Raw genomic sequence first — 144,179 nt, 5'->3', positions numbered from 1 at the left:
TTCTAAATAGCACTTCCTGAAAGCCTGTTTCTTTTTTCAATCACTTTCGGCATTTTCGTAATAAAAATTGATATTAGTTGTGTCAACGGCGTTATGACATTAATGATATTTTATGAGTGCCAACCTTACTCCTTTCTAGTTACAAAAACTTGAGAAAATTATTTCATTGCCAACCGACTGCTAAAATAAATGTGAATGCAGTATAGATACTCATGGTTTAATTCATTTCAATTCTGTCAATTTTTCATGAGGTGTAATGTTTAGTCATACTTATTTCAGTGATTCCTATGATTGTATCTTCAATAGGAATCTGAATGATAAGTGATAAGTGAGCCTTAACTTTAAGCCTGCTTTAAATTCGTTGGTGCTAACGGGTATGGTAAAAGTGAAACAGCGATAAGATTTCGTTACTAATTGAAATAAAAGCTAAACATCGGCTTATGTCACCAACAAGAATATTTTCAAGCTTCTGTCTTATCCATTTTCATTTATATTGTCCAAAATGAGGGCTCATTAGGCATATCCGTTCCACCTTCTGATGGTTGCCTTATTACAGATGCTAAACGGTTACTGAACTAATATAAATGCCTTTTAACAGTCTTCACTTCTTATCTCTGTGTATATCAGGTCACACTTATGAAGTACATAGGTACCTAATTCAACCTTTCAGTATCAAACGTTAAATTCCTTTTATTGTATAATTGATTACTTCCGGTGGTTTACCATGCGTTACAGAAGGTGATTTCATTATATGGGACATTTTATAGTCTTTGTTAGTTCACAGGATTAATCGCTTGGGAGCAAATTATTTAAATTTTTTTCAGAATTCTCTTGACGCTAGAACAACATAATCATAGATCTCTTTTAGCTTCATGATACCTCATTTTAAAGGTCTCTCGCTCCAGATAGCCCCAGAGTTTGATGTTGGTAGTGTTATCTTTGTTAACATTACAGCTTGTCAAAATTCCTAATTTTCATTAGTTTTCTCAAGCCGTCATATTAACAGAAATTGAAAAATGTTGATTTTAAAACAAAACTTGAAATAATTACGCACTTAAAAACTAGAATTGGAAAGTGGAATCGAATGTGCTAATATCAGTTGCCAAACTATAAGTATGGTCCAACAGGAATTTGTCTATCGTTTGGGATACTGTCATGCACAAGAATGGTTACAGTTTGAATATTTAATTAAGTAAAGTTATTGTTTATTATTTAAGTAGGTAGTTATAACCATGGAGTTTGAAGTTGCTACTGTAATTTTTGTCAATATGACAGCTTAAGAAAACCAAAGATTATAGAGTAGAAAGATAGGGAACGCCCTCATATCGCTAGTACTAAAAACCGACCACATTTTGACCAGTGAAAACACATTTGACAATGAGATGGCGCTGAAAACGTATTGTCAATACAGAAAAAACTGTTTAATAGCAGTATTCTGTTTTATAATTGAGGGGCGCGAAATTTGAATTCTATTCCTTGTACTGAATTTCAATATTGACCTTGTTGAGACCAGAAAACAAACATCCTGAGCGATAAAACGAAAGGATGATTTTGTTTTCATCTGAACATTGTTTGGAACCAATTGTTATCAATGATATAAGCTGTTGAATTTGATAAATTTTTATTTGCAATCTATAAAATTTCCAGAAATTTGAAATTATGGACAACGAATAGATCTTTGACTAGGACACAAGAGTATATGGTTATCTGCTATAGGTACGTCAAAGCTGTGAAAACGTTTTGAATTAATAAACTTAGTTGAATTTGTACAATTTATATCAGAAATTAATAAGAACCAATATTCAATTTACCGTCATAGGATACACATTTCCGTTACTTACATATTATTTACAAAACTTTCAGAATCACAATTGAAAAAAACCTTACAGAGGTATACAAGACCGAGGTCAGTATAATTTCTTCACAAATCGAAATCCATAAAAATTTTGCATTTCTGAATACACAAGGTGCATGGGCTTTTTAAAACGAAACAGACGAGATAACGGGCGGAATAAATTTATTTCGAAAAAATGCTCGGACAAGTCGATTTTTGTTTCCAGGGGGACAACTTTTAAGGTCAAATTCATAACTATATCGCTTCAACCCTTGGTGTTAGAACACCAACCCCTAAATTCTGAATAGAAAAGATAGGGTGAGTGATACCTCATTTGAAAGGCCTTTTCATCCTCAATTTAGTATATTAATTTTTTTCTCATTTAATGCATTCGTTTTCGAGATATTCAATTTTGAATTTCGCTAACCATGCTATGTGAAATCATCAATTATTTGACTAATTCATTCTGTGGTTACGATGGTAACAGTTAATTGTCAACATTAGACAACGAAATAATTATTATTGGTAATTACTTTCCTCAACAATTAAGGTGGTTGTTTCGTCTGTTTCGTTTTAAAAAGCCCACCCTGTATTGAAAGCAATTGAGAATCTCTGAATGGACGTATAAAAGTCATAATTTCTCCTAAATGGACCCTTCATGCAAGGGATGCTTCCTGCATACAACAATTTACGAGGATGAACAGTTCTCAATTGAATTGAAGTAAAATGTTCATTGCACATGGTGTAGTCAGTAGTGTTTGCAGGCCTTTGTGCCATGAAAATTTTATACACTTCGTAGCACTGAAAATAAAAATCAATGAATGACCGAATTACATGTTACCAGTTTTAATACTTACATTCCCAGAGTTCTTCACAATACAATAATTTTCGAACGATATTTTGAGGTTTTCACCAAGAAATTAGACAAAAATTCCAATAATCAGCAACTAGAACGAGCTTGATAAACAAAAGGCGGTACGAGAATCAAAACATTCAAAACCACTTTGATCAAAATGGCCATTTGAAATCTCAGAAATTTCATATGTTTCTGTGAATGTCCCCCGAATTGATATTTTAACCAGTCTTAGGGCCTTAAAAACACATTTGAAACACAGATGGCGCTCACATCACTTTAGTCGTTTCGTTTCCTATCTTTCTACTCTATAATGTTTGAAGAAAACTGATAAAATTAGGAATTTTGGCAAGCTGTCATGTTGACAAACATAACACTAGCAACTTCAAACTCTTGGGTTATAATCTGGAGCGAGAGACCTTTAAAATGAGGTATCACTCGTTCCCCTTCCCATTACAGAAACTTGGTGTGGTACTCACCCCCGCTCATGGGGTGAAGCTAATAGCAAGGTATTATGCCGAAAATGTGCCTCTCTTAAAAAGCGGATCGACGTGTTCCAGTATTTTTTTCGTTTGAAATCCGAGTGCGAGGAAATGAATTTATTCCATTCTCTATGATGTACACACTGTATAATACGATAAAAATAAGGATTCGCATTCGAAATGAGGAAGTTATCAATGAAAACTCGAATCATAATAATTCGGCATTTTCTCTGTAAAATTCTTTGATCAAGATTGCAGTGAAAAACATATAACATGGCTGCAATAATAGTTCCGGAAAATGTAGTTCTTCTAACGCTAGAGGGCAAGTCATCTTTGTAATTATCAGGAATAGGGAATAATCATCTAAAATCGCAAATACCCATGGAGAGCTTCGGAATATCAGTATAGGTATGTAAAAATCGAAACCTCATCAAAATTCGATGGAAAATCCAAATCCTTAAATGTGATTATTTATAGGGCATGCCAATTGAATAAACGAAATTTGTAGTTACCGTTTCAGATTTTCATGGATAACGCAGTGAAAATAAAATGAATTTCACCAAAATATCTTTTGTGGTTTTCCGTATAATTTTATTTGAGAGAAAGAATGTGGAACAATAAGCCCGGCAGCTCAAAAAAGATGAGAGATTTAAAGTGAAATGGCTGTCACTAAAAAAATGCTTGCAAAATTTTCCTCCAACTGTAGCTCACTACTGGATTGAATTGATGTTTGCCTTCACCCACCTGAAGATGCCATTGTGATAGCGAAACACGTGTCGTGGTTTGGAAACTTATTTTGTGAAAATCATATGATCTCTTTTAAGTAGCTCATTACGTTAAACATGGATTTTGTCGGTATTATTTCCTGCACTGCTCGTCTGAAAGATCAAGTCTAGAGGCAAAAGATATCATTTTATGTGAAGGGAATACATATCTTGTTGCAAATACACAAATAGAAAATCAATAGATGTCAGGCTTTAGTGTTACGAATAAGAACAAATCCACTAATATAACCCAAGTTTGAACGTTACAAATGTGTTATAGACGAGGTTGTTTTTCCAAAGAATGCTACTAGAAAATTGAATAGCGAAATAATAAATGGATTTTCTTCTTATTTTCACCATAAATTATTCTTTTTCACTTTTCAAAAGGGTTCTTGAATACTCCTTTTCTTTTTTAAATTTGTGAAAGTAGCCTTATAGTCCTAAAGTAATTCGAAGTTACGGTTATAAAAAAAAAATAATTTTTCTTACTCATCTTATGCCAAATCTCGAAGATATGGGAAGATTTGATTTCTTATTTCTTTAAGGCCCGGTACTTTCACCTTCGAATAAATTTTATTCAATTTCACTAAGTATCTGTCAAATAAATTCCTATCTGGGGCCCGATTCTCGAATGTGTAGGAATTAGATCCTATAGGAATTTGATCCCATGGTTTCAGTTCCCATAGGAAATCATAATTTGACGTGATACCTATTCTTGAATTCGATGGAATAGTTTTTCCTAGATGATTGACAGAGTGAAGTTTGTCGATGATAGTATTCGTCCTTTAACGAATACACCAATGAAAAAGATGTAAATTATGTTGGTAATATGTAACATATTCTGTGCTATGTAGTTCTGAGGTTATGTTTTTTTGTCATTGAACTCAATGAATGAAAACTTCATGATATTGTGTTCAATGTGTTTTGATATATTTTCATTACTTCTTGTTCATAATACATAAGACAGCTAAGAAAAAGTGATAGAAACGGAAATAAAGAAGATCGAAGAGGGGCCAGTATCAGTAAGGAGTAGAAAAAACTTCTCATTGAAATAATGAAGGCGTCTGAGGACTTGAGAGACTTAGGCCATTGGCGAAAAGGCATGTACTAAATAATTATATATGTACATATATTATTAAGTCAGCGTTAAGTTTTCAGAATAGTTTGATGAAATGTTATTTCTTGTTGAGTTTAATCATGTATTATTCAGATTCTTGTTTTATTGTTACATAGTCTTCCTGTTCCTCAATTGTTGTATAATAATTTGGTTTACAATGATAATATACGCTGAATTTTCTCTATCTACTGTTTGTTTTGTTCTCGAAAAAAATATTTCAGGATAAGGGTGAAATAATTAGGAACATATTCATTCATTCAATTTTTTAAAATGTGCCTGGCTGGTCGTCATCAACACATGGAACGAGCTGCGTTGCAAACTCCGCAACGATAACTGATCATCATAACAATCACCAAACACTTTCGAAATATTTTCTTCACAACAGAAAATATTCAAAGACTCTTTCAACTCAGGGAGCTCCACAATGTGACGTGAGGAAAAGTAATCATCTCACCGTAACGACTGTTTCGGAATTATTTTCCTGAATTTGGATGTTACAGTTTTATATCGAACATATACTTTTCATCACATTTTATGATTATTTCACCCTTATCCTGAAATATTTTTTTCGAGAACAAAACAAACAGTAGATAGAGAAAATTCAGCGTATATTATCATTGTAAACCAAATTATTATACAACAATTGAGGAACAGGAAGACTATGTAACAATAAAACAAGAATCTGAATAATAAATGATTAAACTCAACAAGAAATAACATTTCATCAAACTATTCTGAAAACTTAACGCTGACTTAATAATATATGTACATATATAATTATTTAGTACATGCCTTTTCGCCAATGGCCTAAGTCTCTCAAGTCCTCAGACGCCTTCATTATTTCAATGAGAAGTTTTTTCTACTCCTTACTGATACTGGCCCCTCTTCGATCTTCTTTATTTCCGTTTCTATCACTTTTTCTTAGCTGTCTTATGTATTATGAACAAGAAGTAATGAAAATATATCAAAACACATTGAACACAATATCATGAAGTTTTCATTCATTGAGTTCAATGACAAAAAAACATAACCTCAGAACTACATAGCACAGAATATGTTACATATTACCAACATAATTTACATCTTTTTCATTGGTGTATTCGTTAAAGGACGAATACTATCATCGACAAACTTCACTCTGTCAATCATCTAGGAAAAACTATTCCATCGAATTCAAGAATAGGTATCACGTCAAATTATGATTTCCTATGGGAACTGAAACCATGGGATCAAGTTCCTATAGGATCTAATTCCTACACATTCGAGAATCGGGCCCCTGAAGGATACCTTATTTCGGTGCTTTCAGATTAAATTATTTGAGGAATAACAATTCTATGAAAACACGCTATACTACTTTTCACCGATTAATGTAAAATAAGACACCGCATTGTAGAAATTGTCATAATTCCAACTAGAAAGCAAATATTTCGTGAAAATCGCACAAAGAATAACCATATATCCAGAATCTAAGAAATTCAACCAATTATGACGTACCGACATTCGATCTATGACAAATAAAATTTTATTAACGAGTTTCAATGACAGATTTATTCGATGAATAACACTATCTGAAACTGAAAAGACTGCATTTTTACTTATCTTAAGAATAAGTCTTATCTATCGAATAAATTTAGTTATTGGCACGTAAAAGTACCGGGCCTAAGTAGAACAAATAGTTCCTCTCAAATACAAATTTTCAATTTATCTGATGGAGAATAGGCCGAGTTTGTATTTACAACAAAAGTTTCAATTATGCGTCAAATGCAATTAATTTTCATCGAAATTCGATACTGATGGATTCGAAGTGCCGAAATGATCATTACAATTTTGGCCGATTCCTGATTCACGCACTAGTTCCACATTAGGGGTCGTAAAATACCCTTCTTCAAGGGGATAGCGAACATGAGCCAAATTTTAAAGATCAATGCAAAACAGAGGTTGCAAGGGCCACGGGCTAGCTCGTTACCATGGAGATATGATGAGGATTCTTTTTAACCTTCTTGTGTCCACCGCGAACTAACGGCATAGTTACTTTCCTTATGCTAAACACGATTTGGCTTCCCTTAAAGAATTCTGAATATAAGTAGGGAAATGCAGGAAACAGGGTAAAGGAAAATATCTCAATTATAATGATCAGAAGTAGGCTTTTACAAAAGAAAATGCATAAGCATCGCAGAATGTCTTTCATATAAAATATTTCCATAGATAATGCGGTAAATCTTAATAATACTACTGAAACGGAAATGGAACTCGAAAACTTATTTCTGTATATCATTCATTTTCCGATAGTGAAAAAAATTGTCATTCTACTTCAGATGATATTCAGGAATATCTCAATTGAGAATTGAATAACTTTTGTAATATTAGAGATATACAGGGAGATTCATAACTATTGGGACATAGGCTGAGGGCAGATTGTTTGGACCAAAATATGGCGATAGGACCAAATATACCTCAATAAAATATTGCTGTGGAAAAAGATAGAGGGCGTTAAAGTTGAATTTTTCTTTCGTTTTTTGCTAATAATTTCACTGTATATTTTTTCAAAAGTTTTTGAGAAAAACACAATTGAACAGTTCAGAGCATCGGAAGGGGATTTGAAGTAACGATTTATTTATTTTATTTATTTATTTTATTTATTTATTTCGACGATAAAGCATAATTAAAAACAATGTAACATAAAAACAAAAACTTAAATTAAATGTTCTTCGTGGCCTTCTCCGACTCCTCTGCCTTTTCTAATTCTTTTATTAAAGGACTTTCGAACTTCAAAGAAAATATTATTCTGTCCCCTTATAAAAAATTTACTTTAACGCCCTCTATCTTTTTCCACAGCAATATTTTATTGAGGTATATTTGGTCCTATCGCCATATTTTGGTCCAAACAATCTGCCCTTAGCCTATGTCCCAATAGTTATGAATCACCCTGTATAAACTTCGATTATTTAATTATGTTAGAAAAAAAATTCAGATATTTTATTTCTTGTGCGATTTCAGTTATTTTTGAAAATAATGATAGAAAACTGAATTATAAGTCAGATCCCCGCATTTTGTTGACTACCATATGTATATAAGTGAGAATAGATCAGAATAGGTCTGAAACTAGTAATTCACCAGTGCCACCAGTGGATTATTTGGTGAGGAGAATTCGAAAATATTTGCTGACCGCAAATAATTCGATGAAGATTTACGGCCGTTTTCAATAAACCTATCTCTCCATTGTTTCAGTTACTGAAGATAGAAAACAATCTGATTTCGTTTCTATGATCTATCCGTAGATATATTTTAGAATGGTTTCCAATCGTCAGTAAGTGAAACGATAAATAAATAGGTTTATTGAAAACGGCTGTAATTCTATTTCATCAATTAATAGGAGGTTTCTATGAAGAAGCCTCATATTATGAAATGAACACATGATTTCCCACATGCATTGACTGTGTTATGTGTGGGTGCACCAGCTGGCTGGAGCTATGAAGTTATGAAATAAATATCGTTCTCTACTAGCAATTCTCAAGTCTTTGAGTAATTCTCTTTTATCAGTAGGTAAATGTTCAATCGTGAATATGAACATTAAGAATTGTTCCACATATCTAATGTGGTGATAGTGCTTTTCGTTCTCATGAGAATATTTCAAAACTGTATTTTCGTTACTACAGGGTAAGTCTTTCACTCGTACAACTATTTCGAAAGTAGATTCTTGAGGTAAAAAAAAAACATTTTTTCCCTTGTCATTATTTCCGAATCGGATCGGTGTAAAAGATACAGGCTGTTGAAAAACCATAAGAAATGATATTTTTAGTTCTATCTCACAAACGGTTGTATCGAAAGAAATGAATTTCGGAATATAGTTTTTTATTTATTTGATGAAGTTTTTTCGAACACAGATATCACCCACGTCTTTCAGTTTTCTCATTATGACCATTATTGACCGTAAAAACACCTCAAATTCAAAGAATCCCACTCTTGGAACTAAATTGAACGCTATCTGATGAATATTTGAACGTTTTTTAAAATAAAAGAATTCGTCTTATTTTCTGGTATAATACGGCATTTTCGAGTAATTTGATGTTCTGAAAGAAAAAATATCTGTGAAATTCGAAAAATTGGGTACTTTAGCCGAATGCAACTAGGTTTAAAGGTTTTAAAAATGTGTAGTGTCACAGAATTAGCTTTTTTTTCCGTAGAGAATTTTGTTTTTCTAGGGTTGGCATAGCTCATTATGAAATCTTAAAATGTCTTTTTTTTTATCAGAGCCGAATCGGAAAAAATGGTATAGGAAAAAGTGTTAAACTCAATTTTCAAATTACATTTGTAAGGACGCATCCCATGTTCTTACAGAGTTCTCCTGATGCAGTAACAGCATTATCCTAGATCTCTTTCACCATCATTATTATCATTTTCCGGGTTCTTATGAGAATATGACAAAACTGTATTTTCGTTACTACAGGGTGAGTCTTTCACTCGTACAAATATTTCAAAAGTAGATTCTTGAGGTAAAAATAAAACACTTTTTCCCTTACCATTTTTTCCGAATCGGATCGGTGTAAAAGATACAGGCTGATGTATCGAATGAAATGAATTTCGGAATATAGTTTTTCATTTATTTGATAATCTTTTTCGAACTCAGATATCACCCACGTCTTCCAGTTTTCTCATTATGACCATTATTTACCATAAAAACACCTAAAATTCGAAGAATCCCACTCTTGGAACTAAATTGAACGCTATATAATGAATATTTGAACGTTTTGTAAAATAAAAGTATTCCTCATATTTTCTGGTATAATACGCCGTTTTCGAGTAATTTGATGTTTTAAAATAAAAAATATCTGTGAAATTCGAAAAATTGGGTACTTTGGCCGAATGCAACTTTGTTTAAATGTTTTAAAGATGTGTAGTGTCACAGAATTAGCTTTTGTTTCTGTAGAGAATTATGTTTTTCTAGGGTTGGCATAGCTCATTATGAAATCTTAAAATGTCTATATCTTTTTATCAGGGCCGAATCGAAAAAAATGGTATAGGAAAAAGTATTGAGTTTAATATAAATTTAAATATAAAATATTAATCATTTGTTTATACCAGTTGAAGACTTACTCTGTATAAAATTTCTCTGTTTCCTATAACCGTTTATTCATAGAGAACCAAAATTTCTCATATAATTCATTGTTCTGTTGATGGTTCCTCTTGATGGTCTTTGTCTAGGTAGGTCATTGAATCTCTAATTGGAGAGTCTAATTGTTCAACTAGATTACATTCGCCATGAATGAGAATGAGATCTTGTCGAAACTTAGATAAATAGCAAATGCAAAGGGAAATAAATGAAAATAATGGTTGTAATGGTGGTAAGTTACAAATCTGTAGCGTACGATCGATCTGTCAGTGTCCGATTTACAGATTCGTAAATAATGCAATTCTTGTAATGTTCTTATTCACAGTGTTACTTTTGAACTACGTATCGTAAATATTTACGGATTCCTGTAAGCTACAGATCACTGAAAACGTCCAGAATTTCAATTTTCCTATAAGCTTATGAAAAGTTACAGATTGGCTTTCAGATTAAAGTAGAATAACACCATAAATTTCGGCGGTGTGGATCCCGGAAGTTCACCATTTCCAATATTGTACTCTTTGATAATAAGATAAAAAATCAGAACTACTTACCTACCTTAAAATCGTATTATATGTTGGATATCATGAGAATGGTCAAATTTAGGCAGTTCTTGATGCTGTTTTGGCCTTAGAACAGAAAAGTATGCATCACAATTTCCAATATGAGATGCACTGATAATTTTCAATCTAATAAAAAAAAGCTTTTGATAGCATGAATCATGAAATAATAATAGGCAGATCAGAATAGAACCTAGAACCTTTATCTCTCAAATGAAAAATATAACAAACGTGTAGTTACATATGAAATTGAGGAAGACAAGGAAGTTTTATTTCTCTGGTCTTCTTCAGATCATTACAAAAATACCTCAGGGTAGTTTACTAAAATCTATTTTGTTTTAATTCGTATTCCTTAAATATCGGTGAATTGAGTTATCAAATCATAAATCTGTTATTCCTCGCCACATGCGAAAGATCTTGATACGCCTCTGGTCACGTCGAAGTTGGAGCGTTGAGAAAAGGAGGGGGCTTGGGGTGAGGGCGAAACATAAAACGAGTTCTAGATTGAAACAAGTGATATATAGTCAGTGACGGCAGCCATTAGTGTGTCCAAAAATATTAATCTCCCGAAAAAATGAAAAAACAGACGACCACGGGCGTACGTGTTGTTTACCCCCACAGTCTGACTCTAATTCCGGCAACATTTCCCCCTGGGAAACCGATTTCATATTTGCACAAAATAATAACGAACCAGTGCCCGGCCGAACTCTCAGCCCTTGAATAAATACGATGAAATGAATTGTACATATAAAGAACGTCTCTGGAATGTTTTTGTTTGCTGTAAGCTGGATACTTCCAGATTAGGACATTTTTCAGGCAGAGGTAGTTTTCCAACGGAAGGTGGTAATATCTCATTCTCTCATTGGATTCTATCCGGGTAATTCACGCGACAAAAACAATGCCATGTTTTTTCTTGGGTTCTCTTCGTATGGGAAATATTCGGAATGTTATATTTTATAACAATGAAGGTGTTCGAAGTTGAGTGACGTAATAAAGATTTGAAAAATTTCAGACATTGGATATAAATCTAAAATGGAATAAAAATACGATATTAAACATAAGTCGATATCTAATAACATAACATAACATAACATAACAACAGTCTTTATTTCAGTTACAAAGATAACAAGAAATGAAATGAAATAGTGTTAAAAAAAAATGGTGTTACTTCACGATATCCAATATCATCCAAACCATGAGGTTCCCCATGTAATAGAAAAATAAAAAGTTTCTTTTTGAATGTTTTGATATCAGTTATTCACAGCATGTCACGTCGTAAGCTGTTGTACATTTTTAATTTTCTATATCTGTGGTTTTGTGGTTGATAGGTTACATTTGGGTAGGTTGTAGCCTTTTGTACTGTAGCTTTCTTTCAGGTTTTTCTGGTTAATATACAGGGTGTGTTTGAAGGTGAGGTGGTTTTTTTCAACAGAAGGTAGAACTGGTCAAAATGAAGCCTTTCACCAAAAATCACCTATACAAAACTTTCAAAATGATAAAGTTGAAAAAAAAATTTAGAATGATTACTGAAATAGATTCTGATACGACACTAGACCGTTTGTTAGCTGAATTATCGCAAAGTAGTGGGAAAAAACTTATCTCCTGATTTGACCATGTGGTTTCGTTTAGGTCGTTTAGGATATTGGCTCGTTCGATATTCACGTGGTAATGAAAATAAAAACTTGAGATTGCCAAATTGTTATCATTTTTTTTTATTAACTTACACGATTTTATGAAATGGCTCATTTCGATACCCACTGACAGAAGAGACTTAGGACACAAGTGTAGAAAATAGAATAATACTTCAAAACCTCACCATTAAAATACGTCTAAATTGTTCACGAATTTTACCACAACGGACATCACCATCTTCTTGTTCGAACATTCCAACAATCGTAAAAATGGGATGAAATGGGGAAACATCACAGCACTTTTTCAACATAACTAACATAAGCACTTTCAAGAAACTGCCTCGATTTTCTACATTTTTTTTTCACCCTAAATTGCACGATAAAACAATTATGATTCTCTCAAAAATCACCTGATGCATCTCATCCGATGAACTTGGTACTGAACCATTCATTGTCCAGTTATATGTTAATGTTTTGTTTCAATTTTGCGATGCCGGAGTCACCTTCCACAGTCCCGTACTTGAAATTTAATTTTGTCGAACTTCTAGGGGTTGTATCTCAGCCATTTTGGATATTTGTAGGGACAATTTTTGGTAAAACGACTTATTTTGATGAGTTCTGCCTTCTTTAAAAAAAGCCTCATTTTTGAAAACACCCTGTATTATAGGTGTTGGATTTTATGCATAAACAGTGGGCCTTCCTTAATATAAAGAGCATAAGGGTCAAAATGCCTTTCCCTATGAAGTCCCCCTGCAGGACTCATTATATCTCAGTCCACACAGGATCCTGATTGCTTTCTTTTGCAGAACAAATTGAGTTGATACATTCCCAGAGTCATAAACATAAACAATTATCCGATATCGTAGTTTAGACTCGATGGTTGCATATTTTAGGTACCTAATGTTTACAGTAATTCGGGATTTATATACTTTGAGATCACACGAAAAGCATACAATGACTGGCTAATTTTTTCCTCTAAATTAGCTATTTGTGATTTCCAGTTCAGCTCCTCATCAATATGAATACCTAAAAACTTTAAGGGATTGATGCAGTATATCCTTAAACCGCTTATACTGGCCTCCTGGTCTCCTGGCTCCCTCTGCCAATTCGCCATACAGAGCTATTTTGGGGAGTATTGTGTCTTGCATCCTCAGAATGTGGCAGCTCCATCTGAGTCAGGCCCTCGTTACTTGAGTCTCAATTGTTGTACAACTCGCGCTTTGCAAGACTTCCAGCATTTGAAACTTTGTGGAACCATCTGATGTGCATTATTTATCTTAGATGACGTTGTTGCGTTTGTTCAAGCCGAGGTTCAAGCTGTTTAATATGTCGCCTGTAGGGTGTTCAGCTTTCGCTTCCGTAAAGAAACGTTTGGGGGACCAGGACCAGTAAATAGCTGTCTTGGTCTTCAGACTGAGGTCGTGATTTTGAAACACTCTGTCCTTTAGCTTCCAGAATGCCCGTGATGCCGAATTGATATGGTTGTGTATTTCCGTGTCCAGGTTAGCCCTAGTATTTATGAAGCTTCCCAGTATTTGCTCGACCTGTTCTAGAGGTTCATTCTCTAGGCTTATATCTGTTTGAAGGCTTTCGGGTGGACTTACCAGGATTTTGATTTTGTCTATCGAGTCTAAGGCCTAAAGCTTCGTATATATGTTTATAGGCGTCCAACATTATCTGTAGATCTTTTAAGCTGCTAGCGATAAGTGCGAGTCGTCTGCATATTGAAGTTTCGTGATTTTTGCTCTGAGGCGCTTCAGGTTAAACAGGCCTCCATCAAATCTGAATCTAATTCCAACACCTCTTACAGGCATACTCATGTCAGCAATTATCGAGACAGCTATGGTGAAAATATTGAACAGTAAATGCGCTAACAAGCAGCTTTGTTTTATTCCAGAGTTGGTTAAGAAATGGTCGGTTGTCGGTTGTAGAGCCGTTATGCTGTATTCTGTATTCTAGCGGTTTGTTGGTATGGAGGTTGCCAAGAATTGTTCGAGTACTCCAAGACGTCCCATGAATTTTCATAGCGCCCTCTGATTCACCGAGCCTTACTTAAATCGAGGTAGGCTGTATAGATCCTTGATTGTTATTCACGGGCCTTCTCTTGCAACTGTCGCAGAGTAAAAATTAGGTCCACCGTACCTCGATTGGTTCGAAAGCTGCACTGGGATTTGGCTAAAAGCTTTTCTAAGAGTGGAATCAGACGATTAGGCATAATCTTGAAGAGAATTTTGCCGGCCACGCTAAGCAACGATATGCCCCTGTAATTGTTGCAATTTGACGTATCGCCTTTGTTCTTATAGAGGTTGATAAAGCGTCTCTGAAATCTTGTGGCACATCTCCTTGTTCCCAGATCTTCCGGAATAGTGTTAGGAGACTAGTGACAATGTCTTCATCCAGGGCTTTGAATATCTCCGCTGGAACGCCGTCTAGACCTGGTGACTCAATATTTTTCATATTTTTTATCGCACTTATGATTTCCGACATTGAAATTTCTTCATCAAGCAATGTCATCGAACAATACGCGGCGAGCCGTTCTAAAATGGATAAATCCGAGTCGTTATTTTGCTTCAAGACCTGCGAGTAATGCTCCTCCTATCTTTTGAGAATTTTTCTATCTATCTAAACGACTGTAGTCATGGTGATCGGCGTAAGCTTGTGTTTCCCTAGCTTTTTTAGAAATATTAGAATTCAAAAGAGCTCTTCCTGATACTGTTGCTTTCCTTTTTGGCAAGCACTTTCGGCATTTTTACAGTGTAAAAGAGTTGATAAATATTTGTGGCAACGTCTTTTTGACATTAACGTCATTCCAACCTTACACCATTCTAGTTAGACCCGTTTGCACCAAACGCACTTAGTGTTAAGTGTCCCTTAAAATGAACCCTTAACTTAAATTATGTTGCACCAACTGTTAAGTGACATTTATGGCTAAAGCTAGCCTTAAATTTAAGTGCTCCTGTAATGACCGCTTAGGTATTTAAGGGCGGGATTCTAACCTAAAATAATTCGTTGAACTGGCTGCAGAACTTTCCATTTTTGATGGATTTTGAAAATTTAATGAATTCATTACTGAATACCAAGCTTTTTTTTGCCTTTATTGTAATGCCGTCAGTCTTTTTAATTTTAAATTTGGTGTCACAAATCATACTATAGTTAGTAACAAACTCTTTTCCTGTGTTGAGAAGTTGAGTGCCCTTCGTAAATTACCACCACTTGCTTGGCAATCATTCATCGTATTCGAGGACAATAAGGAAATTTTCTTAACGTTCCTCTTCAACAATAATAAAACAAATTCACACAAGACCTTTCAAAGAAAGTGTTGTACTTATATAAACTTAGGTACCTTTTATTTGACAATCCTTATCATTATCAATAATAATGCTAATTCAGCAACAAGAAGTTGTTACTCTTTGATAATAATATAATAATTTACTTAAAACTCACTGCCAGGACAATAAAGTTAGGTTAATGAAATGACAACGATCATCGACAACCGGTCAACCAATGAAATGGCTTTATTGGACTAGGATGAAGTTGCACCAAAATAAAAACTTAAATATCACTAGATACAAAAACTTAAGGGCCCCTTACTTAAGATTCTGTTAAGCCTCAGTCGTGCAACTGGGAATAAAATCACGCGTCCATTAACTTTAAATGACGCTTAGTTAAGTACTCGTTTTAAGGGGAATTGGTGCAAACGGGCCTTAGTCACATAGTCTCAAATTCGAATTGTACCTACTTTTTTTTGATTATGCATTTCCGGTGTTAGTGAGTATATTTGTGTTGTCTTCAAGAAAGACTGGAACTCCAAACACGTTGAGCGACATCAAAATTGACCTAGAAGAGGTAAGCTACTCATTTATAATATCACAAAATTTATAACATTCCATTTAAAATTCACTATACTTGTGCCCGAGGGCAAAAAGTATCATTGACGTGAGTGAATAACTGTAGCGAAATTATTTCCTTATATGTCGCATCCATAAAGATCCTATGACATCTAGCGGATAGTTGGCTAAAGCCGATATACATGCGCTAATAGTCAATTATGCTTTTATAGAATTCCTCCGGTGTTCAAAATAATTGCATGAAGATTGTAGATCGATGCTAGAGTGCTTGTTAAATCTGAATGCAGGGTAATGCTGATTACATGGAGCAAGCTGTATTCTTGAAGTATGTGATTGAATTGAATTAAGGATTCAAAATTGGAAAAACGCAATAGAAGCTAACCGATTCTTGTGAAATTTTACCTTTTCAAGTTAGATATGGGACGAAAAAAATATCCTGACAAATAATTAGCAGCAAGCAAACTATTCATCAAATTCTATTCAGAAAAGGGAAACATAGGATATATGATATATTTCTTGAATAGTTAGTGCTTTCTGCCAGTCTATGTGATTCCTAGATTGTATTTGAGGGGCATTTTCACAAAATATCAAGCTACATTATAGTGTTTCTCCTTACAAGGCAATAGCACGAAGGATTTTTGGTCATGAGATTTCTCTAAGATATTCAGCCACAGTACTGAAAGAACAAAAAGTTACTGAATTGTTTTAGTGTAATCTTTATTGAATTGATAAAAATGCATTAAGTAACTGTTATTTCTTGAGTTATTGCAAATAATGAGCTGCTTCAAATTTTTCCCATACAACTCCCATGTTTAAATGATTAAAATTGCAGAAAAGGAAAGGAAAAATTCGTAAGTTATATACCGTTTAGTTAGGTCACGAACATTTACACATATAATCCAGTCTATTCATATTCCTCTGGACAACTGAATGCAATTAATTTAATGGAAACTTAATTTAACTGGAAATTAAGAATGGTACCATTCGCTGCTTCATTGCGCTGGTCGGTCAGCTATGGCTGTAGAAATGTGCATGCGAACACTCCTATATTAACGTTATAAATTGGTGACTTGAAGCAAATGGATATCTGCATGCAATTATTCGTGGATTTCATTGAGAAACTACAAACTAGTCCATATAACACTGGAACATTGATTTATGAAGAATCTAATCTGAAACATAGAGGTCTTTTATGTAAAAAGAATAGCAAAAAATGGAGATATGGAAAGTGCGTGTCGGAAAAATACCATATAGACACTCGTGCAAAATATTTTTACAACATATATTTAATAGGATTCATTGAGCTATTTTCATCATATGGATTCATCACATTTAATGTTTAGGCTAGCATTCACCAGCATTCTTCAGGGCTTGTTTTTCTTTTCCTAATATTTATGTATTTGGGGCATCAACTCTGAAGGTATGCAGCCCCTATATATATACATTTATAAAACACAGGAATTATTCACGAGTATACAGGGTGGTCAAAATTCGATGGGATTGAATGGTAGCTCTGTAACCATAAGAGCTAGGGAAGTGCTAGGGTGGCTCTTTTATAACCTCGATTTTCGAAAGATGCGCATAATGGTCAGAACCGCATCCCTCTATCTTCTTCGGTTTTCAAGTTATAAAACTCCTTTTTCGGTTCTTTGAGTTGATGCTTTCTTTTTGTAAAGTTTCAGTGATATAGAAAGACAAATGTAACATTTTACAGACACTTTTTCATGTAAAATGCAGTGCAGTGATCAATTTTCCCATAATCCAGTACTCAAGAAACTTCTAATAGGCCGCTGAACTTGGTACACCCTCTAGGTTATCTAGTAGTTGAAAAGGTTTCGAAACATACCTACTCATTTTCATCTTTTCAAATATCTTGAATAATCTCTCATAACCTGACACAACATAGTAGAAGCATAAAGTTCTTTACGCATTATCATATTATCACTGAAAAAAAAATAACCTACCAACTTGACCGAACTAGTTTTTGAACTTTTTTGATTGTAAGAACAATTAGGAACACGATGTATATTATACTAGGATGTATTGATATCTGCATAGCCTAGACCAGTTTTACGTATAAAAAAAATATTGTGTTACAATGCCAACGAAAAATAACTCATTAGAAATGCCAGTGTAAAGTTTGAGGTCAAAAAAGTAGACTAGAGTTACGCAATAATTTAAAAGAAAGAAGTTGTCCACCGAAATTGTGAAAATCGAAAAATTGGAGTATATATCGAGCCATCATCAAGTACCCGTATTTAAAAGGGTCAAGAGGTAAGCAGATTTACGAAGACATGCTCAATGCCCTTGGTGATCAATGTGACCATGAACAATTGGACTGAAAGCTTCAAAAGAGGTAAATTTTCCATTGATGACCGATCAGTAAGGACAGTTTCTGTGTCAGTCCCCGAAAATATCGATGCAGTTCATGACATGATTTTAATTGGGCTAAAACGGATATCTGAAGCACTGAATATTTTATACGAACACGTTCATCATGTAAGCAGTTCACGTCAATTTGGACATGAGAAAAATTGCTGCAAAATGGATCCCCAAATGTTTGAATGTTGACCAAAAGCGTACAAGGGTAGAAGTATCGCGTTCGATCTGTTCTCGGTTCTCGATTTGAAAACGATGTAGACCAAATTGTTACTATGGATGAGACTTTGGTACATTTCTATGATCCAGAAACAAAGCAACAATTAATGGAATGGCGACACTCTGGTTCTCCAAGACCTAAGAAGTTTTGTGTCCAAAAATATGCTGGAAAAGTTTTTGCTTCAGTTTTTTGAGATTGCCATGGAGTAATCATGATTGATTTTTTGGAAAAGGGTAGAACAATAACTGGAGATTACTATTCGACATTATTGACCACTCAACGGAAAAAAATTAAAGGGAAAAGACGCGGAAAGGTATCCAAAGGTGTTTTTTTTTTGCAGGACAACGCCCCTGCACACAAATCCCATGTTGCTATGCAAAAAATTCGTGATTTCGGGTTTGAATTACTAGAACACCTTCCTTATTCACCAGATTTGGCTCCATCCGACTATCATCTCTTTCTTCAACTGAAAAAGTTGTTTTGTTTTTGCAGGACAACGCCCCTGCACACAAATCTCATGTTGCCATGAAAAAAAATCGTGATTTAGGGTTTGAATTACTAGAACACCCCCCTTATTCACCAGAATTGGCTCCATTCGACTATCATCTTGTACCTCAAGTGAAAACAAGTTTAAAAGGTAGGAAATAAAAGCTGTGGAGGTCTGACTTTTTTTTGAAAGGTCCAGAGACGCAGGTTCGCTGTAATAAATGTATCCAATTAAGAGGAGAATTGGTTGAGTGATAAAATATTTTGACATTGAACTTTTGTTTGGTTCTTTAGTAGGCTAAGATTTAATAATTTTTCAATATAACCTCGTATTTTCTGAATCAGAAGAAAATATGGGGCTGCAATATGTAAAAAAAATTTCTGTTATACCATTGCCATTCAATCCCATCGAATTTAGCCCATCCTGTACACAAAACAGTTCACAGATTTTTTTTGTTCCAGTCCAGGAATTATCACAGGTGAGAACAAGGAAGAACAATACAGCGAACATCAAGGCACGTCCTCAAAGGTAACTGAAGGCACAAAAAAGCAGCAACAATTATTATTGAATTTCCATTAATTTGACAAAAGAAAACAAAATGTCAGTATTTATTATCGATATTTTCATTTGAATTCACTAAATGATCTCTAATTGAGAATTGTTCCAGAAGCTGTTGGTCTCTAATGAAACATTATTTCATTCTTCTTTTTAACATTAACTTTCGTTAAGTGTCTGATATAGGTCCTTCCGTTTATGTTACTACAATATTATTAGAGTGAAATCGAATACTCGGCTTCTTGCGCTTGGCCGCCAAAAAATTCACATATGTTCTCAAAGTACCAAATAAAAACGCATTTCAACCAGAAACAAGGGGAATACCGCCAGATGGAAAACGATCAAAGAAACCGCATTTTACTCATGAATAACTATCAGTCAGCCTGCAAATATCTCCACTGCGCCGGTCACTCACTGTCCCTTTTCTTGAGTTATTGCTCTTTAGGTCTCTTTGATAAACGTCACGGACTGTATAGTTTTTGGAATTTGGGACGGCTTCCAGGATAATTCAGAAATCATTTTCATATTCTGTTATCACCGATCTGATAACTCGATGAGACATATTTTCTATCATTTTGAGAAAAACTCATTCGGTTATCAAAATAGTGAAGGTGATGAAAAAAATTAATTAAAATTAATTAAATTAAAAATAGCTATGAACACTTTTCGATAGGCAAGTTATCATAGGCATTTTTGTTTTCAAATTATATTTGACAGAAAATATGTCTCATCGAGTTATAAGATCAGTGAAGGTCGATCTTCACCGGCTCTTAGACTATATTAGCCAATCCGATTTCGAAATATTGATTTCTGGGAGGGATTTAAAATACTTGAGAAGCAAGAGTACCTATCAACCCTTTACAACAGTATATCGTATTTATACGAATTGAGACTGTTGAAGATTTTCATATATTTATTTATCGGTGGAGTTAAGAATTTCAAATTGTTCAAATTCTATCTGTATTTTTCAAACGTTTCACTGTATGTATTTTACTGTATGATAGATATATAACCCACTCTTTTGCATTCTTTTTATTATCTTTTTTTTAGGTTCAACTTTTACTAAGGCATATAAAATTATGAAAAAGACTAATCTCTAAATATTTACATTCTCTACGTTATTCCATAAAGAATGATGTACCTACTTAAACTCAATATAGTCACAGCAAGGTGGCAAAATATCATTTTGCGGGGGCGGCGAAATTTTATTTTGCCGGGGCGCCAAAATATCTGGCGGCGCTCCTATTTATCTTTATTATTATTATTCCTTGTGTTTAAAAATTTGAGATATTCAACATAATGAGTTTCACGAATCATGCGAAAAGCTCCCAAAGTATCAGTCAATCCATATTTGAAATAATGGCTGTATTCGGGTTCGGCTTTCTGACAGTCCGAGAATTGTTCTACGACTGCGCAAAACTGTTGCGCCCTAGTATTAAATCCTCTGCGCAGTTCTAGAAGCATTCTCGGACTGTCCGAAAGCCGAACCCGAATACAGCTAATATTGTGTTCAATATTTAATCCAAATAATTGTATATCATATATCGCACCATATTTTCAATATAAAAACTCCACCGATCAGTTTCAGATGCTGGCCGAAATTCTCAAAGCATGTCCAAACAAAGAAAATATAGAAATATTTATCGATATTCTTCCATTGCTCAGCATTTTCGTCGCATGCATATTCATCACATCATAGACATCATCCGCATTGGAGCAGCTCATGACGATATTAGGTTCTGGTTAGTTAGTGGTTTAATTTCCCTCGTGATGGGCACATCATCGGATGCATTTGATTTGCACCCTCCCTAGAGGGACCTTCAACACGATTTCCAAGTAGGTATAATTAGATTCGCGAATTTTCACTTGAGATGCTATGGCTGATTGGATCGTACTTTGGTCTACAGAAAAAGTACATATTTATTTTCGATAGTATAAATACGTAAAATTTTTCTGGTAAGTAATAATGGATCAATAAAGATTGTATTGTTAATAATTCGAATTTCATTCAAAACTAGCTGACCAGTAGACGTTGTCCTGCAATAGCGAAGTGATTTTTAGAAATTATAAGTTAATTGAGGCACGGAAAAAATAAACTTAGAATAGTACGGAAAATGGAAAAAGTTTTTAATACGATAGCGCTGTGAAACACCTATATTAACGTGCTCAAAAATGTATTGAGATGGAGGGAATACCATTTTGGAAAATTCCTGAACTGAAAATCTTTCCATTGTTTTTGAGTTCGAATATTTTCGATTTATTTGCTTTTCCTTGTTTCATTCATTATCTAGTTTTCAATTAGTAGAATACCATAACGAAGAGTTATCGAAACAGATAGAAAGGAATTAAGTCTCTAAACTCAAAAAAAGATTGGAACCTTGTTTATTCATCTATAGGTTTGACATGTTTTGGCATTTGCCGTTTTTAAAACAATCAAGATCTAAAATATAAAATAACAATAAAACACAGTATGTTGCCTGGATAATAAAAGGTAAAACATTTTATTTCAGAAAAAGAACTTACAAATTGGTTGCACAAATTCATATGACCAATAACAAAAGTCATTAAGTCAACCCATCTGAACGAGTTAAAAGTTCAAGCTTTTTAAGACTCAGGTTCAGACTCTCCATCAGATAATAAAGAAACTTCCAGAAATAAAGGCAGACGCGACAAGTGTCAACGTCAACCCGACAAGACAAACCACAGAGGAGTTAATCTTCTTTTCTTCTTTTTAATCATTTTACAAAGTTGAAAAATGTTAAAATCACACAGTAAAAAGCAAGGCAGAGTTGAAGTAAAAATACAACACAAAAAGAACAACCGCTACACAATCATTTTTATCAATTATCTGTTAGAAGTAAGAAGCTTATAAGTATTAAGTCCTTAAAATTGTTCGTCAGTATAGCATTTAACGCATTAAACTGGTCATTATTTATATGTTTGAAGATTTCCACCTCCTCCAAAATTTTCTGCCTAGGACCATATTCACAGTGGTTTGAGAGTCTAGTGTTATCATCAATGTTAAATTTATGATCATGGTCCCTAAGGTGACAAACAAAGATGGAACGGTTATTGTTAGGGTTTCTCAGGCATGCTAAATGTTCCCCAGTTCTTGTCTTCAACGATCTACAACTTCTACCGACGACGTATACCACGCTGCAACAAGGTTTCCACACTCCAATTCCACAATTTCAATATCCAGTTTGTTCACCACTTTTCTATGATTTGATATCTTAATCCCAACTATCTAACTAAACACGAATTCAGTCATAAAAATCTTTCACGCACAAGCTCATACGATGTCACCGGAAATATAGGATGTATAAAATTTTGTTGCTCCGGTTCTTTTTTTTCAAATTGATAGAAATTTCAAGGAGGGCAGTCGATAATGGTGACAAAACTGTAAAATTTGAAATAAGTTCAAGAATTTATTGAAGGGAATGTTTATTGATCAGTTCGAAGCGGATACTTAGAATTTTTTTTGGATTTAATTCTTTGTGTTTAAGAAAACAAAAAAATAATAATAATATCCACGTACAGAATGATCCAATTTTCACGAAAATAGAAAAAGTTTAAGTACGGATCTGATTCATTCGATTTATTGAAAAGAGGCAAAAGTAAACTTCAAAATTTGAAATCATTAGATCGATTTGTTCAAGAGTTATTGAACTGCAAAATTTCACTCATAAGAAGAGAGTATATCCCAAACGAAGGCGATTAAAACCTCTTGATACGAGTCCAGCCTGAATACATTAATTCATGGTATTCGTTTGTCGCATTCTTCACCGGACACCCTGTAAAGCAGGGGAAAGAATTAGTTTATTTCATTTCTCAACCCTTCCTCTTGGAAGTGTTTCGTTCTTCTGAGTATTTATCCAAATCTGCTGTGCCCCAGGGCTCTAATCTCGGCCCACTTCTGTTTTTGTTGTTCGTCGATGATTTGATTTCTGCGATTGATGTGATGAGGCTGCTATTTGCGGATGACTTCAAGCTCTTTCTCCGAGTGACTTGTATACAGGACTGTTTCAGATTGCAGAATGCTTTAGTCAAATTATTGGAATGGTGTGCGAATAATCGTCTTGAGTTGAATATTTCTAAGTGTAATATCATTTCTTTCACAAGAAAGGTGGAACCCCTTTTGTTTGATTATTCTTTGGGAAATGTTAAGTTGTTAAGATTGAACGTTGTTCGGGACCTGGGAGTTCTGTTTGACGGTCAGATGTCATTTGTTTCTCACATAAATGATTTGCTGAGTGCTGCTTCTAGGTTGTATGGCTTCATAATTCGCAACGCAAATCATTTTCAGAATTCCAGAACACTTATTCTCCTGTTTAACACCCTGTTGAGAACTAAACTCGAGTATGCCTCGTTCATTTGGCAGCCCATTTACGCCTGTCATACTCAGCGATTGGAGGCAATTCAACGCAGATTTTATAAATTCCTAGCATATAGGGAGGATGGCGTCTATCCACCTAGGGGTACTGACCACGATGCTCTCTTGCAGAGGTTTGGTGCTGTCTCTCTGGCTGATCGACGGGGTTTGCAGGCAGTCAGCTTTCTCTACAAACTTATTCACGGTAGTGTTGATTGTCCCTACTTACTGGAGAGGCTCAACTTCTATGTTCCAAGGCCCAACATGCGATCTAGGCCTGTGTTTTACTTGGTCCCTCGTAGGAATAATTGTATGATTCGAACGCCCATTCAGCATATGTGTAGCCTTATGAACAACCTTTGTGAGATGTGTGACATTTTCTTTGACAATTTGACCACTGTCAAGCAGAGCTATCTCAATTTTATAAAGTAATGATAATTTGTTTTTGAGTTTTCAATTAGCATTTGTTAATTTTTCTGTAATTGGGTTTTTTTACCTGTAGAAAAATAAAGCTGTTTATTTATCATTATTTATTCTCAGCCAACTCTGTTTCCTGCTCAATTACATATGACTAATTACTGTTCTCGAGTTTCAGATGAATGAATCCTCATGTTCTCCAGGCTGGACCCTGGATTTATTAGTTTCCCTTCAGAACACCATGTGATCTTCTCAACTATCTTTCAACGATCAATGGTAAACCTGATACAGGTTGATGCACTCTCGTTCCTGACTCCAACCTGGAAGGCCTGCTCTGGTAATCTTGCACTTTGTACACGCATTGATACATTCTCACATTTATTCATCGTGCTCGATATAGGGGAGACTGGGGAGGGTTGATACGTTTTTTGGAATTTTTATTCTGGAAACTGAATTATATGAAGAAGCAGGACTTTTCTTATATTATATAATTCTTCAATTAATCGTTCAACAAAATAAATATAGAAGTCTCAAATTATAAACATCTTATTCTGTACAGAACGTTGAACACAAAAACATGCAAACTGTCTCAAGCCTCCCCACATATGGGAGGATTGATACGATGTACTGGGAGAGTAATCGAGAGGATTATTTAGCTCAGTAGGTAGGTCAGTAATGATACTGGCTTGCTTTGGTCCCATAGGTGTAGAAAAATCAGGAAATGGTCAGTTAGTCACTTCCACACAAGAAAAGTCGGCCTCGTTAAATACATGGGGATTGTACGGATAAATTCCAGTTTTTAAAAATCCCTTTGATATGTTGGATGGTGAAAACGCCTTCATGTAGGCCTATACAACTAGCTACGGAATATTTTTTGAAGATGATACATGTATCAGGCCTCCCCACGACAAATATCTCAAACCTCCCTGAAAGCAATTTTTAAAGTGATTTATGTTTTCATCTTATACTCATATATTTTGAAAAGCGAATAAAACTGTAAATTGAGTAGTTTTATTCATATTTCCCAGTGAAATGTTTGTTTATGCCGAAGAATTAATGCATGATCATAAAACCCTTGGGTAACTTGAGTAAAAACTTACAATTTCTCACCTCGAAACACTCTTCGTTGAATATTTCACAAACAAACTACTGTTAGCCTTACAGATTAACGTCACGAAATGCCCTCTGCCAAAGAATAGTGTTCACTAGTATAATACTTTTGAAAACGGCTACAGATCGCGGATATAAGCCTGTATCAAGCCTCCCCATGTATCAATGCTCCCTAGTCTCCCCTACATGTTAGTTTTCAAGCCTTCTGCACTTCTCGAAACCAACGATTAGTGGTTTCCCTCTTAGTACTCTCGATTTCACCTCTCATAATTTATCAACTGTATCTTATGTTCTTCTAATGGACCTTCTAATCGTGCTTACTTGTAAGCAGTCCGTCTCTGTAAATGTTGTATTCATTGATAAATTTTTGCACTCTACAAGACCAACGTATTACATATATATTATACATTAATTATACTATTTTTGCTCCTCTCAGATTACTTATGATTGTTCTTCTCATTTGAATAATTATTCTTAATCTTGTCGTATTAATTATAATATTCTAGCACTTCTCAGATTAATTTAATTTGCTCTTCTCATTCAACTAAGATTCATGCACTGCTCATAATGATTGGTCAACTCACATTTAATGTATTGATCTTTCATTGATGATCAGACTTAAACACTGCAGTTTCACCTTTAGGCTTATTTCACTGTTACAACTCGGTCTTCTCATTAAAATTCATTATTCTAACCTTCTATTTTTCTGATGGAATAAAGAGGCTCTCGCAATCAATTTTTATTGATTGCTCTGTCGCTGTAAACGCTGTGTTAAGTTTAAATTTATTGAACTTCTCAAAGTCTAAGTCTGAACTTAAGTGATTTCTCATTTGAACTGCTCTGGATTGTCTCTGCTTTTACTTGAATAATGTCTCTCTGAGTCTATAGATGTTGCTAATATTTGTTTTTTATTACTGTATTAGCTTTATGCAGGTGCCTTATTCATTTTATGATTGTGCACGATATACAATAAATGTTTCTATACTATCTCCAACTCAATTATCTTGTCCTACAGTCCACTACTCATTTTTTACAAAATCATAACACCTCCGATTTTGAACATTTGTAATTGAACTAAACATTGAATGACATGCTGCTTAAATAACTCATGTTGATGAAAAGAATGTTATATTGAGTATTGAGTTTATAACAAAGCAGATTGTAGTTGTTGCAACGTTACTTCTCCCGTAACAGGAAAATTAAAATGATAAAAAAATACAAAACAATCCACATTTACACCCTTTTCAACACCACGAGCTAACCATTCACATCTCACATCCACATATGTGAGGATCGATCGAGTTCAAAACTAACACATTTCAACCCCCGAGGTTGAAGAACGAGCTGAGCCGCTATAATCGAAGCGCGATTTGAATAACTAAGCCGAGCTAAGGTTGTTGTGTGGTAGATCAGATGAATTCTGTCGCTTTCGAACGCCTAATAATCCCGGAACTGAATTGTCTGAGTGGACCACTCATCTATCTGTCCCTCCTGCGACGGAATCGAATTTGAAATTACTTTAATTCACATGGGACGCTCGGGATTTTCTGCCCATACGATTGTTAGTTGTTAACGAAGATATTTCGTTTGAATCGTCGAAATCGAAATTCTTGCAATCCAAACACTGAATAAATGTATAAGCAAGAACTGTTTCTTTTTGAAATGAAAACAGATAGATGAGTCTACAAAGTTTATCGGAAAATAATAGTTATACTCCATTCACTTTTATTTTTGCACTCGGTTGGCCATGAAAAATTTTCTAAAGTTTTTGTAACTAAAACGGGGTAAGGTTGGCACTCATGAAATGTCGTTAATGTCATAACGCCGTTGCACAACTAATATCAATTAATATTACGAAAATGCCGAAACTGATTGAAAAAGAGAGAAGACAGGGTCATTCAAATAGTAGGTAACCCTAATATTTTAATATCTACAATATATCAGATGGTAGCGAACATATTCAATGTTTCATATGAATCTGAACGACTTATATTTTAGCTCAATGTTTCCACAATCAGAAAAATTCTGAATGAAGACGATGGCAAAGAATTTCTTTCTATTGGGGGACCCAAATAAGTGGTGGCATTTGAGAATTTTATTTTAGGGTTAACGAATGCAAAAAGAACAAATTTTTCATTTGATTTGTCCTATACATTATAAATTTCTGAACGGATCCATAAATATATAATTAAGTAGTATTATTACATCAAAGTATTAAAAATAATCACCCATAAATACGAGCCTGTTGTCCTGTTAATTCATGTGAAATTTTGTTTAAAGGTGAATTTGCTCGCCTTGACACTTCCTTTAATTATTTTGACTTCCATTGATGCAACATGATTTTTTGTTGAATAATTTCATATTCTTGTAATTATCCGTTAATTCCTTCGAGAGATACCCATTCCCTACCACTGCATCAGATGCATTTCATCTTCGGGTTGTTTTTTTTTTTAAATCTACAACTGATGTATTGTCTTCAACCTTTAGCCAAATAAGACAACCAAAATTGTTTCTCCTCGAGGTACTGCAAAATCTGTTTCAATAACTCAATTCTCTTCCATAGTAGAAATAAAAATATATATTTAAAGTCTGATCCTAGCCTTCAATCAGTTCGTATAAACGTCAATAATTATGTTCGTCACATATTTTCGCGACTTCATATTTCCGATGTGATTGGACATTGTGATAAAATACGTAATTACTGAGACTTTTACGTAGAATGGACAACATGGCGCTGATTCAAAACCCAAAAATGTTTTGACAACAGTCCTAACCTCACATTTTCGTACTAGACAGAATGGAATGTGTCAAATTTCCATGGCCAACCGACTGCCAGTGAGAGTTCACTGGCGAGTGCTAAAATAAAAGTGAATGGAGTGTAGGTATCTACATTCCTACATAATTCTGACTTCCAATAAAGTTGTAGAAGAAATTTATGTCACTACTCATGGTTGATTTTCTTCTTTTTCCTATAAATGAGTCTGATACTATACTATGAACGGCTGTTTTTAATTCTAATACTCAATCGGATTTAATAATCCGATTAAGTAAAATCAACTATAATTAGGGTTTAAAAATCTATCTAAGGTTTTCACTATTTTTCAGGAAAATGCTCATTGTTCTTTGAATTGGGTAATTTTTCAGATATAATTGTGCCAAAGATCGATAGATCTTTTGTTACTGACGATGATTTGGTCATTATTGTATTTTGTTTATGAAACTTTTTTTATTATAGGTATGAAATTGTTAAAATCACAAAGTTCGAATTTTTAAGTTTCTGTATGAATTTAGTGGTCAATGAAATACAATTTTATTAGAAATGATTTTTGTTTTTCAATTTATTTGAAAAAAAATCCTTACGAAAATAGATGAACACGTTCTTTCATCAATCACTTTCGATAACATAGTGTTGCGTAATTTAAAATGAAAATTGACCTTTTCGAGTATTTTCACACAAAATAGTAAATACCGAAGATATGAATTTTGTGCGTTACTTTTTACCACATGAAAAAGGGCAAATTCCTGTATCTATTGAGGAATGTCAAGAAACAGAAAACCCCCAGTTTCAATAGTATGTAAGCATATCGAATGTTTACAACCAATTACAAATTGTCAACATTAGACCAACAATGAGATTAAAATGATCCCATTAAATGACACTGTGGTTTTTGCACTAGGAATTCCATGAAGTTTGCGAATAATGAAAAAATGCATCAATGCTCAATTGATATTATTGAGCTCAACACAAGTGAAATAAATCAATAAAATTCATTCAACTATCTGAAGAACCAAAAGTGTATTGAAGTAACGAATTTTAAATTTGTCGATTGATATAAGTAGATATGACCATACCTACTCTGTATTAGATCAAATATTGCAAATTTATAAACTAGGTGATTTTTCATTTAGTGGCAAACTTATAAGGACAATAGCTAGTACAATATCGTAAACAATACACAGCGTTCACAACTTAGGTACCTACTAAAAAAATTTATTTGGAAGTTTTCAGGTAGTTAAGTTGTGACAGCTCGGTATAGGTTACAACATTGAAGTTTAAAATTTGTGAGTTTCAGATGAACGTTAATTCAAAAAGGTTTCTGCCGTTTCATGAAAAATCCCTATATTTTTTCTTATTTTCAGGTTCTCGTTAGAGCTTTCAGAGAAATATATGTAGGCATTTAGAAAAAAATACAAAATTCGTTAATTGTAGTCATCTGAAGTCATACAAGCTGCATATACCGTGAACGGGAAAGAATTTTAGAGGCTATAATTCATTTTTTGTGCTACTGTTAGGAAAGAATGATTCAAAATCGACGATTTCTGGAGTTTCTTTCCAAATTTCCTGTCTAATTTTTATTACATTCAGCTACTACTTTACGAGTTCAGTGTGTTATAATAATTTGTAAGAACGAATGGGCAATTGAAAATTCCCTGAGTTCACGTCCCAATTCCTCCACGATCGTTCATATATCAAACGGCAAATGCTATACTCCCCCATTTCTACAGGAACAAGTGAGTGGAATTGCTTTATGTTCTACGGTACAAAGGTCTCAAAGCATTTGGCACAACCACAATTATAATAACTATTTAGACTGGAAACGTGGCCTTTGATCCATAACCTCTAATTATATATGTAAATGCTAATTTGGCACTGAATTTTGAACAATTGAGCCGCCATGAAATATAATTGCGCAGTTAGCTCTTTGTTAATTATTCCACACTGGCAGCAAATTATTCTTGAATTCGACAAAGCCTGGCCCTAGTAGGAATAATATGGTAAATTAGCGGGGTATTAATATTCATCGTGATGTTGTATTCATGTCATATTCGATAGAAGGACCATTTTGCATTCAAAACGATCATCATTCGCTTGAATATGTCTATTTCATGGTTACGTAAAATTGTGGAAGATAACATTTTTGACCAAATTGAGCTCAAGAGGAGGACAACCACACCACATCACATGAATATTTATGGAGTTCTTCGACTTCATGTTCAAAATTATTTCTTCAGTTTTACATTGTAATTGAAACTATAGCAAAATTCCTGGAAATTTTTATCATAGTAAAACTAGTACAGAAAAAAATTATAAATAATATTATGGAAATTGATTACCGTTTTACCTGATGCAACATCTTTCCAATGAAATGAACAATTGAAAAACACTCCAGTTTTTCACTATTTTATTTAAAATTCGTCGAAAACTTTTATTGAACCATATTCAATTTTATCAAAACGATGTTTCACACCAAGCCAGGCAAGGCTCTTGATATGTATATACTAAGTGACATACAAAAAAGAACACCCAGCATTAATGAATTTATTACTTTTTTTTGTATACAGGGTTCGGCGTAATGAATGGATAATATGATACCTGCGGGTAGTTCAGAAAAATATGTTTTATGTCCAGAAAAAGTTCCTCGGTTTTCGAGATACTCGATGTTTTCGAAAATTACACATTTTGTTACTCTTTTAGTTGTCAAGACTCCACAAGAAAGAATTTTCGCAATCTGCTTTTTGGATAGTATTCCAGGATGGATGCGCTATCGAATGTAATTTATGATTTTCGAGGCGCATGCATAGTATTTTTTCAAACAAGGATCTAACTAAAATTTAGGGGTGGCTTTTTCTACCCTGGCAATTAGGAATAGGAGAACATCAACATAATATTTCTGACTAGTACCTTCTATAGAATTTCTGTCAATTTTCTGGTTCCTAACAAGAAACATTGAGTTTTCATCCCTCACAAAGGAACAGTTCAGTACAACACCTTGAAGTCAAAATTTTGGGCAGTGAAGTGGAGTTGCCTATTAATACGAGCATGTATTGATATCTAGTTAGCCTAGACCAGTTCCATACATAAAAAAAAAAATATTGCGTTACCATAGCAACGAACAATAACGCATTAGACTGTCAGAGTGAAGTTGGAGGTCAAAGAAAAGAATCAGAGTTACTCAATAAATTAAAAGAAAGAAGATGTCGACCGAAATTGTGAAAATCGAAAAATTGGAGTATCGAGCCATCATCAAGTATCTATATTTAAAAAGGTTAAGAGGTAAGCAGATTTACGACGATATGCTTAATACCCTTGGTGATCAATGTCTTTCGTATGCGACCGTGAAAAATTGGACTGCTAGCTTCAAAAGAGGTAAATTTCCATTGAAGATGATGACCGATCGGGAAAGCCAGTTTCTGTGTCAGTTCCCGCAAATATCGATGCAGTTCATGACATGATTTTATCAGACCGTCGAATTGGTATATATATAATATGTTCTTTTTATTGGGTATGAATTAAAGACCCAATTGCGTTTCTCTGTAAATATCAAAATTTTATTTACTAATATACAAAACAATATTGTCGGTTTACCTGTAAATATCAAAGAAACAACATATAAAGCTTTCAATTACAATATCTTTTATCGATAACGGAATTATTTTAGAAATCAAATTAAACCGTCACAATTATATAAAAAAATACGAACTTCAAATATGACGAAACTAGGATTAGGTAACACGACACATTCTTCTCGAAAAGCGATATTTTCTTCAATTACAGCCTTCAATTACAATATCTTTCATCGATAACGGAATTATTTTAGAAATCAAATTTAATCCGTCACAATTATATCAAAAAATACGAACTTCAAATATGACAAAACTAGGATCAGGTAACACGACACATTCTTCTCGAAAAGCGATATTTTCTTTACATATATATAGTTCACGTCAATTTGGACATGAGAAAAATTGCTCAAAATGGATACCAAAATGTTTGAATGTTGAACAAAAGCGTACAAGGGTAGAAGCATCGCGTTCAATTCGTGCTCGATTTGAAAACGATGTAGACTTCAAACCGAATTGTTACTATGTATGAGACTTGGGTACATTTCTACGATCCAGAAACAAAGCAACAATCGATGGAATGGTGATACTCTGGTTCTTCAAGACCTTAGAAGTTTCGCGTTCAACAATCTGCTGGAAAAGTTCTTGCTTCAGTTTTTTGGGATTTCCATGAAGTAATCATGATTGATTTTTTGGATAAGGGTAGAACAATAACCGGAGATTACTATTCGATATTACTGGCCACTCTACGGAAAAAAAATTAAAGAGAAAAGACGTGGAAAGCTATCCAAAGGTGATTTAGATGAGAATATGTTGAGTAATAAAATATTTTGACATTGAAATTTTGTTTGGTTCCATAGTAGGCTAAGAATTTTTCAATAATAATCGTACACTGGTGAGTCTGTTGTAAGTTTTAAGAGAACAGAATTAATACTCAATGCTACAGATGAGTGTGACTTGGATCTAAATTTAATTTTTTTTATTTTGATTTGGAAAATGAAAGTTAGGATAGATTTGATGATTTTTTTTTTAGTTTTCAGAGATTCTTATATCTTTGGACACGACCATTAATTTGTGAATAATTCAAATGGGAGCTCTTCCAGGGTATCTTGAAAAACAATCATCCTCTTTCAGCATGAATATTAGATGTTATTCAAGGAAATACTATTAGAATATATTTTTTATTACTTTTATGAAATGAAATAGTTATTTCATGCATTGATTACCGTCCACCACACCAACTTTCATCACTTTTTATGGAACAGGTACCTATCAACTAACATATAAGATTCCGAAGCACAAAAAAGATAATAAACCCCATTTGCATTAAAACATAATCGTGATTATTCCGAGCCAGTGTCACATAAAAACTTTCGGGCGAGTTTTGCCTAATTTGAAAATTTAATTGCGCAGGCACGCGTTAGGTCAGAGGTCTTCCGGAATGAAGCCAATAAACTTTGACGGTGGAGTAGCTGTCATGTGTTGACCAGTTTTTTCAGCAATCGGGAATTAAGATGGGCTTTTACGATAAGACACCGCATCTTCATTCAGATCGTTACGTTCATTTTCACGACGTGGTTGTAGAGAACGTGGATTGGTATTATGAAACGTGTGGTCCCAAAAATTCCGCAGGTGTTTCTTTTATAGTGGGTTAGTAGTTGAATTTCTAAGAGAGTTAATGGTTGAATTCATAAAAAATGAACATTTCTCACTATCTCGTGGAATCTTAATTTTTATAGCTCCCGTTTTCGGTATGGCCACGTTCATTCAAGTGGGTACCGCGATGGTTATCAGTAACAAAGCCTGGTCTCATTAGCGAGGTCCTGTAACTAGCAATAGAAATCTCCTTTAGCCTTTGGCTGCATGATAGATACCTTTTCACAGTTTGTTTTTACGTGTTAATTGTTACTCCTTTATTTCTTGAGTTTATTATAATTTACATATAAGGTGCTTTCAAAAGTGAATATCTTTCAGCAGATGGTACAACTTCTCCAAAAATATCCTATAATAGCTATTTATGAAACAAGTACATAAATTAGGTCTTTATGGACGAGTCCAAAAGTTTATGGCAGAGCGAGCAAAGCGAGCGAGGCCAATAACTTGGGCAAGTCCATAAAGCCTAATTATGTACGAGTTGCATACAAAGCTTTATGTTCGACTGCAATGCAGAAATGTTATTTTCTAAAATGGCCTATTACTGAAAAACATTAAGTGTGCTTTTGATTTTCTTACCTTAGTAACCAGCGACCTTAGCAACCTTATTAAACACAGTTGTTTACTTCCTTAATTTTGTGACAAACATCATAATAATCCAAAAAATAGATAGTGCTGGAGAAGAAACCGTAGAAAGTTTAGCTGTAAGCGCCAAAGAATCTCTCTTACCCACTAAATCTCAAAGTGCCTATGAAAATAGGTATGCGGCCTATAACGAGTGATGTAAAAGAAGAAAATTGTAAAATCGACAGAAGATAGTATTCTGGCTTACTTCAATGGTGAATTGAAAGCTCACAAAAGTTCTTCGCTATGGACTATATGGATGAATTGGAAAGTACTAAAATAAGTGTTGCCATCAGAATATTGGGCCAGAAAGTAGTTGATTCTAGCATTAAAAGTATTGCAGATCGAAAACTGTGCTTCCACTTCGAGCTCGACTTCCTCAGGCATGCATTTTTATAATAACAAAGAATGTGTTTTTAATACTCACTACCACACTAATGCTTAGAATACTAATTCATAATTTTGTTTTTAAGTCGAAGTTCAATTCTTCTTCTTTAAATAAAGTGTTGTTTGCATCTAGTACATTTACTTGACAGAATGATAGTGACAGTTGAGTCCAATAAAGTGGTGTCCAATAAAGTAGTCAATTATGGACACTAAACAAATTCATAAATAAAGTGTTTATGATGTAGTCGAACATAAAAAACTTTCTGAGAGACAAAGTTGAAAAAATCCATAAAATAAAAAACCTTGATTGTGTGATCTACATTATCAGAAAGTCCTGACTGAAATTTTATCTTATAATGACTAAATCAACCATATAGATTCTCCTAGTATACAAATTATCAAGGACAGTTGCGAAAATATTGAGGGGATGATTCCTTGTCGAAAAATAGTATTGGCATTTCATATAATTTTTCTTTGAGCAGCTCCTGGTTAGATAGAGCCCCCTCAGAAGAGCACTTTTCAATGTTTTTCTCAGAAACCAGAAAACTGACAGAAATCAAATTGAGAAGACTTCTATGGGAGCAGAAGGGCAAGCAGCAAAAAAAAATGTTGGTGGTATTCATGCACTTATAATGTCAGCATAATATCTGCCTATGCAAGATGAATTTAAGTTCGAATATGATTCCACCCTGTACGACTCACGCTGCGTACCTGTTGATTTTTTTTTTCGAAAATCGTTACTTTCATCAAAGAATTACAAGAGACGTTAATTGTTCGAAATAAAGCAAGCTATCAAAAATTGATTTTTTCATGGTTTCATATGAAAAAGGTGAAAAACGTTCTTGAAGAAATTTCCATCCCTTGCAATTTTAGGAGAATACCACCAAAATCATCCCTCCCATAGGATGCCTGGTCAATTTAATTTCTTATATCGATTGAAATTTATTCTGGGAGGTTTCTGCATTTCTTAATAAACTTTTTTTTCGTCTGATGAAGGAGTCTGATATAGACTCCGAAACGTTACAACATTATAAAATTATAATTTCAACGTTCTTTATTTACGCAGGAGCAAATCGTTTGTTTCATTTTTAATTGATTTTTTTTTCAGAGATTGGGAGTGAAAACCCTGAAAAGTTTATTAAGAAATTTAATTTCTGTCAGTTTTCTGGTTTCTAAGGAAAATAATGAAAATTGTTTTTCACGTGCCATCTTTAGGAAGCTGTAGATATATCTATGCAGGGGCTGCTAAAAAAATTTGTGAAAGACCCACGCTATTCAGAATATACAGGGTGGGCTTTTTAAAACGAAACAGACGAGATAACGGGCGGAATAAATTTATTTCGAAAGAATGCTCGGACACGTTGATTTTTGTTTCGAGCGGGACAATTTTTAAGGTCAAATTCACAACTATATCGCTTCAACCCTTAGTGTTAGAATACCAACCCCTAAATTTTGAATAGGAAAGATAGGGTGAGTGATACCTAATTTGAAAGGCATTTTTATCCTGAATTCAGCATATTAATTTTTTTTCCTTTAATGAATTCGTTTTCGATATATTCAATTTTGAATTTCGTACAGTACCATTCATTCCGCTAACCATGCTATGTGAATAAATCATCAATTATTTGACTAATTCATTCTGTGCATGGTTACGATGGTAACAGTTAATTGTCAACATTAGACAACGAAATAATTATTATTGGTAATTACTTTCGTCAACAACTAAGGTGGTTGTCTCGTCTGTTTCGTTTTAAAAAGCCCACCCTGTAGATAGACTAGATATACTATAGACTATATTAAAAGAAAATCAACCCGTTCAGTTTTGAATGGAAATAAAAATGAAAGCTTAGGCTTTCCTCATTATCTTGTAGCATTGAAAAAAAATCAGCATTAGAAAAGCTCTCAATTATTCACAAAACGTCTTCAAAGTTATCACTTGTCACGCAAGTCCGCAATTTTGAGAATGAGTACTCTCAAAATTGTCTTGTTTAGAATAGGGTGAAAACTGAAAATACGGTAGGTACCCAAAATGGGGATCTCGACAACAAAGAATTTCACAAACACTTTTAATACCTTGTAGGAATTCTTCTGCATTGTTTTTACCCTACCTCTCCTCACTAGTTTAGTGAAATGATACTAAGACAACATGACAAAAATTAAGATACCTAATCTCGAATGCTGTCAAACTCCTACGTCCTATAGAAGACTATATCGACAGACATAACAGAGTAGCTGTAATTTTACACCGAGGAATCTGCAAAAACGAAAAGAGCTACTAAAACACATTGTACCCTTCTAAGAACATAAAGCTCGGAATTCCTGAATATTTATTGCCAAAGTGAAGATGTACCTATTGAGGTTTGGGGGTTATAGTGGATGAAGATAAGACACAACAAGCCTGATATTCTGATGATTTGAGAAGAAGATCTGTTAATAGCCTTTTTGATGAAGAGCTGCCTGGGCTTGTTTAAAGTTTTAATGAATTAAAAAACACCAAAAGTAATAAGCTTCATGCAGAAGACATCGTTGGTGATCGTCACACTGGTTTTATCTACATCAACGAATTATTGTGTAAATTGAAAGAATATATCTATTTTTATTAATCTCATAAAACACTACAGTATATTGTACAAGTCCCGTATACAAACAATACAACCCTTGCTAACAATTATAGAAGGCAATTTCGATCAAATTCTCATGCAGAATAATATCACTCGGTTAACAATGTTGCTTTATTTTTTCCTTAAATGCTAGTAAATAGAGTTTTCAGAAATTTGGAACGGTTATAAGTTTTTATACTTTGGTACATTAGAAAATGTTCACTTATGGGTTCTAGAGCTTGTGCGATAAAATTGTATTGAAATCCTTTTTTTTCTACTGAAAAATTTGCAGTTTTCATAATTCGATCACATTATCATTCCTTTCATTTCAGTAAAATTTTAGAGGTAGAAATAATTGATCAGAAATGAAACATTTTTCAGAGGGTTTGGCCTGAGGATTATTTGAAATGTTTCACTAGTTCCGTAACGTGGGGAATTTCTATCACAGTTAATCATGAAAATATTAAAACAAGCTATCAAACTGTCGAATGAAATTCGTTATAATCACTACAGTTGCCCAGAATGGAACATTTATTACTTTTGTGAATCATTGGTAAATCCTCCATTCATGTTACGAACGGTTGTTTCCTATCGTACGTATCTGAACTATTTCATTCACTAGTTCGAGTTCAGCGCTTGGAAGTTAGATGTCTCTGAATACATCGATTCTTGAAATAATCCATTTTTCATTTTCTCCTCTTCACACCGGCGTTACATGTAGTTTTCTCAAGGAGGATGTCTTTTTGAAATTGAGTAACTGATAAAATGAACCACTTCAATGTTTCCAATGATTTTAATTATAATGAAAATGCCATATGATCCACCAAAACAAGAGAGACTTCTAATAGACCTAAAAATTAGTTGAAAAATCAGTATAAGGTACATAATTGAAATTTGAAATATTTATGTATATAATCAAAAACATATGTAGATATCTATACTTTTGCTTCACTCACGAAAGTATTCAAGCCGTTATCATGCTCCTTGGCCAAGAAAAGGAATTAACAATAATAAGTTTCAATGTTGAACACATCAATATACATTCAGCACATCAACAATGGTAAAAAACGGCCTGTAAGAAGAACATGACAAGAACAATATTTTACATAAAACCATTGAGTTTGGGGGGTTTAATACTCAATGATAAAACTTCAGTAGAACTCCCGAAATATGTTTAAGATACAACCACTCACATACCTTAACTTGTGTTTGATGAAATACTTCGAAACAGTTTTGTCCAGTAGTTTAAATACCTAAATATTTATGTAGACATTTTTCTTGATTATTAGATTTTGAACTGATAGAAGGTCGAGTAGAAGGTACATATTTCGATATTTCAATTCTGATGAACATAAAAAAATGGATTATACAGCTTGAGGAAATTCCAATAGACTTTAGGAAAAACTCTAGACTCTCCATCAAAAATTTAACCCTAATTTAAGAATGTGCCCAGTGCCATCAAACCTATTTGGATGTACCTACGAGGATATATTGAAAAATTCTTAGCCTACTATAGAACCAACCAAAATTTCAATAGCAAAACATTTTATTACTCAACATATCCTCCTCTTAATTGTATATATTTATTACGGCAAACCTGCAACGTCTCTAGACCTTTCAAAAGGTTCTGCAAAGGCTCTGCAAACCATACCTACACAGCTTTTATTACCTCCTCGTTGGAAGAAAATTTACGACCTTTTAAACTTTTTTCAGTTGAGGAAACAGATGATAGTCGGATGGAGCCAAATCTGGTGAATATGGGGGGTGTTTTAGTTATTCAAACCATAAATCACGAATTTTTTGCATGGCAACATGAGATTTGTGTGCAGGGGCGTTGTCCTGCAAAAACAAAACACCTTTGGATAGCTTTCCGCGTTTTTTCTCTTACATTTTTTACCGTAGAGTGGTCAGTAATGTCGAATAGTAATCTCCGGTTATTGTTCTACTCTTATCCAAAAAATCAATAATGATTACTCCATGGCAATATCAAAAAACTGAAGTAAGAACTTTTCCAGCAGATTTTTTGGCACTAAATTTCTTAGGTCTTGGAGAACCAGAGTGTCCCCATTCCATCGATTGTTGCTTTGTTTCTGGATCGTAGAAATGTATCCAAGTCTCATCCATAGTACCAATTTGGTTTAAGATGCTACATCGTTTTCAAATCGAGCACAGATCGAACGCGATACTTCTACCCCCTTGCACGATTTTGGTCAACATTCAAACATTTGGGGATCCATTTTGCAGCAATTTTCCTCATGTCCAAATTGACGTGCACTATATGATGGACGCGTTCGTATGAAATATTCAGTGCTTCAGATATCCGTTTTAGCCCAATTCGACGTTCTGATGAAATCATGTCATGAACTGCATCGATATTTTCGGGGGCTGATACAGAAACTGGACTTCCCGGTCGTTCATCATCTTCAATGGAAAATTTACCTCTTTTGAAGCTTGCAGTCAAACTTTTCACGGTCCTATTCGAAGGACTTTGATCACCAAGGGTATATGCATATCTTCGTAAATCTGCTTACCTCCTAACCTTTTTAAATACAGGTACTTGATGATGGCTCGATACTCCAATTTTTCGATTTTCACAATTTCGGTGGACATCTTCTTTCTTTTAATTTATTGCGTAACTCTAGTTCACTTTTTTGACCTAAAACTTCACACTGACACTTTTAATCAGTTATTGTTACAGTTACCAAAACACTGAAGAAAATTTGGCTCATCGAACTGACAAGTTCTTACGGTACTGTCATTGCACATTGACCTTCAACGGTCTTTTCTGTTTGATCGTTTATAATAATTATTATAATATTATTAACACTTTTCGGCAACACTGGTTTATTTGAAAATCTACTTAACAGCCGATACTTGCTTTTCGTTCAGTTTAGTTTAATATTTCATTTTCGAAGGACCTACACCAGAGTAACGTTTGGAAACTGTTAATTTTTTCATCAAAATAATGATTCAGTCCGTCGAACTTATCATGCACTTCGTCGATTTTATGGAGTACAAAATCATTCTTCAGAGCAGTTAATTTGAATAACAATAGATGGTTTTTAAACCAAGCTTACTCTTTATTATGCTGTACATCCTGTGAGTCGCACAACAGTGCTCACTGAGCAAGCTGTAGCCACTGTGCAGGAAGGCATTGAAGAAGATCCAAATCAATTAATTCATCTCCGTTCTCAGCAACTGGGGTTGTGTTCTTCCACTTTATGGAAGATTTTACGAAAGGATCTTGGCTTAAAAACTTTCAAGATTCCACTTGTGCAGGAATTAAAGCCACCATTGTATAAGCCTCCCATTCAGCGAATGGCCTGAAGCATAAATTGATATTGATGTTCATGCTATGATTTAACCCCAATGGATTATTTTCTTTGGGGTTATGTAAAGTCATTTCTGTTCATCGATAAACCAAAATCAATTAAACACATGGAAATTGAGATTAAGATTAAGAGTCTTATTGGCGAAATAGGGCCGCCAATGGTGAGAAATTTTGAATGCCGAACACCCATCAGAATTGCATTTTTTTGCTCAATAGAGAATTAAAGAAAATTGAAGTGGGAGAATTTCTTTGGAAATTATATGAACTGATAATAAATATGGTCCATCCATTACGTGCCCACTGTACACAGGGTGAGTCTTTGACTCGTACAAATATTTCAACAGTCAAAAATACCCTTTTTTCTTTATCATTTTTTCCGAATCTGCTTGGTTTAAAATATATAGGCTGTTGAAAAACCTTAAAAAAATGTTACTTTTAGTTCTCTCATAAATGGTTTCATCGAATGGAATGAATGTCAGAATATAGTTTTTCATTCATTTGATTAATCTTTTTCGAATACACTAGATCCACCACGTCTTCTGGTTTTCTCATTATGACCATTACGTACCATAAAAATACCAAAAATTTAAAGGAAAGGACTCTTGAGAAACTAACTTGGACGATATCTAATGAATATTTGAACGTTTTGAGAAATAAAAATATTCTTCACATTTTGTATAATGCACCGTTTTCGAGAAATTCGATGCTCAAAAATAATTTGACCGAATACAACTATGTATTTTAAAATATCTACAGATGTGTAGTGTCACAGATTTAGCTAATTATTCTGAAGGTAAGTTTGTTTTTCCAGGGGTGGCACAGCTCATCATAAAAACTTGAAATCACAATATCTTTTTCTCAGGGCCGAATCGGAACAAATAGTATGGGAGAAAAATGTTTCTTTTGATCTCGAGAATCTACTGTTGAAATATTCGTACGATTCAAAGACTCATCCTGTCTATGGTCAGTTTCGGTCGCTTGAACAAGCTGCTGCTTGATCAGTTCCTACAGGTTGAAAATGCACCCATATCTCATCATATTCCAGTAGTTCTGGGAAGGAGGCTGATATATCAATTAACTGAAGATTAAGAATTGCAAAACAATCGGAACTAGTCTAGCGAGATGTGAATCGTTTTCACTTAGTCCATTTTTATAAGAGGTTAAATTTTGAAATTGTATATGCGAAGATAAATATACAAAAATCCCTGTAAAATAACTGTCGCCTGAAAAGATCGCTAATGCGATCTCAGGTAGCGCTTACAATGAATTTTCTCGGGATGGAACAAACAATAATTTCGTTCCATAGCGTCGCGGACCAATGTGCGATATAAGCTCGTTAGTTTCTCCTTTTTTGCGCGTTCCACAATGCCATTTAAGCAGAAGCGTTCCAGGTGGCTCGTAGATTGGACGAGAGTTTCCCTAAATGCATCAAAGATAAGTAATGCCGAACTCAACTTGGCGCAAGAAGATCTGATAAAAGTGTATAACGAGAGCGAACAACCATTCACAGGCAGTACCGGTCTGCCGAAGAATAACAACGCAGAATAGCCCGCCACACACGTACACACTTTCTTTCTAGATGAGTCTATAAAAGGATTGATTCATTTTCAATTTTTGAGGAACTGAAAATCTTATGTTTGAAAAAATATTGAGAAGAAATCATCTCACAGTCCTGAAGAAGATCACAAAAAGGATCAAAACGTCGACAATTTAAATACAGTGTATAATTCACCCCGGCAGTTCTGGAGCATTTGACCTTTCTCCAGTATTGAACTGTAAAGAGAAAACTGGTAAGAAATTAAAGATAAATAAATAAGATTCGAATGATGTGAGAATGTGATGGACTTGTCGATCTCTTTTGCCAAAGCAATTTACATGTCTGTTTCTGACAGATTCAAAAGTAATTCAACGGCGTTATCGTTAAATTTATGGATTTTCTCAATATTTCTTAGAATCGATCTAGATCAGGAAATATAATTTTTGTAAGGGGTCCTGGATCATAAAAGGCGAATTTTGGCGTTGTAACCACAGCTTACTATGGTTATGGTTATGTGTGACGTCATAGTTACTGATGACATTTGTTGGAAGGTGTCAACTGTCAGTTTTGTCTGATTTGTTCGATTAATGGATTTCCAAATATATTTATAAATGGAGGTTAGAGGAATGAGGAAAGAGAAACCGTATCAAAATGTGTTTCAACAAGAAGAAGATAAATACTTTTATGGAAAGTACCAATTGATAAAAGCCTTAGTTTATCCCTGCAAACATTGGTTTATGTGTCCATATCGATGAACATCTGACAACCTCAATGATATGGAAAGAGACATGGAATTCAAATTCACACATATCTTTCACCAGCTGGGAACTTAAGCTTCATGTTTCTCAAATAATGAGGAGCAAAAATTTTTATAAATCTAACAAATCTGAAGTAGTGATCCAAAAATTTTCATTCAAAATAGGTTGGTGGTGTAAGGTTCAAAAGTAAGCAGGAGAATGATACTCTGTCAGTTCACCGACGTTTCGGAAATGTATTTTTCCATCTTCAGGGCTCTACAAAAGTTATGAGAAGACAATTTTGAACACCCGAAAAATGTAAATAAAAGGAGCAAATACGAGCTACATTATAAGTTGTTGACTAGAAAAATATCAAAAGAAAACGATGGTATGGTATAATATATCTAAACAATAACTTGAAAATATAAGAAACATGTACACAGCCTGAAAAGATTCTTTCTCTTTCTCTTTTATAAAACTACATAGTAAAAACAAGATATCTATATGTTATACATAAACGTACAGAGTACTCACAGACTAGACAAATGTATCCTCCCAAAATCACTCCACGAAATCTCAAATCCATTCTCCAATATTTAATGTTAAAATCGTGTATAATTGATTGAAAAGCGGGGACAACAACAAATTTTAACATTAAATATTGGAGAATGGATTTGAGATTTCATGTCTGAATCCGACCAAGACCTCAGCATACTCAGTAAATAATAATTCATAAGCTTAAGAATAATCAAAATTATCAAATTCAAATTTTCAGTTTTACTCAACGAGTGAAAAAATTAATTAAACGGATTATCTTCCCAGTTCCCTTATTATTTATTTTCTGTCTGGTACAGAAATTGGATTTCAATTATAAAAATAACGTTATATCGAAGATGAAGGTTAATCTTTGATCCATCTCTTCAAAACTTTGTGAATCCCACTTAACATCAATGGTCCAATGTTCCATTTCACTCATTGAAAGGAGATTAACTTCGTGTGACGTCATTAAAACGTCATAGTTACATGGTTATCTTCGCCAAAATGTGGTTACCCAAGTAACTACAACCTAACCACAGTTAACCACTAGCGCCAAAATTCGCCTAAAATCTCCAATGAAATCCGATTGTACGTTGCTATACTCCATTCACTTTTATAAAATCACTCTGTTGGCCATCGAAATTTGACACATTCCACATATTAGGTACAGCTCGAAAATGTGAGGTTATGACGCTTGTCAAAACATTTTCGGGTTTTAAATCATCGCGATGTTGTCTGTTCTAGGTAATAGTCTTAGTTATTACTTATTTCTCACAATGTCAATTTACGTCAGAAAGTATGGGAAGTGTGCCCATGTTGGAACCCTTAACAAATTATCAAAATATTTTACTATAATTTTGGTGTTACTGAGATGTAGTATATATTTTTTCGCATATTTTCAGCATTAATCTGAAAGGAAATGAATGAAAACATTTTCAAAAATCTAGTCTTGGTTGTTATCATAAGTGCATATATGTGTCCTATGATGGCATACTGAAAATAAATAAAAATTGATTATTAAATTGATCTTCAACCAGTTTGGTTTTCACCCGATTCGTCAAAGTAGGCCTTCCTCCACCTAGATCGTCTTTTTCAGGTCTTTTGTTTAGCGCAAACTTCTTCTCAAAGTTATCGATGGAACGTTAAAAGTTTTAACTGCGAGCTTTCAACCATTCTTTGGTTGCACAGCATCTAGCACTGCCTCCATATTTTCCTCTTTCCAAAGTTGTCTCTTGTTGCCATAGCTGTTAATTCAAAAACAAAGAATATGGTGGCACCCTATGCTATCTTCGGAACACTTTGACTATGCCATCATAGGCATAAATGTCTTATATATCTTTCAACAAACCGAAAAAGGTTTGCAATACGACATGACCTCGAAGTTTTATACGTTCAGCATCGTTACAGGGTTTTTAAAGAGTAGTATAATATTTTTACACAAATTTTAGGAGAATCTGAATAATTCTAAAATAACTTTTATACATCGACACTCATCTAAAAGAATAAACTGCCATAAAAAACACTAAAAGGCAATTATTCCTGTGTAACTACGAATACCTCCCAATAATGCCATCTGACGAGCAACCATAGTGAACATAAGCTTATTCACTTGATAATAACAGACTTTTCCATAGTGTGCCATCATAGGCACAATTCGCTTAATGAATTCGAAAAACTGATTGAAAGGATTCCTAATCCATTTATTTGTATGGAAAGTACAAAAGATCAGTTTTTAAACATACCATGCAGTTGCTTGAAAAGAGTTCTTAGCCTACTATAAAACCAAACAGAATTTCAATGTCAAAATATTTTATTGCTTAACGTATTCTCCTCTTAATTGGATACATTTATTACAGCGAACCTGCAACGTCTCTAGACCTTTCAGAAAAAAAGTTTCTTCTTGCTCTGCAAACCAGACCTCCACAGTTTTTATCACCTCCTTGTTGGAAAAAAATTTACGACCTTTTAAACTTTCTTTCAGTTGAGAAAAGAGATGATAGTCGGATGGAGCCAAATCTGGTGAGTAAGAAAGGTGTTCTAGTTTTTCAAACCCTACATCACGAATTTTTTGCATGGCAACATGAGATTCGTGTCCAGGGGCGTTGTCCGGCAAAAACAGAACACCTTCGGATAGCTTTCCGCGTGTTTTCTCTTTAATTTTTTTCCGTAGAGTGGTCAGTAATGTCGAATGGTAATCCCTGGTTTTTGTTCTACCCTTATCCAAAAAATCAATTATGATTACTCCAGAAAACTGAAGCAAGAAATTTTCCAGCTGATTTTTGGACACGAAACTTCTTAGGTCTTGGAAAACCAGAGTGTCGCCATTCCATCGATTGTTGCTTTGTTTTTGGATCGTAGAAATGTACCCAAGTCTCACCCATAGTAACAATTCGGTCTACATCGTTTTCAAATCGAGCACAGATCGAACGCGGTGCTTCTACCCTTGCACGCTATTGGTCAACATTCAAACATTTGGGGATCCATTTTGCAGCAATTTTTCTCATGTCCAAATTGACGTGAACTAAATGATGAACACGTTCGTATGAAATATTCAGTGCTTCAGATATCCGTTTAAGCCCAATTCAACGGTCTGATAAAATCATGTCATGAACTGCATCGATATTTTCGGGGACTGACACAGAAACTGGCCTTCCCGATCGGTAATCATCTTCAATGGAAAATTTACTTCTTTTGAAGCTTGCAGTCCAACTTTTCACGGTTGCATACGAAGGACATTGATCACCAAAGGTATTAAGCATATCTTCGTCAATATGCTTACCTCTTAACCCCTTTAAATACACCTACTTGATGATAGCTCGATACTCCACTTGTTCGATTTTCACAATTTCGGTGGACATCTTCTTTCTTTTAATTTATTGCGTAACTCTGGTTTACTTTTTTGACCTCAAAGTTCCCACTGACACTTCTAGTTAGTTATTGTTCGTTGCTATGGTAATATTTTTTTTATGCATTGAACTTGGCTAGGCTAACTAGATATCAATACATCCTCGTAATTGTCGAAGTGGAGGCTAATACTTTTTTTCACCCACTCACTCAAATAATTATTTTATTCATAATGGAAAAATGTGGATCAAGGATTTCTGAAGCTAATTTTTCATATGGGCTCTCAGCTGATTTTATTCAGAATTATGCAGTGTTTCCTGGGAAGCCAGCTCAATTTTCACTTGATTCCAAAAAAAATAATCTCAGAAATTTTATTATGGTCATGTTTTTATAATTATGTTATTATAATTACATATGCAATTATGTGTAGACTATTGCACTACACGTCTTGTAGATCATTTGTACGCTTTTAGTTTGATAATAATGTTTGTTTGTCGATAGTAATCTTCAATCATCACATACACTTCATACGGTTTTTTTAGATCGAACTGAATAAGCTTTTCAGTTATACTAGCTTTATAGCTGATGATCATTTCAATTTTCGTTCTGGCCAGAATTACACACAATGCCCACACGTAAGATACAATTGTTCTATCCGTTTTCATTTATATTCAAAATGGGTGCGCGGCCAAGATACTTATCAGTAAGTATAAAGCAACACATGTGTGTTTGCGCATTCTCAAATTTAATATACTTCAGACAATTGTTGGTGGTGATCTTGAAATTATTCCATTTAGTTTTCACGTCATGAAAGCAAAAACTGGTTAATACCTACACTTATTCGATGATACTTTATGGATTCATTGGATGCTATTTGGTAAATTCAATGCCGAAATTTTCTACGCAAATGAAATGATATCAAATCTGTGATGCACAGGACCAATAATTATATTCTTAAAACTATTGCCCTGTATTTTTTTATATGAATCCGATTTTATCAGAATTTTTTGATATTTTTATTCGGTTTTTTGAGCTTCGTGAATTCACTATCAAGTCAGTAACTTCCACAGAAAAAAAAATAAAATTCTTATGTCAAAATTATTTGGAGGAACATAGAATTTCCGTTTCTTTTATGGTTTTTGAAAATTACAGACACAGCAGTTCGAAAAGGCTGTTTTCCCTTATTTCAAGTTTTTCCTTGAAAACTCTGAAAGTTTCAATTTTAGATATAGGGTTAATTCAGGCAACTCCCTCTTTTCATAAGTAGAATCGATTGAAATAATAAAAAATATAGGTTGTAATTTGAAAATCTTACTTTTGATCCAACTTGATGATTCCCTCATGAGCACCCTGTACATTCCTGGTCCAAACAGCAAACCGCATTATAATGCTACAGAATCGCAAAATTGAAACTGAATTTGCCCTTAAATTAGTTATGCAACAATGCAAATATATACTGGGTGTGCCCTTTGAAATAAGGAAGTGGTGGGTTATTTCTGGTATAACCGGGCATTACAGAGGTCTGAAAATATTTAAGGGGGAAACTTCATAGTCCAAAACCATAACTTGAAAATTTTCTGCACAAAATTGTGTTCAGTTTCGTATAAATGTCAATAGGCCATCGAGGTGAATCATTCTTTATACAGGGTGAGTAAGTTAACAGTAGATTCTTGATGTCAAAGGAAACACTCTTGTCACATACCATTTTTTCCGAGTCGGCCCTGATAAAAAGATATGGCCATTTTAAGTTTTCATAATGAGCTGTGCCACCCCCGAAAAAAGAAAATTACTTTCAGAAAAATTTGCGTAATCTGTGACAATACGCACATCTGCAGATCTTTTGAAAAGAGTTGCATTCGGTCAAATTATTTTTGAATATCGAATTACTCGAAAAAGATGCATTATACGAGAAAATGTGAAGAATAATTTTATTTTATAAAACATAAGAATATTCAATAGATAGCGTCCAACTCCGTTTCAACAGTTGAGTTTTTTAATTTTTGTTATTTTTGTGGTACGTAATGGTCAGAATGAGAAAACTTGAAGACGTGGGTGATATCTTATGTTCGAAAAAGATTAATCAAATAAATGAAAAACTCAACAGCCTGAAGCGATCCGATTCGAAAAAAATGGTAAAGGAAAAAAGTATTTCTTTTGAATTCAAAAATATACTGTTAAAATATTTGTAGACTCACCCTGTATATTCTTTTGAATAAGATCATTACAATTTTCAACATAAAACACTAATTATAGCATGTGTAAAAGGGTGTGGCGTAATGAATGGATAATATGGACCTTATGGCGGGCGGTTCAGAAAAATATATTTTATGTTTAGTAAAAGTTCTTCTCGTTTTGCACTCCAAATGAGGGAATTTTTTCAAACTGTTTTTTGTATAGTATTCCTGGATAGATACCCTATCGAATGTTGATTATTATTTTTTGGGCACATAAATAGTTTTTCATAAAAAAAAGATCCAACTCAAATTTTCCGTTTTGCTTATTTTTTTCCCAAGTTCAATAATATGACTACCTGAGTGCCAAAGCAAAAGGAAACTTGCCTGTTTCACTGAGATTCTGAAATGGTATAACTCACTCTATTTCCAGCATTAAATACAAAATAAATTTCTATTACAATGAGTCAAGGCAGAGTTTGATGCCTTTTCTTTAATTTTTAGCAACTGAAATGAGATGGAGCAGAATAAAGCAATTATTTAATCATAAGAAGTTGTAAAGCATCTAATAGAGCTCCTGATGCCCACTTTGAACACTTTTTGTAAAACTCGATTCAATTGAACAATATTTTAATATTGGTTTTTTCTCTCGTATTCTTTCATTATTAAGCCCTATAGTTATAAAGTTATTAGTTTTTAAGTGAATTGCAAGTAACGAAGTGAATTTTAGCACTTTGGTAACTAAGAAAAAAAGCTAAAAATTAATTCCTATTACATTGAGCATTGTTACAAAAATGCTGAAATTTAATTCATAACTTGAAAAAAAACTTGAAAATATTGATTTCACAACGTTGGGGTTCAATAATAAAAGAAAACGAAAAACAGTAACAATTTTAAAATATCGTTTCATTGAATCAAGTTTCACAAATGATGTTTAAATTGGCCACCACGAGTTCTGATACATGCTCTACAGTCTACACTTTCTAATGAATCATAGTTTTATTGCACATCAACAATTTTAAAATGAGTATCGTTTCATTGAATTAAATTTCACAAAAGATGCTCTAAGAGGCCACCACGAGCTTCAGTACATGCTCTATACCTTCTTATAGATGATTGCTTTATTCTGCTCGCATTAGCTGCTAAAAATTTTAGAAAAAGTGTTGATATTATACTAGGACTCAACTGATGGCAACAGGAATTTATTTTGTATTAAATGCTCAAAATACAGAGAGTTATACCATTTCGAAATCTCAATGAAACGAACATGTTTTTTCTTGCATTGGCTCTCAGGTAACCATATTATTTTTTACACCACGCTAGGTTTAACTTGAATGAAAAACAAATAAGTAAAACGCAAGAGTTGATTTAGATCTTTTTTTCATGAAGAACTATTCATGCACCTCAAAAATAATGAATTACATTCGATAGATCATATATCCAGGAATACTATCCAAAAAACAGTTTGAAAAAATTCCTTCATTTGGAATTTTGCCTGCAAAACGAGTGGCGAAGGGTGTAATTCTTTTGAATTTTCGAAAATCAATATCTCGAAAACCAAGGCACTTTTACTAAACATAAAATATATTTTTCTGAACCGCCATAGAGTCCTCTACCCGCAGGCTCCATATTATCCATTCATTACGCCACACCCTGTATATGATACAGTTTTAGCAGAGGTTAGCATAAACGGGGTACCATACAATTTGGTGTATAATACAAGAGCTTAGGGAAAAACCCCAGTAAAAAAATTCTCTCTCCCCGTGGGTGATATCATTGGATAAAAGAGAACTAAAAGTAATTTTTTTTTATGGTTTTCCAACAGACTGTATCTTTCAAACCGAGCCCATTCTGGAAAAAGTATATCTTTTGACCTTAAGAATCTACTGTTAAAAAATTTGTACGAGTCAAAAACTCACCCTGTATACCTATTCATTGTTGCATTCAAAGTTTTACTTGGTTAATACGAATGAGGTGCGTGAATAAAGTATAACTTAAGGAATGCATCGATTCTGTTACCAAAAAAATTTCTTCACAACCCGTGTTGAATTGATATTCCGAAATACGCGGCAAATTTTTCATTCCTGAAAAGCTCGAAGTGAACAATCGTAAAGGCAGGGGCAGAATAAGGTGAATGCGGCCACAAAAGAACCGCGACTACAACACGGATCCATAAATTACACATAATGTCGGTCTGTTCTGAAAAACTCCCATCACATACAATTAAAACCTGAAATACGTAAAACACGTACCGGTGTTCAAGTACCTACTTCATTTAAAATATTCCTCTGATATAAATCAAGCCTGTAGGCGCTCCCGCTTTTGAAGATTTAATTTAATTGTGGACAATATGTATGTAAAACGTGAAATGAGAAAATTAGGTAGGTAGGCATGTGAAGTTAATATGTATGGCTAGTTTCCATATGCTCTCTGCACAAGAGATTTTAATTGAATATCATTTTCTGAGCTTCAGGAGAGGGCTCGCATGAAAACTTATTCATCGGGTTGAAGGTTGAAAGAGATATTTTATTGAAAAGATGGAAAATATTCTGGTTCTCTTCAGAGGACGACTCCAATCCAAATTGAGGCATTTTTTCAACAATCTGAGGTGCTATCGAATGTTATTCTTAATATTTGAAGCGCTCGAATAATTTTTTGTTGAATGAAGATCTAACTCAAATTTCCTGTTTTGCTTATTTTTTTCATAAGATTAACCTAACGTGGTGTTGAAGAAATAAGGATACCTGAGTGCTAAAGTAACAAAAAACATGCCTGTTTGAATGTTTGATTGAGATAACTCACTGTAACACAAAATAACATAAAATTAAACATATTTTTATGAACCGCCCTATATTACGTTCTCTAAGCGCAGGTATCATATTATCTATTAATTACGCCACACCTTGTATGTCGGTCTCTATTATACAAAAAAATTTTGCAGATTTATAACTCAGAAATAAATGACAAATACGCCATTACCATTACTAATTGTCTCTTATCAAGTTTTCTAGGACTGTGATCTGTTTCTTCCTATATAATTTTCTCGGGGTGTTCATTTTTTCTTTTTGAATTCCAGTAGAAACTGCCCCATAATAGCTATTTATGTAACAAGTACATAAATTAGGTCTTTATGGACGAGTCTAAAAGGCCAATAACTTGGGCAAGTCCATAGAGCCTAATTATGTACGAGTTGCATACAAAGCTTTATGTTCGACTGCAATGCAGAAATGTTATTTTCTAAAATGGCTTATTACTGAAAAACATTAAGTGTGCTTTTGATTTTCTTACCTTAGTAACCAGCGACCTTAGCAACCTTAGTAAACACAGTTGTTTACTTCCCTAATTTTGTGACAAACCAAAGATTATAGAGTAGAAAGATAGGAAACGCCCTCATATCGCTAATACTAAAAACCGACTACATTTTGGCCAGTGAAAACACATTTGACAATGAGATGGCGCTGAAAACGTATTATCAATACAGAAAAACTGTTTAATAACAGTTTTCTGTTTTATAATTGAGGGGCGCGAAATTCGAATTCTATTCCTTGTATTGAATTTCAATATTGACCTTGTTGAGATCGGAAAACAAACATCCTGAGCGATAAAACAAGAGGATGGTTTTGTTTTGTAACCAGGATGTTAGTTTTCATCTAAACATTGTTTGGAATCGATTGGTATCAATGGAATACTCTGTTGGATGTGATAAATTTTTATTTGCAATGTATAAAAATATTCAAATTGAATTTGTACAATTTATATTAGAAATTGATATGAACGAATATTCAATTTACCGTCATAGGATACACATTTCCGTTACTTACATATTATTTACATAATTTTCAGAACCACATTTGAAAAAACCTTATAGAGGTATACAAGACCTGTATTCAAGCCCGTCAGTATAATTTCTTCATGCTTTTTTATGATTTCTTCATGGTATGGTCTCTTTATGGCACAATATACAAATTGATTGACGAATGAATAAAACACTCACAGAAGATTTCATAAAACTTTGACTTTCCAAACGACAATTTGACAATCACCCGATTCCCAAATCGAAATCCATAAAACTTTTGCATTTCTGAATATATTGAAGGCAATTGAGAATCTTTGAATGGACGTATAAAAGTCATAATTTCCCCTAAATGAGCCCTTCATGCGAGGGATGCTTCCTGCATACAACAATTTACGTGGATGAACAGTTCTCAATCGACTTGCAGTAAAATGTTCATTGCACATGGTGTAGGCGGTGGCGGCGGAGATTCCCTCTGCCGCCCTGGCGGTTGGGCGCTGCTGTCAGCTGCCCGTGAGAGCCTTCTCGGATTCCGAAAGGGAGGAACACCTTAAGGAATCGGAGGAGGAACAGGAGGAGATGGAGGAGGGGACGTAAAGGGACGGGGTAACCAACGTCCCTCACCCCAAAACAACCACTGCATCTTCTCGAAGGTAGTGCAAGTGAACCTGCATCACGCGAAGGGTTCTTCAGCAGTGGTTGCAAGGTTATTTGCGAGGTTGCAATTAGGCATTGCTCTGATCCAAGAACCCTGGATCAACAAAGAAGGCCAAATCTCAGGATTGGCATGCAAAGATTCAAAACTGATTTATGACCAGAGGCAGGTATCTCCACGTGCCTGTGTGCTCATAAGAAGCAACATTAAGTATATTTGTGTTTCAGAATACATGTCTCGGGACCTGATTCCAATCATGGTACACCTCAATGTTGGGGGCATTGACCGGGACATTGTCATAGCATCTGCATACTTCGCTGGAGATGGGCCAATTACACCGCCAGAGGAAGTACAGCGGCTAGTACGATACTGCAACAGCAGGAAGTTGCCAATTATAATTGGATGTGATGCCAACGCACACAACACCACTTGGGGAAGCACAAACAACAACGCTAGAGGTGAGTGCTTGCTTGAATATCTCTTAGCTAACAATCTCGAGACATTAAATGTGGGGACTACACCAACTTTTGTCACGAGAGCGAGAGAAGAGGTCCTGGACGTGACAATTGCTAATGTCGCTGCCAGGAAAAATGTCACTTCCTGGAGAGTGATGAACGAACCTTCACTCTCTGATCATAGAATTATCGAGTTCAAGGTGGAGGGAGAAATAACCTCGCCCCCCTTGATTCGGAATCCCAGAAAAACAGATTGGTTTCTTTACAGAAGCAATCTGAAGAATAATTTAGAACAAATCGGAATAGGGCGAGAAAAACACCGTCATTACGATTTTGAGCAACACGTAGAGCAGGTAAGTGAGGCAATGATGGAGGCATTTCACTCTAGCTGCCCATTGACCAAGGCTCGATCAAGTAAAGAAGCTCCTTGGTGGAATGACAACCTGTCAAACCTTCGAAAGGAAGTCCGTCGGCTCTTCAACAGAGCCAAACGAGACAGTAACTGGCAAGGGTATACTGAGAAACTCACTCAGTACAACAAGGAGATCAGGAAGGCCAAAAGACTTAATTTTCAAGCCTTTTGTGAAAATATCACTTCCACTCCCACAGCAGCCAGACTTCAGAAGGTCATGGCAAAAGGGGGAACTAACCCCATTATGTCGCTTAAGAAGCCAGATGGTTCTTACACTGAAGGAGAGAAGGAACGAGCCAGTCTTCTTCTCAAAACACACTTCCCAGGTAGTGAACCAATAGATAATACTGAAACAGCAATGAAGTACACCAAGAACTCCCGCAAGGAGGACTGGGACATTGCTAAGAAAATATTCACAAGGCAACGACTTGAATGGGCCATAAGCACCTTTCAGCCGTATAAATCCCCAGGAGTGGATGGGGTGTTTCCGATACTCCTGCAGAAAGGAGCGGAGGAGATCCTCCCTCATCTATTAAATATCACAAGGAGCAGTTTGGCATTGGGTCAAATACCTAGAAGATGGAGAAGGGCAAGAGTTACCTTCATCCCAAAAGTAGGGAAAAAGGACGGGACTGACCCTCGATCCTTTAGACCCATTTGCTTAACATCGTTTCTTCTAAAAACGATGGAGAAAGTAGTGGATAACTACATAAGAACGGAGTATCTGGAGAAAATACCACTTCACAATTGTCAGCATGCTTACAGGGCGGGACGTTCAACGGAAACCGCCCTGTATCAGTTGACTGAAGTCATCCAGAGAACTCTGACCACATTCCGAGTCATTCGCTTGACAGGAGAAGACGTGCTACAGTGCTCCTAGTGCTATAAAAGAGAAAGCGGACGAGAAAGTCACAGTGCCGTAAAAGTGAAAGCGGAGGTGAAAGTGCCCACTAACCAAGCTACGGAATATTTGATTCCGTCTGTGAAGTTGTGTAGGTTCTATATTTGTTATCGGAATTTTAATTCGTTAAAATTTTCAAAGTTGGTGTTCATCCTAAGTGTCCAGAGAATTTTCTCGTTGGTACTGCAGAAAACATCAGGTGAGCTTATTTTTCGTATCTTTCTTTCTGATTATTCTCATAGCGTAGAGAATTTTTGATGAGCCGTTTTGTTTTTATGCATGAGATACATTTTTCTTTTGTCTTGAAAAATTTTATTTCCAATTTCTTTGAGTAGCGAAGTAATTATTAATTAGATTCTAAAATGTCTGACCATTCGGACTGCGAGTCCGTAATGGAAGAAGACGCGCCAGAAATCGCTAATGTCGTGTCCGAACACGATATTTTGAGAGAGGAGAACGCAAGTTTGAAAGCGAGGGTGAATGAGTTAGATAGATGCGTATCTAGCTTAGTTGCTGAGATTAAAAATCTCAGGGAGAGGCTCGAGTTGCAGGAGGGAAATAAGGAAAGTCCTTACTCCAAAGCACTCAAGAAGAACATTATTTTGAAAAATGTCCAAGAAGTGAACTTACCGGTTCAAAAACAGAAGATGGAGGTGGTCAAAACCCCTCAAACCAAAATTTCCCCACCCGCCAAAAGAGTGAGAAAGGATAGCTCCTCGTCAAATGAAGAGGCAAACAAGAAAAGAGTCTTGGAAACCCCAGCCCAAGAGAAAACCACTCCAGTGGAGAGAAAAGAAAAAATCCCCCCAGTTACCCTGAGGGGTACGTCCGAATGGACGTCAATTTCCAACGCGTTAATGCGAAACGGAATAAATTACAGCAGAGCGACTACTGTGAAGGACGGAATTAGGGTCGTTCCACAAACCGCGGAAGACCACAGAAGAATGACGGACTTCCTTCATAAAATAAATAGGGAGTTTTACACTCTTCAACGGGAGGAAGAAAAGAAAATCTATGCGGTAGTGAGATATCTACCGCTGGATGCAGATATCCCGACGATCCTTGACGACCTCAAGGATCAAGGGATCGTCGATGCTGAGGTCATAAGAATGACCTCAAATATAACTAAGAGGCCGATGCCCTTATTGCTGGTTAAAACCCAGAATAAGGGTATCTTCGAGGTGAGAAGGCTCTACAACATGAACTGTGTTGTTGAACCTAAGAGAAGGACGACCGGGCCTGGACAATGTTACCGCTGTCAGCGATATGGACATGCCCAAAGTAAGTGCACTTTTCCATGGAGGTGCGTGAAATGCTCCGGTAATCACAGCTCCAAGGAGTGTACGCTCACCAGGGAGAACGAGGAGCGAAATGCCTCTTGTGTTCTCTGTGGAGAGCAAGGACATCCAGCCAGCTACAAGGGATGTAGCCAATGGAAATTGGTCACTAAAAAGACCAAGAGATCGCCAAGATCGAACCAGACCAGCTCGAGGCCAACACAAAATACACCGAGGCCATCCACAAACTCTTCGGAAGTGAAGAAACCCCAGGAAACTGCAACCGAAGCAGTCAAAGAGACAAAGAAACCAGAGAAAAAGACGGAAAAGGCAAAAACCGTCAAAAAAGCCGAAACCAGAAAAGGAATTTCTGGAATCACTGAGGAACTGGATAAGTTCACGAAAAACCTCCTCAGCACGATGATGCAGAATCTGGAGAAAGAGATTGAGAAGAAGATGCAGCAAATTATTAAGAATATTTAATGGCTGACACGACGATAAAGAACAATCTCATAATCGTCTCTTGGAACGTCGAAGGATTGAGAGCCCGCAGATCAGAATTCGAAGAACTGATTGAAGAGAAGAGACCGGATGTCATAGCTCTTCAAGAAACGAGACTTAACCCCAACGTTCGGATAGCATTTCCCAATTACGATATTTACAGAAATGATAGACCTAACAGCACAGGTGGCGTTGCTATACTGGCTAGAAGGAATATGGATCACCATTTCGACCAAATATTCAATGGACAAGAAGTAGAAGCAATATCGATTATTGTGAATACTAATCGAGGGCAAGTGAAGATTATTTCAACTTATAAATCACCGGATAAGGACATGCTGGAAGAGGATCTAAAAATGCTACTAGAAGGAAGACACCCGAAAATCATAATTGGTGATCTTAACTGCAAATCGCAGGAATGGAACAGTAGGGTGGAAAATACAAACGGGAGAAGACTGAAGATTTATGCTGAAAAACTTAATGCAGTTGTGATAGGACCTGATATACCGACCTACATACCAAGAGTAAATGGACTACCCGATGTACTGGACATTGTCGTAATGAAAGACATCACTGAAGAAATCAGCATTGATACAATAGAAGACGGAACTTCAGACCACAATCCCATAGAATTCATAGTGGGACATGGCCCAAGAAACGAAGAAGAGACACAAACCAAGGAACGCACAGACTGGGAGAAATATAAGAATTTACTTCAGGAGAAAATCAGGGAAATTCCCCAAATAAACACCCAGGATGAATTAGATGAAGCAGTTGAAAAATTGGAAAATCATATAAAAGAAGCCTATGAAGAAAGCACCAAGAGAATAAGGAAACCAATTCCGAAACATTCACATGGAGATACGCCAAGGGATATAAAGGAACTTATAAAAAAGAACAGAAAACTCAGGAAAATCTACAGAACAACAAAAAGAGAAGAAGACAAGAAGAAACTGAATAAGCATAGTCAGATATTGAAAAATGCTTTAACAGAACTGCGTAATAACAGATGGCACCAGAGATTAAGGGAACTGAATACAATAGATCACTCGGCTTGGAAAATGCAAAAACGCTTACGACGAGAACAGACAGTTATACCTCCACTGCATGGAGCAAACGGAATGGTATATACGAGACTTGAAAAAGCCGAAGCACTTGCCGACACAATTGAGAGAGAAGCCAGAATAAATTACAGAAATGATGATGACAATGAAGATCTAGAAGAAGAAGTGGAGGCAAACGAAGAACTGATGATGGAACCACCGGAAACCGAAATCATTCCAAAACCGGCTTCACCAACAGAAATCAAAGAGATCATAATGAAACTGAAAAACCGGAAAGCACCGGGAGAAGATAGGATAACGAATTATATGTTGAAGAAATTGCCTAGAAAAGGAATAGCAGCCTTGACGAATATAACAAACGGAGTGATGAGGACCGAATACTACCCAAAGAGATGGAAAACTGCAGAAATGATAGTTTTCAACAAGCCTGGAAAGGAACGGAAATTTCCTCAAAATTATAGACCAATCAGCCTACTATCAGCACTAGGAAAAGTCGTCGAGAGGGTTATCGCCAAAAGGCTGAATGAGGAAACAGAAATGTTGAAGATAATCCCACCCGAACAATTTGGATTTCGACGAGAACACTCCACTGAACTCCAATTACTACGGCTCATAGAATACGTCACCGAAGGAATGCAGACCAAACAGGCCACAGGATTAGTTCTGATGGATATCGAGAGAGCTTTTGATAGAGTATGGCACGAAGGCCTAATCTACAAGATGAAAAGAGCAGGATATTCGACCAAGCTATGCAAGATTATAAGGAATTATCTGAGGAATAGAAACTTTTATGTGAAGATAGATGGAGCAACCTCTCAAACCAGACAATTGGAAGCGGGAGTGCCTCAAGGATCGGTACTTGGACCTCTGCTTTACGTAATATACGTTTATGATATCCCGAAGAATGCTAGGAATATGCTCACCTTGTACGCAGATGACACAGGAATAGCGTTCAGACATCGACGCCCAGAGATCATACACCGGAGACTGCAGGAAGCCATAGATGAATTACTCAAATGGTGCATCAAATGGAAAATCCAAATCAATGGAAGAAAGACTCAAGCAATATTACTGCAAAAGAGAAGATTGAGGATGGAAGAAAACCTTGAAGTTGATGGACAAGAGGTTGAATGGAAAAATGAAGCAACATACCTAGGAGTGACGCTTGACAGAGGACTTACATGGAAAAACCACATCAAATGTGCTGTTGATAAAACAAAAGCCGCAATGAGTAAACTTTATCCACTCATAGGCAGAAGAAGTCATATGAATAAGAACATCAAGTTGACGATGATTAAAACTATTGCGCGACCACAACTCACATATGGATCGGCGGCATGGGGCTTCGCAGCCAAGACCCACATCAAGAGAATACAGGCCACTGAGAATAAACTCCTTAGAATGGCGATGGACGTACCCTGGTTTGTTAGGAACAAACAAATCTACAAGGACTTGGAATGGGAACCAGTTACAGAATTTATGAAGAGAAAGGCGGAAAGGATATTCGACAAAGCCAAACAACATCCAAATGAGGAACTACGAAGATTAGTCGACTACGATCCAACAGAAGAAGCTAGAAGGTCAAGAACCTACCACCGAAGACCGAGAGATCAGTTAAGGATTTAAATGTAACCAAAGAAGAGCTTAACCTATAAAAGCTATAGGCAGCATACAACTATCAACACGACTATGATCGTGTGAGAGTCCAGAAACCATAAGAGTCAACTGGTTAATAGGCAAAATGCCCGGAACCTATGAAGAAGCAGTTAAGGGTTTTTAGTGGGTCTCGAGCTCAGAGAGTGAGAATCCCCACACTGTTCCCCCTCAGCAGAGGGTGTGTTCGTCTGTTTGCAGATTTTCCCCCTGCTACACCAAAAAAAAAAAAAAAAAAAAAAAAAAAAGAACTCTGAACAACAAAGAAATCGCCATGTGTGCCTTCCTGGATGTATCTGGGGCCTTTGACAACACAACACACGTGTCTGTCAGAGATGCACTTAGGAGGCGAGGAGTGAATGATACCATTTTAAAGTGGATGTATGAGGTGTTAACGACGAGAATAGCTGAGACATCGATGGGCGATGAAACCGTCTCTGTCAAAGCTACTCGTGGAACACCTCAGGGAGGGGTAATATCTCCCCTCTTATGGAGTCTAGTAGTAGATGAACTTCTACACAGGCTAACGGAGCTAGGCTTCGAATGTGTAGGCTATGCTGATGACATAGTCCTGATAATTAGAGGAAAATTCGAAGGCATTCTCTGCGACATAATGCAGAAGGGCCTTAGAATTATTGAGCAGTGGTGCTTATCTGTGGGGTTGAACGTTAACCCAACCAAGACCACAGTAGTTCCGTTCACGCGGAAGAGGAAACTTCCAGCCATGAAGACGTTAACATTAAACGGTAATATCTTGGAGTGGGGGTCTGAAGTCAAATACCTAGGAATAACCCTGGATAGCAAACTTCTGTGGAATAAGCATGTTGATAATGCTACTGGCAAAGCTACAAGGGCTCTGATGGCGTGCAGACGTCTATGCGGCAGGAATTGGGGCTGTAACCCAAAAATACTGCGATGGATGTACGTCATGATTGTAAGACCTATAATCACATATGGGGCAGTAGCCTGGTTTGCTAAGGCAGGTCAGGTAAGTACGAGGAGAATGCTCGACAGAGTACAAAGGCTTGCCTGTGTGTGCATCACAGGAGCCATGAGGACGTGTCCAACTAGGGCGCTTGAGATCATCACAGACCTCACACCTCTACATCTAGTGATTGATAGGGTAGCTCATGAGGCCATCCTCAGATTATCTAAGGAAGGAACAGGTAACGAGAGAATCAAGAGTCAGAGAGTTTGGTCCTCCCTGAACGACTACATCTCATCTGCAAACCTTCCTAGTGACTTAATGATCAAGAAAGTAAGCATTGAGAAAAATTTCAGTACAATGCTAAGTAAAAGAAGAGATTGGGAACGGGAGTACACCGCCTACAATCTTAAAGAAAATACATTAAAATGGTATACAGATGGTTCTAAAACCGCTACAGGAGCTGGCGCTGGGATTTATGGGCCAAGTACCAAGTGTGCACTATCGTTAGGCTCCTGTACAAGCGTCCTTCAAACGGAAATACTGGCAATCGAAAGATGCCTAGATGTAAATCTAGAAAGAAACTATCAGAAGTGTGATATAGCTATTCATACAGATAGTCAAGCTGCCGTAAAGGCACTGAGCTCCTATGTCATCGATTCAAAGCTGATTTGGGAGTGCCGGAATAAACTCAATGATGTAGGCAAGAAGAATAAGGTCTCTTTAATCTGGGTTCCCGGTCACTCGGGAATCGTAGGAAACGAGAAGGCCAATAAACTTGCCAGGGAGAGCGCACAAACGCCACTCACTGGCCCAGAACCCTTCTGTGGTATAGGAAAATGCACCTACAAGAAGGAGTTTATGGAGAAGGAGAAAGCCGAAAGGGAAAAACTCTGGCGGAATCTCCCAGGAATGGATCACTCCAAAAAGTTCCTTCGGAACTTTGAAACTGCTAGATCCAAAAAATATCTGGATCTCAGTAAGAACCAACTACACCTACTCACTGGCTTTCTCACAGGACATTGTCGCCTAAAGAAGCATCTGTTGAGAATGGGTTTGTCGGACACAGACGAGTGTAGATTCTGTGGGGAGGAGGAGGAAACTCCTATTCACCTGGTTACGGAATGCTTTGCCATTGTAAGCCAAAGAAAAGAGTGCTTTGGACGAGAAACTTGTAGGAGTGGGGAATTATCCTCGTTGAAGCCGTCCCAGATATTGGATTTCATCAGATCTCTGGATCTGGAAGGCGAGCTGTAAAGGGCGCGATGAAAACAGCTCTGTTAGGGGGCACAATAGACCTTAAGGTCGCAGTGAACTGTAACCCCTTCTCACTATATACTATATATACTATATGGTGTAGTCAGTAGTGTTTGCAGGCCTCTACGCCCTGAAAATTTTATCCACTTCGTAGGACTGAAAGTAAAAATCAATGAATGACCGAGTCACATGTTACCAGTTTTAATACTTACATTCCCATTTTCCTTAGTAAAATTCGTTTTATTTGATCCACAGTTCTTCACTATACGATAATTTTTGAACGATATTTTGAGGTTTTCGCCAAGAAATTAGAAACAAATTTCAATAATCAGCAACTAGAACGGGCTTGACAAACAAAAGGCGATACGAGGTTGTCTATGGATACGAGAATCAAAACATTCAAAACCTGTTTGATCAAAATGGCCATATGACTCTGACATCTCGCAAAATTTCATATGTCCCTCGAATTGAAATTTTAACCAGTCTTAGGGCCTTAAAAACACATTTGAAACACAGATGGCGCTCGCATCACTCTAGTCGCTTCGTTTCCTATCTTTCTACTCTATAATCTTTGGTGACAAACGTCATAATAATCCAAAAAATAGATAGTGCTGGAGAAGAAAGCGTAGAAAATTCAGCCGTAAGCGCCAAAGAATCTCTCTTACCCACTAAATCTAAAAGTGCTTATGAAAATATGTATGCGGCCTATAACAAGTGGTGTAAAACAAAGAAAATTGTAAAATCGACAGAAGACAGTATTCTGGCTTACTTCAATAGTGAATTGAAAGCTCACAAAAGTTCTTCGGTATGAACTACATAGATGAATCGAAAAGTACTGAAATAAGTGTTGCCATCATAATATTGGGCCAGGAAGTAGTTGATTCAAGCATCAAGAGTATTACAGATCGAAAACTGTGCTTCCACTTCGAGCTCGACTTCCTCAGGCATGCATTTTTATAATGACAAAGAATGTGTTCTTAATATTCACTACCACACTAATGTTTAGAATAGTATTTCATAATTTTGTTTTTGGGTCGAAGTTCAATTCTTCTTCCTTGAATAAAGTGTTTGCATTTAGTATATTTACTTGACAGAATGATAGTGACAGTTGAGTCCAATAAAGTGGTGTCTAATAAAGTAGTCAATTATGGACTCTAAACGAATTCATAAATAAAGTGTTTATGATGCAGTCGAACATAAAATACATAAAACTTCATTCAACGAACAGAGATGAACAATAAATATAGCTTCATAACCTATTTGCCCGATGTAGGTACTAATGAATAGGTGTTCAAAATCGGGGGTGTTATTATTTTGTAAAAAAAATAGTAGTGGACTGTATGACAAGAGAATTGAGTTGGAGATGTTAAAAAAACATTTATTATATATCGTTCACAATCATAAAATGAAAAATTTACCTGCATGAAGCTAATACAGTAATAAAAAACAAATATTAACAACATCTATAGACTCAGAGAGAAATTATTCAACTAAAAGCAGAGATAATCCAGAGCAGTTCAAATGAGAAATCACTTGAAGTCAGACTTAGAGTTTGAGGAGTTCAATAAATTCAAAATTAACATAGCGTTTACAGTTACAGAGAAATCAATGAAAATTGATTTTGAGGGGCCTCTTCATTCCATCAGAAAAACAGAAAGTCGGAATAATGAATTTAAACGAGAAGACCAAGTTTTAATAGTGAAATAGGCCAAGAGGTGAAACTACATTGTCTAAGTCTGATCATCATTGAGAGATCAATACATTAAATGTGAGCTGACCAAAAATTATAATGTAACTATGAGCAGAGCATGAATCTTATAAGTTAAATGAGAATAGCGAAATTAATTGATCTGAGAAGTGCTAGAATATTATAATTAATATGAGAAAGGGAATAATATAATAATCAAATGAGAAGATCAAGAATAATTAATTAAGAAAGAAGAACAATCATAATTGATCCGAGTAGAGCAAGAATAATATAATTAATATACATTACGTTGGTCTTGAAGAGTGCAAAAATTTATTAATGAATACAACATTTACAGAGACGGACTGCTTACAAGTAAGCACGATTAGAACGTCCATCAGAAAAACAGAAGATACCATTGATAAATTATGAGTGGAACAAATCAAGAGTACTAATGAGAAAAACCACTAATCGTTGGTTGCGAGAAGTGCAGCCTGGAGAACATGAGGATTCGTTCATCTGTAACAACAGTAAATAGTCATATGTTATTGAGCAGGTAACAGAGTTGGCTGAGAAATGAAATAAACTGATTCAAATAAAAGGAATTAGTATGAGAAAGAATTGATAACTGATGTTTCCATATGTTCAGCAACCACACATGTTCTATTGGTGGAAGATCTGGAGATTTAGGGGGCCGAGGCAACAAATCGACTTGATTGTCTTTCAAAATATGAGTAAACGTAATTCTGGCTACATGGTAATTTACTTCCAAAAGCGATAGCTTCATAAAGCTGCACTACACTTCGCACTGCCATCGTGCATGCTCAACCAGAATTTGTATTGACCACTAAATATAATGTTATTCTATTTTAGGTCCATCTACCTCTTCTGTGCATCCTCCTGGATAAAGTCGCCTTTCGTAAGCCCACTATTCGTCCCCTATCAAACTCGCCAAGCTCTCGTCTTCTCAATCTGGGCAAGATAATCGAATGAAAGGAGCTCTTCGAAACTTACTTACTGTAACGGCGAAGAAATGCGAATTGTAGCTAGAAAACAAAATTATCGCTAACTTAGCTTTTTCACGAGAACAGACGATAACACGAAAACCACTGTATAAATATGTTTGAAAACTTGATAGTTTGTTATCCTGACTTGAACAAATATATTCCTAGAAATTCTTTCTGATATATCCATCTATTCTGGGTGTTCTGATTTCCACGTAAAATAAATCCTGTGTTGTACAATCTTCAACCGAGATTTTCACTTTATAGGAGATACACCAGCAGAAATATCTAAATGATTCTTGAAAAATATTCCATCAAACACTTCTCTTCCCATCCGATTTTTTTTGGGGAAAGATCGAAAGATCTTTCCCTTTTTTTCCACAAAAGCGTTAGCTTCTCGAGTAAATCGAGTTCAAAACTTAATTCAAAGTTTTTATTAGGTCCTGTCTGAAACTCGATATACTCGAAAACTGTAACTAATTGAAAAAAATTACCTAAGCGTGAAAATAATTTTCATAACTAGACGAGTAACTAGGTTTCTGCTTTATTGTCATTTCCAACTCGTAAAGTATTCTTAAACTGAAGGTTGAAAAAATTTGTTTTCAGTGTTACAACAAGGTTATCATGCCTGGTTCGTGAAATGAAAATTTGAGAATATCATATTGCCCTTCACTTGGATAGGTTTTATTTCCCAGCATGAAAAAAGCATAAGTGACTCTTTGACTCGTACAAATATTTCAACAGTAGATTCTTGGGGTCGAAAGAAACCATTGGCGCACCCAGTGGGGGCACGGGGGCACGGGGGCACGTGCCCCCCCAAGCGTCGAAAAGCTAACTGATTTTGCTATGGTAAAACCGAAAAAACTACTTTCATCAAGCTTGCAGCTAGGCGTGCCCCCCCCAGAATCTATGTGTGCCCCCCCATAATATCATTCTGGGTGCGCCACTGAAAGAAACACGTTTTTCCTATGCTATTTCTTTCGATTCGGTCCTGATAAAAAGATATAGCCATTTTAAGTTTTCATAATGAGCTATGCCACACCTGGAAAGACAAAAGTACCTTCAGAATAACTAGCTAAATCTGTGATACTATACATTTATGGATCTTTGAAACAGAATATCAAATTTTTCAAACGTCACAGCTACTTTTTGATTTTTGAACATCAATTCACTAGAAAACGCCGCATTTAATACTTTTTATATCAAATGAAAAGTTTTCAAAAAACTTTTGATAGATATTCATTGTTTTCTGCGTATTATCTATCCTGAAATATTTGAGTACTGAGTTGGTACATTTTTGGTAAGTTTTCAGTGATGTGAGGAGGAAACTGTTTTACGTATATTTGTCTCAATAAATTATTGGCCTGAAGAAGTACCGCGAAACGTCGCCTCAGATGTAAGAAACTTTCAACATCTCTTCTTATACTATCACTATCAAGTTTGGTAATTTATTTTATTTATTTTGGACATTCGTAATGTTCTGTGTTAGGAAAAACATTGCTGAAAATTCGATAATTAGATATCAATTCTAATATATGTAGATTTATAGAGAAAATTTGGGAAGTAATAATCGGGTATCAGAAAGAATCCATTATAGCTGAAATCTATAGGTAATGAGTAAAATTGGAGTGTAATTTTCGAATATCGTTTTTTTTTTGGATTATTTGCACGTTACCTAAAGTCTTTTTGTTTTTTTTAACCTTTGAGATACTATCATACGAATTCAGCCCTGAAAAAGTCCCAGGTGAAGTCCTTGGATAAAAGTTAGTCACCCTCAATAAATAAGTTCGTCAGAACATCCCCACAAAATATGTGAGTGCGGAAACTAATATCAGTGAGATCTATGTCTTTCCCATTTCGACATTTCCCTTAACTACCCTATTTTCTTAATATCTGTTATTCTTCTTTTTCCACCATCTGCAATCGTCTCTCTCTATATTGGAACACGACTGGAACAGTGGCCAGGATTCTTAATAAGTAAACTTTCCTGGCGTTTCTCATTTACTTTAATCTCTTCTGTTGTTTGGAATTTCTAAGTACCAACTTCGTTAAAACTAATTGTATTTGGGAGATTATAATTCTGTTTTCGAGAGGCCATCCTGTTAGGAAAACTACACTCGATAAACCAACTTCTGGTTTTGCCAAGTGGGTAGTTAGGTAACTTCGTATTTCCACTTTGACCTTGATTAATTATGTTTTGTTCGGGAAATATTGAAATATGTTTTTCACCCTGGGAAATTCTTTTTTATTTGACTTCAAATTATTCTCTTGCATGTTGAGAACTCCGCAATTTTAGTGAATCCAACGAATACAAATAGCGAATGGAATTAATCTGTTGAATATAATTCAAATTGAATTATTAATCTCAATATTGCTTCGATATTCAAGGCAAAATCACCATTTTAATGGAAATCCCATTTTTAATAGAATTCTATGAAACCATTGACTAAAAATTGCTCACTTTCAATAAATCTCTATATGTATCTATGAAACGATTTTCCATTCATAGAATTTAATTGTTACCTGAAACATCTATAACTCCAATAAAATCATGTAATTCATGTTACACTCAATTTGAATAAATATCGAGCAGAATTTCTATAATCAATTTTAATATAACTCATGAAATGTTCTCAAATTGAGTACCCTTTTTTTTGCAAATAAATTCGATATCTTTTTATTTCAGAATTCGCTGCATTCATTCATCAGCAAAACATGGTAAATGTCTCTGATGACATTTATGACTCCCTGCTCTAAAACAGCCATCTTTATTTATTTATTTATTTATTGATACAACTCATACAGATTCCACAATACAAGTATTCTAGTTTCCGATTCTTGAGTCGGCTATTACCCAGTCAACCAGAAATGTAACAGTAAGTCGCAGGGAGTACCCAAAAATATCGCATTGAAGCGCTTCTTTGAGAAGTTTCATGGATGTACTTAAGATTTCACATTGTGGACATTAACGTCCGCATATTGTTAAGTTTGCGAATTCCTCAACTTTAGATCCCTAGTGGTTGCATGTAACATCATATCGAGATGTTCCGATGAAGTGAACATAGCTACTATTATGCGACTTCTCTCTGTTGATATTTTTGAAATATTGAATCTGTGATATTTTTTGAACATGAAATGATGTGTTGTGAATAAATTTCGATGAACTCTATCCAGCGACTTCTCTAAGAAAAACTTTCAGTAACTGTTTCTAATGTTCTATTTATCAGCACGTGGTCTCGAGGTTAACTCATAACCTAAATCCCGCTATGCAAAACGTGGTGTGACGTGTTTCGTTCTGTGACTGCGTTGTGTTGAGAGAATGAACAAACAAAATCTTTATGAATGAATTTTTAGGATAATTTTTTTAACCGAGCTGTTCTATTATTAAATTTCGTTTTAGTTAAGTGTTACTTGACGTTGATTGATTAATTAACGTGCAGTAAAAGGTGAGTATTTATATAACCTATTGAAATAATCACTTCTTGGCCCTCTTATCCTCCCCATTTTTGCACCTTTGTAACGTTCAACATACCTCATATGCATTTAGGTGATAAGTAACATTCACAACCTTCAAAATCAAACTTGGAATTGATTTGAATCATCGAGAGAACTTCAAATTATTATTTTAGATACTGTGCTGAAAAAAATCACCTTCTACTGTTGTTAGATTTTTCATGACACTCAATTTATTACTATCAATACAGCTCTGATTTTTTTTCTTCAGCTGGACCATGCCGTTCCTGAAGTGGAATGAAGATTTATAACAAGATATATGTTCTTTATTTCATATATTTGGATTTGTATGAAACATATTAATCTTGAATAAAAAGATATCAGTAATTCATATAGTTGTTCAATTTCCCTTTTGAGGAAGAGAGCAGAATGCGAAATATATGTAGGTAAGAGTAAAGAGTAAACACAGGGTACAAATGAGGCGTTTAGAGCTGAAGAGGCCCAAGCTACATTTTTTCTGAATTTGAGTTTACGAGTATATAAAATTTTGATTCATTTTCAGGCAGTTCCTACTGTTAATTCAATTTCAGAAAAATTGTAGCTTGGGTCACTTTTCCTCGGAACGCCTCGAATAGAGAGTGCAAATTGATTGCCACGATGGTAATTATCAAATTGAACATGAATATAACTTCAATAGAGGATACACTTTGGTAGTTTATTCTGTCAAAATAATCGTTCCAAAAACCTCCAAAATGAGAAGTCGCAAAGTTGCTGTCTAGGGTGCTTTTTTTACACCTACTATGTGATGTACTGGGTAATTACCCGCGATATGCGATGTTGCGGACATTAAGCACTCTCCAGTAAGTACTGGTGGCCTTTTTTTAAATCAACATTGTGAAGTCGCATTTCCACAGTGGTAATTCCCAACAACTTCCCTGTGACTGAAACTGGTTGACTGGGTACTAATAAAAATTGTACACTAATAATTATCAATCCGATTCAATTTTAACCATTACGGTTCTTGAATATACAATACATAATTGAAATCATCAACAAAAGAATGAAACAAAAAAAAATAAAAAATTGAAATCAAGTTTGAACTCTCAAGTTGCAATTATTGAATCATAGAAGTAGTCATACAGTTTTCGCTTTATTTGAGATGTTGAGTGCGAAAACAAATCACATACATCCTGAACCCTATTGTACTTATCACACATTGAATGTATTGGAGAAAATTTCATATAATTTGTTCTAGGGCAAGGTAAATAGAATGTAGAATGAGATCTCACATTAATCCTCGGTACTGAGAAAAGTAATTTATCAAGTGTAGCACTGTCAGTATTTTCATTTGTGATAGTTTTATGTAGGTAAACTATTTCAGCAATAAATCTTCTATTTTCTAGTGTTATTAAATTATAATTTTTTAAATTATTGTTAAAACTATTTTTACTCTTACGTAATATAAAGTTAACATTATTAAGAAATTTCTTGATTACACCTTCAATCTTTCTTTGTTGACACAAATAACTAGGATTCCAAACAACCGAACAATACTCAAGTCTAGATATAACATATGAATCAAATAGGATTTTTAATGTTCTAAAGTTTGTGAACTCTCTGGTGTTCCTCAAAATGAACCCAAGCATCTTATAAGAATTTTTAACTACTTCATCAATATGATCATTAAAGGTTAAAGATCTATCAAATAATACACCTAAATCTTGATTTTCTCGAGTCTAGTCAAGGGATCACCGTCCACAGCATAATTATAGATAAGGTCCACCTTTTTTCTAGAAAATGTTACAAGATAACATTTCGCACTGTTAAATGTCAGTTTATTTCTTTTAGCCCAGGCCACAACCCTATCCAAATCAGACCTCAGTTCCTCTGCATCATTAGGATTTCTAATAATCTTATATAACTTCACATCATCAGCATAGAGACTCATCTCAGAGAAAGTCACAACATCAACAATATCATTGATATAAAGAAGGAACAACAAGGGCCCAAGGTTTGAACCCTGTGGTACCCCTGATGTGGCTTCGAAGTTTTCAGAAAAAAATTGATTTATCCTCACACACTGAGTTCTCCCACCCAAATAAGAACCAAAAAAAGAAACCAAATGAGGTGAAAATTTGTGTATATGCAGAAGCTTAAACAATATAATGTCATGGGGTACCCTATCGAAGGCTTTAACTGCATCCAGATAAAGCACATCTACTTGAGAATGATTAGAAAAGGCATTCAAGGAATATTCAACAAACTCGATCAAGTTTGATGATGTAGACCTACCAGCAGTGAAACCATGCTGTTGAACTGGGATTTTGTTCTTCACGTGAAACATAATATATTTATATAAGACCGATTCAAACACTTTTGCAATATTTGAAATGATAGAAATAGGCCGGTAATTCACTATTTTTTCTTTTTCACCCGTTTTATATACTGGGCATATGAAGGCTGTTTTAAGACATGTCGGAAAACTAGCTGTTTTCAAGGATAAATTAAATAATATGAAAAATGGTTTCGCAAAAATATCTGCACACTGCCTAATTACACATGCCGGTAAATTATCAGGACCCATACTTTTTTTTGGTTTCAAATTTTGAATAGCCTCTTCAATATCTTCCACAGTTATCTGACTTATATGGAAAAACCCACCACGATCAGCATTGCAAACATTATCTAAACCACCCGGTTCCTGCCTTGTATAATTTTTAGAGAAGTGATCTGCAAATGCATTTACTATTTGTGAACCGTCTGATAAGATTTCACCCCCATACTCCATCTCACCTGGTATCCTAGTGATATCTTTTTTGTTATTGATAAAATTCCAAAACTTTTTAGGGTTTTCTTGAAGTTCTACTTCTACATTCATCAAATATTTTTTATAAGCAGTTCTAATATCTTTTTTAATTTTGGATCTTAATTCATTGAATCTTTCATAGTAACAACTTAGTAAATGCCTCTTATATAGTCTATGATATTTATTTTTTTGTTTTATATTATTAATTATATCACTACTGAACCAAGGAGGATATAGAAATGCTCTGGAAATAGTTTTTGGAACACAAACATCCACCACATCAAGAACAAGTCTATAAAATCTATCAAATGCCAAATCTACATCCGAAAAATGCTTAAGAACATCCCAGTCAACCTGTGAAAGCAGGTTTTTCATCAGCAGTATACTGCTTTTGCATAGTTATAAGCAGGACTGTTATTTGTATCAATTTTTTTCGGTTGTGTCAAAGAAAATGAAAGGATTATATCAAGAGCAGGATGACAGGCATCCTCCCTTACCAAAGAAGATTCATGTCTTAAAACTGTACAGTGAACATCTTCACTACATAGCACCACATCCAAGAGTCTATTCTTGTTGTTTAAAACAGAATTACACTGTGTAAGATTAAAAAGACCCTGAAAATTGAGGAGTGCGTTTACTATTCTAGTAGACTTGCCAAAATTGTAATATTGACTAAGTTCTGTTATGTTTAAGTCTCCAATTATAACGAAGTCATTCACTAATGCAAAGGGCAGAGACTCAACAAAAGAAAACAATAATTCATAATTTTCAAGAGTGGACCTATCAGGCGGTAAGTATACAGCAAAAATGTAAAACTTATAAGAATGTGTGAGGAAAACTTCAATACATTCAATTTCAAAATTCGATCTCTCAATATTTAAATTAATTAAGCGTGAGCTAAACTTCTTTTTAATTGCTATAAGAAGCCCACCAGACTTACATTTTTTATTAGCTAATTTAATGTTTCTATCTCCTCTATATACCGAATAACTATCTGAAAAGAGTTCATTATTATATGTGTCACCCTGTAACCAAGTTTCGGTTATAACAAACAAGTCTGTTCCATCATTGATCAACGTGTTCAAAAAAAATTCAGTCATCTTTGTGTTTAGACCCCTAACGTTTTGATAATATACCGAAATTTCACTTCCTGGCATAATCAAGCTAAAAAAAAAACATATTTACCCCAACATGAAAAAAAAAAAAAAAACGAACAAAAATTCCCGGTCAGCCCCGTAAAGCCGGAATGTCTCTTTCAGAACCAACCAAAATAATTCTCGATTCTTCAGATTTACGCAGAAATATCTTGCCTTCGGAGGTCCAGGCGAACATGTATTTGGCTTCCTTCCTGAATTTTCGGACTTTATAGAATAGATGTTGGTTGTCAGGAGTTAGGTCTTCATTAATGTAAATATTAGATTTATTTTCATCTTTAATTTCTGGCAAATTGATATCTTTTGTTTTTAATATTTTTTTCTCCCTGTACTTTTTCAGTAAAAGCTTTTTATCATTAATATCACCAAACCTGACCAAAATTGGGGCTAGAGTATGACTAGAGATTTGAGAATTTTATTTGTAACATATTCCCATACGGAAAAAATCAAGGATCAATCCAAGCTATGCTATGCTGATATTTTAACAGTAGATTCTTGAGGTCAAATGACACACTTTTTTCCCTTACCATTTTTTCCGAATTGGCTTGGTTTATAAAATACAGGCTGTTAAAAAGCCCTGAAAAAATGTGATTTTTAGTTCTACCCCACAAACGGTTTTATCGAATGGATTGAATTTCGGAATATAGTTTTTCATTCATTTGATGAAACTTTCTAGAACACTATACTGCATTCAAATTTATTTTAGCAGTCGGTTGGCCATGAAATAATTTTCTCAAGTTTTTGTAACTAGAACGAAGTTAGGTTGGCACTCATGAAATGTCGTTAATGTCATAACGCCGTTGCCACAACTAATATCAATTTTTATTACGAAAATGCCGAAAGTGATTGAAAAATGAGACAGGCAAAGATTATAGATAATCTTTGGAGACAGGGTTTCAGGAAGTGCTATTTAGAATTCAGGTCCGCTCATTCAAATAGTTATATTCTAAAATCCACAATAAGTCAGACGCTAGCGAACATATTCAATGTAAGAGAATTTATATAATGTTTCATCTAAATCATAACGACTTATATTTCAGCTGGATATTTCCACAATCAGAAAGATTGTGAATGAAGAGGATGACAAAGAATCTCCTTCTATTGGGAGACCCAAAAAAGTGGTGGCATTTGAGAATTTTATGTTTGAGTGAATTAATGCGAAAAGTTTACTGCAGGATTTTCGATAAATGTCATCGGAGAATAAGTTCCCTAAAATGGATTTTTCTATTTTTCATTTATTTGACTTGTCCTATACAATGTAAATGTCTTAAGGTACTAATAAATACCTAATTATTATTATCACATCAATTTATTAAGATGAATAGCCACAAATACGCGCAAATTGCCCTGTTACTTGTTTATTTATGTGAAATTTTTGTTCAACGGTGAAGTTGCATCTTAACTTGAAACTTCCTTCAATTCCTTTTACTTATATTGATGCAAGATGATTTTTGTTGAAGAATTTAACATTCTTGTAATTATCTGTTAATTACTTCGGGAGATACCCATTTCCAACCACTGCATCATATGCATTTCATCTTCGGGTTAATATTTTTGAAATCTACAAATGATGTAAGCCAAAGAAGATAACGAACATTAACCCTCCTCAAGCTAGTGCATATTATGGTATTATACTGATCTCTTGTATTTTCCATGCAAATAACTGGATTTGGTATGCCTTCAATCAGTTTGTATAAACTTCAATTATGTTCGTCACATATTTTCCGAAGAGATTCGACATTGTGATAAAATACGTAATAACAGAAACTTTTACGTAGAACGGGCAACATAGCGTTGATTTAAAACCCAAAAATGTTTTGACAAGCGTCTTAACCTCACATTTTTCTACTATACAGAGTGAAATGTGTCAAATTTCCATGGCCAACCGACTGCTAAAATAAAATTGAATGAAGTATAGATATCACCCACGACTTCCAGTTTTCTCGTTATGACCATTACGTACCATAAAAATACCAAAAATTTAAAGAACCCAACTCTTGACACTAAATTGGACTTTCTCTGATGAATACTTGAACGTTTTGTAAAATAAAAGTATTCTTCATATTTTCTCGTATAATGCGCCTTTTTTGAGTAATTTGATGTTCAAGAATAAAAAATATCTGTGATATTCAGAAAATTGAAAGAAAATTTGAAAGATCCACAGATGTGTAATGTCATTTAGTCTTCTGAAGGGAATTTTGTTTCTCCAGGGGTGAAACAGCTCATTATGAAAACTTAAAATGGCTATATCTTTTTATCAAGGCCGAATCGGAAAAAATGGTATAGAGAAAAAGTGTTTCTTATGACCTCAAGAATCTACTGTTGAAATAGTTGTACGACTAACAGACTAGCCCTTTATATTTCAAAAACTAATTTATTTTTATGAGATAAAAAAAGCATTCGTTTGTAAAAAACTAAGTAACCTTAGTGCATGGAGAAAGTTATATTGGAAAATAAGGAAGTTAAAACATAAAATATTAAAATTTAGTTATATCTTCAAGACAAATGGAAGTATCTCAAAACGCTTTCCACTAATGGACTTTCACGAAAATCGAGCCCAGGACTCCTTTCAACGTTTTCCTTAATTTCCCTATCTAGTCTAGAAGTATCAGAAGCAGCCAAAACCAAGCAAGCATTTTTCAGAATAATGTCCGACCGACAGAGTGTTGACACTGTAACTTTTGTGGCTAATAACAAAATAGGCGAGGTGGCTTAGGAGTTGAAGGCATATGAAAACATTTTTCTCAATATTTGAAAAAACTTCGAACCAATTGATTTGAAACTTAGTGACTATACTTCATTCACTTTTATTTTAGCAGTCGGTTGGCCATGGAAATTTGACACATTTCACTCTGTATAGTACGAAAATGTGGGGTTATGTAGCTTGTCAAAACATTTTTGGGTTTTAAATCAACGCTATGTTGCCCGTTCTACCTAAAAGTTTCTGTTATTACGTATTTTATCACAATGTCGAATCTCTTCGGAAAATATGTGACGAACATAATTGGAGTTTATACAAACTGATTGAAGTCATACCAAATCCAGTTATTTGCATGGAAAATACAAGAGATCAGTATAATATCATAATATGCACTAGCTTGAGGAGAGTTAATGTTCGTTATCTTCTTTGGCTTACATCATTAGTAGATTTCAAAAATATTAACTCGAAGATGAAATGCATATGATGCAGTGGTTGAGAATGGGTATCGCCCGAAGGAATTAACAGATAATTACAAGAATATTAAATCCTGCAACAAAAATCATCTCGCATCAATATAAGTAAAAGAAATTAAAGGAAGTTTTAAGTAAAGATGAACTTCACCTTTGACTAAATATTTCACATGAATAAACAATTAACAGGACAACTGGCGCGTATTAGTGGCTGTTCGTCTTAATACATTGATATAATAATAATAATTAGAAATTTATTGGTACCTTAAGAGATTTACAATTACAATGTATAGGACAAGTTAAATGAAAAATATTCTACGATGACATTCATCGAAAATCCTGTAGTAAACTTTTCGCATTAATTCACTCAAACATAAAATTCTCAAATGCCACCACTTTTTTGGGTCTCCCAATAGAAGGAAATTCTTTGTCATCCTCTTCATTCACAATCTTTCTGATTGTGGAAATATCCAGCTGAAATATATGTCGTTTAGATTCAGATGAAACATTATATAAGTTCTCTTACATTGAATATGTTCGCTACCGTCTGACGTATTGTGGATTTTAGAATATCAGGGTATAACTATTTGAATGAGCGGACCTGAATTCTAAATAGCACTTCCTGAAACCCTGTCTCTTTTTTCAATCACTTTCGGCATTTTCGTAATAAAAATTGATATAAGTTGTGGCAACGGCGTTATGACATTAACAACATTTCATGAGTGCCAACCTAACTTCGTTCTAGTTACAAAAACTTGAGAAAATTATTTCATGGCCAACCGACTGCTAAAATAAATTTGAATGAAGTATAGTTGTAGTTGTATAGTACCGGTTCGAAGACTCATACAAAATTCGATGAAAATATAATAGTTAGGGAGTCAAAGAGGGAAATTCGGGATTTACTAGAGAGTGTCAGATTAATATAAGGAGATACCTCGAACCCTGTAGAGTACCTCTACCAAAAATTAGACCTGTATATTGGGGGAATCGTCTAGGACAGCCTGTCAGAATAGTAATAAAAATTATCATTGTACATACTCGAGCGTGTCAGATTAAGATATTTGTGGTTAATTACATGTTGAAAAGCATATAATCTCTTAATCTGACAATTTGAGTGTGACGAAGCAGAGTGGGAGGTCGCCAAACTTGCAAAAAAAACGTCACGTGTACATTCTCGAGCGCGGTGGCTTTTCTTCTTATTTTGAAGTTAATATAATCTGACAGTTTCAGCAAGCCGAAACAATAAAAATGTAAAGTTGGGAAGACTTTTATTATCTGCAACTCTCATAAAGAATACAGAAAGGGAGATATAAAAAAAAATGCCTTGTTATTATCATCAAACTGTCAGATTAAGAAAACCTCCCTGATTAGTGTGAGATTAATGGGTCAACAAGTCTGAAATATCAAGAGTAACCATCAGTATGAAAGTCTGACACGCCCGAGTGTGTACAAATAACGATTTTTTTTCGCATTTTCAAAGGACCGCTGTGACCTTACGTCACATCCGAATTTTCAGTCTCTTGAAAAGTGTTTCCTTTGTATCCAATTAAAATATTCTCTAAAAATCGGACACTCGAAAAGATTTTTTTTACCATTTTCAACTCTTCCGTACGGCCAGTCCCACCACGCAAACTGTTAGATTAACATGAATTCATTATCAGAGACACGTAGTGCATATACACGCTTGAGCGTTGTGTGACAATTTTTTTTAACATCTTTGAGAACCTACAGACGCAGACGCTCTCCCCACCGCTGAAAGTGCATAAATCATAGAACCTTTCTTTTCTTTTCATCTGATCTTCAAAATCTGTTCGGTCTCCACGACGCTCTAGTAAATCCCGATTCAGCATCGTCGGATCCCCAACTATAACGAAAAACATCTCAATTTAGTATGGTTGCACTGGATATCACTAAGACCTGCGAGCAGGAGACTATTGCTCTATTATTGAGACTATTATTGAGTTGCAACTTCTCAATTTTCAAATGAAATGCCTTACTCGAAAAATATTCAGATTTTGAAGAACAAATTGAAAATTCAAGTGAAAACTGAAAAAACAGGACAATCATAAAACCGTGGTCGGACTGTCGTAGCTACTACTGTCACTTGACAATTGCTTTGAACGGCATTCAAATTCCTTATTTTCAAACTTCCCCTCTCTACACTCCTGTGATACAAGATACTCGCCGTATTCAGGTCTAACCATCCTGTATCGGCTTAAAACAAGAATCTGGGGACAACTAGACAGATGCTAAAATTTTGCACGAATCTCAGAAAGGTACTCTGTAACCAAACAGTTATCTATACTAGATTTCAACTTAATCGTATGGCATACGATTGGGGTTCGGCATCAGTCAGGAATAAAATAAATATTTCTGGAACCAATAACTCGAAATGAAAACGCTGAAAACCGTAATTTGCTTTTTGAATACTCACATTTCTTAGCAATAAAATTTTTCTTCAACCCCTCATTCTCATTCCGATCCAACTTCCGTTTTTCAAATGGAAACATATACCTTGTGCGGGCTCATTGGAAAGCTCTCGAAAAATGGAATCCCATCATAATCTTTGATTCTTTTAATTTCGTGATTAGCAGAAGAAACACGAAAATCTCTGGAAAAAAAAATCAACGGTCAAACTAGCCAACAATTGGGAGGATTATTGTACACATTTGAATGTTTCAGTTAACGATTGCGTACTTTTGAGACTATTCCTAGTAATAGCTCTGTTATGGACACCCTGTATAATATTTAAATATAAAAATTATATCAATAAAATTTCCACTATGTTCCAGTGTGAATTCCTCTAGAATAACAAATTATAAGGATTGGTTGATCACCTAACAAAGTCAGGTCAATAAATTCCTAACAAGTCTACTCCGTTGATTGGTATAAAACTTACCTGCCCCTCACAATCTTGCCCAGCTTGATGATAAGTCAGAAGAAGCTGGTGTTTAATTAATAACCGGAATATTTTTGAATATTTTAACACCACGAGAGACATCATTAATAAAAGCAGAAAGCATTGGGCGTTTCGGGTGACGGCTATCATAGTCATCTGAGTAAAATGATATACAGGGCCGGAATTTCTTAATGGACAGTTTATTATAATGATTCTCTTCACATATTTAATGATTGAATTAATGATTGGGACCGTCCAGACATTTCGGATTTTTTATCACAAAACCTTCGAAACCATTAGGTATACGTTCAGTTTAAACCCATTTCTTAGCATATAATGGCTTTCAGAATTGATATACATTGTATTTAGTCATATTATATGTTCAGGTTACTAAACGATAATTTAAATTTTGACAGAGTTTCCTGTAGGTAGTGATAATTATTTACAAAAAATATGGATAAAGATAAGTTTGCTAATTTCTTGGATATTACTGAGTGACAAAAATGTTCTTGTACTCGGGAAAAAGCAAATTTGAGAAATTTTTGCTGAATCCTTTCTAAAGAAATATAACGGAGATTGCCAGGGGAGTATTAATTATCGAATTATTGTACATATAGTATGTCAGCAATATGTTGAGAAACTCTTCTAAACTTCATGCCAATCAGGAATAATCAAAATTAATTTGTTGCGAACACCTTTCTTATAAAATTATTTCTTTACTTTTTGATGATAAGAATTAGCTCATTCCTCTCACAACACTGGCTAAAATTTACAGGATCATTCCAAAACAGTACAAGATTACTTATCTCTTTGATACTTTTCAAGTCTTCAGCAAAAAAGTTTTTGGAACAAATTATATCAGATATATCATTCATTAGAAATTGGAACGGTTCTAAATAGGACAAAGCAGTTTGACAAACGACTCTCTCGTATTAAACGTATGAATCCTGTTACATAAGATCCCAGGAGAAGAAATGCCAAAGCATAACACTCTCCAGAATTATATTTCGAGGTGAATCACGATCAAATGCCTTGCTAAAATCAGGGTACAGTACAGGATGGGCAAAATTCGATGGTATATTGAATGGCAGCTCTGTAACCTTAAGAACTAAGGAAAAGGAATAACACATTTTTGACCTCGATTTTGAGAAGATGGATAATGGTCAAAACCGTATCTTTCTATCTCCATTTATTTTTAAGTATTGACTGAAAACACTTGTTTCGGCTCTACTGACTCTATCTGGTAAAGTTTTGGTAATATCCAAAACAAATGTAACAATCCACAGATACCTTTTTATTTTTTATGTAGAAAGCAGTGCCGCAGTCAAATATTCGTTAAGTCTGCCACTATTATAAAAAGAGTGATGTGTTTTGGAGATGTTTGAAAATCGAAGTCAGAAATCTGTTAGAGAGCTACCATTCAATCCCAACGAATTTTGCCTACCTCGTACAATGTATACTCCATTTCACTTCTATAAAAGCACTGGGTTCGCCATGAGAATTTGACACATTCCACACTTTGTAGTACCTACAAAAATTTGAGATTAGACACTGACTTGTCAAAACATTTTTGGATTTCAAATCAGTGCAGGGTTGTCTGTTCTACGTGAAAGTCTCAGTAATTCATCACTTATTTTATCACCATGTGAATTTACTTCGGAAAATATGGGTTCGAAAATATGTGGTGAACAAAATTAACGTTTATACGAACTTATTGAAGGGATTTTTAAGCTAGTTATTTGCATGGAAAGGATCAGGTTTCAAATATATTAATATATTCATTTTTGCTATGGAAGAAAGTTCAATTATTGACACATAATATGCAGTTGAAGGCGTAACGCCAGTTGTAGAATTTAAAGTGAATTAACTCAAAGTTTAAATGCATATGATGCAGTGGTAGGGCATAGATATCTCTTAAAGGAATTATGGATAATTACAAAAATGTTAAATTCTTCAACAAAAATCATCTTGCATTAGTGGAAGTCAAACTGATAGGTTCATCCTAAATACTGTGATATAATAAAAATAATATATTTATTGATCCCTTAAGATATTCACAATGTATTTGACAATGAAAAAATAGAAAAATTAATTTTCTGGGACATATTCTATGATGATATTTGACATTCATCGAAAATACACAACACTGTAGTAACTTTTTGCCATAGACATAGAGAAATGACTGAGCATTCCCTTTCTATCTGTGCATGAAACACGGTCAGAAAAAGTGACAGGGAGAAACTGAACATCAGATCAGCTAGTTGTCTTTTTCTAAAATTTTGATTGGTACACACTCACGTCTTTGCCAACAAAAAAGAGAAAGTTATTGGCCTGATGACGATCATTTCTTTCTATAAAATAGCAAATTTTATGCTGTTATTGCTCAGTCCATTTCTCTATGTTTATAATAATCTATGATGCTCTTTTCGTTCGTTCACCCTGAAATAGTCCTCGAATGCCATCACCTTTTCGGGTCTCCCAATAGAAGAAAATTCTGTGCCAAATAATTTTTACAGTTGTTCACAATTGATTGGTCTTGAAAAAGGAGGGAATGAGACGCCGGTCTTTTTTGATATAAGGCAGCAATTAAGGAAAATAGACGCTGATAAAGGCTTCGAAAAGTTACGCTCATTCATATAATAGTTCCAATTTTTTTGTTAGGCCACAGAAGATAGAACTGGTCAAAATGAATCTTTTCACCACAAATCACCTATACAAAACTGTCAAAATGACAAAGTTGATAAAAAAAATGATTACTGAAATAGATCCTAATACGACCCTAGACCGTTTGTTAGCTGAATTATCGCAAAGCAGTGGGAAAAAACTTATCGATTCGAACATGAGGTTTCGTTTAGGATATTGGCTTCAAAATCTCACCAATAAAGTTCGTCTAAATCATTCACGAATTTTTCCACAATGAGCATCACTTTCAAGAAACTGCCTCGATTTTCTACATTTATTTTTCACCCCAAATTGCACGATACAACAACTATGATTTTCTCAAAAGTGACCTGATGCATCTAATCCGATGAACTTGGTACTGTCACCTTCTAAAGTCCCGTACTTGAAATTCAATGAAATTTTGTCGAACTTTTAGGGGTTGTACCTTAGCCATCTTGGATATTTTATATAGACAATTTTTGGTTAAACGACTTTTTTTGATGACTTCTACCTTCTGTCAAAAAAAAAAGCCTCACCCTTGAAAACACCCTGTATACAGGGTGTCCCGTAAAGACCACGTCAAACGAAAACGGAAAGTAGATCAGAATGTGCTCTACCTGATGTGAAAAAATCGTTCATATGAAAGTCTCACACTTTTCGAGATATTTGATGTTTTATGAAAATGTTGAATTTTTTCACTTAAAATGCTTTCTCTCTTGCGGAAGCTACAATTAAATACTTTTCGAATCAGTTTTTTTCCGTGAATTTTGTTGAATGATTACTCCAATTCGTGCAATGAAAAATACCACAAAATATTATACAGGGATTCTGAAAAAAAAAATTAAAATTCATGTTCTGAAGGAAGTGTTTTTTTGTGCTGAATTCTATCGGACGTGGTATAAAAAAAAGACACTAGACCTTTTCTGCATATTACGTTGAAAAGTTGCCCATTTTGTGAGGATTCCGAAAAGGTAAAATACAGGTGATAACCTTCTTCACGAAAAAAGATATTTGAATGTTTATCGAAAATGGAGCATTTCTGTGAAAAACTGATTTTGTCACCTTTTCCACAAATTCTTTCATTTTGCAGATTCTGCTGTAACATATTGAATAATTCTCTTGAAAAATGTCAGTTAGTCTTTAAATTACTTATAAAATGAAATTATTCATTAATTGCAATGATATAATGTAATAACGCACATCTTCAACATCAACAAATCTATTGTGGAGAAATTTTATAAAATATCAATAATAAAAATTCAGGATTCTTATCAGAGCAAATGCTCAAAATGACCACCCCCTTCGCTAATACATGCCCTGCATCTATTCAGAAATGACCTTTTCAAACCATACAAACTTCTCACCGCTATTTTGGCTGCTGAAATACGAATGCGATCCCTAAGTTGTACTTCATCTCTTATAGGATTCGAATAAATTTCATTTTTTAAAAAACCCCAGTAAAAAACTCCAGAGGATTTAAGTCTGGTGAATCATTGAATCGCATCACATCATATCGATGTTCGAGAGTTCTTTAGGCAAAGAAAAAGAAATAAAAAAACTCAGTCAGTGAATTAGCATCTTAATAACATTTTATTGATTTGTTGATTGATTATTTTTAGCAGGAAGTGCAAAATGAAAGTATTTATGGAAAAGGTGACAAAATCAGTTTTTCACAGAAATGCTCCATTTTCGATAAACATTCAAATATCTTTTTTCGTGAAGAAGGTTATCACCTGTATTTTACGTTTTCGGAATCCTCACAAAATGGGCAACTTTTCAACGTAATATGCAGAAAAGGTCTAGTGTCTTTTTTTTATACCACGTCAGATATAATTCAGCACAAAAAAACACTTCCTTCAGAACATGAATTTCAATTTTTTTTTTCAGAATCCCTGTATAATATTTTTTGGTATTTTTCATTGTATGAATTGAAGTAATCATTCAACAAAATTTACGGAAAAAACTGATTCGAAAAGTATTTAATTGTAGCTTCCGCAAGAGAGAAAGCATTTGAAGTGAAAAAATTCAACATTTTCATAAAACATCAAATATCTCGAAAACTGTGAGACTTTCATATGAAAGATTTTTTCACATCAGGTAGAGCACATTCTGATCTACTTTCCGTTTTCGTTTGACGTGGTCTTTACGGGACACCCTGTATAACTTATTGTGAAGAAACTTTTGCTACTAAAAATCCTTCAATTCAAATAGGTATATTTGATAGTCTACATGCACGTTTCATGATATAACATGAGTATTTAACAAAGGAAGATCTTCAATTCATCAGGAATGAATGTTTTTGTCTTGTGCTCAACTTGAAGTTCATTAATGGCTTGTTCGAAATCCGCCAGTCCGAAGGAGGATGGTGGAAGTATCTCTGAGCTTGACAATCACTGAAATAGAGCACATTATAACCTTCCTAATAGACACTCAGCATTAGTTTACTACTGCTACTTGGATAAATAATATTTGTTGGGAAGCAGCATGATGCTGAAGAAGTTGAACGATAATTAATTTTATTTTTCAGCCGTTTACTTCAGATAATGGAGCATCAGGAAATGTTGCTCTATAAACTATATGATTTTATTTCATCTGTTCATGCAAATGTTCCATGAACATCGTAAATTCTGAATTAATTATTCCATATTTGTGTTGTTGGAAGCGGCATCTCGAATGAATTCCCCACCGAATGTATTTTTTTATAATTTAACTACGATTGTGTTCAATAAATTAACGAATAATATTCTGCCAGTAGAATGTTTGGATTATAATAGTCATTAAGATTTCTTCTTCATATATTCCTGAATCGATATCAGCCAATTTGAATACTGACAAATATTGACTTCTGTTCGGATTATTATTATTTGCAGTATATTATATGGGTGCATTCTTGATAAAAACCTAGGTATCAACCCTTCTTGCGTAAACCATATATAGTCCATTCAAGAATGATTGATATCTCGAGTGGCTATGGAAAACCAAATTTAAGTTGGTAATAGTCCCAGAATTAAGATTTTGTGTTGTGGACATAGACATATTAAACACATGGACACGGCGTAGAGAGAGAGGGGGTGCGGCCGAAATAAGATAGAGCTAGTATGGGCAAAACATTCGTTTGAACTTTGTATTTATCGAAATTTTCAGAATTTTCTCATCAATTTTAGATCAACTTTGAATGTCGTATCCTTTTTCTATTATGAAAATAATAATGGTGTCCTCGTAGAGTGCAATTAATAGTACAAAATGAGTTGAAAAGACAGATAAAGTGAAATTTCACAGGTATAGTAACTTCGAATGTATTGATCGATTTATTATATCATAGTTGAATTATTCATTTCAAATCAATAAATGTATGTCAATTCTTTTCTCATCTAGCTAAAATAATACTCAAGAAGCACTTGAGATTAGAAGAGAAAATTAGTATGCTGATTGTAATGTCTATTTTTCAACCTTTTGATCAATATTGATCAATGAAATATTTTTTTCAGATATTGAACAAGAAATCAGAATATTGTGTTGGCTAAAAATGTGCTCGATTTTTTTTATTCAAATCAATTTATTTACAAACTTTTCATGAACTTATCTGTTGTATTTTCCAAGGAATAGTTGCCGAAAGCAAAAATTGTGCTCTTTAGTTCTAATTGGATCATTAAACGCAATCTAAATGATACTAATATTCGTTCAATTTTTTATATTCGATTATAGGTACTTGTTTTTATCTCTAACGGGCGCCAATATACAAATATAGCTCGGAAATTAATACCATCTTGCCCATACTAGCTCCATCTCATGTTGGCCGCACTCGTGGCTATTGAAACTCACTGAAAGGGCACGTCCATGTGTTTTATAGGTCTATGGTTGTGGAATTCAGGTTGGTATTGTGATTAAACATTGATCTATAGACCTATTATATGTGAATCTATGCACTGACCAACAATAATTTCAATTTTGTACTGCTGTTAATGTTCTCAATTCAATCACACAGATTTAAAATATAATTGTTTTAATTTTGAAAGAGGATTAATATGCTCTGAATTTCATTATTTCTTCTTTTCAAATATTTTTCTAGGTTATATTTATATATTCAAGTTCTGTGATTGAAACTACAGAAAGTACTGAAGTTCTTTTGTGATCAGATATTAAGCTGCGTCTGGACTTTCAATGACTATTGGGATGTCAATCATTTTTGAATGGACTATATATTCAGGCACGTTTTTACCCCCTTCATCTTACTTTATAGGAATATTAACATCTATTGAAACAATGGCTTTTTCAGCAAGGGTATTTTTTCATACTATTGTCATATTGAAAAACAGTCGAGGAGCTGAGTTTATTGGGTTTATTGGCAGCATGAAAATTTGATTATTTTCAACCTCATCGTGTATCATGGAGATCAACTGAATGTTACGTACATGATTTCCGTTATTTTTCAGTTATACAATATTCGAATCCTCTATAAAATATCTTAATTAAGGTAAGTACTTACTCGTATAGAATCTGAAAAGTAAATTTTGTATGGCGTTCACAAATAATTGTTCACAATTGACTTGTACGAATTTTTTAACAGAATATTCTTGAGTTAAAAAAAATACTTTTTTCCTTAGCATTTTTTCCGATTCGGTCCTGATAAAAATATATATAGTCCATTCAAGAATGATTGACATCTCGGGTGGCTATGGAAAATCGAATTTAAGTTGGTAATAGCCCATAAGTTGAGATTTTGAGACATGGACTGTGTCTTCCCTTTATATCTATGCATGAAATACGGTCAAAAAAAGTGACAGAGAGAAAAACACGTCGGGAATGCAGTTGTCTTTTTCTAGAAATTTGATTGGTCTACACTCACCTCTATGTGAACAAAAAAGAGAAAGGTATGTCCCGACGAGCTTTTCTCTCTTTCTAATAAATAGCCAATTTCATGCTGGCATTGCTCAGTCCATGTCTCTATGTCTATGTATAGTCCTATTATATGTGAATCTATGCACTTACTGACGGTTATTTGAATTTTGTACAGCTGTTTATGTTCTTAATTCAATCGTACAAATTGGAAACATAAGTGTTTCAATTTTGAATGCTGATTAGTATGCTCTGAATTCAAATATTTTTTTTTCAAATACTTGTCTAGGTTATATTTGCATATTCCTGTTCTGTGAGTGAAACTACAAAAATTATTGAAGATATTTTGTGATCAGATATTGCGTCTGGATTTTCAAGACCTACTGGGATGTCAATCATTCTTGAATGGACTATAGCCATTTCAAGTTTTCATAATGACATATGTATATCCAAAAAACGGAATTTTTTTTCCATTTTTTTGTTTCTGATATGAATTCAATGCTGAATTCCTTTCTGTTAAATCCATTGAATGTCTTCAAATAGTTTTCAAAATATTGAAAAAAAAACTGAGAAAAAGGAGATATGCGTATTCAGTATTATGTTTGTTATTCCTATTCCGAATATCCTGAGTAAAAACTGTTTTCACATTTGTGAAGTCGAAGAATATGGAAATATTTTTCCTTTCCTGAATTTTGACAAACTTGCCACAGGGTGTTCCAAATGTGGGTATATGTTAAAATTTTATTTTGACATATGCCCATTAGAATAAATGCTAACGATTGAAGTCTGGTGTTCTTGCCGTCCAGGCAACAGGACCATGGGTTCCTATCCACTGATTGCATAATATATCTATATCAGAGCTTCTTTTTGGAAATAATCCGAAGCAAAAAATTTATGAAAGTAATGAAAATTCATCTCATTCTATGACTCTTACATTACTAACGTGCGTTCAAAAAAATTCGTCGTCAAGTACGCTATGGAATTTCGATCGTCGATATTTCGTGCTGTTTTCCAGGTGAACTGTCAAGTTTGAAGTTAGCACTTTGGATTGGTGTTGAATTAAAATTATTAAAAAATTATAAAGATGCTTCAAAATTGGGGAGAAACCAGAAGGGGAGTGGAAATATTCTTTAATGTTCCAGCGATATTCCCATTGTTGCTGGAAAAATCAATCTTTCGAAAGTACTGTTTTGCGATGCGTTGACAGAACAGGTATGTTCAAGCAAAAAAATGTAGTGGTCGACCAAAGAGGAAAACCTCAGAGTTACCCAGCAATAATAAAAATATAATGACAGAAGAAAAACTCCACGAACCTCGGTTAAATATATTTTTCGCTAATTTTTTTATGATATGAGATCAAGAAAGAAATATTTTCGTAGTTAAAATAACGAAGTTGTTTTTTTTTCTCACCCTCCGTACAAGAAATAAAAAATGAATAAAGTGTCTTATTCCCAGGGAAAATGTGCATCTAGAAAGTTTTTACTGTTTTTAGATATTGAAAATGAAAAAGATATTTTTGAAATCGACAAAATATTATAAATTGGTTATATCTTCAAGACAAATGAAGATATCCTGAAACGGTTTTCAGTTATGAACTTTTCACGAAAATCGAGCCCAGGACTCCTTTCAACGTATTTAGGTACCTATCTAGTCTAGAAAGAGGTACCAGAAACAGCCAAAATCAACAATGGTGGAATTCACTAAAGATGACACGAAAACCTAAAACTTACTCCACAAAGCTTGAATTCATAATTCCTATTATGCTCCTTTCCGATGTAGGCTATAGGCTTTCGTTTCATGTTTCACATTTGAGGTGGGCATTTTGAACCCGACTGGAGAGCTCTTATTTAGTGAATATTATCCCAACAGAATTCGTCTTATCAAGCAAACGGTAATTCAGGCAATTCAGCTTACTTTACACGACTGAATTGAGATTATTTTAGATAAATGAGGAATTCATCCCAAAGTCACAATATTCATCTAGCTAATGATCTTGTGATCACATGAGAATGCCCCATGTGGTGTTGAGTATTGCAGCATATTTCATTAATGCCAATCAAGCATGGCATGGCTTAGGAGAGAACGAAGCTGACTCAGCGTTGAATTAATTACCAAACTAGCTTTAGACAGCAAGTCACTTTAGTCACTGATAAATAAGGGTGTGTACTAGCCTAATGATCCCCATTCAAATTCTCGACAACCCACCCGCTGGACACTGCCAGGTCGGAGAGAAATTGTTTTTCATTTTTACTTTTATCGATATCTAGAACCTGTTTAGGATATGCAAAGATTCGATTGAAAGATTGTTGTGTGACTCGACGTCTGTTCTGTTGAAAAATCGTTGATTCATGTTTTCTATGACTATGAAGGTTCATGATACTCAAGAATTCGATCTATGTCAAAGGTTCAAATATTTGAATCTGGATTATATTTCAAGGGGATTTCATTTCAAGCGGATTTTTACAGAAGAAAAACTAAATATACCGGGTGGCCTACCCCAGACGCGGCGCTCGTGTTGAGGGAGTAAAAAGGAAATTTGAAAAGCTTTTCTTGTGGTGTGTGTATGATGTCGAAAAGCACAATTTAAAATTATTTTCCTACATACAGGGTGTTGGAAAACAAAGATATAGACCAAAGTTGCATTTTTTCAAATGTAACACCTCAAAAAATGGAATGGCAAGCTCAAGTTATGATGAGTTTCTTCAGATTACTTTATAGCTCAGAAGCACCCTTAACGAGATAGTGGCGAAAAATCGAAAATATGGAGTTTTTTTAAATAATAATTAATGAAGAAATTAGTTACGCCAGCGATACAGACAGAATTTTTTCGAGTAGACAAGGTGGCTACTCCTACATACACTGCGCAAAAAAATTAACGCACATTCTGAAAATCTCAATTTTAATGAAAGTTAACTCTACATTGACTTTATAACTTATTTTTTATGTTCTCTCGGGAAGGTTTTGAACGAAACAAGACACATTAAATGGAAGAAAAATTCAAGATTTCACCGAATCTTATGTGAAAGAAGAGAAATGAACAATTTTCAAAATACTGAAATGCTGATAAGTGATTTAATACTTGGTATTTCCACCTCTTGCGTTAATTACATCTCGGCAACGACGGTTCATACTCAAAATGAGTGATCTTAAAATGTTCTGATCTAATCCTTCCAGATTTCTCCGAGTTGGATTCCTAAGTCATTAAGAGTAGCTGTACCTCAGTACCTCAGCCTTCTATTGATGTCCCAAACCTGCTCAATCGGATTGAGATCTGGACTTCTTGCTGGCCATTCCATTCGAGAGACTTCAACCTCTTCAAGGTACTCCTGAAGGATGCGCGCACGATGGGGTCTGGCATTATCGTCCATAAAAATGAAATTTTCACCAATGTATGGGGCAAATGGCACTACATGCTCTTCAAGAATGTTCCTTATATACTTATCATATACTAGGTCTGTGCGAGCAGTCAAAAATATTTCACCCCATACCATAATCGATCCTCCCCCGAAACCAGTAGTTCTCAGGAAATTGCACTGAGCATATCTTTCATGTGGACGTCTGTATACAAGGGAACGTCGATCACAATGGTAGAGGCAGAATCTAGACTCATCTGTGAAGAGAACTCTTTCCCAATCGGCCTCTTCCCAATGGATATGCTCTCTCGCAAAATCCAAACGCGCCCTTCGATGGGCTGGGGTAAGAGCTGGGCCTCTTGCCGCGACACGAGGCCTTAAATCATATTCTCTGAGGCGATTTCTTATTGTCTGAGTGCTAATTTGCACCTCATGAGTTTGCTCAAGTTGAATTTGAAGTAGGCGAGCGGTTGCAAACCGTTGTCTCAACGAAGAAACTCTCAAGTAATGTTCTTGAATGGCAGTTGTTACCCGTGGTCTACCCTGTCCTGGTCTTCCGACATTCACACCTGTCTCCCTGAATCGCTGCAACATTCTGGACACATTTGTATGGGAAACTCCAAACCTTTCTGCAATTCTTGTGTATGTCCACCCTTCTTCTCGCAAAACTACCGCTTGGCCACATTGACCAATTGGGTCAAATTGCGTGTTTCGCGTTGCATAGCGATCGAGTGTAGAAAATCAAACGAAAGAAAAACTATTGATCACTAGAATTGATCGAGAACAACTGATTTTAGAATGGAGCCAATACATTCAAAATCTGATAATATCATCTTTTTTTATTCCTGCTGGGAAAAAACATCTGTATCGAAGAAAACCGTTGAAAGTGGATAACATATGAATGCATAATTCTGATAAAATAATTATCATTGAGAACACCTTCAGTTGTAGAATAAATTTGAGATTTCCATAATGTGCGTTAATTTTTTTGCGCAGTGTATTATCGAATGACACCAACATTAGTTCAACGAAAATGTACCGTTTCAAAATAATCAAAATTTTATTAAAATACCCAAAGTTGCCGATTTTCGAACTATTTTTCTTAATCACAGGGCCAGTTTGTGGAAAAGGATATCGATTTTAAATTATATTGATCTAAAATTCTTGTTTCATATCCCCTAATTGAAATCATTTCAAGTAGTTAATCGATAACCTAAGTAAATGTAAATTAAAACAATTGTTTTTCTACATGATTTTTATTACTCAGAATAAACCCCCTCTATAGCGGTGATAATATGGGAGAAAAAGGCTATCCTCAATCACAAATTAGCCTTGTGATTGAAAAAATATTTCGAAAATCGGCAACTTTAGGTTAGGTTTTTTCAGAAACGGTACATTATCGCTCAACTAATGTTGGTGTCATTCGATAGTATTTGATCTACTCTATCGTGGTGTGACGTTTGATTCAAGTTTTGGGACTCCCTGTATACTGAGATGATTCAATTCTATGGTAGAATGTAGAATAAAATTTCAAGGGAAGTAGACCATAACGGATATTCAGTACAATCAAATTGATGATCATATTCAATTTCTCGCATTTTCTACTATTCCATTGTACAGACAATACTATAGATATTTTAGATAGTTTTCATGTATCAGATTGCATATGTACAATAGGGAATACTCCTTTCCTTCTAACGAAAATTATGTATTTTTCATGAAGTATTTTTGAAACGTCACATTTTGAAACAACCATTTCAACCGTTTCCCAACAAAAACCATTTAAAGTAGTTAAAAATGAGAAATAAAAATGGGTATTTAAAATTTAAAGCGTATCGTTTCAATTGCACAAGTTGGCAACATCGACTGAAATATGCGTTGATAATAAAGGACAACAAATACACTTTCTTGATGAGATAGACAAAGAAGGCTGTCTATGAAGTCTGGACGAATGAGGAAGGTCGTAAAATTGTATGGGATTTTTATGGCCGGTTGCTGTTGAGGCTCGGCAGTGAGTACGCGCCTTATGAGGGCTGTGAATCAACAGCTGTTTTTTTATAAACAAGATATATACTTTGATGATTCAATTGTATGGTAGAATTTCAAGGGAAGTTGACCATAACGGATATTCAGTACAATAAAATTGATGATCATATTCAATTTCTCGCATTTTCTACTATTCCATTGTACAGACAATACTATAGATAATATCCAAGACTGGGATGTGTATGATTTAATAGAGTTGAAAATATTGAAACAAATAATATTGGGAAATAATGTCCTCGAGGTTCATCCTGATTCGTCAGTGGAACAAAATGAAATCATGTTCATTCATATTCAATAAATTTTTTTTGAAAAAAATTTCATTCAGAAGCATGTCCTCTTGGTTATGAGTGCTAACAGGAACTTCACAAGGAATATAATAATCATTGTCACATTGAGAAGTATTAGTCTGGGTACATTTACATAATATTTCGTTTTCTTTCCTTTTCCTTTCGGAAAAATTTTTATTCATTTCCTTTATGATATTGAACGCATATTTCAGTTTCCTTTTATATTTCTTAGACTTCGCCTCTAGATCATCAGATAATGACGAAGATGCTGATAAAGTGACTTTAGTTTCATGGAGTTCGTTCTGAAGTTTTCGTAGATAAGATTCTAAAATTAATTTATGTTGTTCCGACTTATCCTTGATTTCTTCATTGATAGATATAAGTTCATTTATTTCTTCTGTAAGGGTACATTTTTCGAGGAACAGTTTCTTACAAATATCTACCAGCCTAGAATGTTTTGCCTGATTCAGTTCACGGACAAATGTATCGTATTCAGCTGTCATGTCTTCGGAAGATACTTCAAAATTATTTTCTTCTTTAGATAACCTGGATCCATCAATGTTTTCCGCATCAATTTCATCTGGCGTACTGTCGAAATTCTCTAAGTTCACTTTCTTGTGATCTCCAGCCCCTTTTCTACAGATTACTTCTTTCATAAAATTCTCATTATGCTTAGTTCCTGATTTTTTTTTAGGTTTCATATCGGACATACTTCTCGAGCCTTCCATAATTTTGACTTATTGGTGGGTCCTGTCATTCGATGACATAACAGACATCGAGTATGGCGGATTGCAAGCGTTTAGTGAAGGAAATCATAAGAGCAAAGATTATAGAGTAGAAAGATAGGAAACGCCCTTATATATCTAGTACTACAGTGACTCTATCAAACACAGTGGTGACAATTGGAAATTTAGCAAGAATATGGCGACTTAAGAAGCACAGATTTCAATGCTATGATCTCTAATTCGGAATGCGGATTGGCTCACGTCACGTCACGTGACCAAATCCGCCATATTCTTGCTAAAACGATGAAAAACGAGACCACAATTGTCGCCACTGTCTCGTTAGAGTCACTGTATCTAGTACTAAAAACCGACTACATTTTGGTCAGTGAAAACACATTTGACAATGAGATGGCGCTGAAAACGTACTGTCAATACAGAAAAACTGTTTAATAACAGTTTTCTGTTTTATAATAGAGGGGCGCGAAATTCAAATTCTATTTCTTGTTTTGAATTTCAAAATCGACTTTTTTGAGACCATAAAACAAACATCCCGATCAATAAAACAAAAGTATGGTTTTGTTTTGTGATCAGAATGTTAGTTTTCATCTGAATATTGTTCGGTATCAATTGATATCAATGAAACACGCTGTCGGATGTGCTATATTTTTATTTGTAATTTATAAAAAATTTACAAAAATTTGAAATTATGGACAACGGATAGAGCTTTGACTAGGACACAAAAGTATATGGTCATCTGCTATACGTCAAAGATGTTATTTCTGTTCAATACGTTGTTTTGAATTAATGAACTTAGTTGAATTTGTACAATTTATATCAGAAATTAATATAAACAAATATTCAATATATCATCATAGCATACACATTTCAGTAACTCACATATTATTTACAGAATTTTCAGAACCTCAAATAAAAAAAACTTCACTGAGGTATACAAGATCTGTATATTAGCCCGTCAGTAGAGTCCTTAATTTCTTTATGATATGGTCTTTTTATGACACAATATACAAATTGTTTAAAACGAATGAACGAAACACTCACAGCAGGTTTCATAGAACTTTGACTTTCCAAACAATAATTTGACAGTTCCTCGATACCCAAAACGAAATCAATAAAACCTTTGCATTTCTGAATATATTGAAGGAGTAGCAATTGAGAATCTTCGAATGGACGTATAAAAGTCATAATTTCCCATTAATAGGCCCTTCATGCAAGGGATGCTTCCTGCATACAATAATTTACGAGGATGAACAGTTTTTAATTGACTTGAAAATGTTCATTGCACATGGTTTAGTCAGTAGTGTTTGCAGGCCTTTACGCCTTGAAAATTTTATCCACTTCGTAGCAATGAAAATAAAAGTCAATTAATGGCCGAGTCATATGTTACCAGTTTTAATACTTACATTCCCATTTTCCTTAGTAAAATTAATTTTATTTGATCCACAGTAATTTACCTTACAATAACTTTCGAACGATATTTTGAGGTTTTCGCCAAGAAATTAGACAAAAATTTCAATAATCCGCAATTTCATTTGTCCCTCAAATTAATATTTTAACCAGTCTCAGGGCCAAAAAACCACATTTGAAACACAGATGGCGCTCACATCACTTTAGTCGCTTAGTTTCATATTTTTCTACTCCATAATCTTTGCATAAAGGGTTGTGGTTTTCAACCCCTAATAATAAAGTTATGAGATCTAAAAAAATTGTGTGAGTAACATCTACTTAGTGCTTCATATTATGTATAGTTTTATGACTCAGTGTTTCAGTGTTTTCTAGAACCCTTGAAAAAAATTAAAAACTATCAACTCGTCATCGCCTTCCAAAGGCTGTATCTTGGAAGGGAGGTCGAAAAAAATTTATAGGAACTACCCCTGCTTATTTTCATCGGAATAATCTCCCTAAGTCCTTGTTTACAGACACCCTGTATATAAGAATGGTTTCTAATCGTCAGTAAGAGAAATGATGGATAGATAGGTTTATTGAAAACAGCTGTTAGTGGTTTTATCCATAGAAAAGTATCTCAAATTCTATGATACCCAAAAAAATATTTGTACACTTGATTCTACGTCAAAATCTCTTTCAATCACGGAATAGCACTGTGTTAAAACACTACCTCCCCCTTTCATTCTCCACTGATAATAGTGATATCCCGAAATATCTAAGAAAAAGGGACACAGTGTAAAATATTAAACAAAACCTATTATTTGGCATAATGCTAGTGAAATCTGAGTATAACAACAATACACAACACTTGCTATACAGTTAGGAAATTTATAATATAAAAATGAATAAAGATTAATTAATTGACGTTTTATATTTCGTTGAAATTTCATAATAAAACAAAAAAGTGAGTTCTATTCGGAAAAAGTTAAGTAAGTAGGTATACATTTTTTTGTTTTTTAGAGAGTTTGGTCGATGGAAATGCCATATAGAAATGTTTATTACGGTTATATTTGTTGTGAGTTATTTGTTTTTATTTAGATCAGGTATACGAGTCGAAGATTAGGAAGACTAAGAGTAACTGAAAGATATGACAGGCAATGAATACAATAATAAGAATTAATTAAGGCGCATTACACCAATTAAATTGGATCTACTACAGAAGCAACTACTAGTATTTTATTCTATGTTTTAAGTTGGTCAGTTCACTTGTTGATATGAATATCAGCTAGTCGTATGCGTCTGAAATAATTCTTATTACTAAAAAATATAATCTTGATTTTTCTAGGATTAATTGGTAGGAGGTTGATTAAGTGAATCTTAGTCAGTATCTAGTGCTATAAAAAGTTGGGAGTAGTCTGTTGAAAAATCTAAAATTTACTAATAAATTAATATCCTTCAAAACAGCTTTCCCCCTTATTCTCTGTAACTTTTGACAGGTTCATCGAAGGAAGGTATTTGAAGATTTAATCTTCCTAGTATCCTTCAATAGATGGCATGAGATATCTCACCAGGCCGTTCGATTTGAGTGGTCTAAGCTTAGTCATATTTTGAATCATTGTTTTCTGGCTATTATTATTCAGAGGAACCATCTCTAGAGAGATGAAGAAGAGTAATTGTGGCCGTATAATTTGACAAGAGGTGCTCAGGTAAATGACAGTGCCATCCAGTTGGGAGGTCGAGATACCATCGCCTTTAATCGTCGTTGATGCAAGTCACTCTTTCGTTCCTTCTTCCTACCCATATAGGCTTCAATAATCTATACATAAATTATGGAGGAATTCTGAGATCATATTGTTTACAATGAGGTGTTCCTTAATTACTCAACAATATTTGTATTGTTTTTCGTTATACTTATTGAGGTCTCTTTCCTAGTGAAATTCTCTATTGATGTTTGTTGTACTCTGTACCTTATTTTGATTTCTTACTGAAATATCTCAGGAAGTCGAAAAGTATGGAAAATTTTTTTCTGCTATTACAACATTTTAACTAGAGTTCTTGGCTTGAGACCAAGTCAAGTAAATCAGTCTATTTTAATTAGATTTTATTAAAAAATAATCAACTCGACTTCGTCACGTTTGGTAAACGTCATCTGCATGGAATATCACAGTCTATCTAATAGATAAATCGAGATAGGCTAAATGGAAAAGAAGGGTCTTCGTGATAAACCCTTTTTAGGGGCTTGAGATTTGATTGATTCGAATATGTGCCTTTTTATGTAAAATTTCATAGTCTTTCTGTGAAATATAGTTTTCTCGTTATACTGAATAAAATCAATTTTCGATAAAGTACCTCATAGAATCAAAAATCCCTATGCCCGTTTTCACCAACGATCCCTAAATTTTAAGGAATACCTAAGCCCATTTAAGAGACTCTTAACTACAATTTCGTTTTCACCAACGTTTAGGGAACTCTTAAGTGCTAGGGGACACCCTAAATTATAAATGCCCGAAAGTCGATCCCCTATCGAATCCCTAATAAAGTGACAGCGGATTTTGACATGTCTACGATACGCAAAAAGAATTTTTTTTGGGAAATGGATAAATTAATGTTATACTTCATTCAAATTTATTTTAGCAGTCGGTTGGCCATGAAATAATTTTCTCAAGTTTTTGTAACTAGAACGAAGTTAGGTTGGCACTCATGAAATGTCGTTAATGTCATAACGCCATTGCCACAACTAATATCAATTTTTATTACGAAAATGCCGAAAGTGATTGGAAAAAGAGACAGGGTTTCAGAAAGTGCTATTTATGATTCAGGTCCGCTCATTCAAATAATTATACCCTGATATTCTAAAATCCACAATACGTCAGACGGTAGCGAACATATTCAATGTAAGAGAATTTATATAATGTTTCATCTGAATCCAAACGACATATATTTCAGCTGGATATTTCCACAATCAGAAAGATTGTGAATGAAGAGGATAACAAAGAATTTCCTTCTATTATTGGGAGACCCAAAAAAGTGGTGGCATTTGAGAATTTTATGTTTGAGTGAATGAATGCGAAAAGTTTGCTACAGGATTTTCGATAAATGTCATCGGAGAATAAGTTCCCTAAAATGGATTTTTCTATTTTTCATTTGACTTGTCCTATACAATGTAAATGTCTTAAGGTACTAATAAATACCTATAATTATTATTATTACATCAATGTATTAAGATGAATAGCCACAAATACGCGCAAATTGCCCTGTTACTTGTTTATTCATGTGAAATTTTTGTTCAAAGGTGAAGTTTATCTTAACTTGAAACTTCCTTCAATTCATTTTACTTATTAAGAATTTAACATTCTTCTAATTATCTGTTAATTCCTTCGGGAGATACCCATTCCCAACCACTGCATCATATGCATTTCATCTTCGAGTTAATACTTTTTTGAAATCTACAAATGATGTAAGCCAAAGAAGATAACGAACATTAACTCTCCTCAAGCTAGTGCATATTATGATATTATACTGATCTCTTGTATTTTCCATGCAAATAACTGGATTCGGTATGCCTTCAATCAGTTTGTATAAACTTCAATTATGTTCGTCACATATTTTCCAAAGAAATTCGACATTGTGATAAAATACGTAATAACAGAAACTTTTACGTAGAACGGGCAACATAGCGTTGATTTAAAACCTAAAAATGTTTTGACAAGCTTCATAACCCCACATTTTCGTATAGAGAACTCTAACGATTTGTCAAAATCAGCTAAGCGTTCGTTGCCGTGGGGCACACAAGCTTTTCCCTGCATTGATTCGCGTGCTGTTTTGGTCGAGTATTGTGATTTGTGCATGTTTTTGGAAAAAATGTTCTTCCTGACGTTATATTAGAGTGATAAATCTATAACTTTCTCAGAAATGCCTCTTGATAGTGATAATAAAAAGCTTTATGTGCCCCACGGTAAGGAACAATCAGCTGATTTTGACAAATCATTAGAGTACCCTATTATACAGAGTGAAATGTGTCAAATTTCCATGGCCAACCGACTGCTAAAATAAAAGTGAATGAAGTATAGTCGTGAATTTGTGGAAATGATCACTCTTCGAAATCCCAATCATCAAATTTTGGTTTGAGATTTGTGTATTCATTTGTAGACCCGGTTGTTTGGGAAGTGATTGAACTAAAAACCGCTTCACATTGATAATTTCTAAATACCAATTTCTAGCAAATGAACAATAATCTTTGAGAGCTTTCAAGAGTAGAAATCGCTCGAATACAATGAAGCAGAGCTTGTTCTTAGGAATAAATAGAAGCAGTTGTGTTGAAATTGTGTGAGAAATTTTGAACATATACAATGGAAATGTATGAAAAATGCAGACATGTTGGAATTTGGTGATTCTTTATATCTCGAGGAGGATGTTCGATGACACCATGTAGAATACTATCAACGCATTGGGAATATTCCATTTGGATTTATGTTTCTGCCTTTATGAGTACGAGTATTATTAAAAAAACTAGTAGGGAACTGTTTTATAAATGATGTTAGTTGAGTAAAGTATTATCAATAGGATATTGGATATTTGGGAAATAAATATCGAACAATATATAGAAATCAGAATTTTTTATTGATATGTTTGAGAAGAGTACTAAAAGTTGGGTATTTCAATCGACATTAAAACTCTTCAACTGTTGTTGAAATATGCTTCAAGAGTGTTTCTCAATATAGCATTCAATCCAAGAAAAAATATAACACTTTGTTCTATTCTCATCTTTCAATCTTCACATTATTAAAAAACATGAGCACATTCTGGAATAGGTACATCTTTTCTTCTCATGAATCTTTCCATTTGGAATATTTCATATAGGTAACTCCTTTTTTGATCTAACTTCTTTGTCAAGATTCTGCCAAGAATTCAGTGTGTACTGTACTTTATTATGAAATGAATTTGAATCATTTTTCGGAGATATCCACTTCTACTTTCTGTTTTTAGATAGATCACATAATTCAGTGTTATGTAGGATGTAGGAGTGTATGTGTAGAGCGGAGTACTATGTATTCTATAAAAGCTCACTTGTATTTTCTATTTTCATAATTATTCGGATTTAAAAGCCAGATACTTGCGTAATTTCTCTCAAAAAAATCAATATTTTTAACGTCAAACTACACGACAGGTCAATGTCACAAGCACAGATCCTTATGTTTTCGAAATACTGTTGAAATCTGATACGAACTGCATTTCTTTTAAATTTATTACAGGGAAACAATGAATATAGGGCACAAGATATTGAAATATTTCAGGAGAATATAAACGGAAATTTGTTTGCAAGACATAAAAAATCGTGCGATTCGGTGAACCATTACGTCTGTACCCTCGTAGCCAAATTTCGTAGGTACGAGCTCCTATCCATTCCCTAGATAAGTATTCTTTAACAAAGTGTATCTTTGTACGGTGAAAACGAATTTATATTAAGGGTAGAGTTAGGTACTCTCTAAAGCTAAGGAATACTTAGATAGGGGCTTGTTTAGGGATCGTTGGTGAAAACGGGTAGATTCATGTACAGGGTGCTTCAAAATAATATAACACGAACACGAAATTAACTTATCCGACGAAAACATTTCAAGGGGTATTTTGATAATATTTCCCAATTTAGGAACACCCATTCGTGAATAATACCTCCCAAAAATATCCAATCCACATCCCGTAGGGACGCCACTAGTTGAAACTTTAAGAAATATTCCACATAAAAAATTGGCTATTGATGCTGAGAGGGCTTTTGCCAAATTTTATGAAAAATATCTAGGACTGTATGAGGTTAAGTTAGATTAGATTAGAGGAGGGCAGAAAGGTCTGTATGAGGTTATGCTGAAAACAATTTTTTTTCGCAAAATTTCCATACCTTGTAGTTAAAACTACTGACCTTGTAGTTAAAACGTTCAGTAGGTAATTTAGGACTTAGTTCCATTACTCTGAACTACATAAAAACATCCCTTTGATATTCGCTTTCTAGATCAATAAAACATAATCATCACTCATACAAGCCCTAATGTATATCCTGTAGGACAAGCCTCAAATTAGAAGAAATATCGAAAAATCCATAGATTCGATACAACAGCTCAAAAGGCCATGTTGTTTTTTATTAACAACTCCTTAACGTAAACTAAAATTTTTTAGTTGTTCTTTTATCTCTTCTATTTTTTTGCTATTGATTGAGGATCTGTATAACGAAAACGGATAGTCCTAAATAAATGCATCTGGTCTTATCAGGGTTAGAATTTACATAACAACAATTTTTTGACATTTTTGATCTTACACGAAATACATTCAATCAAAAACCCGCAAATATACCGTTTCCGAAGGCACATTTTAGCCCCTCTTTAATTATAAACCACTCCGCCAAAGGGAAAAACTTAGGATATTCATATTAAATCTGTCGATTTTAGAGTCTAACGCTACTAGCCTGTAAGTTTTCCTTCAAACAATTCGAAAACCCATTGATTCTGTTAGTTTCAGGTTATATTAGATTTAGTAATCAAATAATGTCGAATAAAACTAGTTACAGTTTATTCCAAAATTACTAAGTAGCCTCCTAGCAAACACTGAAATCCAACCACTATGAAAATTGTACAGCGTTGCTGCATTTGAAATGAGCGACAGTAATGCAGTAACTATCAAAACGGACCCAAAGGTCCCGCTGAATTGTACAGTTACTGTACAGTACAAACTGTATTCGAAATAGAGCAACAGTACAACGTTGCTGCACTTCAAATACAGAGATGATTTTGCAGTAACTGTACATCAATGCTGCACTTTAAATGTAGCAGTGGTAGTGCAGTAAAAGTATCAAAACGGACCGTATATGTCCAGCTGAACTGTACAGTACAAACTGCATTTGAAGTACAGTGTTGCTGCACTTCAAATTCAGCGATGGTTTTACAATAACTGTGCAGGGAGAAACTAATAAAGCCATCAACTGCATTCCTCTATCTTTTGTTTTCGAGTTATAGGATAAAATTAAAATTTCAACTTTGGTCATTATTTAGGATGTTGAAATGAAAACATTACATTATTGAGACACTTTTTTGATAGCAATCCAGTGGCGTACTATGATTTTTTCCAACAGATATATTTGCTGAGCTGTAACATAAAGATGTGTTTTTTTATGAAAATAGTAGTTTGAAATGAACTAGAAAAACTGAGGGCAATGTATGATATATTTCTGAAACGGAAAAAATGGAGATTCTTTCTGAGTAATTTCAAACTACTATTTCCATACGAGAAAACATAACTTTATGTTATAGAGCTCAGCAAATAAACCTGTTGAAAAAAATCATAATATACCTACCACTGGATTGCTACCAACAAAGTATCTCAATAATGTTTTCGTTTCAACATATTAGCACAAACAGAAACGGAGATAATGACCAAAGTTGAAATCGCCCAAATTTAAATTTTGGCCTATAACCTTGAAAAAAGAAGACCGTGATGTGCCATTCATTTTCCTCTACCTCGTTGTGTTAAAAAGATGTTGTTCAGGTATCACTAATTTTGCCCACCCTGTACAAAGACTGTACAGCGAATCTGCACCTTAAATGTTGGTAGGACAGTAACTGTATCGAAACTTGCCATTACGAGCCCATATTCTGTTTCTACAGGAGTTCCCCTATATACAGAATATGGAGTTTCAAAGAAACGATAGAGAACATAATATGTTGGTTTATGCATTGCTGTTTTCGTAATGAAACGAGTCTTCAATTATTGAATTATAGCAATATGTAAAATGTCTTTTCAACTTTATATTTCATAATTGAATTTCGAAATTGTTTCAACTTAAAGAAAGCATAATTTTTGGAAAGGTAAACTTCACCCACTTGAAGATGCTATTGTGATAGGGAAACACGTCTTGTGGTTTAATACTCATTGTGTGAAAATTGTATACCTAATATCTCTCAAGTGCAATTATGGATTTCCATCCAAGTATCGGTAACATCAATTCAACAATACAGAAACTGTGCAGTTATTGTATATCGATACAGAAACTGTACAGTAACTGTAGGTATATCAGATACTGCATTTTTAAAATGCAGAATTATCAGTAAAGAAAGTGTATATATAATAACTATAAATCAAGACTGCATTCTCTAAATGTAGTTTAATCAACACAAAAACTGTACAGTACTTGCATATCAAAAAGTGCATTCTTAAAATGAACAACTATGAATACAGAAACTATTCAGTAAATGTATATCAAATACTGCATTTTCAAAATGCAGAATTATCAATACACAAATTGTGCAGTAACTGTATAACAAATACTGAATTTTTAAAATGCAGTATTATCAATACAGAAACTGTGCATTTTTAGTACAGCAATTTCTGTGCTACATTCAGATGAAACATTTAATGCAGTATCCGTACAGTGGCTGTATGTTGTGTTTGTTGGGAAACACACTGAAGAAGTTGGCGACTCTGTCCTAAGAAGTGACACCCTCAAGAAACAGCATCTTGTTCTGAAACATCCTGTAAAACATGATAATATGAAACAAGAACCTCAAAATAATTAATTCAACCTAAGCTCTAATTCATTGAAAGTCGAATAGGTCTTTTTGTGGTTCCACACGAAACAATTCATTTCTGAGATAGATATAAACATTTTGGAGAGGAATCAAAAGTCAAACATGAGTCATCGTTCCTCTCGCCCAAACTCGACTCAATCAAAATTAATAATATTTCCGACAAATCATGGTTTGTTATCTTCAACATAAGGTACCTCGTCTCTGAAGACCGGTGTCGAGAATTACCAAGTCTCGAGTTGATACCACAACACAATGGGAGTGAGTTATTTACTCGCCTCTCCAAGTAGAAAATTATTGTATTCAAATTTGGTGCAATAACATAAAATCGAAACGAGTGTACGCGCTCACAGAGTCCGAGGAGTGCGAGCCGGAGTCCAAGCTCTCGAAACCCACCCAATCACAATATAAATTAAGTCAGACTTTTACGGTACATTTTTATTACAATGCCACCCACAGCAACTCCATGACGGAGGTGTATTTGACATTCTTTTGTGGGTTCGAAATCTGGACCCGGTGCTAATTGGTACATTTTCAATTAGCATTTTTATGGTTCGGTTTGGTGTTTTTTACAGTGAATTCTCGAGATAATCGCATGCGTGTAGAAATCGATACCTATCTAAATTTATTCCTCGAATGAATCACTGATAGTGAATAAGAAAAATTATCCTGTTCGGGACGGGTTATTATGGGTGAAAGACTTTTAGTTGATAACTGGTGTTGTGGAAAAAACGGTTCCATTGGGGATCGACAATAGAATATTTTTGGGCAATGACGAAACAAAATCGAACTTTTAGGACGATGAAAGTAAAAGCTGTAAAGTAGATTATGTAGGGCAACTTTTCTTTTGGGGCCTCCATGGAAAGGTTAAGGAAAGAAGTGTATGGGGAGAGGATTTTCGAAAAATGGAAGCAAAATGGCCACTTGAGATATTCATTTACGAAAAGAACACACCCCAAGTGAAACAAACATCTATTCTTTTTCAAAAACAAATATAAAAACAAATAAAAGGTCAAATTGGAAATTGAATAGTCGAATTGCAAATGAAATGAAATTCTAAATTCACCTCATCATAAATTGTAAATACGGCAACAGAATTGACAATTTGTTGAATATTTTCACCCGTTTTCATTTCATTTTTGGATCATATATACAGGGTGTTTTCAAAGGTGAGGCTTTTTTTGTCAGAAGGTAGAACTCTTCAAAATAAGTCGTTTCACCAAAAATTGTCTATATAAAATATTCAAGATGGCTGAGATACAACCCCTAGAATTTCGACAAAATTTCATTGAATTTCAAGTACAGGACTGTGACATCGCATCGCAAAAACGAAACAAAACATAAATATATGGCTGGACAATGAATGGTTCAGTACCAAGTTCATCGGATTAGATGCATCAGGTCACGTTTCAGAGAAACATAATTGTTGTATCGTGCAATTTAGGGTGAAAAAAAAATGTAGAAAATCGAGGCAGTTTCTTGAAAGTGCTTATGTTAGTTATGTTGAAAAAGTACTATGTTTCCCCATTTCATCCCATTTTTTCGATTGCTGAAATGTTTGAACAAGAAGATTGTGACGCCCTTTGTGAAAAATTCGTGAATAATTTAGACGAATTTTATTGGTGAGATTTTTAAGTATTATTCTATTTTCTATTTTTTACACTTGTGTCTTAAGTCTCTTCTGTCAGTTGGTATCGAAATGAGCTATTTCATAAAATCGTGTAAGTTACTAAAAAAATAATGAGAACAATTCGGCAATCGTAAGTTTCCATTTTCTTTACCACGTAAATATCGAACGAGTCAATATCCTAAACGAAACCACATGGTCGAATCAGGAGATAACTTTTTTCCCACTGCTTTGCAATAATTCTGCTAACAAACGGTCTAGGATCGTATCAGGATTCAATTTCAGTATTCATTTTCATTTTGTTTCAACATTGTCATTTTGAAAGTTTTGTATAAATGATTTTTAGTGAAACTCTTCATTTTCTTCTGTTGAAAAAAACGCGTCACCTTCTAATACACTCTGTATATAGGCACGTACATGACTGAAGATTCGCCTTTAGATGATAACATATCTTTTACGAACCAAATTCGAAAGAATGATTAACAAGAATAGTGATTTATTCGATAAAATGAATAAATTATTGAAATATTCCTACTGGACACTCAAATTCCACTCAATACGCAGCTCTACCTATCGAAAAACATACGCTAAATAACTGAGAGAACAGAGGAAGCATGGTAAGAGAATTAAAATCCACACGAAAAAATTATGAAAAAAAAATAACAGAGATAGCCAAGTATTGAATGACAATTGAGAGGAATTTTTGTGTGTGCTCTGCATTGAAAGTTAAAGCCCAATCAGATAGGTACCTAAATAAAAATGCTCTAAAAAGCCATGAGTCTTTCAGTCTGACAATATTGATTTTAATATCTCACTTATGATGCATTTGTTCTGCAGGCAAAAAAAGACATTTTACCAAACTTCACAGGGTGTTTCACGAGTCGTTGGCTGGTTGAATGCTGCTCATCTAGACCTTTCAGTGAAGTTGCTTCTTTTGCACTTTAGGCCATCAGTTTCGGAGATACAGAGTGATTTAGGGATTTTGATCTTGATTTCCGATATCTATAAAGTGAGAATGAGTGGTCCGATTTTGAAGAAATTCTGTTGGCTCTTTGACTTTCAATAACCCTTCAAGATGGCAGATGTAATTTCATGATATAACCAGGACGGTCTTCAGAATATTGAGATTTATCTTTCAAATATCAAATTCTATATTGTCAGGATTAGTTGAAAAACTTTTGTTTTCAGAATTGAATAGGCATTTTTGTCAATCGAATTCAATACTCACTTCGCAGGACATACCTCATACAAAAAAGAAACGAATGAACGAAATGATATTGTATAATAATTTTTGAGAATACGGTCCTGTTTTCAATTACTAGTTTCGAAAACTGTCACTTTCTATGTCGAAATTAAAACAAAATACCTACTTCCATATATAGAAACGGAGTGAAAAATCAAAATTTCTGTCACTAGACGATTTGAAAAGAATCTGCGAGAGGCGCTTGTGTAGACGTTTTTGCTACACTATTTTTCGTATTTGCCCGTTTTCGCAATGCGCTTATTACGAAAACTAATTCTTTTCCCAACTGGTTTCACAAATAACTATTCCATCATCAGTTTCGAATTATTTTTGCTTTTCGTAGCCCTTCGAGTTTTGCCCACCCTGTACATAATGTTACATAAATCTTTTCTGCTCGAAGTCTGGGTACAAAGTTTCGATTAGTTTAGTTCAAACCAAGAAATAGGTTTTGTTTTAAAAGAACTGAAAAATGTTTCACGCTTTCAACTGTGTTTTCGTCATTCTTTATGGAGATGGATTATATATTTATTCAATTCGGAATAATTGAAATAAGGATAAAAAAGCTGCCACTTTTCGTTTGGGCCATCAACCGGGTGAGATAGGTTCCAATTTTCTCTGGCATATAATAGTTTGAATGTTTGTTCTACAAATAAAGAGGATTATGCAAAAGCCGAAAATGATATGTACCTACTCCATTCCTTCAGTTCCTTTGAAACTGATGGCCTTAGTTTTTTTCGATATTTTACTTTTATCGAATCACAATTCATTATTAGTCACAAAATTATCAAGAAAAATTCGCCATTTCAATATGCGACACTTTGTTCTCATTCCATACTAACGAACACAGACAACTCATCAAGTCTCGAAAGCTGATGTTCATCAACTGTTTGCAAAGTATTCACAAGAAGTCATGACTGGCAATGGGGTGAGGTGATCGTGAGCACATGTCTGACACATATCAGTCAGGCCTTTAGCAATGCAAATGCCCTCCGAAAAACAATTAAGGTCTCTGATAGAATAATCTACACATTGTTACGAGATGCATCGTGTAGAGGCATATTGTACTGCTTGGTGGCCTGCCAGGTGGGCTCTCTTAGGCATTCACATTATTGATGATACATACCAGTTCGTGTTGAGAGTATCGAAAAATTTCACTCATTGAATTTTTTTGTCGTGCTGGAGATTCAAGCATGTGCAAATAAGCCTGGAAATTCAGTACCTATACTTCATTCACATTTATTTTAGCAGTCGGCTGGCCATGAAATAATTTTCTCAAGTTTTTGAAACTAGAACGGTGTAAGGTTGGCACTCATGAAATGTCGTTAATGTCATAACGCCGTTGCCACAACTAATATCAATTAATATTACAAAAATGCCGAATGTGATTGAAACAGAGAGACAAGGTTTCAGGAAGAGCTATTTAGAATTCAGGTCCGCTCATTCAAATAGTTAGACCCTGATATTCTAAAATCCACAATACGTCAGACGGTAGCGAACATATTCAATGTAAGAGAATTTATATAATGTTTCATCTGAATCTAAACGACTTATATTTCAGCTGAATATTTCCACAATGAGAAAGATTGTGAATGAAGGGGATGACAAAGAATTTCCTTCTATTGGGAGACCCAAAAATGTGGTGGCATTTGAGAATTTTATGTTTGAGTGAATTAATGCGAAAAGTTTACTACAGGATTTTCGATGAATGTCATCGTAGAATAAGTTCCCAAAAATTGATTGCTCTATTTTTCATTTGACTCGTCCTATACATTGTAAATGTCTTAAGGTAGGTACCAATAAATAACTAATTATTATTATTATTATATCAATGTATTAAGATGAACAGCCACAAATACCAGCCAGGTGTCCTATTAATTGTTTATTTATGTGAAATTTTTGTTCAAAGGTGAAGTTCGTCTTAACATGAAACTTCCTTTAATTCATTTTACTTATATTGATGCAAGATGATTTTTGTTGAAGAATTTAACATTCTTGTAATTATCTGTTAATTCCTTCGGGAGATACCCTTTCCCAACCACTGCATCATATGCAAAATTCATCTTCGAGTTAATATTTTTGAAATCTACTACTGATGTAACGTATTCAAACTTCAGCCAAAGAAGATAACGAACATTAACTCTCCTCAAGATAGTGTATATCAATAATAATAATAATAACTGTTCTTTAATGGCCATCGACCGAAGTCCTTCAGCCTGATGCATATCATGATATTATACTGAGCTCTTCTATTTTCCATGCAAATAACTGGATATTGTATGCCTTCAATGAGTTTGTATAAACTTCAATTGTGTCCGTCACAATATTTTCCGAAGAGATTCGACATTGTGATAAATTACGTAATATCAGAAACTTTTACGTAGAACGGGCAACATAGCGTTGATTTAAAACCAAAAAATGTTTTGACAAGCTTCATAAACCCACATTTTCGTACTATACAGAGTGAAATGTGTCAAATTTCCATGGCCAACCAAGTGCTAAAATACTTTGAATTCATTTTTGAAGCAGTCTATTTAACAACTGAAGTTATGATTTGCAAGCCTTTTCCCTTTTGAGATTTTTGTTCGTTTTTCATTCTTCTGCCCTAAGAAAAAATCTTTCGCTAAGCAATCATGTTGTATGAAATCCAGGAAACATACAGAGGGTATGGAAATTGACTATTATTAAAGACATGTATAGGGTGACTGGTGATTTAAGGGACAACTGCTCCCTGAAGATAGAGGACCTCAAACTGAATGAGGATTGGGAGTTAAAATGTCCCATAAGCATATTGGTTGAGATTTTTTTTTAATATGAAAGTATGATCTACCCATATCTTCGTCAATATAGCAAATTTTTTGCTCATATTTCACAGGCTTGTTATACTATATGTATTCTCCAACAGCCCTAGAAAAAAATCGATAAAATTGTAAGCTCGTATTGAAAAATTTCAATTTACGTGTCAGGTGGCAAATATCACTCGGTATATGAGATAAAAAAATTCGAACAGAAATTTGAAAAGAGCAGAAAAAACTGAGTGAACATCCTTTTTTTATTTGAATGGCAATAATTCTTTATGGTTTTCAAGATGAATATGTTGAAAACGGAATATCACAAAATTTTCATATCACTTGATGAAATAGTATACTTGATAGAACCAAAACAATGAATTCGAGGTACTGAAGATAAGTCGGACTCATTTCAAATATCACTTCAAATCTTAAAATCAATCTATTGGTATTATAAGAAATTACAATGTACACAGTATGCGGGGAGGTAAAAAAGGTAGATACCTAAACACAGAAAAAGAATCAGTTTCAGTAACTTTCGTTCGAAAAAAATGTGTCGCCATGTAGGCTATGGAATTTTGAACGTCGATATTTCGGGTCTAAATGTAATTCTTAGCATGTGATGAACCATTTTCAATTAAGTAAACTGTCAAGTTAGCGTTTTGGGTTGTATCAATATCATCATCACATTATAAAGATGATATTTACGGACGTGAAAAAGCATTTACTATTGAATCGTACCTCAAAATTTGGGAGAAAAAAGAATGGGAGTGAAATTATACTATTCAAAAATGAACCCCAATGGTGCTATACATTTTTAACAATTTTTCCAAAGAACGGTTTCGCGTGGTGTTGACGTTTTCTGAAAAACAGGTATGTTCCAAATAAATAGGAGGTGGTCGACCATAAGAGAAATCCCCAGAGTTATTCAGCAATAATGAAAATATGATAACAGAAGCTCCACTAACCTCTGTTTGGGTTCAATCTCAATTGGCTAGAGTACCGTTTGCATATGCCACGCGATTTGGAAAAAATACATTCATTTGTTTCTATAAAGATTGACATGTTATCAGAAAATTGAAATGGTTGATTACCTACCTACCCTTTCAACAATTTATAAAAAAATTGGAGTTTGATATATGGATCAGTCAAAGGCAAATTGTGGGATCTATTTTCTTTGATAGTACTGAAACAACAGAATGTTATGAAAAAAAAATTATCATGCCTTTTTGTAGTTAAATTGAATTTTGAAAAAAAGTACATTATTTTCTAGATTTGTGGAAACTCAAAGGAATGCTTTTCAGGATTGGCTCACTAACCCTGATACCGATCATTAATTTCCTTCATAACCGTGTTATCTCAAACCTCGTGATTTTTACCTGAGGTCTCATTTGAACAATTTCATTTTTCAAATATCTAGACTAAAGTCATCGATAAAAATTCATCAAATTAACAATGATTCTTTATTTTCCTATAATGTTACGAATATGTCAGAAGAACTGACACCTGAAACTGATACTAATGAAAGTCATATATTTCAGTTTCTTTGGTTTTTTTAGTTAATTTTTTAGTGAATTTTCTTTCATTAAGCATTCACCACATAAAATCAATATTTATAGAGAATACAACATATTGAAATTTTTTTCTGTGATTTATTCATATTATTGAAATAGGTAGAAAGAAGCCTTTACATTTGGGAGCACTAAAACATAATAACTCGATTCATGTCTCTTGATGAACATTGTGAAATTCGGTCGAAATTTTTACAAAGAATGTTTGGATTCTTGTGATCTGATTCAAAGAAAGAAATGCTTTTTGACGTTGGCAGAGAGCTACTAATAACTTCTTCCTAAAGAGTGCCTTTCCAAACAAAATTACGATATCTAGGTTAATGTCATCATTGTTTAAATTTTGGGATTATGAAGTAATTCATGATCCAAGGAAAGACATATGTACAGACACAGAACATCAACGCTCAAAATTCCACAGCCTGCTTAACGAAGAATTTTTTAAACGCACGAAAGAGACACTTTCAACACACTTTTCAACAATTCACAAACAATAAATGTATGAATAGAAGAGTCATTTCTTATTCTGGAAGAACTGACATCCGCCTACTCTAATTGGATGCATTTTGTTGATAATGAATAGTAAACCGCTTATTTTTCTCAGTATTCTGTTAATTGTTTGTTTCCAAGAAATTCTTATGTTGGATAAAACAATGTTTTCTTTCAAGTTTGACCTCTTCAAAAAAGGAGAACCTACCCTAATAGCACACAACGTCCATGGGACGTACAATTCATGTCCATTTAACGTCGGAACGTCCAGGGACTTGATCTGTATGTCCTTTGGACGTCCGTTTCCGGACAGTTTTAGGACGTCCAAGATGGATATCCATTGTTAGTCCAATTTATGTACAATGTCCGTATCGGATATCCATTGGATGACCGTGAAGGACATAATACGGACTATATGACATATGTCCGTATCATATAGTTCCAAAATAGTCCCTGACCGACTTAACACGTTGACTGTCCCATGCATCACATATGATTCATAAAGATTTTCGCCAGGAGTCCATGAGTCGTATGTGATTCATTGATTCATTTGACGTTCAAGATGAATATGGTTACTTTTCATGAACGCTGCAGTGTGGTCGGTTCATATGGGCTAAAAGTCTTGTAGAAATATGTATTGATAACCTCAATCATAATTAATCATACATGATTCAAGAAACATTAGCATCAAGCCTTCCATTGGACTTTTGGAAAATTTTGAACATGAACAGTTCCTTGAATGGCTGCAGAATTAATTTTTCCATAGAATATATATTTTATCACTCGAAAGCAACCCTTATCTTGGGATAAATGTGTTGGACGTGGGGGGTGAGAAAAAAATTAGAATGGGGACAGTCAACGTGTTAATACAGGCAATGTCAAAAATATGTCTTTACTGGATATCCATTAGGTGTCCGTGATGACGTACGGACCATATAACTTTTTATTTATTTATTTATTTAAACGGTACAACCATTAATATACATATATATTACATGGTCCGTATAACGTCCATCACGTACACCTAGTGGATATCCGGTAGGGACATCTTTTGAATGTCCTCACCGGATATTCACTAGGAGTCCGTAATGGACGTAATATGGACCAAATAACATGTATATATTACATGGTCCGTATAACGTCCATGACGGACACCTATTGGATATCCGGTAGGGACATCTTTTGAATGTCCTCACCGGATATTCACTAGGAGTCCGTAATGGACGTAATATGGACCAAATAACATGTATATATTACATGGTCCGTATAACGTCCATCACGGACACCTAGTGGATATTCGGTAGGGACATCTTTTGAATGTCCATACAGGATATTCACTAGGAGTCCGTAATGGACGTAATATGGACCAAATTACATATACACATTACATGGTCCGTATAACGTATAACGTCCATCACGGATACCTAGTGGATATCCGGTAGGGACATCTTTTGAATGTCCATACCGGATATTCACTAGGAGTCCGTAATATGGACCAAATAATACATACCTGTATATCAATTAACACCAAAATTTAATATTATTTTTCACTAAACTCCATTTTTCCGCTTTGTAGTATATGAATATCTAAATACTTGAGTAATTACTATTATAAAATAATCTATGTTTGAGTGTTGAGACTTTAGTTTTTATTATATGGTTTTTCTGTATTAATCGACTACTATTCCATAAATCAGTTAACAACATAATGAATATGTTCCTACAAGTAGGTATATCGTATAGTCTCGGTAGCTAGGACGGTTGCAGCGAAGACTCAGTAATGCGATGTCCCCACGTACTCGCGAGTTCGAATCCGGGCCAAGTGTAAAAACTTTCTAGTAGGTATGGATGAAAATGAAAACAACACTGAGTGTAAGGCATTGGGTTCTAGAGGACATTAAAATTCTAATAGATAGCCAACGTCGTGGTAAATTTTTGTACCGTTGAGATAGCTAATGATGGTCCCAACGGGATATCCATTGGACGTCCGCGATGGACGTCCGAATTCGGTTCAAAGTTGTGACATTTGTACGTCCCTCGGATGTCCATAGAACGTCCATTGTACCAGAAATGGACGTCCCATGGATGTCCGTAATGTCCGAAGAGGACGTCCTATGGATGTCCATAGGACTACTTTGTGCCATTAGGGTATATCACTTACTCTGTACCTGTAAGAGAAAGTTGTGTCCTCATAATTATTTCGTTTAAGAATTAATTTTTTTCAAAACCTACCAGGTGGATTATTTTTCAGTTCGGTAGAATGAATAGGATTTCTGGAAGTTATTAAAATAAGTCAGACCGATCGGATCTTTAGTACCCGAAGTTATGTGTTTTTGTTCTGTGAAGAATATTATTTCATCAAGTGGATATACATTTTTTCAATATTCTATGTTGAACATATCATGAACCATAAAAAATTTCTGCCATTTAAATAAAGAACAAACAGAGCCTAAATCAGTTTTTGTCGCTCTTTTCAAATTTCGGTTATGAATACCTGACCCGCAAATTAACGGTATTGGGTAAAAACCTGCAATTTTTTCGAATTGTTTTTCTTGAATTGATTTAGAATGCGTAGTGAAACAAGTCTGTGAAATATCAGCAAAAAATTTGCCATATAAACGAAGATATGGGAGTTTATATTTGTAGAATTTTCCTATAAATCATCCTATTATTTTTTTGGGTTCATATTGTCATCCATGATAGTAGTTTCACTCATCCTATTATTTTTCATAATGAGCTGTGCCACCCCTGAAAAATCAAAATTACCTTCAAAATAACTAGCTTAATCTGTGACACTACACATCTGTGGATCTTTTAAAAATAGTTATATTCAGCCAGATTTCAAATTTCACAGATTTTATTTTACAAAATGTTCAAATATTCATAAAAAAGTATCGTCCAACTTATTAGTTTCAAGAGTTGTATTCTGAGAGACGTAGGTGATAAATTGTGTTCGAAAAAGATTCATCAAATATATGAAAAGCTATATTCCGAAATTCATTTCATTCGATAAAACCGTTTGTGAGACGTGAGACATTTTTTATGATTTTTCAACAGCCTGTATCTTTTAAACCTAGCCGTTTCGGAAAGTATGGTAACGGAAAAAAGTGTTTCTTTTGCCTTCAGGAATCTACTGTTAAAATATTTGTACGAGTCAAAGACTCACCTTGTATATATAAATATTAATTTGACTCAGGAAGGATATTCGGAATTGTCGAAACTGTATAATCGATATTCCTGAATTATCGATGTATCGTTCGCATCCATGAGTGGAACAGCTTCAAAAATCAGAATAACCAAAATATGAAGCCGTAACTGTACTACATTACTTCAGCCAGAGATGTGGAACACTCTCCTATCTCTACATGTTACTAACAAAGAGTATTTTTTCCAAAACTCTCTTCTTTTCGTCAATAAAAATATCAATTTTTTGAGGAAGATTTGAAAAATAGTGGCGGCCTAACGAAGTTTCTTTTGAATGCTCGGTGGAATGACTAGTCTTGTACGAATGTTTTATATGGAGAGAAGTTTTAGAGCCACATCTGTTGAAATTGTTCGATAAATATATTTATCCTCATTGTAGCGCCAAAATCGCTATAAACTCTTCACATCACAAACTGTCTGTCAATGGCCACACTAAAACTCGTCTGGCCATAGGTGTTACATACATCGTTCTTTGGGTATAAATCATAAGGCGATATCATTTTTTACAGCGAGGTGGTGTCAGCCAATACAAAACGCAAGAAGTTCAAGCTCATTCCGAACATCCCATCGCCCAGAGACAAACCAATCTATATGATCGTAAACGCAAATCGTTATTCAAATGGAGAATTCAACTATTAACAAACAACCATAAAACATGTTCTGAAATATACGCTATGGTGTGAATTAATTGATGGCATTACGAAATGTTTATTGCTCTCGAGCAAAAGGAACAAGTCGAAGTTTTGTTGTCCATTTGCCATTCGATAAAGTTCTTTTAACATACATATATAACGCAAGTCCATAACTTCAATTTGAAACTACGCTACCAATAAATAACGGAGCCCGGACTTAACAAGGTACGGAGTGGGGCTAAGCCTCACTTGCTAAAGGGGAAAACTGCAAATTTCGCAGCAGTTATCATTACTATCATTTCGATCATATTGTGATTCTATTGGATATCTCTTGCTTTAATGAATTTAATGCAAGCTGAAAAAATGAAGAGTGCATAGACGTAAAATCAGGAGATTTCAGGAGCTTGTTCAATTTCACAATCAGAGTCCAAAGTTGTCAACCAAGTAGGGTGACTTTAGACTCGGTAAAGCCCAATCTTGCTGGGCGCCAATCAAAACACATAGTTTTATTTTTAATAAATGCGGAAAGACAGTTTATGCAGCTTGTATTTTTTACCCATGTTTCCGTAAGCATTCCATTTTCGAAAGTATGATTTTCTCACTAGTCACTTTACCGCACTAGTGTGCATGGGGAAGTAATACACTTCAAACTGCAATATACGAAGATGTTTTGATATCTAGTTAGCCTAGACCAGTTCCATGCATAAAAAAAATATTGCGTTACCATAGCAGCGAACGATAACTCTTTAGAAGTGTCAGTGTGAAGTTTGAGGTCAAAAAGTAAGCCAGAGTTACGCAATAAATTAAAAATAAGAAAATGTCACCGAAATTGTGAAAATCGAAAAATTGGAGTATGGAGCCATCATCAATTACCTGTATTAAAAAGGGTTAAGAGGTAAGCAGATTTACGAAGATATGCTCAATACCCTTGGTGATCAATGTGCTTCGTATACGACCGTGAAAAAAATTGGATTGCAAGTTTCAAAAGAGGTAAATTTTCCATTGAAGATGATGACCGATCGGAAAGGCCAGTTTCTGTGTCACTCCTCGAAAATATCGATGCAGTTCATGACATGATTTTATCAGACCGTCGAATTGGGCTAAAACAGATATCTGATTTATCTGAAGCACTGAATATTTCATACATACATATTTCATCATATAGTTCACGTCAATTTAGACATGAGAAAAATTGCTGCAAAATGGTTCTCCAAATGTTTGAATGTTGACCAAAAGCGTGCAAGGGTAGAAGCATCGCGTTCGATCTGTGCTCGATTTGAAAACGATGTAGACTTAAACCGAATTGTTACTATGGACTTGGGTACATTCCTACGATCCAAAAACAAAGCAACAATTGATGAAATGGCGACACTCTGGTTCTCCAAGACCTAAGAAATTTCGTGTCCAAAAATCTGCTGGAAAAGTTCTTGCTTCAGTTTTTGGGGATTGCCATGGAGTAATCATGATTGATTTTTTGGATGAAGGTAAAACAATAACCGGAGATTACATAACTGGGGAAAAATTAAAGAGAAAAGACGCGGAAAGCTATCCAAAGGTGTCTTGTTTTCACAGGACAACGCCCTTGCACACAAATCTCATGTATCCATGGAAAAAATTCGTGATTTATGGTTTGAATTACTGGAATACTTCCCTTATTCACCAGATTTGGCTCCATCCGACTACCATCTCTTTCCTCAACTGAAAAAAAGTTTAAAAGATCGTAAATTTTTTTCCAACGAGGAGGTAATAAAAGCTGTGGAGGTCTGGTCTGCAGAACAAGAAGAAACATTTTTTTTGAAAGGTCTAGAGACGTTGCAGGTTCGCTGTAATGAATGTATCCAATTAGGGCTAGAATATGTTGAGTAATAAAATATTTTGACATTGAAATTTTGTTTGGTTCTATTTTAGGCTAAGAATTTTTCAATATATCCTCGTAGGTGCGAGAAAGTGGACAAAAATGCAAGAGAGTATTTGGAAACATTAATTTTCTACCACTATGGGGTAGCACTTAATTTCAGTTTCGAAAAAAAAAAACGGTATTCCGTATTATTGCTAGAAGGGGATTTTTTCTCGGATGGTGGCGTAATATAATTTTTTTCGCAAAAGTGGGACACTGAATAAGTCCAAGAAAATGGGGGCAAAAAGATCATAGAAAAAAACAGTGTCACTTTGCAGCAATATTGCAAGGAAAAATTACTTTAACCAATTAGTTTTGTGGTATATGCTATACTTTCGCAACTGAAGTGAGTGCCAGAAATGAGGTGAAAGCGCATGAGAGTAGAAAATAAATATGTGCGGAATCTGATATTTTCTCTACAAGTGTGGAATCTGATATTTTCCTTACAAGTGCGGGAATCGATATATGAGTGTAGGATTGAAAATATAGTATATAATTTATGTAGGTATCTCAGACGCTCAAAATAAATTTCAGGTAAATCAATTATCGGATTCATGCAAAATTGGCATCATGCATCACTATCTTGAAACTTCGCTCAAATCTGAAAGAAACTCAAAAATGTTGAAGTTGAAGAAATATGCTAAGTATCACCCTGTGGAGGTAATTAATTACGCAATGATGGTTCTTTAAATGAGTTTTTGAAGCCTGATCTTCTCTTAACATTTTTCTGTTTAATTTATGTCAATAGATCCTTTCTGAAAAGAAATACGAAATACGGCTACAAATAGACCATAAAATGATCGAAATCGATGCTCACCATAAAAAGTTAAAAAATAAATTCGGTGAACATTTTGTTTGTCCGTTTTTGTGTCCAGGAGTGTATTTGGAAATTTAGGAGCAATTTTATTCGGTTTGACCTATTAAGCGATAGAGAAAAATCTGGTACGTTTAGTTGAGGTAAGGCTGTAATTTCGATTCATAGCACGCACGGTAATCATGGACAGTGAATGAATGAAAAAACGCCCCCATACTCAGCCTAATCCGAAACATTGTTTTTGATAGAACAGATGCAGATGCGAGGCCACCCTAATGGGTTCAAAAGCTGTGAAATAATGAGTCCAGATTATTACTTTCAGAGCGATGAACAAATTTGCATATGAATTCACAATTAGCGCTACCCGCCGATTCTAGTGCTGGCAACCCTTCGATTCACTCGGTCGAGTGTTGATGTTCACGAGAGTAATTATAACTTTTTTCGCACACTTTCAGTATTCATTCGAATAACTCGTTTTGAATTTGAAATATGTATGTCATAACATTAGTTATGTTCACTTTTCCGCCTTTACGAATTAAACTACATAGGAATGTACTTTTCCAACTTAAATCATCAACTATTTTTTATTCTCCTAATTCCTAGATCCCATCCTTATTGGGAGCATGTCCATTTTGGACAAATTTTATGATGAATGAAAAAAAAGAAAAAAATAGGAAAGTTACTCATTTTGGAAAAAACAAAACAAGAATAATGTTGCAACAATCCACTTTTCGAATTTTTAGGTTCAACATCTCTAAATTTTTTTTTAGCTAGAACAAGAGTATGATAATCTCTCAACTAAGTATTCTGATGTTTTATTGATGATAATAGTAAAATGAGGCAGTGTATGCCTATTGTTGAATGAATTAAATAATACACTTCAGTTTTGTTTGGGTTTGACATCCCAAAATACTTTCGATTATAAACCCAAAGTGTATTATTTACTAAACTAATCAATACGTGCAAACAGCACGATCATACTCTAGCTGAGAAAATAATACGAAGCGGGTAAAGAAAATCCTACTATATTTTATTCAAACTCAAACTTTCCATATATAGTAGATTTGTTCCAACGTTGTGTTTGTATAAAATAAAGTTATGTATCTTTGGATTGAATATGAATCTCATTTTCCATTTTTTTCTTCAATGCTGTGCGCTGAACACATATACTCTGATAATTTTCCTAAGCATAAAGCCCATTTGCAACAGCCGTGAATTCTCTAGAAAATTTACTCGAGATTTCATGCGCCGTGAATTCTTTACCGTTACATACGCACTTTCGGTATAATTCTCTCTTCAGTTGCATACAAAATAATCTCTGCCGTTTTTTTACCAAAATTTGGTAGAGAATTCTCCGGAGAATTTTCGGCTGTTACAAACGGGCTTAAAGGGTGTTTGAGACTGAGTAATTATTAATTATAATTTGTCCCAATAACGAACATGTCCTCTAGTACCGAGGGTCTCATACCTATGACCCTTGGTAAGTTATCCGAGGTCACTTCAATTTATTTATACCCTCAGTGCATATAGATTTGTTGGTTATTGCATCCACAATACGTATATTTGAATTTTTATTGATTGTAGATAGAACTGTTACTAGGTAAATCAAAAGAAAGTTCACTGGTGTGGCGAATAATTCAAAATGAATGCATATTCCGTTAAGGGTCAAGTACATGCCCCGCATTTATCAATTTCGAGTAGGGATCCACAAGGCAAGAATTCTTGTCTTGATGACAAGTTTCTTGTCTTGACGTTTTCTTGACATATTAAATCTTGTCTTGAATTTCAAGATCATGAAATTTCTTGATTAACCAATGACACCGTAGGAACATGGTGATTCCCCGGCGAACTTATCATTGCGTTTCGTGCTAACACGACAATCTGGTGGTTCTCCGATATTTATTTTTTTTCTTACGAACTCAAAATGACGACGCGTAGTGGTATTTTTTACCCCGTTTAGTTAGGTGAGGTTATCAAGAAAATATAGAAATAAGGCTCAATAGGAGATCGAAAATACTAGGCTCTCCCTTTGGTATCTCCACGTGCCAGGTCACACCAGCGCGCATTGACGCAACAGGGAATACCCCTTCTGACGAAAATGATGTATTTTTTATGAAATATCTTTGAAACGTCACATTTTGAAATAACCATTTCAACCGTTTCCCAAAAAAAATTATTTTAAGCACTTAAAAATGAAAAATAAAAATGTGTATTTAAAGTTAAAAGGGTTTTGTGAGAATTGCACAAGCTGGCAACATTGACTAAAATATGCCTTGATAATAAAGGACAACAAATGCATTATCTTGATGAGATAGACGAAGATGGCTGTCTATGAAGTCTGCGACGAACGAGGAAGGTCGTAAAATTTTATGGGATTTTTATGGCCGGTTGCAGTTGAAGCTCGCCAGTAAGTACGCGCCTGTAGATCAACAACTGTTATTTTATAAACAAGCTGATCGGACATTGTTCTTTTCATTGTTTTGTAGACGCTGTTGCCAAATCATAAACTCGGAACCAAGCGATTTAAATTTTAAAACCCCATATTTGAAGGATGATTTTGAATAGTTTCCGCGGTTAATTTGAAAAAAATCATGAACGAAACTCATAATTATTCAGTTTAAACTTGCATATGCAGTGATTAACCAAATTGAGGAGAATTCCCCACTATCATATAATCATGCAGTGCAATTCAAATAATAATTTATAATAACTTTTTGGCATAAAGGTTGGAGTTATTTCAAATTATTATCTTTCCATCGACTTTGAGCTGACTTGCAACATCTTTTTCTTGATTATCACAAAGTGGAAGGTAGCCTTATTTTACAATAAGTGACATTGACTCGTCAGTAAACAGAACAACTGCTGAGCCATTTGGTCCTGATTTTGATTCAGAAAATATACTAACAAAGAAAGAGAGTTTTATTAAAAATATAAAATGATCAGTGAAACTAAAGTGACTTCGACTAATGGGAGTGAAAATGATAATCTGAATCTGAATCTGAAACCGTAGCTGCGAAAACGGCAGTAAAAGGAAAATGCAGCAGCACTCACCAATGCAATATAGTGGTAGGTACTAGTGGCAATACTGACAAAAATAAATTCTGTTATTCTTTCGAAATTCAGGTGGACAAAAGTACTAACGGCGAAAGTAAGGAATAAGCCGAAATGATACCATGTTTTCATAAAAATAAAAAAAGTGTATGTCCGCAAATAAAAATTGCAAATCTGGATTTCAATTGGAGTTTCAACAATCAATTATTTTCAATTTACATTTTCCTGGCAAAAATTGTGTGCAATGAAATAGGTATTTCATGTTAGAATATGTCATCTTTTCCACAAATAAACATGTTTCAGCGTATTCATGGTTTGACAAGAAATTTCAAGATTTCTTGACAAAAAATCTTGGTATCGACATAAAATTTCTTGTCTTGTCTTGAAAGTCTGAAATTACTCCTTCTCTTGATGTTGTCTTAAAATCTTGAAATTTTCGAAAAATTGGCTACACCTAATTTCGAGACCCAGGATTTGATGCAAACATAAGTGCCTGTGACAATAACTGCCATTTGCATTTATAAAATTAACTCTCAACGAAATCTCCTACATTTCAAGAGCCAAATAAGAAAGTTGATCATTAGTATTCGTATTATAATAATCAAGAATGTGATAGCGATATGGATATGGATATGAGTAACACTCCTCCAGAGATGAGATAATTTGAAAATAAGGCCAGATTGGATTGACAGCACACAATCTACATACTTAAAGTACTTTAGTACTTTATGTATAAACCTGAAGTAAAATTACAGAATTTTTTTTCTATGAATTTTATTCAAAATGGATCATAATCGCTGTTTGAAGTACCTATACTTCAATCAACGATATAATAATAAAGATTGGAGTTACCAAGATTTGTTTTAATGATTCAGAAATCGTTAGATTGTTAGTATGGACATATTTTTCGATATTAACGCATACAGCTATGCTAAAGAGGAACCTCGACGACCTAAAGTGATTCGTCATAGACCGAATTGTTTCGAAGTCCACGACAATTATGATTTTTCCGAAGGCATACTATCGAAAAAATGTTTGTTCAGCTCGAGTATTTTCGAGGAAATAAGATAGCATTTGATCGCTCATCAAACAGGAAGGTCTAATCAAACAGTAAATTGTAAAGAATATGTATGTTTTTGCCTATTTGTACACAAACATCAGGTACTCACAAGATATTGATCTAGCAAAATTTGAACTAATTAGTAACGAAGGAATTCGATATTAATTTGAATCTTCGTAATTCTCCGATTCAACTATGTTCTGTTTATATCCACGAATTCAGACAAAAAACCTCAAGGGTAATTTTTATAAACTGGGTCACCATTCAAAATTAAAAAGCAATCCTTTCCTGGCCTTGAGTGAATACAGGTAAAAAACGTGCTTCCAAAAAGCTTATGGGATTATGAAATAATTATTTGTGCAACCAGTTGGGAAAAGCATTATTTTCTGGAATGAGCGTAGTTCAACAAAATAACGCGAAATACGAAAAATAGTGTTTCCCAATGTGTTCCACACAATATTTTTTCTAATTTTGAATAGGATGTAGCTATAAATTCAAATTAAAAGTACCAAAAACGTCTTTAAAAGCTTTCTTCGGAGATTCCCCCAAAATCGTCTAGTGACGGAAATGATTCAATTTTTCACTTCGTTACCATGAAAGTAAGTATCGTTTCATCATCAGTTGCGAAATATTTAACTTTGCGTAACGGGTTGCGAAAAGTAAAACGTTTCAAAACATCGATGAGTTTTAGAAAGTGTCACTTTATATGTCAAAATTAAAAATTTTTTTTGGAATAAATTGGGATATTTCATTCAATCAGTTGCATGCAATGTAAATAATAAATATTTGACCTGAGCTTGAATTCGATGAGTGCAAAACACACCTCTCGAAAAAGCAGAAGAAATGCAGATCCTCCTCATTGACCAACAGATTTACCCTATTTACAATTTTATGATAGTAAAGATTATGGTTCGATTTCCGAAGTAAATGAAGAAATTGACGAAAGCAATCGATACTTATTATTCATTTGAACGACCGAAACCGATTCAACGTCAATTCCACTTGCGATGCTCTGCTTGTCCCTCGCTCATTGGAATCGCATAAAAGGGGTGTTCCATATTTCAATACAATTCAGATAATGTATGCGATTCTAACGGACTGGCAACAAAGCCGTATTGTCCTGGCTGTAGTAATTAGTGATCAAGTAGGTGGAAATGTGGGGCATATGAGCTAAACAAAAGATCTTAACCCGCTTACAGCAAACACATCTGCCAGATGAACTTTTTTTTTAAATTTCGGTGTTGTTTTTATTGAGATGATTGATGATGATAATATCTGAAAAAATATAGGATGATAATAGGGAATGTTTTGCGCTTCGAGGGACTTTTTCAGAATAGTTCGCGTAACGTAGAGACAAGCGTTGTGTTTTTTTCTTTCTTTTTCCATTAATCTCAGATAACATACCAAATTTCAGTGAAATATAATACGCAATAGTCGGCGTTAATGGGAACAAACCACAGATTTCTTCTTCTTCTTCTTCCTTTAACTATGCCCACGGCTGCTTAGGCCATTCAGACAAATTTCCAAATGCTGCTGAACAGATTTTGGTAATTCCAATACTCAATCACAGATTTCTTCTTCTTCCTTTTACTATGTCCACGGCTGCTTAGGCCATTCAGACGAATTTCCACATTAGCCGAATGAGCCTGCTGCTAAGCAGATCTTGGTATTTCCAAAGCTTTTTTATATATCAATTTTTTAGAGAACTTTTTTTGTGGTTTGAATATTAATAGAAGTAGCGATGGTAAGAAATGAAGGACTGAAACAGAAGGAAAAAAAATTTTTCAAGAAAGAAAATAAGTTAACTTGCTACTCCATTTTCATAATTTAATGTTTGAACATGAAAAAAACCAATCAAAATTTTAATAGTGGAAATTTCATTATGAAAAAAGCAATCATATATATTGATTGGAAGGGCTTCATTTCTCCTCCTCAATCAAACAAGGTCAGAATATAATTTTTTATTGTTATCCATATTATTTTCACATGATGAAAATATATTGGAAAAGATCTGTCCACAAGTACAATTTCCTGAGTTGAAAACTTCAATTTTGTTCAGGTGAAAAGGGCTACAACAATGATTAGAACTAATTCTACATATTGTATGTAGTTATGTATTTTCTAGGGATATAAATTTTTTGTAACCTAGGTTTTTTACTCACAGATTCAACCTAAAAATGTCTTGACAAGTGTCAAAACCTCACATTTTCTCACTTTACCGTCTGAAATCTATAGAATTTCCAAGGCTAACCCACTGCTTTTATAAAAGTGAATGGAATGGTGAACTTGTTGCAATTATCCCCAGCGAATTTTCGGTTCCGGTCTCCATAAACCTTTCAACATGATTTTCATCATAATTTAAACTGAAAATTCTGGATTTTTCATTTTTTTCCAACGACGAAAAACTAGTACTGTTCGCGCAACAGACTCCCAATGGAAATAAATGTTTCCTCTAGAACTTATGAGAGATCGCTATGAAAAATTCCAGATTGGAGGGGGCACACGAGAAGACAATGAATTATAAACAATGGTATTCACGAAAACAATGTGCATATTAAAACTTCGATAAATAATTCAGATCAATACACAGCGTTTCTTTATCAGATCAAAAATCAAATAATATAAATTCGCTTGCACAGTGGCCCCTCCAAGTTCTCAACACTTGTATGTATGTTTTGCCGTGAAGATGCTGAAGGTAAGGAACCATCCCATAATATTGGTGCAGAGAGAACCACAGGGTGTCCGTGAAAATAGTCGTTGCATTTTACTAGGCTTTTCCTTTGTTCAAAATAGGAAAAACTTCATATGGGTCCAGAAATACTTCCCAAGAGAGCTAGAGCCTATTGAAAATGGCACAAATTTGAAATTTGATCTCCACTGGTACTTTTGCTTGCAGAATCGATTTCTGTTGTTAGAAAATTATTACCCAGTACAGGATCATCGGGTAAAGAGCGATCAGAGAGTGATTCCATTTTTATGCGAAGGAGGTACTGTACCATTGCCCAAAGAGGCATCGTTTTCCAGAAAACGCAATTTTGTATGTCGGTCGGTGCAGTCCTGTGTCATAGTTACGTGGTTAAGGAATTTTGAACGTCGATATTCCGTGTCTAATAGTATATAACATTACTAGCAAGGTAAGAGTAAAACCCGTTGTTACCTTGCGTGTATTGTTTTATATTTTATTTGTTTCTCATTTGTAAAAAATTTAGATAAATTCCAAAAAAATCTCAATAATTTGTCGCAAATGTCGTAAGCTATGGAAGCGTTGCCATGAACATGTCTGTTTATTTTTCTTTACATTTGTTTTGGCGAAAGCGAAAATGAATGTACCAAAAGAAATTATTGAGGCAGCCAGCAGTGTAGCCTCAAGTTTATTACCTGCAAAATCAGCTTCAAGGTACGAGCGAGAATACGACGACTTCAAAAAGTGGCAAAACAAAAATAGTGTGATTGGGGTAACTGAAGTTGTTTTGTTGGTCTACTTGAATCAACTATCAGCTAGATTCAGCCCTAATACTTTATGGGCAAAATAGTCTATGCTGAAAAGCTGCTTGGAAATGAAAGAAAATGCCCCTGTTCGCAGGTTTGTTTTCCTTAAAAAATTTATTGAAAAATATGACGTTTAGTTGTCATTTGCAGATTTCAAAAGTTAATAGCGTTTCTGAAACGAAAAAATGAGCGTTATACGCCAAAAAAGGCCAAGGTATTAAGAAACTAATTTGATTAATTAAAAAAAAGGCTGAACAATTTCTTTTACATGCTCCTGATGACCAGTGGCTGCTGGCGAAAATCGTAACAATATTTGGGATTTTTGGATGTTGTCGATGTGATGATATTCTCTCCTTAAACATGAATGATGTAGAAGATATGGAAAAATACGTTATTGTGACATTGCGTCAAACAAAAAATTCAACAACAAGAAGATTCACCCTAACCGATGATGGCTGCAGCTTCAAGCCCTGCATGTTATACAGAAAATATGTAAATCTTCGGCCTCCTGGAACAGAAAGCCTAAGATTTTTTTTGACATACCGACATGGAAAGTGCATTTCCCTTAATGCTGGCCAGCACACTATTGGTGGTGTCCCAAAGCAAATAGCGAAATATTTAGGTTTAAAAGACCCAGAGTTATACACCGGCCACTCTTTTCGCAGAACTGGAGCCACATGGTTGCGGATTCGGGTGGAGATATTTTAGCATTAAAGCGTGCAGGAGGGTGGAAGAGCACCGAAATTGCGATAAGTTATGTCGATGATTCGGTCAACAAAAAAATCACAATGTCTAGCCAATTATTTGGTAGTAAGGAGAGTACAAATATTCTGCAGTCCTCGAGTTCAGCAGTTTCTGAGTCAACAGATGTTTCATCATCATCAGTATCAACTCTTTCATCATCAAAAATCTGTGTTACTGGAAATAACAATTGTACCATGATTTTCAACATATATGACGATAAAACAAAATTTTAATGTAAATAATACTACTAACTTGTAAAAACTTTGCAAGTTATCTGTCAGTTTTACAAGTTAGTGACTTGATAAAATAAATTTTCTTGATTAATATTGTGTTTTTGGAAACTGACGTTTACAAATGAGAAACAAATAAAAAACATAATTTTTAGGTAGATGTACGATATTTCAGGTGAACTGTCAATTTAGCGTTTCGGATTGTTGTATTGAAATAGTCACCAAATTATAAGGATAGTTTTTACAAACGTGCAAAAAGCATTTACTATTGAATTGTATTTCAAAATTGGGGAGAGTGAAAATATCCTATTCATAAATCTTTCAGCGAAATCATGGGGTATCCCAATGTATGATATGTTGACAGGTATGTTCAAACAAGAAAGGAAGTGATGGACCAGAGAAGAAAACCCCAAGTTACTTTCAAGAAAACACCCACGTTCAAAATGACCTCATCGAAGATACAGAGCACATGAAGAATTTTTCTTTGCTGTGCTCTGTTCAATATGCGGTTAGCCTATACAGAGTGACAATTTGAAAACTTGCCATTCCAATTATGTCACGACAAGGATGATTTCAGAGAAAATGCCGGAACAGGTCAATATTGATTCAAAGGGGGACATATTTTGAGCAGAATTTCAATCCGAAATATCCTCAACCCTAGGTGTAGGAGCTATCACCCCTAAATTCTCAATAGGGAATAAGGGGTGAGCTATACCTCAATTGAAAGATCACTTGACCCTCTATATGAATACTATGGTTTGCAAATTTTTATTGAGTCCTTGAAGTGGTTACAGGGGCGCTCAATTTGAAAACTTGCCAGGCCAATTATGTCTCCACAAGGATGTTTTCATAGAAAATGACGGAACAGGTCAATTTTCATTCGGAGGAAGAAATGTTTCTAGTAGAATTGTAAGCCAAACTTTCCTCAATCTTAGGTGTAGGGGTTGTCACTCCTAATTTCTGATAGGGAATAGAGGGTGAGCTACATAATACTAGTATTATGGAGAGGGACATTTTGTCCAATTGAGGTTTAGCTCACCCTCTATTCCCAATGAAGAATTTAGGGTTGTGTTGATAGCCCATACACCTAGGTTTGAGGATATTCCGGCTTACAATTTTGATCAAAATCCCCCTCTTAGAAATTGACCTGTTCCGGCTTTTTCTTTGAAAACATCTTTGTCGAGGCATAATTGGCCTGGCAAGTTTTCAAATTGCCCACCTCCTGCAACTACTTCAAGGAATCAGTAAAAATTTGCAAACCCTGGTATTCATGTAGAGAGAAAAGTGATCTTTCAATTGAGGTAAATCTCACCCCCTGTTCCCAAACTCGTGAAAGTGTCTTCCTCACCTCAAGACGTGTATTAGATAAACAACGTTTTCACACAAAAGTTTAAGTTATTTTGAATTATAGTCCTCATAAGTTTACCCATTGTCTATGCTGCGCTACTGCTAACGAACTGAGTTCTATCAGTGAGCATAACCTTGCCACTTTCTACGTCATCACCCTATTTCACTAGCATGAGATGTCAAACAATCACAATATCTCATCTTCAGGTCTGTGAAGGTAAACTTCATAAACACCTGAAAATGATTTGTGATAGCCAAACACGTGTCGTGGTTTATGACCAGTTAGTAAAAATCATATATATATTTATGTAATTATGGATTTTCATTAAGTATCGACCAAATAAATTCAATGTTTGAAGAAATCTTCTAATTATTTCAGTTCTCCAAGTGAAATTCAAACAAAACAAATAAAATAGGTGATATTGGAGTACCCTCCCGTACCTAAACTATTTCAGAAATTCTTTGGTCTGTTGTAAGTTGAGCTACCATACCAGTAACGCATTTAATGAAATTTATCACTTCGATTTCGACAAAACGAACATCTGAGTAGGCTAATTTATTTATTGTCACCGAAGAACAATAGCAAATATCAGTTAACACCTCTTTGCACATGTAGTGCTATATTAGTAGCTAGTGTACACATCGATGTCGTTTGCATGATGATTCAAGAAAAACATGTTACAAGGTTGTTACTTTGAATTATTTATGAAACATGTTCCCCAATAACACTATTCAACTGATTATATTCTCAAATTTAAGAAAATCAATTTCGGTTTTTTCTCTCAAAAAATTATGGGCTCAACATGTTCGTACAGAGAAGAGATTTGACCCATTTAAGATGTCTAAAACACTGGTGTGTGTCATTTTTTGCAAGAATCTAACGTACGTTCAAAAAAATTCGTCGTCAAGTGGTGTTTTGAAGGTTGATGAATGTAATTCCTTGAATTGGGGGTGTCCCATTTTTTTCACATTTTTCATTATACCATTATAGGCACAAACTGCATATCTGAAAATAGTAATAATAGTTGGCATTTGTCTCTCATATTGTAGTGATCAGGTATCAGTCCAGTGATAGCTCTTATTCTTATTAAATCCTTAGTGACCTTCGCGCAGTTGCAGTTCGTTAAAATTTAATGCCCCATTAAAATAATGATTCTCCTTTATTTCATTAAAAAACATCAGTTTGAAATTTTAATGGGACAATAAATCTTAATGGAAGGTGCTGCAATTATGTAGCTATGTCTCAGCTTACTCAGCTTCTAAGAAAACTTTCAAAACCGATGCTTGCGATTTGACTCTTTTCTTGCATTTTGAATTCAAATTATCTATGATACAAATGTGTTACTATGAATTATATACAGTTATATATAATTATATAGTCTTCAAAAAAATTTTATAGCTGTTTATTGAGGTTTACAATCTTGTATTTCTAGAAAGCATCGAGGAATCATGATATATGTTACACACATGTTGAAGATATTAATAACATATTAATATTCTTCTTTATTATATTTTGAATTCAAATTAACTGGTTAAGTTCTTTTCAATCTTCTTATGTTGAATGCATTTTCAGTAGGTTGTTTTCGTGGCTTTTGCAGGTTTTGCAGATATCCGTTGAAACGGTTTCTGATTTCGTCTGTGATGAAGGGTATTCCTAGATCATTGTGAATTGTAAGATTGGAGACATACCAAGGAGCATGTGTTAAAGAGCGAAGTATTTTTGATTGATCCTCTGAACAATTCTTGTATTTGATGGTTTAGAGCATCCCCAAAATTAAATGCCATAGATCCATATTGGTTTGATTATTGCCTTATACCTACACCAGAACTTTATTTTTAAGTGATAATTTTGACTTCCTGCCTATGAGCCAGTACATGCTTCGAATTTTCAGATTGATCTGTTGTTTCTTTGCTTGAATATGTTTTTCCAGGTGAGACGTTGGTCTAGATGCATGCCAAGATATTTCGCATCAGAACTGACTGGTATTTGTTCTTTGTTTATTTTGACCGAAGGGCATAGGCTTTTTTTATTGGTGAATGTAACATGTACTGATTTGGTTTCATTTATTTGCAGACGCCATTTTTTATTCCACTCTTTTAGATCGTTCAAGTGTTGCTGAAGATATTTCGAAGCCGTTTTAGCATTCTCATGAGTTGCCAAGGTTGCTACATCATCTGCATAAGTAGCTATCGTGGTGTTCTGATGTGTTGGTAAGTCAGATATATAAATGAGGTATAGGATTGGTCCAAGTATGCTTCCTTGAGGAACTCCCGATCTAATTTGATGGGGATTTGAAATCGCTCCTTCGAATTTGACCGCAAAATGTCGATTTGATAAATAAGATTTTAGCAAAAGAAAGTACGGTTGTGAAAGCAGTTTTTTCAATTCATACAAAAGACAGCAATGCAATATCTTATCAAACGTCTGAGACGAGTCCAGAAAGACAGTTGAACACAATTAGTTTTCTTCAATACTAGTGGAAATGGTGTTAACTATGCGATGAATTTGGTGAGCTGTTGAATGCTTTCGTCTAAATCCATGCTGATGTTCAGGTATTATGTCATGGAAGTTTATGTCGCTTTCAGTCGTTTCAGTATGTAGTAGTTGTTCGGAAAGTTTTCCAATGATAGGTAAGAGACTTATGGGTCTACAAGATATCACATCACTTTCGTTCTTATTCGCCTTAGGTAGGTATCATTATTATTTCAGCATATTTGAATATAGTGGGAAAGTATGATAGGCTCATCATTCTGTAGAAAATTTCAACAAGGAGGATATTACTTACTTACTGCATTTCTGACATGATGATGTAGATATCCTGATTCCTGAATTCATATCTTCGAATTGGTAAAAGAATATTGTACCTCCTACAGGTTTACTTTTTGAAGAAAGTGCATTTCAAGAAACTCATAAGATATATACGACATTCACCGTCTATCGCTCAGACTGGGAGAACTCAGTAAGGGTAAGAAATTTAGTACAAATATTATATACTCCAAGGTACAAATAATGACTACCATTCACTTAGTGGCAGTTCCTCAAAAAGAGCTAGAAACTTGGTGTGGGTAGGGTGGCAATGCAGATGCGCCGTTGATAGGCAAAATTTTAACAATCTCGCATTTTGATACAGAGTTCATCCTAATTGCAGTGAAAAACTCAAAGACCAAGTGAAAAAACAAACAACGATAGGTTAAAGGGTATGTCTCATCTGCAATTATGAAGTATATTGAAACGTCACTAACAGAGGAATTCAAGAATGAATTAAAATATTGCAAAATATTCTTAATATTAGATATACCTATAATTGTTATTCTTAACTTTCCTTACAAATTCTCAAATTCATAAAGAATCATTTCAATAATTGTATGCTCAATTGGTTCACTTGGAGACTTATCCCAGAAGAATTATTTTCTGTATCAGAATGCTAGTCATGTTGCACAATGGAATCGCTCTAAAGTACACTCAGAAAAACAGGGAAAGCAGCATTACACGCGGATTATCGTGATGTAAATCAATTCAATCGAAATACTAAAACTAATTCTTTGGCACGATCTTAAAATGCAATTTGTTCTTCCATAGATTTAGCAATCTCGCTTCGATTCTATTGTAACAAATAACGAAAGTAAGATATGACCAAATGCTTCCATGTCAGAATATGAATGGTTATGTAATATTCTTCTGTTTCTTTTGAATGTTTCTTGCTTTAGGATCCTCACCTGTTATCACGATAATTATTTCAGAATCTATTAAATTAGTGCAGTATGTTACACGCAAGCGATCCACAGCATTTTGTGACGAATTGAGTAGAATTAAAAATTCAATAAACAATATAATAATATTTTCCACGGGCATCAAGCTTTACAACCATTTGGACATTAATCTTAAATCGATGAATGTAAAGAAATATGAAGTAAAAAAATTGTTAATTGAGGGTTCCTATTACAGTGTCGAGGAATACCTCTCAGCTGTATTTGCCTAGGTGTATATATTCTGTCAATATTCAGTTTGCCTAACTCGATTTTTTTTTATTTTATTTTATTTCATTGTATTCGTCCCTATCTTCCTCAGACTCGTCCTATACACATTGTTTCTGATGTCTTATAGGATTAATAAAGTTTATTTTTATTATTATTATGCAAAAATGCTCTCGACAAAACTATCGGACATAGAGATAGAAAGTTCTGGCGAAAAAACCGTTTAAAAAAATATTTTGAGAATTCAACTTGTTTTGTTTTCAAAGTGGAATGATATAGAGAAGATATGTGACAATTTTTTGACAATATTTAATTGTTCACAAAGAGTTTGCGACCAAAGTCGGAAGATAATTATTGCGGATATTGAGCAACCGAACTGGTGAAACTTCAATTACTCACTCCAACGGGCTCAAAAAGAAACCTAGCGATTCTCCATTGGTCCGGTAGCAGAAAGGGGGGTTCTAAAGGGAAGGAAAACAGGGACTAACCTTCCATGTGTGCCGGCTTCATGGCTCTCACTCGGTGATATAGACGACACAAGGCACCTCACTCAAAGTTGCTCAATATCACTAATATATAGATGATTTCTAAGATGATAAAGAAGACAAAATGGTAATATAAATGCGGCGATATAAGAGAGGATTGCTTTAGTTTTTCGGAAACTTTTGGAGCGCACGGCGATCATACGAATTATTGTCGTGATTGATAGACGAAGAGTTTTGTTTCCTGCCCGTAAGTGACGCTATTGACTGGGTCAAAAACCTCCTGACGAACCGGAAGCAGGCCCCCCCCAAGTCACACTCGGGCAATATTTTTGAGGGTTTTTTTGAATAAAGAGTCGCTGTGAGGAAAGACATAATTATATTTATACAGGGTGAGTCGTACAAATATTTTGACACTAGATTTTTGAGGTCAAGAGAGATACTTTTCTCATACTGTTTCTTCCGATTCGGCCCTGATAAAAGGATATAGTCATTTCGAGTTTTCCTATTGAGCTATGCCTATATCTGTGGATCTTTCGAACAGAGTTGTATTCAGTCAAAGTACCCAAATTTTTCAAATTTCACAGAAACTTTTCAATTTTGAACTTGAACTACTACTACTATGCGACTTCTCTCTGTCGATATTTTTCAAATATTGAATCTGTATATTTTCAGAATCAGAATTGTATTGTAAATAAATTTTCATAAACTCTACCCAGCGATTTCTCTAAAGGAAAACTTTCAGTAACTGTCTGAAATGTTCCATTTATCAACACATGATACTCACCTCGAGGTTAACTCATAACCTAAATCACACGCTGCAAAACGTGGTGTGACCATCGTGTTTTGTACTGTGACTGCGTTGTGTTGGCAGAATTAACAAACAAAATCTTTATGAATGTATTTCGGGAATTATTTATTTAACAGAGCTGTTCTATTTTTAAACTTCTTTTTAGTTAAAGTGTAACTTGACGTTGATTTATTATATAAAGTTTTATAAAAAGTATTTAAATGGAGAACCTATGGAAAAAATGACTATATCATAATCATTGCTTGGCCTACCCATCCTGCCCATTTTTGCACTTTGTAACGTTCAATTTTCAACATACTTCACATATGAACTTGATTTAGGCCAAAATGTTTGAAAAATTGTTACTGTGGTAGCTTAAAATATTATGAATTGATTGCCCAAAGTGCTATGTGGGCCAGACGAGGCAACTCTTGGAGAAAAGGATAAAACAGCACAAATACAATTGTAATGGAAATTTTGAATTTGATGACAACAAGACAGCCCTGGCGCATCATCACTTTCAAAATGATCATAATTTTGATTTTGACAATGTGTCCGTCCTAGATTATGAATGTAACGAACTCAAAAGAAATATCAGCGAAATGATATATATAAAATTGAATAATACAGTGAACAATAGAACGGACACACAAAATTTGAGTTTAGTTTATAACAATATTTTAGAACTTTTTGAAACCGTGATTACCTGACGATATTTTGTGATCCGTTTATCTACGACGCACAGGTTGTCATAGTTCTTGCGCTGGTCCCATGTGGAAATTTATTTTCATTCCGTCGTTATAATATGTAAAACAAGGTGTCTTCAATCTAGACTCATCTAGAGATTGTCTGAGCTGAACTCTCGAATTTTCAATGCATCACTGGCTGTTCGTGAAAAATGTCAATAACTTGTTGAAAACATGATTATGGCTCTGGTTGGTTTCTTTGTGATATTTCGCTCTGTTCACTGTACTATCATGATAATTGATACTTTTTTGTTGTTGTTTTTTTGACGTTTCTCAAATTTCAGAATCAACATATAGAAAATGAAGAAGAATTTTTGTACTTAATGAAAATTGACCGAAAGTAATAAATACCTGAGTTATTGATAGATTATTTATTGAAGAAATTCATGTCTTTTGCCGTTAACATCGTGTTTGTGATCATGTTGTTGTTTGTAAAGCTCTCGTCAATTCGTTTGTGTTCTAATTAAGTTTTTTCGATCTTTTTATAGCCCTGAAGAAGCAAATATATTTTGCGAAACGTTGGCACTTAGCTATGGTTTGTTAATCAACCCACGAATTCCTAGTTCCCGTTAACCAATAGTAATTATGAAGAGTGTTAGTACTCCAAGATTTTCATAAGTTATTTTGTAATTAAATAAAACTTGACCTGGATTTTTTTTCTTATTTTTCCTGAAGTAGTTATAACCATGTCTACCCTACGGCGCCGGCTTATCGTTGAATTTTGGGACACGTTGTATATGGAAACCAATCCAGAAAAGACGGTTGAATTAATTGCTCGAGGAATGATATTTTCAAGCAAATTCTTGACTTAATGGAACAAAGCTTGTTGCTTTACAAGATTTACAGAATACAAGTTTTTCTCTCGTTATGAATTAACTGATGAATAAAAGTGTTTCGATTAAAGAAAAAAATTGTTTTTATCCAGTATTAGCTGTATTTCATATTCAAGCTCGTATTCAAGCGAAAGCAATGCTTCAGTGAAGTGAAGCTGAGTGAGGAATAACTCCAGGACCTTCGGAATAAAGTCCGTCCAGTCAACTTTGTGGTCTACCAGCAAGTACTTTTCAATTTCGATTATCGATTAGGATCTGAAGCGATATGGTATCTGGAAATTGGAATTCAAATAGGGCAAAGCTCTCATTGAAAAAGTAATGGCACTGCTACATTTATGTGTACCTACAACAGATATAAAGAACTATCCGAGCCCAATATAAAAGCCATAAAATTATCGAGTAATTTACAAGGATCAATGGCGAGTGGTTGTTTATGTCGAATTGGTAATGTTTGAGATGTCGCTTGTCCAGAGGGACGTGGGTTTTCCTCTCGGCGAACACGTCCATACAAGCTGATCCTGGCGCGAGAAACGGCACCGGCTCTAGAATAAAAGCGCCATTAATTAGCAGTTAAATACGGCGTCGTTCTGATGCATGTGACCATTACAACTCTATCTTTATCTGAATAATGTTAGGAGTGGCCGATTGTTTTATTGGACAGAGACGGATCGAGTTGGTATCGATGAAACATCATGTCTGATAAAGAATAATACGATCAATCGATTTTTCATGTTCTGTTCCATTGTTTTTTCACGAATGATAGACGAGAGATATTGGATGTGGAAATCTGTGCGATAGGGGTGTTTATAGACTTGAACTTGGTCTTCCATACCTCAGGTGGATCCAAGAAGTTAAGGGGGTAATTACGTAATTAAAGTTCAAAAGTCGAATCGCTTCCAGTAAAAATCGTAAATGACCATTATTTTCTTACCGCGCCTTGAATTATACGGAGAATTACGATAGTTATTTGTGCAACCAGTTGGGAAAAGTATACTCCATTCATATTCATTTTAGCAGTTGGTTGGCCAAGAAATAATTTTCTCGAGTTTTTCTAACTAGAACGGAATAAAGTTGGCACTCATGAAATGTCGTTAATGTCATCACGCCGTTGCCACAACTAATATCAATTTTTATTACAAAAATGCCTAAAGTGATTGAAAAAAGAGACAGGGTTTCAGAAAGTGCTATTTAGAATTCAGGTCCTCTCATTCAAATAGTAGGTAACCCTGATATTCTAAAATCCACAATACGTCAGACGATAGCGAATATATTCAATGTAAGAGGATTTATATAATGATTCATCTGAATCTAAACGACTTATATTTCAGCTGAATAATTCCACAATCATAAAGATCGTGAATGAAGAGGATGACAAAGAATTTCCTTCTATTGGGAAACCCAAAAAATGGTGGCATTTGAGAATTTTATGTTTGAGTGAATTAATGCGAAAAGTTTACTACAGGATTTCCGATGAATGTCATCGTAGAATAAGTTCCGAAAATTAATTTTTCTATTTTTCATTTGACTTGTTCTATATGTGTCTTCAGGTACCAATAAATACCTAATTATTATTATTATTATATCAATGTAAAAAGATGAACAACTACAAATACGCACCAGTCGTCCTGTTAATTGTTTATTCATGTGAAATTTTTGTTCGAAGTTCATCTTGACTTAAAACTTCCTTTAATTCCTTTTACTTACATCGATGCAAGATGATTTTTGTTGAAAAATTTAACATTCTTGTAATTATCTGTAAATTCCTTCGAGATTTACCCATTCCTCACTGCATCATTTATTTTTCTGCTTTATTAGTGACATAAAAGATGTCATACTGTTTTTTTCTACGGTTCGCTGATGATTCAAAGTTGTTTCGGGTTATCAAATCCTCACAGGATTGTCTGTTATTACAGCGGGATCTGGACAATATTGATGAATGGTGTTCTAAAAATGACATGGAACTCAATGTTTACAAATGTCAGACTATGAGGTTTTATAGAAATAACTCGCCAGTATTTTTCGAGTATTCTGTAAATGGTTCCCGTTCAAAAGATGTTAAAGTGGTAAGAGATCTTGGAGTCCTGCTGGACGTAAATTTGAACTTTACCGATCATATAGAAAATGTTTCTGAGGGCCCTCAGAATGCTTGGGTTTCTTAAGAGAAATATGCAACATTTTGGTGTTCCTAAAATAAAAATCGTATACATTGCCCATGTAAGAAGCATCCTGTGTAGTTTGATCACCTTTTTATAGAGTTCATATTCAAACCATTGAGAGGGTACAAAATAAATGTTTGAAATGGATAGGATATAAATGGGGTTACACTCGAGAAGAAATCAATTATGAAATCATTCGTGATAGTTCATCTCTCACTCTTCTCGAAACGAGGCATCGTAATTTTGATGCAATGTTGATTTATAAAATTATACATAATTTCATCCATTGTCCTTATCTTCTGGAAAATATTAGAATTAATGTTCCTCAGAGGAACCTTAGAGCCTGGGATATGTTCAGAATTAAGTTCAGCAGAACAAATTATTTAATGAACAACCCCCTTGATAGAGCATTACGTGCTGCTGGTTCGGTGGATATAGATTTGTTTTGAGTTACAATTTTTCAATTAAAGCGTTTCTTTGAAGTGTTTCATTGATTTGATTTAGTTCGAAAGCATTTTGGTGGTTAGGGAAATATTTTTGCTTGTTTATCCTTTCGATAGAATTTCTGTTATTTTCAATATATATTTTATTTTATAATTTTTGTAAAATGGCAAATCCGTTTATGATTAAATAAATAAATAAATAAATAAATAAATAAATATGCATTTCATCTTCGGGTTAATATTTTTGAAATCTACAACTGATGTAACGTATTCAAACTTTAGCCAAAGATGATAACGAACATTAACTCTCCTCAAGCTAGTGCATATTATGATATTATACCGATCTCTTGTATTTTCCATGCAAATAACTGGATTTGGTATGCCTTCAATCAGTTTGTATAAACTTCAATTATGTTCGGCACATATTTTCCGAAGAGATTAGACATTGTGATAAAATACGTAATAACAGAAACTTTTACTTAGAACGGGCAACATAGCGTTAATTTAAAACCCAAAAATATTTTGACATACGTCATAACACCACATTTTCGTACTATACAGAGTGAAATGTGTCAAATTTCCATGGCCAACCGAGTGCTAAAATAAAAGTGAATGGAGTATATATACAAGCGTCCCCTGCAAATCCCTTTTAAATTATTTAGTGACGGAAATATTTAATTGTCCACTATCATCATCATCAGTTGCGAAATATTTGACTTTTCTTAACTGGTTTGAAAATTGTGAAACGGTTCAAAACGTCAATGAGTTTTAAAAAATGTCACTTGCTATGCCAAAGTTAGAAAGATATTTTTTCTAATTTTGACCATATACTTTTCACATGTATCTAACCACACACACTTACCACACAAAGTTGAACCTCCAATATTTCGGATATTCACAAAAAAGTTTTACACAATAAATAAAAACCACTTGCTCATCCAAAAACAATAAAGTAGAAATGTGATAGATTCAGATAGGTTCGAAAGGTTGACTTCCACACTTGGTTTTGGTAATTATTTCTTCCACTTAAAAGAAGAATTTTCATGAATAATATTCTATAGGTATATTGATGACAAAAAGTATATACAATCGATGGGGTATGCTCTTATGAGTAAGAACAAAAGAAGCCTTGATGCTACATAAACTTAATCCCTGCAAAATGAATCGGTCCTTCTACTCTGTTATGAAAAAATAAATAGAAAAAACACGTTGAACTAATGGTTAAAACTCTAATGAATTATTTCCATAATTTAGTCGCTCACTGCATACGTATAGGTACGGAGTTGAAGTGATTCAGGAATCAGATCTCATGCGGGAATAATTCATTCCTTGACCACCATGTAGCTTAAACGGATTAAAAATACTTTATGATAACACTTCTGATTATAGCGGTTTCTCCCGACCACACCTGTTAGGTACAATCTTTAGTAATTGTGCCGATATGCAAAACTAATCTGTGATTGAAATGAAAATAATTTGTAATTAGGATTCGCCAACCCTGCCAGCCGAAGATTTAACACGTAATTCAAACCAACTGCCGAGCCAACATCTCGAATGGAAGGAACTCTGCTAATTCCATGAATTAAAGTGCGAAAAAAGCGTATATGATGAAAAGAGATATTAATTCCACATACCTCAATTTAATCTTGATTTTATAAGTTATAGGTGTTCTTTCTTTCAGATTTATAGAATATGTACTTATGTGTTCTCTACAAGCAGACTCATTTTGAAAGATCCACTGAAATAATTCCTTGAAAGTTTCTTGCTTTTCATGAGACAATAAACATTTTGTCTCCTTAGTTTTCGCCATAATATGAATCGTTTTCGAAATATGAAATTATGAGTAAAACTTCAGCACACAAATTATTGATCATAAGCGAAAAAGTGAGTATATACATGAAGACAGAAATCATATGTATTCTTTTCTTTTTCAATCAAAAATTGAATTGATAGCATGTATCCTAATTAAATGTTCAAAAGTGTTTCAATGATTACCAATGCATCGATGCAGCGACTCGTCTTTTCTCCGTTTTGGAGACACTTTCTTACCATATTCATTCTCCATTCACTTTTATTTTAGCACTCGATTGGTCATGTAAATTTGACACATTCCACTCTGTATGTGGGGTTATGACGCTTGACAAAACATTTTTAGGTTTTAAATCAGCGCTATGTTTTCCGTTCTATGTAAAAGTTTCAGTACCTAATCATGTATTTTATCACAATGTCGAATCACTTCGGAAAATATGTGACAAACATATTTGACGTTTATACAAACTGATACCAAATCTAGTTATTTGCATGGAAAAAACAAGTGACCGGTTTTATATATGTATATTTATTTTTGGTATTGAATTATTGACACAGTAATGTTGGTTATCTTCTTTGGCTAAAGTTTGAATACGTAACATCAGTAGAAAATTTAAAAAAATCAACCCGTAGATGAAATGCAAATGATTCAGTGGTCGGGAATGGATATCTCTCGGAGAAGTTAACTGAAAATTACAAGAATTAAAAAAAATCCTCATGCATAAAAATAGAAAAATTAATTTTCTGGAACTTGTTTTACGATGACATTAATCGAAAATCCTGTAGTAACTTTTCGCATTCGTTCACCCTAAAATAAAATTCTCAAATGCCACCACTTTTTTGGGTCTCCCAATAGAAGGAAATTCTTTGTCATCCTGTTCATTCACAATCTTTCTGATTGTGGAAACATTCAGCTAAAATATAAGTCGTTTAAATTCAGATGAAACATTATTACATTGAATATGTTCGCTACCGTCTGATATATATGGTAGATATTAGAATATCAGGGTTACCTTCTATTCCAATGAGCGGATCTGAATTCTAAATAGCACTTCCTGAAACCCTGTCTTCTCTCTGTTTCAATCACTTTCGGCTTTTTTGAAATATAAATTTATATTAGTTGTGGCAACGGCGTTATGACATTAACGACATTTCATGAGAGCCAACCTCGGAGCCAACCTTACTCCGTTCTAGTTAAAAAAAACTTGAGAAAATTATTTCATGGCCAACCGAGTGCTAAAATAAAAGTGAATGGAGTATACGTCCATCGTTTCATTTCCTCTACTCTCCATAATAATATGAAATTTGGTATTTTGACAGCGCTCGTCATGTTATATGGGTGGTTATTTCTTCGCTTTTAAAAATAAAAATGGAAACCAATAGTGAAAGTGATAGAGATAAAATATTGTACGTAATAACACGTACGATATAAGAGTGATTTTACGGGACTCACAGGATTCCAGGAATCCTCCTCGTCCTGGATAGTTGATTATAGTAGTATCGATATTGAACCTGAAATTGTGAGCATTCCACATGTCTTCCTTCAGACATTTCCGAAAAATTAAATTTTAAGTATCATTAATTGGCGGAGTAGTTTCTCGTGAATAGAATTTGCATAATAGCAACATTTACGACAGACAACTACACACATATTTATCAACATTTTTGAAAATAGAAATGAATAGAAATTTTAAATATTTTCTCCTTTCGTCAAATTGTAATCTACTGTACCACAGTAGTTTTGTTTCTTTAGAATAAATAATTTTGAAACATGAAGAAAGGAATTCGAAGTTTATTGGTCTTCATTGTGCACTGAAAAAGACAGCCTAATCATTTTGGGGTCTGTCATTTTCTCATTTTGAACCGAAAATAGCCTCCAACTATTAGGTTTGACTCAATGATAAAGAATTGAGAAATTCTTGGTCCAATTCAATTCTGCCCGGTTTATAAGTCTGAACGTAAAGAAAGGAGCTTAGAAACTTGAAATTCTCATAGCTATATGATATTTGAAAAAAAAAATCGATTTATAGCATTTTTGAAAATATTAGAAAAGTTATGTATTTCTTCAGGGAGTTAATCAGCGAAGAGTGAGTCCATTAATTGGAAGGGTGACCGCGGTTATGAATTTGAAAAAGCGGTCAAGAGCTATCGACTAAGTGCCCTACTAATTTATTTTCCTAGTGAAATGAAATATCGACCCTTAAGGTTCATCACCTTTCTCTATAGAGAACTACGAGGATGTATTGATATCTAGTTAGCCTAGACCAGTTCCATGCATAAAAAAAATAATTCTTTACCATAGCAAGAACACTAAATCATTAGAAGTGGCGATGTGAAGTTTGAGGTCAAAAAAATAAACCAGAGTTACGCAATAAATTAAAACAAAGAAAATGTCCATCGAAATTGGGATAATCGAAAAATTGGAGTATCGAGCCATCATCAAGTACCTACCTGTATTTGAAAAGGTTGAGAGGTAAACAGATATGCTTGCTACCCTTGATGATCCATGTCCTTCGTATACGACCATGAAAAATGCAAGATTCAAAAAAGGTAAATTTTCCATTGAAGATGATGACCGATCGGGAAGGCCAGTTTCTGTGTCAGTCCCCGAAAATATCGATGCAGTTCATGACATGATTCTATCAGACCGTCGAATTGGGCTAAAACGGATATCTGAAGAATTGAATATTTCATACGAACGCGTTCATCATATAGTTCACGTCAATTTGGACAAGAGAAAATCTGCTGCAAAATGGAGCCCCAAATGTTTGAATGTTGACCAAAAGCGTGCAAGGGTAGAATCATCGCGTTCGATCTGTGCTCGATTTGAAAACGATGTAGACCTCTTGAACCGAATTGTTACTATGGATGAGACTTGGCTACATTTCTACAATCCAGAAACAAAGCAACAAACCATGGAATTGCGACACTCTGGTTCTTCAAGACCTAAGAATTTTCGTGTCCAAAAATCTGCAGGAAAAGTTCTTGCTTCAGTTTTTTGGGATTGCAATGAATGATTGATTTTTTGGATAAGGGTAGAGCACTAACCGGAGATTACTATTCGACATTACTGACCACTCTACGGGAAAACATTAAAGAGAAAAGTCGCGGAAAGCTATTCAAAGGTGTGTTGTTTTTGCAGGACAACGCCCCTACACACAAATATCATGTTGCCATGCAGAAAATTCGTGATATAGGGTTTGATTTTCTAGAACACCCCCCTTATTCACCAGATTTGACTCAATCCGACTATCATCTTTTTCCTCAACTGAAAAAAAGTTTAAAAGATCGTAAATTTTCTTTCAACCAGAAGGTAATAAAAGCTGTGGAGGTCTGGTTTGCAGAGCAAGAAGAAACATTTGTTTGGAAAGGTCTAGAGACGTTGCAGGTTCCCTGTAATAAATGTATCCAATTAAGAGGAGAATATGTTGAGTAATAAAATATTTTGACATTGAAATTTTGGTTCTGTATTATGCTAAGAATTTTTCAATATATTCTCGTAAGACCTAAGCTACGACAATGATTGAAATATGATCGATTCGATGAGTTCATGAGCGTTGATTCATTGTTGATCATCCAATGGTTCGTCAAAATGAGGTTATCATATTGGTCATAGCGATTAGCGACATGTGTTATGTTTCAGACCAGCCTGTACAATGATCTTCGGAGTGCGCATAGAGGCCGTCATCCTCTCGGGAGTTACACTTTGTCGTATATAAATAACGCGACTCCGCAGGTATAATAATGAGCCTAACTAACTTAATATGCATAACTGATTATATGATGGAATGCGGGGAGATCAGGGGGGCAATATGCTGCTGTCACACCTCGAGGAATTCCTTGGATCTCGATCACAATGGAAAAATCGTAGGCCTGTGCCCGCCTGATTAATTGGTTCAGAATACCGAATTTTGATTTTATGTACCTACAATTGATTCGGATCGAGTGTTCTGATATCATAAAAAAAATGAGATGAGGGCGTAACTATTCAAGATATGCATTCGTGTCTGTTTTGGTCCGATTGTTCCAGATCGGTTCGAAACAGTCGCACATTTATTTATTCAGAGTGAGCTCGCGCGTAGCTCATCATCATTGCTGTTCAACTATTTTGAACAGTTCTGAGTGCGAACCAAAACAAATCTAAAGTTGAAAATAGGTCACTGAGATGCTAAGGATGAGTTTCGTGTAAAAAAAAATTGGATTGTGATATACAGTGTGTTCCAAAATTCTTCGACTTGTCACTCCATACAAAAATTGCAAAAAGTTGACTTTTACGAAAGGAACACCCCACTTTTCATCTGATATTTTCAGTGAACATCAAAATACGCATCTAATGATGTATCATGAAAACATCATGGTTCCGGAAATGAAGTCAAATTTCTATGAATGTGAGGGTTTTCAGCATACGTCTTCTGTTGTTACTGTAGAATCACTGCCACGTTTATTTCGGGAGATTTTGAAATCATTGAAAATTTTACTGAAACTATTCGTCTCATTCATACAAGGAAATTTGACTTTATTCCCGAAAGTATGAGATTTTCGTATGGAGCATGATAGATGCGTATTCTGATTTTATTTGAAATTATCAGTTAAAAAGTAGGGCCATCAACTTTCTGTCATTTTTATATCGTGTGAGAAAACGAATAATTTTGGAACAGCCCTGTATACCACAAACCAAGTTTTTTTTTTAACTCGTATCGAATCCTTAGGATCTCAGAGACATATTTTCAGAATTTTAGCTCCCTGAAGTATGAAATGTTTCTTCTGTGCCTAATTAATTGGATTAATGATTTTGGAAATTTTTTGTGGAAAACAGTTAATATTTCCGAAAGTATCAGGAATAGGGATAGGGAAGTATTAGACAAAGATACCCAGATGAGGATACAGAACAGAACGAAGATATAAGAAATAGAGTATCCCATTTGAAATAACGGAGTTTGTTGTATTTTAACACAATGATCGAGAGCAGAAATCTTCATTCTACTGCAATAAACATACCTTTACTAATGCACTTGGTGAAAACTTTCAGGATTTTTTCACGTAAAACACGGTAGTCTTTGATAAATTTAATAAATATTTCATTCATTCGAGCGTTAACTCTGAAAACTGAATAGATCGTAATAGTCCGAGAGCTGGTAACGAAAATCGGCTAAAGTTTTGTAATTCATTTTTTCATCATTGCTGTATCCCGTTACCGGGAATTATTCTACAAAAAGACATTAAAAAGAACAGACTTATAATTTCTTGGGGCTAAATGCGGCAAAAGTTTTGTAATGGCTCATAATTTAATATGATTCAATATTGAGGGTGCACATTTGTCAGCACCCACTCTCAAGGTCAGGTAGTGAAACACCTAGCGGCGACGCGCTTTGATGTAGGTATGTAAAATTACAACATACTCTACAACTATTTTGTAATAAGTGAAAATTGTCACTAAACTAATTTATACTAGTACAGAAAACTTGGGAAAGTTTGGATCTCATTTTTGGGAAACGCGTTGGGTCAGTACACCACATAAATTACTGCCATAACGATGCCTCTTCAAAAGATTTGCAATGGCAGAAAATGCATTTACTGCACAATTATAATATATAATTTGAGATTTTAATTATGAGCCACTACAAAACTCTTGCCGATTTTCATCACCAGCTCTCGGACTAAGAAGTGAAGCAGGTGTGGTCTAAACAACTAATAATACGATTTAACTAGTAGGGATCTTGCGTTTTGCAGCCTTAAATAAATTGGAATAAGACTATCCTCCACGTGCTGACGATTTCCTAGGGACCGTTATTTTCATTATTTTTGAGGAAACATTGTTAGTGAATATTCAATGATAATATACATAGTATTTCATAACTATACTCTAAGTATAGAAATAAAGCGATAGGACCAAATATACCTTGAAAAGCTTTTGCTGTGGAAAAAACATACAGGATGTTAAAGTTGAACGATAATAGATTATAATGTCACAGCAAATATAATTCACCTGAAGAAATAACAGTTAACCACACAGCAGACATTTTTCATGACTTAAATAAATTTTCTCAATCTGATACTTTGAAGATGATAACAATGCGTTTTTTTAGAATATCTCCCTTCCTGTACCTCTTATCTACCATAATATTCATTATGAAAGTTGTAGATAATAAAATTATTCACAACTTTTTTCTGAAGCAATTTTAGATACTCTTAGCCGCTTTCGAGCTAGAGATTGATGAGGGCGAGGAGCTTAGCCACGCATGCGAAAGGCCAAGGTCAATGTAGAAACCCAGTCTAATGAACATTCATCGCCATATATCTCAAAAACGTTCAAACGTAGAAAAAATTGCTTCGGACAAAATTTCTAGAAAATTTTATGCTCTAGAACTTTTATAATAAATGCGGAAACAATTTATAGCCAAGGATAGGAGTAAATTAAAAAAAAAACTGATTTTTGTGGTTTTTATGGCCAATTTTTATTGTTTCGGCTTGCTCAAGCTGTCAAATCATAATTCTTCCGTTATTCTCGAATCATTAGCTTCAAATTTGAAAAAAAGCACCGCACTCGATAATGTACCTACAAATGACGTTTTTTTTGCAAGTGTAGTGCTCTTCCACAAATTTTCGTCAAGCTTAAATTGTCAGATTGAGAGAATATATAATTTTCAACATGTAAGTAACCACATATATCTTAATCTGACACGCTCGAGTATGTACAATTATCGTTTTTTTACTATTCTGACAGGCTGTCCTAGACAATTCCCCCTATATACAGATCTAATTTTTAGGAGAGGTACTCTACAGGGTACAAGATTAATATTAATCTGACAAGCTCGAGTAAATCCCGAATTTCCCTCTTGGGCTCCCCAACTACAAGACATCAGTCTGCAGCAGATCTATATCTTCATGAAAAATACAACGAGATTGCAATTCAATTTGCAGTCGTGCAGTGTTTACTCATACAAACCATCATTTGGTTTATTAATTTTTCAGTCTTCCAACTCATCCTTTTTCTCACTGGCCGAATACAGAAATAACCATAAGTCGATCTCACGTAGTGTCGACGGCTATTGAATTATTCAATGTAAATTATTTCACCGACACAATAAATCTTTTGTCATTGAAACTCGAGTGAGCTGGTCTAAGAAACGATAATTAATTGTGTAGGTATAATGATGAATGATGATTTTCCATTTGTGAAACATTTAGGGTCACGGATTCGTTAATTACAAGAGATTACTATCGTTGCAGAACACCACTGAACAGGACTTACCTTTTTTTCCTTGTGAAATATCTGTTAATTAATTATTCTGTTACTTACGACGTCTCTGGGTAGGGTA

This window comes from Coccinella septempunctata, chromosome 1 (genome assembly GCF_907165205.1).
Source record: "Coccinella septempunctata chromosome 1, icCocSept1.1, whole genome shotgun sequence".
NCBI classification, from domain to species: Eukaryota; Metazoa; Arthropoda; class Insecta; order Coleoptera; family Coccinellidae; genus Coccinella; species Coccinella septempunctata.
Note: the sequence above shows the minus strand (reverse complement) of the source record.